Genomic DNA, 143,852 nt, shown 5'->3' with positions numbered 1-143,852 from the left:
CAGACTTCTGTTTGTGCAGCTAAAGTATGTCATATTTTTCTAGGTATATTTTGAGTAAATTAGGTGTTTATAAAAATTAATTTTCAGGCCAAGATAAACATAAAACATGTTACAGTGACATGATCTGTGGTTTTATTTCAGCACAGTGAACATAATGATTTCTGATGATACAGATTTTCTTCAGATTAACGTGTTTCATTTTACTTAATTCTGTTCTTGTCAAAACCAGCACAATCAAACATATTTAATTCTAAAAGACATTAAAAAATGTTCCCTTTGCTAATTTAGTTTGCTTTTAATCACTCGCTATCTAATAAGAACATTGTCCCATCAGAGTGGGACCAAGGACAAACTATACGTTTTAATAATGTGGAATATTGCATCCTTTGAATGGCGACACAATACAGATCTTAACTATTATCTGGTTGTGTTTGGAATTAAATAATTGGTCTTTATGATATTATGTCAAGAAGAACTAGTGAAATTGTAGTTACTCTAATTTAAATACATGAATAATTCTAACTGAAAAACTCAGATTTGACAAAAATGCAACTAAAGAAGAAAAATGTAACTTGATGGCCAAAGGGAGGAAGAACCTTCTGTGATGTTAACTGTTATTATTGTACATTTATTGCAGAAGGCCTGTTTAAACAAGGCTGAAATAATGCACATACTTTTAACATGCTGGAATTTACACCTGCTAAAAATGCACTCCTGGTGTGAAATTAATTGTCAAAAATAAAGTTTTTATGACTCAAATATGGCTATTGTAGCCTTAAGTCAAGAGATCCTTAAAGAATCCATCTTCTTGGAATTGTGTCTGTTGAAATGATTATCATAGTTAATAGTATAACTGTAGTTATTTCAGCATGAATTGATGCAAACAAACAAATAATTTTATATTATTAAACATGTTCAGTATCCTAAGCTGTGTTATTAAAAAAATTTCTTCTTAAATAACACAACTCATGCATCAGTACCTGCCAGACCAGATTCAGCTTTTGCATGCTGTGTTTGTTTGTTGGTTTATAACAGAAAAAAAAACAGCTGAATGCTGGACTACCAAAAGAGTTCTACATCTTCTCATGTAACCGATATATCTACAGGAAATAAACCACCACAGCACTGCTTCTTCAAGTGCAGCTGTTACCATGGTAACCAACAACAGTGACACTCCTCTATGAGCTTCAGCAAACATCCTCAGCAGCGTCCTCTGTGGGTGAGCTCTGTGGGGTTAATGAAGCTGGATGTTTAAACCACAATCCTAAAGCTGCCTCAGTCTCCCACTGAATTGGAAGAAGGAGGTGAGATAAAAGGCTCGATTCAACATCCATGCTTCCCACCGAACATGACTATATGCATTCATAAATAAGACATTGTTTTTAATTTATTGTTTCTTGGTGTAATAGAACATCACCCTGGGTGCTTTAATTCATTGAGTTTGTGCTTTATTTTGGCAGGACAGTAACAAAGCTAAGTGATAAAACCAGTTTCTTCACAGACGCTTTCTTAAAGTCGGTTTTCCAGGGACATAGCATAAAATACATGTTGTCTGTTCTAGGAAATTATCAGGATTAGTATATTAAACTCTTTACAAAGTATACAGAGGTTTTTGTTTGGTTTAGCTCAATTTTGCCTATATAAGGTTGTCAAAAATCACTTAAAGCAAACATAATATTTTCATTTATAAGATAAAAAGATGGGCTCCCACAGACCAGCTCCTTTGTAAAAAAAAAAAACAAACACATTTCTCTTTAAAGGCAGCCTAAACAAATAAATAAAATGTAAATAATAATAATAAATAAATATGAAAGAAATTTGAAAGAGAATTAATCCAGCATGTATACATATTTATGTTAAGGTCTGAAACATGACTAAATAATACAAATCCTGCTCCATACAGCATATGTTAGATGTTAAGTTATAAAATGACCATCTATAGGAGAAAAAAAAAAAGAATAGAAAATGTATTTTTTAAAACTGTGGTAAACTTAATGACTGATGTTTTACTTTGCAGCTTTGTAATGTGCATTTATAAGGACTAAGGTAAAATCTGTATGAAACAAAACAATGACAAAACAGGACTGGCTTGTCATAGCAGAAAAAATAATTGAGTTCTAAGTTAAACCTGAGATATGTTGTGGCTTCCTTCCTATAAACAAACTGAAGGTTAACAGACTCACAAGTTTCCAAGAGTTAGTAAGATGGTGCATGAATATGTGTACATGAAATATTTCCTCCTGACACCTCTTTGATCATTCACTTGCAAACAAGACACTGTTTATTCTTATGGATGTGTTGGCCAGAATTAGACTTTAGGGATTCAAATCAAATGATCCATACCCCACCATACAAAATAAAAAAATAAAATAAAATAAAATAAAAAATCAGTAGTAAAACCGATTGAAAAACATTAATAACATATAACTAAAATGATTAAGGATATGTTTAAATAAGCTGTTTCAGTGGATGTGATTGTTTCTTTTATCAGGTTAAACTATAATTTCTCCCTCAGAAGCTGAAGAAAGACAGGTATGACATCAACATTAAAAAGCAGTTTCTTTTATCTAAATCATAAGAAGTTAGAAAAACGCGCTTATGACTTTTATTAGCGACTTGTAGTTCTTTTTACGGACGCCAGGTGTCACTGTGACGCCACTCTGTAGAATTGAAAGAGGCAGATTGCTCTACACAGCCCACCTTTTACACTTTACTTAATTCTACCCCAACTCCCAGCGCAAATCAGTCCTCAGGATAATCCCGAGAAAAGTGGATACAGTGAAGTAGTTGGTGTGTCATCATTACAGTGGGAATAAAAAAGGGAAGCAGTGAGCTTTAGAAGGTGGTGAAGTAAAGGCGTGGAGGGCGAGCAGCGCAGGAGCGGCTGGGTGTCTTGTGAGTGGTTGTTTAGAGTGCACAGACGTCTAAAGTCCATTTGGATTACCTTGAGCTCAGTGAAAGGTAAAAATCCTGTTCTTCGTGGGATCTTTACTCAAATTTAGGTAAGCCACGTTTAATTTTACACGGCGACGCTGTAATTGTATCGTGTTTTTGCTGTTTTTCCTGTGGTGCTTTATGGTCATTTACTCATACACAGTGCAGTTGGCTATTCTGTGTCTTTTTAATATAACCTATTACTTACAGTTAGCCTCGTCAAAAAATATTGAATAATCACGTATAATTTGGGAATATTAAAACTGTAAGACGTTTACCTGTCAGTTGAGACAGGTGTAACCTCACCCACATTCACTGTCCGCATAAATGTGGGTAAAAGAAAGAAAAGCACCGCATCCCAGCGTTATAATTGATCCAGCCTTCTCTGGTGTGATGACTTTCAATCCTTCACATATCAGCAGACATGTGAGTGAAACGTGTAATTCACATGTAAAACACATGACAATAATGCCACCAAGCAATGCTGAGTAAAAGCAGCATAAACACACTGATGATGTTGAATGCGATGGAGGAGGATTATTGATCTTTCTACGTAGTGATAGCCACCAGCCAGCCGTCTCATATCTGGTGTTACAAGTGCGATCTAATCATTAAGCCCACAGAGACACCTACCCAGTGAACCCAGTTATCTAACTGCCAATAGAGTCTTACTTGAGTAATTTGTATGTTAAGTGGAAGGAAACGCTTAAGATGTGTTAAGTATTGTTGCAAAGATAGTCCTCTATTCATCCTGGCTTTTTTTCTCCATTATTTCCTGCAAAGAAGCTGGTTTTCAGCCTCTATTGTATCAAGGTTCTAGTTTTGCTACTATACTTTTATAATGATTTAATCTATGCTTTAAGATTTGAATCAATATTCTGCCACAGCCTCTCAGTGGGAGTCCAAAGGGGTAACCATGATAACCCTTTATGAAAACAGGAAGCTCATAATGAAATCACAAAGCTTTATCAATGGAAACATTATGGTTTCTGTTAGGGAGTTAGTCATGGTTATGAATATTCACAATCAACAGTGAGTGTAGTTTGTACAAAAAGTAAAAAATGGTTCCATAGTGCTAATTTACGTTTGAACGCTGTTTACCTAACATGCCACCACTTTGTTTACAAAAGAACTTGGATTCTGTGGAAAATGTAAATAAAAACAGAATAAAACAGCTGACAAATAATTGAAATTTCTTTTTAAAGACAAATATTTGATTAGAAAAAAATTACAAGCAATTTGCAAATGAAGTCAGTAATATTTTTTTTAAAAAGTTGAGTTTGGTCACCAAATTAAACAAATAAAGCAAAACAGTAGCACAGTGGTGTATTAAAAGAGCCTGCCAGTTTGTCAGAAGAATACTAGATGAGAAGGCTCGCCACTGTGGGAAATAGTGCATGAGCAAATACTACTAAAAAGCATTGCTTTTCTGTGTAAAAACTGGAAAGAATTTTGGGCTGGCATCATCAGCAGTAGCCTACAAAAGATAACAGATAGATTCAAATTCAGCTGAAGAGAAGGAGAAACATCCTGCTTGTTGTCAGTTCAAAAGCCAGCATTTTTAATGCTACAGGTGTGTTTGTGCATGTAACTTTACCATCTGTAAAGATGCAATGCTTAACAATATATTCTGGTTTTGGAGCAACATGCTGCCATACAAAAAACTGCCTAGTTTTTAGGTACATTGCTTACTTTATGAAACAATGGCAACAACTGTAAAATCTACACACATCCAGGACCTGAATGGGCTTGCCTGCAGTCCAGACCTGAAACATATGCAATGAAAACATTGGGCTCATCTAGAAGCACAAAAAAAACCTTTTGTATGATTCAATTAGATTTGTAATGGCAGTCAATGGTCTCTGTGGAGTCTCAGAAAAGATACATTTTACAACTTCTACTGTGGACATTTGCAGGATTTGGGCTGCCATCCAGCCCAGAGTGGAACAATTCTCACATATAACAGCAATAATGGATGATGGCAAACAGCATCTCCGTGCGTTACTGACCACTTGCAGCTTTGTGTCTTCTGTTGTCTTGTCAGAATAACTGCTGTGTTAGAAGTTGATTGAAAGAGCTCAGTTTTTCATTCACAAAGCGACCCCACAAAATGCCAAGTTGAATGAAAACAGTTCAGTTCAGATGATTTCCTTTTGTCTGTCCGTGAAAGAAATGTTTTAAAGCACCGTTTGTGTAAGCACAGCTCAGTGGCTGCAATTGTAACCTTTTCTACCATTTCTAACTCAGAAACACACATACAACTCAGAAACAAGTTTTTGCATCCTTTGGGACACGTGTTGTCTGGTAATGGAGCTATCACCACTGTGCTCCAGCCTCCTCCATTCAGCCAGGTTCATAGACACTATAATTACTTAATAAAATCTATTTCTGTGAATGAATGTCTTGGGACAGAAAGCCGGCAGTGAGATCAGGAAGAAGACAGACTGTGAGTGGTGTGATTTCCTCTGGGTCTGGTTTATTTTATTTCTAGCATCATTTCTTCTGCTTTCATTCAAAGTTTTAGCAGCAACAATTGAAAGCATCTGGATTTAGGGGTCCGAGGCACTCAGAGCAAGTCAAGAATAACTCATTTTAGATGACAGAGAATCAGGATTGTGACAATTACTGGCACTGCCAGATGCATCAACAGGATTTTACCTCCTGCTTGTTGCCTTCTCTCCCATCTTCCACTTTCAGCTGTTTCAGTGGCATGTGAATAGGCCCCTCTTCCTCTAATGATTATAAGACCCCATCAGGACGACTGTGTCTTCCTGATTTGCCTGAAAGGATTGAGACCATGACAGCCCTTTTGAGTGAGTGCTTGAGTCAGATAAATGACTTATGAAATTGCCCGTCGGTGCACCTCTGCCACCTTAAAAAAAGGAGCTTAGACAAAACTGGGAGGGGAGTTGACACACATTTACAGTGCACATCCTCACAAGAAATGCACAGCTGGAATAATTTGTACCCCCCAAAGTAAATTTGCAACATTAGTGCAATGTTATGCTTCCTAAATTCAGGATCATAAAAAAGCAACCTTGCTTTTGTGATGTGGTATTGAGATTCTACCCATAAGGTTTCTATGAACACACAGATTTCAAAGACATCAACCACTGTGTTAATTTTACTTCTGTACTTAAAAAAAAAACCCTTTGCAGAGACAAGTAATCCTTCACTATTAAATTTTAGTTGACTTCACTTTTATCTCAGACTTTCTTATAATATGTCATAGGTTTGCCATTAGGGACTGTGTTTAATTGTCTTCCTTTTGAGTGTAATTTATGAAAGTCTGATATTGAAGGCTCCAGAGTCAGCTGCTGGGAATGAATCCTTTTATTGCAAGTAATTTGATCAATCAGCCAATTAATCATTTATTGCTTTAGCTAGATTTTTTCATGGGCCACTTGCTTTTTTTGCAAATAGTCTACAAACCAAAGTTTAACAGCTGACATGCTTAAACAGCAAATATTTCCAATAAAAAAAAAGACTTGAAATTAGATTTAATTCTAATTTAATTCATTCAACGTAATGTTGTTATTCTCATTCATTTCTTTAAAGCACTTTGAGTCAACATGGACATGAAATGTCTTTTACAAATAAACTTTCCTTGCCTTCATATAAATACAAATTTTTGGCAGCTGGCCTAACAGAGAGGTTTTAAATGCAATGTAATAGCTGCCACAGCATCATCCAATCTTCTTTGTTATGGAAAGGTTAAGTAAATTTTATATTTTAAGCAACTTAAATAAGCACAACCAGCACACTGCTTGTTTTCTTTTAAAAATGTAATGAAAGTAAAATAATCTTTAAGCACCCATAAATTTGAAGCACCATATTGAAAAAGATTTTAGTTGAAATTTGCTTTTGATATACACTTTAACTAGTTTATATTTATGGTTATTATATTGCTTTTGTCCAATGTTTAAACCAGCTGTTGTCATGGTGTCGGCCTTGAGGGATTACAGGAACTTTCTATGAGGGTGCAGTCACTGCCTCTTGTGCTAATGGCTTCACCTTTCAACCAGTTTTTCTTTGCATCCTTTGGTGTGCGTGAAAAGATTTGATAAATGCATCCTCGTGTGTTCCCGTGTGAGAAGAAAGAAGCAGGCTGCCTGCTTTGCTTGATGGAAAGGGCTAAAGATTGTGACTGTTTACATTTGGAGCTGCTGAAGTATGTGTATGGAGGGGAGATGGAAAAAGATGGAAAACGAAAGAGAGATGTCACTATTACCACAAATAAGATTGGACATGGTAAGGTGGTGCTCCATGGAGTTTCTGTCAGTGTATTCTGAGTATTTATGTGTGCACTGGTGCAAGGGATACACACACACACACACACACACACACACACACACACACACACACACACACACACCTCCTCCCTTCCATCCTCTCACCACCACTGTTTTCACTCCCCCAGAAGAGGGTCTTACTCTGCAGGAGTAACATTGGCATTCATATCACAGCACACACACACATTGTAGAGATTATCATGCCTCACTATCATTTGGCTCCTCTCAGGTATGCCTACTGCTTGAACTAGTTTCACACCATATTGATCCAGATTGCTCCACATAGCAATTTAATCCTCAAGTATTTGCTTGTGATATCAGCACGTAGCTCTTTTTGACAGTGGTTGTTTGGTTAGTGATATTTTCAGCTGCTGCTCGCCCTCTCCTCACTGAGACTTTGCAACATGTAAAGTCAGATCTGGCCTGATATTTTACTGAGCGATTGCACTTTGTATCTGTTTCGTGACTCTGTCGTCATCCTTGTGAAATCCTCCACGTCAGCTCATTTAATGCGTTTGAACTCATCTGCATCAACTTTCGGTCTTTTTCAGCTTCTTCTCTGGCTTTTCGAAGGTGTTACAGACGATTAACATTGTTTGCCCCGTGTGTCTCTTTTTCTTTTTTTCAGGTTTCTTTCATACCCTCTCTCCAGAACAGTGAAAGAAGCAGCCTTCTGTTTGTCTCAGTGCACGGGGGTACATCCATGTGAAGAGGCGTATCTGGTGGATATGTTAGTGTGAGTGTCTTTGTGTACACACACATCGGTTGGAGAGTATCTGCCTGAAGAGGTGCTCAGCAGAGATGCAAGGAGCTCGATCCTCAGCCCATCTCCTGCTGCTGAGCTGCTTGTGTGCAGCAGTGGCGACTGGCTACCCGTTCAGAATGCCTCTGGACCTGGATGTGACTCCACGTGTCACTGTGTTGACCAGTGGTAAGGACAAGCAAAGACACACAGATTCAACATCAGTTTATGGAGTATCACATCATCTGTCCCTTTATTAATTCTCTGCACTGCACTTCATCCTGGGCTGCATAGAGATGCTCACAGACATGTAATACCTCAGTTCTGTCTACAGCCACCAGTTAACATTAGACACTGCAGCATAATTCATTTCTTATTTACATCTTTGATCGTCTAAAAATAACAAAAAAGGAAAAGAACACAAAGAAAAAGTTTGAGAACAATGCATATTTAGTAGTTAGTAAAGCTCCCTTTGGGAAGGATCACAGCTTGTAAACACTTTTGTAGCGGCTGAGACTTTAAGCTCATGTTTGGGGGATTTTCACACATTGTTCCAGCAGAAGGCTTTTAGCTCTGTAAGTCTTGTACCATCTCATATGCACTACTTCTTTAAAGAGCATCCACAGATATTCAGTGATGTCAAGGTGGAAGAACTGTGAGGGCCACAGCAAATTATTTATCCTGCATCTCTTAAGATCATTTTCCTAAAGACCGGTGAAAATGCTCCCCATGTCATTCACTTCAATACTTCTCATTGCCTTTCCACAAGATTTATATTTGTGCATATGTATCTGCTCAGTAGAGCAGTGCATCACCACTTCAAGGTCTTCTGTGTATCTCTGAAGGTCTTTGCCATAAAAATAGGGTTTTGATATGCCTTTTTATTCCTTTTAAGAGAAGTTCTTTCAAGTTTTTTTTTTTTTTTTTTTGGTCTTTTAGGCCTTAATCTGACCTTTTATCTTCCATGTTTACTGCAATTACATGGTGAGGAAATATGAAGACTCTATGCTATCTTATCATCATCCTCTGCTTCTTTTATGGGTATCCGTTGCTTTAATTTCCAGAGTGCTAGGCAGCTGATTAGAGGAGCCCATGGCTGTTGATGGTTCAGAGTATTTATAAACCTTTGAAATCACTTGATCTTTCCCATCGATGACTTTAAGCAAGTCATAGCCCTAAGAAGCAAATAAACTTTTGTACAATAAAATGTAAAAAAATCTAAAAGCTTAGGGTATTAATATCATTATTATTTTATTTATTTATTTGCCTAATTTGGCTAAATATGATGCTTCATTGGTAACTATATGTGTTTTTGAGATAAGTGTATCTCTTAGTCAGAAAACTACACATAGTAATGGATATTTTGAGCAGGTGTACCCAAAAATTTTCCTGTTGCTATATTTCCTTCTCCTTTTTTTCCTCTTCTCACCCATTTCACTGTTCTGCTCTCTTTTACTGACTCTCCTTTGACTCAGTCTTATTGTGTATACTCACTTGAATAAAACACTCTTGTCACCCTTATTAACCTTTTTTTCTTGCGATATTGAGCCGTGATTATTATTTACTTACCTTGTGAATGATGGAATGTAGCCTGAGGTGCTGCAAAGACAGAAGCAGATGTGTGAATTGCTTTCACTTGGATCCTTGCAGAGCATTCAGGGAGTCTGACACCACTGTAGGTAGTTGAGAAGCAGCGTAACCATGACAACTGTTGTAGTGTGGCGCAAACAGCAGTTTACAGAATTTTTATTTTGTGTAGGGAGGTATGCAACCTTTGAGAAGAATTGTTATTTGACTTTTTTTTTTTTTGTTAAGACACAGAGGTGTTACAGAAATGTTCTTACTTGACTTCATACCAAATTTACTTCTTCTACATCTGCTTGCAGAACAATACCTGTCTTATTGCAGTTTTATCTGAACAGTTGTCTTTTCTTATAGTACATTTTTCCATTACCTGTCTTGATGTTGACCTCACTTGATAACTTTATCTCAGTTTCTGTCTGTCATCAGATAGTGCTCTCTTCTGTCTGCAAGATCTCCTGCACAACTGTCCTCCCTCTTCCGCTCCATCCACTCGCTTTACTCTGCCTTTCCATTACTCTGTTCTAACACTCTATTCTAACATTCACCACTTTCTTTTATTGTATTTTTCTTAATTATTTTCTACTTTTCACGGTTCTGCTCTTCTTTTTGTCCTGTTATCTTGCTGTTATCCCTAGTCTCTGTCTCATTTGCTGCCTTTTCCATGATGAGAAGATTTTGATATGCAAACTTACCTCTAATCTCTCTAATCTCTGTGTTCCTTAGCAACCTAACAGCAAAGCCTCCTAACCTGAGCGGGTTGACAAATTACGTATGCAAACACGTAAACACAACTTTGCTTTTCCTTACCTTAAAAAGAGGAAGGTTTTTAGGGAATGTAGGATGTTTTTAATTGAAAGCATGCCAGGAGTTAGAGTTTAAGTGTCTGAAGAGGTTGAAGTTGATAAACCAGAGAGGGAGCAGACGGTTAAAGGAGCAAAAACTGTGAACTCTTCTACATACATTACCATGACATACCCTGATTCCGGTCTGTCAGGTTTTGTGAGAATTTCTCTAACATGGATGTTTAGCAGATTTGGCTTTCATTCACGTCGGAAAACTTTGAACCATAAACAGCCCGGACATTCACATGCATGTTTGTATATCATGCTATTACGTCACAGTCCAGTTCCTTGAAGTCCAGTGCCTGCTTGTGTATTTGTCCCTGAACATAGTGTACTCTGCTGGTCAGCTGTGGTCCCTCCTAGTGTTTGCTTAGTAAATAATATCATCTGGGCTGCTCTCGCTGCCTGACTTGCACCTTTTCTTTTCTTACAGACCGACTCACATGTGCCTTTTCTCACATGATCTTGTAAGCTGAGGGTGCTTTGAAATGTTGTTTCATTGTAACAGAGTCCTACCTGCTGTGTCACACAGCTTTGTTGTTATGAGTTACCTGGCTCCATCTGTCAGGCCTTTGCACACACACCAACATACTATTTTTATGTGTCCTAATGCGTGGATTACTCTGAGGAAATGTAGGCTTTGTCTCTACTATAATGCATTATCTTCACTCATAATGAGACACCAATATTATGTGGGAGAAGTTCTTGTTCTAAAAACCCCACAGAGAAAGAAATCTTTCTTCCCGGTGAGACTAAGGCAGAAAGTATATACCTGAGTGCCAAGTAGCAACCTGGGATGGGAACTGAGTGCTGCTGCTGCTGCTGCTGTGTAAGTGAACCAAGTGAACTGTGTGTCATGGCAGCTGATAGGAATCTTAATGACAGCTTACTTGATAACCATGCAATCTTCAGGGGGAAGTGAATTGGCTGCAAATGCAGGGCGTCTGACACATTTCTTTTTGGCTACAGTACTCAATGGGAAGCATAAAATGTGGCTTCATTTTGCATTCATACGGCTTAGAAATTAACCAGTCACCACAGGTATTTTGATGAGATATTGCTTTGGTTGTTGTAGCCCTATAGAGTGTTTGTGTGTATTAATCATGGTGTAAACTTTATTCAATCTAAGTGGATTCCTGATACATTTTATGCTTAAGACATACACTCCAGCTTGTGACTGCTGCTAGCAACTTTGTGACATATTTACTGTTTGTGTGTAGGTGTGTGTGTTTATGTGCACTGTAGAGTCTTTTTGCAGTGTTTGTGTTGTGACTGAACCTCATTAGTATCTTGCCCTGTCAAACAGATGCATCCCAATATAGCTTGGAGAACTGAATGAGGGAAATGTACACAAATGAAAACATCTCAAACTTTTATTGCACACAATGAAAATTAAATTTAATCTACGATCAGTGATATTGTATATAAACAAAAGAAGAGCAATAAACTGCGAAGTTTATGATATTGGAACCACCAAATCTCCTTTTATAAGATGGTTTTCAGACCAGGAATGTTTCATGGCTTGGGAAATGCCACTGAAAGTACAGAAACCATCTGATTGGATGTGGTTTGGGTTAGATGAGAGTGATGAGGATGGACAGGCTCAGGAATAAATATATCAGAGGGGCAGCTGAGGTTGGAAAGTTTGGGAACAAACTAACAAGGCAAGATTGAGTCTGTTTATATGCAAGCAGAGGAGTGATGCTGACTGCATTTGGAGAAGGATGTTAAAGATTGAGCTGCCACTCAGGGAAAGAGGAAAATCAAAGGAGTGGTGAGAGGGGATGTGCAGGTGCATGGCTTGACAGAGAGGAAGATGTAGAAAACAGAGATAGACTGTATATGGATTATCAACTGTGCAAAAGCAGAAGTGGTGGGACTCATATATGATCAACCTAAAATATGTTGGATAATGATTAGGAGTAAAAGTAATGTACAACTGTTGTTATCTTTACCCTTTGAATTTTGTTTGACAACGTTTATCAATTCTTTCCTGAATTAGAGCCATTAATCTCAGTGTACCAGATTATATAAATTCCATTCAGAAGGCTGCGCTTTGCTGGTCTCCAGATTTTTAGTTAGTCTGGTGGTGTGGTTAATGATTGAACGAGTGCTATAGCTGCAAAACCATAATATTTTCAGTTTTTAGGATTTTGATTTTTCTTTATCATTAAATATTGGATTATTTGAACATTTACATTTAGCCCAACTGATATGGATGTTTTGAGGCCGATGCCAATTCTGATATTTGGCAGAAAAAATTTTCATAACCAATTAATTGTCAGGTTAATTAAAAAAATATGTATGAATGAAATAACTTTTATTTATTTTATGACTACTTTGAAAAGGGCTATAATCGGCCAATCAATCAGTCAGGGTCTAATTTACAGAATGCTATTCAAGCAAAACCATGTGAAAATTTCAGAGGAATATAATCATTTGGTGGAACTATGAAAGACTTATCTGAAATATGACCTGACTATACTACAGCCAAAAACAAACAAGATGCAAATGTTGTGGTGTAGAAAGCACAATGTTTAAAATATAATTCGGGAAAGTGGCTAGTGTAAAATGAAAAAAATAGAAGTGCAAATCAAGTGCAAGTACTTTTAAATTGTTGTCAAGTACACCACTTGAATAAATTTCTTCCCGCTGGCTTCGGTTTGTGCTAAGTGCTAGTTTTAGCATGCTAACAGGCTAAGCTATACAGATGACCACAACCGTGTTGCGATACTAGCATTAGCATGGCTGTGAACTCTTATTTACTATTCCTATGGCCAAAATAGGAAAATGTTACTTTATAATGTACATCTTTAAAAAATGAACATGTTTTTCCTCCTTTTCTAACTAAACACAACAACCGCACAGCTATAGCATGTGTGATGTTAGAATGCAATGAGGTTTTACAAAAGGGATTTTTTTTTTTCTTTTAACAGCCTAAAAAATATTCTCAGATTATAAAGGAAGTCCCTTAAAATCAATGAATAAGTCCTCACTACTTTCCACCAGCATTCAAAAACCATGCAGCCAGAAATCCATCATGGAAGATGAAATTCTGTTTCGCCTTTTATTCTCCTCCTGTCAAGTCTGATTGAAAAAGCCCTTGCTCTGGAGCATGTAATATGCCCTATGCTGTGCTGTGACTTTCTAAAGTCATATAAGGAGATGGTTTAGGTTCAAAACCCATCAGTGTGCGATTGTTTTTTTTTTTTTTTTTTTTTTTTTTTTTTTATAAATTATTATTAATATTATTATTATTGTTTTGTATTATTAAATCACCACATAAATAACATAACCCAAGAAATAGAATAGATTTCCCCAGGATAATACATGTCATAACTTGGAAGTTTAATTGTGAACAGAGGATGCCTTCTTTTTTCTTGGAAGTATTGTTTTTAAACCTTCATTTGTTCTCATAAAGACAGACCATGACTAACAGCCAGTGGAAAGTGCGGCGAGATATACCAGGGAGTAACATGTGAAGCCATACTAAAGAGAATCAGACCCCTTCAACCACATGTTGAATTAGTCAGAGGAAATACAAGAAAAAGATGGTTAAACTGCTTTTTAAACATATTTTAAAAAAAATGTAATCTTAAGTAAAGATAACAATATGCTGGATATATGCTGCACTGATTCTGTCATGTTGGTGCAAGACTGGCATATATATGCCTGTAATGTCTCTTGTTTAGAACAGTAGTAGCAGCTTTGCATACATAGTTGTAGCAGAAGCAGAGTCAGGGAGTTACAATAATTTACCTCCTTTTTTTAACTAGCTTTCTTACTTTCTCCTCTCCTTCTATCATCTCTCCTCAGGTCTCCAGGGCTGCAGACGTTTTCATTCTTCTGCAGTCAACTACAGCACCATGTTCCTGGAGGTTGACAGTGAGCATCTCTATGTCGGGGCCCGGGGGGCTGTATTCTCTCTCAATGCCTCTGACATATCAGCCGGCTCTGCTCTCACTGTGAGTTTGTTTGTTTCTGTATTGCTGCATGTTGTTAGCCCCAGCTGCCATGTATCTTAATAACTCTGTCACAGCTTCATTTGCATTTTACATTACAGGAGCCTTTCAGCTAATATTTCATTTAGGGGTAAACGTGTTTATCCTCATCACCTCTTAAATTTTTATTTCTGTAGTCATATTATTTTAATACAGTCATTTACAATAATGTGACAGCTGCATAAATTGCTGTGAAAAGTTATGTAGTAATAAGAACACAAAACCAGATAAATGTATCTTGTCTGAGTAACTGTAATTAGATTCATATTCATATTAATACAATCCACATGTGCTGAAATAAAAGTAGTTTGTAATTAATATTATTTACTATTACAAGCTTGCCCTGTTATTGCTAGTATTTATCCAATTTTTTAAAGTCAGATTATAAAATACAAATTGCTCGTAGTTTTATTTACATTTTTATATCAACCCTGGGATTTCTTCTTCACATTATAGTTTTGATGGTTGAGGAATCTTTACTTCTAATAACAGTTACCAGCACATTTGGACAGTGCAGATGATTATTAAACAATTTAGAATAGCTTAGCTGGTGATAATGAGATGACATTTGCATCCTCTCTCTTCTATTATCGTCCTTATGGTTATGAGTTTCTTTTTTTATGTTTTTATATAGACCCAACTACACTGCTCAAAAAAAATAAAGGGAACACTTAAACAACACAATATAACTCCAAGTCAACCACACTTCTGTGAAATCAAACTGTCCACTTAGGAAGCAACACTGATTAACAATCAGTTTCACATGCTGTTGTGCAAATGGAATAGACAACAGATGGAAATTATAGGAAATTAGCAAGACACCCCCAATAAAGGAGTGGTTCTGCAGGTGGTGACCACAGACCACTTCTCAGTTCCTGCTTTCTGGCTGATGTTTTGGTCACTTTTGAATGCTGGCAGTGCTTTCACTCTAGTGGTAGCATGAGACGGAGTCTACAACCCACACAGGTGACTCAGATAGTGCAGCTCATCCAGGATGGCGCATCAATGCGAGCTGTGGCCAGAAGGTTTGCTGTGTCTGTCAGCGTAGTGTCCAGAGCATGGAGGCGCTACCAGGAGACAGGCCAGTACATCAGGATACGTGGAGGAGGCTGTAGGAGGGCAACAACCCAGCAGCAGGACCGCTACCTTCGCCTTTGTGCAAGGAGGAACAGGAGGAGCACTGTCAGAGTCCCTGCAAAATGACCTCCAGCATGCCACAAATGTGCATGTGTCTGCTCAAACGGTCAGAAACAGACTCCATGAGGGTGGTATGGGGGCCCGACGTCCACAGGTGGGGGTTGGGCTTACAGCCCAACACATGCAGGACGTTTGGCATTTGCCAGAGAACACCAATTGGCAACTTCGCCACTGGCGTCCTGTGCTCTTCACATATGAAAGCAGGTCATACTGAGCACATGTGACAGACGTGACAGACTCTGGAGACGCCGTGAAGAACGTTCTGCTGCCTGCAACATCCTCCAGCATGACCGGTTTCGAAGTGGGTCAGTAATGATGTGGCATGGCATTTCTTTAGGGGCCCTCCATGTGCACGCCAGAGGTAGCCTGACTGCCATTAGGTACCGAGATGAGATCCTCAGACCCCTTGTGAGACCATATGCTGGTGCGGTTGGCCCTGGGTTCCTCCTAATGCAAGACAATGCTAGACCTAATGTGGCTGCAGTGTGTCAGCAGTTCCTGCAAGACGAAGGCATTGAGGCTCTGGACTGGCCCGCCCTTTACCCAGACCTGAATCCAGTTGAGCACATCTGGGACATCATGTCTCGCTCCACCCATCAACGCCAACTTGCACCACAGACTGTCCAGGAGTTGGTGGATGCTATAGTCCAGGTCTGGGAGGAGATCCTTCAGGAGAGCATCCGCCACCTCATCACGAGCATGCCCAGGCGTTGTAAGGAGGTCATACAGTCACGTGGAGGCCACACACACTACTGAGCCTCATTTTGACTTGCTTTAAGGATATTACATCAAAGTTGGATCAGCCTGTAGTGTGTTTTTCCACTTTAATTTGAGTGTGACTCCAAATCCAGACCTCCATGGGTTAATAAATTTGTTTTCCATTGATAATTTTTGTGTGATTTTGTTGTCAGCACATTCAACTATGTAAAGAACAAAGTGTTTAATAAGAATATTTCATTCATTCAGATCTAGGATGTGTTGTTTTAGTGATCCCTATATATATATATATATATATATATATATATATATATATATATATATATATATATATATATATATATACACACTCAATTGACAGGCCTTCATAGAAAATAGCCCTTGTACTATATGTGTATGTGTCAAGCTGTCATGAAATCCATAAAACTTGAATAATATTTAGAGGAGAAAACAGAGCTCTTGCTTTGATATAGCTGCCTCGATTCATGAATAAAAAATTAAAACACCATCATGGCTGTTTGTTGTATTTCTGCAGGGGAAATTGTGGAGGGATTGTTTCCTGCTATAAATACAGGTGTTGTTTAAAACAAATCTGTGGGGCTTGTATTTGTTATGATATACTTATCCTTACCTTAAATAACTATAGCCATACACTAACGAACTAAAGCAATAACTTGCTAATAAAATAATTATATCCTCAACCAGTGGTAGCACGAAATACTTCTTAATGTGTTTGACAACCAGTGTTGTAATCAAGTCTTGTCTGCAAAGATTTGAATGCTATAGTTTTATTTATTTATTTATTTTTCTTTTAAATTGCATGACCAACCGAGTCACCCCAGACTTGCCCACCCACCATCATCACTGGATATTCCTAGGCTACATGAATTGGGTTAGGATTAGTTATTCTTTAAAATCTCGCACCTCAGGACCCTTAAAGGCTTTACAAACTGATTTGAAATAAAATAAAAATGGTAACTATTTAATGAGATTTATCAATGTTATATTGTGAGGTGAGTTTCAGAAAGTTAATGATGGTTTTGTAATCCTTTTTTTTTCTATTCAAGTTTTTTTGGTGAACATTTAAAGGTGATTTTTGGTCCACATTTCAAATTATTTGCACCATTTCAGTTTATATACAATGATTTATTTCTCATGAATTTAAATATATGTGCATTTATTTGTTGTGCATAAATTAAATAAAAAAATAAACTGTAAACCTTACTGGTGTTATCAGTTCTGGTTCTGTTTCCAGACTCTAAAACAAATGCCTCAAAGTCACAGCCCTTTTATGCACTGAGACAATCTTAAAAACGTGCAGATGCCACTGCTGTTATGCTGCAGCAGTGGCATCTGCTTAACGTGCACGTGTGTCTGTTGCATGCACATAAAACTCATACAACCATTCTTTTGTCTCCCTTTTCACTCCAAGCTCAACTAAGTCATGTTACATAACAGTTAAAAAAAACACATCCTGCTTTTCAAAAACTAAATAAATTCAGATGCTGGAATCATAAAAATGAAGCTGTTTATCTTCCATCAAATATGTGGTAATTGCCCACAGACTTTATGCAGATCAGTAATGTAAAACTATTCTATCTTATTGTACTGTATGTTATTTGGTCTGTTATAGATTGAGTGGGAGGCTTCCCCTAAGCAGAAGAGTCTGTGCCAGCAGAAAGGAAAAAACAATAAGGTAGACATTTAGTTGTCAGTCTTTCCCTTTAATCTTTTTCTCTCCTGTCTGTTGATATTTGTTGCCTAATTATGATATATTTCCTTATTCTCTTTCAGACAGAGTGTTTTAATCACATCCGCTTCCTCCAGAGGTTTAACTCGACTCATCTCTACATGTGTGGCACTCATGCATTCAGTCCCCTTTGTGCATACATAGTATGTCCATGGAAAACACATATATTTCTTTCTAACAGCAGGGAAAGTGTAAATTACATGTTATATTTGTTGGATAAAATACTTTATTATTCTCTTTTATATCTTATAAATATATATTTATATGTGCATTTTCGATATGAAATGATCAGTTTTTACCTCTTTTCTGTTATAGGATGAAAAGAGGTTTGTTATGTCATCAGAGCCTGAGGAAGGCAAAGACAAATGTCCTTACAGCCCAACAACAGGTTACACTGCTCTCATTATAGGTAAGCAGTGTAAAACACTTCAGTCATTTTAAGAATTTATCAACACAACAGAATACATATTTTTTCTTTTAGACCAGCAGATATACACAGCTTCCCAGTATGAGTTCTGGAGCTTTCCAGATATACGCCGTAACTCTCCATCTCCCACTCTGAGGACAGAAGATGCTCCCACACGCTGGCTGAATGGTGAGATAATATCCTGGAATGATAAGAACACTTGAGCATCTGTATATTAGAGCACTTGTGGCGCACTGTCTAATTGCATTAGACTGAAATGACATGGATATAAACTTACAGCAGTGCGTTAAAGGTCAAAGATTAATCCTGGTTTCATCTATCCCAAAAAAGCACAGGATGAGTCAGTCCATCTCTTTTCCACCTTGCAGAGGCAGACTTTGTGGGTTCAGCACTTGTGAGGGAGAGTTTGGGCAGCAGCACCGGTGATGACGATAAGATCTACTTCTTCTTCACCGAGAGGAGCCAGGAGCAGAGTACAACCCACAGCCACAGCAGGGTGGCACGAGTTGCTCGGGTTTGTAAGGTGAGCACAGTTTCAGAGAATTGCAGGAAATGCTTTACAGATGAGAGGGATGCCTTTGAGGAGTTGAGGGTACTGTAATAGGTCAGGAGCTGAATAGCAAATTCGTTTGGAAGCTAAGTGTAATTAGATGAGCTAACCCTGTTGCTGATGAATTGGTTGCAGAGTCAAGAGGGTGTGGCGAGTATGAAAGACAGACTGTTTAGTATCTTTTACTGCCTATAATCTGACTGATTAACTGTACATTCCCTGCTGCCCAGGAAGAAGTTATGAGTGACAAAGCCAGCTGTACACCGTAACCTTTGCCGAATTCCAAAATAATCCCAGCCTTTCATTGCTTCCATCATGAATGGGTGTTTAGATGGGAATACATGAGTTGTATCAATGGCTGTCAAATTTATTAGTGACCTATGACAAACCTTACAGTGGGGAATCTGACCTATAGAAGGCCATAACCCTTTTAATTTTAATCTTTTTTGCTCTCCTGTACCATCTGTTTTGCTTTCAAAAGGTCTGCATTCTCTGCTGTGTCACTACTGGCCAAGAGTTTAATCAATCTTTCTTTTATCATGCCCTTACCTTAAAGGACTTTCCCTGCTCACCCCTCTAACTCTCCTTTCTTCTTCACCTCTCTTCCCTCAGGGAGACCGAGGAGGTCATTTAACTCTCCAGAAACGGTGGACATCCTTTCTCAAGACCAGGTTGATTTGCTCTCTGCCTGAGTTTGACTTCCACTTCAACATGCTGCGCAGCGTGTTCGTTATGCCTGGCCTCATGCCGCAAGACACTCTCTTTTACGGCATCTTCGGCCTGGAGTGGTGAGTGGAAATTTATGTCTTGTCAAGTTTTTGGGTTTGACATGGGCTTTGAGGTTACAAATGTGGATAAGCGAGACTGAGATGAAAAGCACCGATCAATACATTGAGGCTGTTGAAGAAGAAAGAAAGGATGAAAGGGAGGAGAGAAACAACCCCAAATAACTTCTATGTCAAAATAAACTGACTGGAAGAAGTGGGCTGGGAGAGTTTTATTAAAGTTTTGGTTAAAAATGCAGATTTACTGGGTTTCAGTTGTTTATGTAGCAAAAAATCTGGGAATATTATGACAATGTCAATTATTCGTTTAGCAATTATCAGAAACACAGAAGAGGCGTTTGTTTTTGTTTACAAGGCTGGTGTTTTATTCAAGAATAGGCTCAATAATAACTTTCAGCACATCAAATTGGTTACTGTGGCTTGGCTAACCATGGCTGATGCTTAAATTACTATGAATAACTAAAGCTGCAAGGAGGAAAAAGTCTGGAGAATGAGGGGGAAAAGCAAGAATTCAAAAGTGCAGTTGTGCTCCTGCAGCTTTCCTCTCCCACTTAACAAGCAAAACCGGTACACGTCCAGAAAAGGGTCTGGCAAGTCCCAAATTCAGTTTGGTGTCATTTTCTCCATCTCTCAAACATTTTACCAATGGTGTATGCTTTATTGTGCTTACTATTAGACTCTCTTTGGAAGTCTTTTTACAAGTCTGTCTGCCTTTTTTAAACCATGTGTTCTAGGTAATTGTTGGCAATGCTGGATTAACAACATTACTTGCAGGGTCTCCCACTGATGAATCAGACTTTTAGCTTTTAAAGGGCACTGAAAGATGGACCTGCATTTGTAGAACAGTGTTTTTTTTTAATAAAAAGTCATGTGATTTGCTAAAATCTCCTATCACAGCCAAGAGAAGTCTAATTTGTGTTTTGCACATTTTTTTTCAATTTATCCCCAATTATTTAAAGTATGTCATACTTCATATGAAGAGTTGAGGGTAGGAAATGCCAAGGACACACATTTTGTTTCATGTGAATGTTTCTTAATAAAACCCACTCACTGTGTTGCCAGTTCAGTGCTTTTAATATAAAGCAGCAGCAGGAGGGAATGATCTCTGGGCTTCAGCAGGATCTCACTTTAGCTTTCAAACAGTGTTAAAAATGGGGGGGATACTGAAGCTGTTGTCAATTGAAAGACATAGATGTGCTGCATTTCATGGTTTTCATGTAAAAAAAAGAAGCTCCGTAGACATGTGTAATTCTTTCCTCACAAAGCTGAAGTGATGGGAGACTCACCATTATTCCTAAGCTAAAAGTCTAGTAAGGGGAATAACAAACAATTATCATCTTCAGTTGTTTTTGTTTTGTTTTGTTTTGCTATGTATTGATGCAGGCTTTTGTTTCCCAGCTCCACCTTTTCTGTCTCTTACCATGGCTGCTACTACATATCTCTGAAACTCTTTTGTTCTCTCCTCCTTCGCTCCTACTCTCATCATTTATATATACCTTCTAATCAGCTTCAAATCACAGTAGTCAGTGTTTGTCCCTCCCTCCTCTTTTGTTTTTGCTTCCATTTGTCTCTCTTCATCGTTTCAAAGAGGTGTGCTACCGCACTACTGTACTTCTACTACTGTCACCATGGCAACCCTAGGTTTACCAGTGTTATTGCTCATGGTTTGCGCTCTGGTCTTTCTCATGGTGTGACTCTGTGCCTAAAGGAAAAATGTGAAGGCATCTGCAGTGTGTCGGTTCTCTCTGTCTGAAGTCCAAGAGTCCTTTCAAGGACCCTACATGGAGAACCAGGACCCTGGCTCTACATGGAAGGAATACACTGGAAAAGTTCCTGACCCACGGCCTGGAACAGTAAGCGCACATGCACACATAGTAACACAAGCAGTGATGCTTTGTCTCCAAACTCATCTTCAGCCAAGGACTCAAAAAGAAAAAGAAAAAAAAAAGAAAGAAAATCCCTAGCAGAGACCAGATGATACTGATCCAAAGTTAAGATGAATAAAGAGAAACAGTTCCAGAAAAGATGGAGGAAAAACAATAGAGAGGATGTATAGCATCTTCAAGGATACCCAACTATCCAACGCTATCTCCATGGTCATTAATTCCAGCTCATAGCTTTGGTGACAGTGGCTGAAAGGAGCAACCAGGGCAATGGTATCTTTAGCTTGACTTTATCCACTGCAGAGTCATTTCAACACTTTTTCTGACTCAATTTAACTTTGCTATTAAACAGAAAGGAGAAAGGGTTTTAACTTGGGAGCATGAAAGCTTCTTAAAGGAAGGGGCTAAAGTCATATGAAAAAGATCAACAGAGAAGAAAAGTTGTTCCTTTAGCCATGTGCAAAGAGAGAGCTGAGTCACTCATATGTCAGCACAAGCCGGATACTGAACTTATGCTTATTGTATTTATAGTGGAAAGTCACATTTTCCCTGGATACATTCTTCCAGAGGTTTGCATTTTCCTCCTGATCCCTGAAATTTCCCTGTAGACTGTTTCACTAAGCCTCATGACACCACTCCATGTTGGCCTCTATTAAAAAAAGATATTTATTAAAAATGAGCCAAACAGATTTCTGTTTTCCCTGCAGCCCACATTGTGCCTAGTTACTTTCTCATCATCCCGCCTGTGTTCGCTCTCTTTGTCTTTCTTTTACCACAGTGTATAACTGATGCTCTGAGAGCCAGAGGCATAAACATCTCTACCTCCCTGCCTGATGACGTGCTGAATTTTGTCAGACGGCATCCTCTGATGTCCCAGCAAGTCCAACCTTTTGACAGACGCCCTCTTTTGTTCAGGAAAACAACAGACTACACACACATGGCAGCCCACGTGGTCCATGGGTTAGATGGACAAATGTACCATGTATTATACATGGGAACAGGTGTGTGTTTCAAGAATTAAGTGTGTAATGGGATATTTTTGAGAACTATATTTATGTGCTTTCAGAGGACTGTTACCACTCACTACACTCAGCTTCCTATAAACACTAGAAAAAAAAGTTTTACCTACTCCAGATGTGTTCAAATTAACTTTGTAGATTTTAGAGGATTTATCTCTGGGATTATTTCTTAGCAGAGTGACTGGATCAACTTTCTCAGAATTGCTAAATAGGCTTTGACCTTAATTGTGGAAGTCATCTCAACGGGTAATTTTATTTCTGCACAGATTCTTACCTTTTAGGCATGTTTCTCTGTTTTGTTTAAATAAAAAATGTTAATTTGAGAAAATTCATATTAATTTGAGGCCATTGCTTCATCTATTATGAAGCAAAGATGAATTTTGAATGCCGTTCTGGTGAAAATCAAATCCATCTTTCTGTCCTCAGTGTGAGCTTGCAGTGATGGTCATTGCTTTCACAATCATATCTTTTCCTGGTCTACTGGCAACATGATGTTTATTTCTGGCATTGTCATAAAACTAGTTTTACAAATTTCACTCCATCTTGCTTTCACAGTGTCGCTCCTAATTGTATTTATGCCTGTGCAGATTAAGCACTGGCTACCAGCACAACCCAGTGTCATGAATAACCAAAACATATAGCAATTAGCGTAGCCTTGCAATGCAACAGAAATGTGCTTAAGTTGCTCTTTGTATGAAAACAAATCTCTAAGATATGAGAAAAACCCCAAAAGAAACTATACATCACAGATGCTTGAACTTTTGCAATTTAATGGACGTTGAACAATGCAAAATAAATTTTTAAAAATGGCAAGGAATGAAAGCCGAAAAAGGTGAGCTACATGTCTAAATTTAGTTCCAGGTTTTTGCAAAGTTGCATACTCAAATGAAATATAATTGCTTTTTTGTGAAGAATATTTTGTGTTTAGATTGTGTTTGAATTCTAATGAGTCTTGTGTTTGTATTGATCACCAGATGAAGGTTGGATACACAAAGCTGTAGAAGTAAAAGATCAACTACACATTATTGAGGAGCTTCAGTTGTTTGAGGAACCACAACCTGTTACCAATCTACTGATGTCTACTAAGCAGGTACACTCTCTCAACAGACTAGGAAAACTGAAACAGAGACATGGACTTCGGACAATAACAGGAAACAGTCTGGCAAAGAGAAACTGAAACCAGGGGGTATAAATACACTGAGGACAACTAACCAGAAACAGGTGAAATGAGTTATGTAAACAAACCAGGTGGGCTGACAAGCAGGGAGCTAAAAAGAACCCACAAGGGGAATGACTACAAAATAAAACAAGAAGACAGAAATCAATCAGACTAAAAAAAACCTAAACCAGACCCCACAGGTCATGACAAAATTGTTGTCTTACTGCTTTGAAATGATGTCTTTCCCCCAGATGAGTGTGTACGTGGGCTCTCCATCAGGCGTGGTTCAGCTGCCGCTCTCTAACTGTCGCAGGTACACTTCCTGCTATGACTGCATCTTTTCCAGGGATCCTCACTGTGCCTGGAACGGATCCAAGTGTGTGGATGTGATGGCAGAGGCAAACAGGTGGGTGCTGAAATCTCTGCATGTGTTTGTGGTGTCTGCAGATGCTCTTTTGTTAGTTTGATCTGCATTACCTACAGTATCCTGTCACAGTGTCAGCCCCAAGAACAGATGCATAAATGCTGGCTGTGATAGTAAACAAAGCATGCAGCTGGGTACTTGAAGTTTTTCTATTAATCTGGACAGATAAGCTTAGCCAGAAAAAAACAGCTGTGAAAGATATGAGAGATATGAATAGATCACACTAGAGTAGCACAAAATAGAAATTGGAAGAAATAGAAATCTCAGCACTGTTTATTATTTATATTAATATACATATTGTTATTTATTCCCTCTCTTCACAGATCCAGTTTAATCCAAGACATCCAGCATGGTAGCATAGGATGTGAGATGATGCAATATGGTAAGCAGAAATCTTATCTGCTGCTTGCCGCAGCCAGTTGAATAAAGTTTGCTTTTAACGCATTGAAGGCAGATTAAAAATAGTGAATATGGGGCTCAAAAGATGCACACTTGTCATCAGAAAGCATGAAGGCCTCTTTGAAAGCTTATTATGCACACTGTGCTGGTAAAATCCTCCCCTCCCTTCTTTAATCATATCTTTGTGAGATATCTGTTTGATATTCAAGGCAGGCAAATGCCTTCTCCCAGCTTTTCAGTTTCAATCTGGTAAAATGTAGCGTCTTCTGTCTACTCGTTTTCTCTCTGTTTAAGGTCATATGATGGCAGGGTGTTAAACATTTCTAATTGGACTTTATGTCTCTATAATTCAGGATCACATTTAATAAATGGAGTGGATGTTAAGTTATTAGTATCTGAGATTAATCTGAGGCTAACTTCTGTTAAACACTCCTGCTGGTGTTTCAGATATTGTCCAGCGAAGCCGCTCTGTTCGGGTGGGGGATGATGTGCTGCTGCAGTGTGAGCTCAGCTCCAACCTGGCAACGCCCCTCTGGATGCTGGATGGTAGGGAGGTGCAGGGCTACGATCTGAACTCTGGCTTCAGGACAGGCACAGATGGCCTGCTGATCATTGAGGCCCGACAGGACCAGAGCGGTCTGTATACCTGTCACACTGTTGAGAACAACATCAAGGTTGCCATAGTAACCTACAATGTAACCATCAACCTGGACCTTCCCCTTCCCCCACCCATTGATCCAGTTCGTAGTATTTCTTCCATTCTGCCACCATCGACAGATCAACCTTCATCTGAGGGGCCCCCATCACTCCCCAACCACTCAGAGCTGCTGTCCCCCAGGAACATGGAGGCCATGTACCTGTCCCTCATCACCATCCTTGGTGGTCTGTGTGTGGTTCTCACTGTGGTCCTCGTCTATGTGGGTTTCTGCTTGCGAGCGGGCAGCAGAGGGAAGTACTCATTGCGTGCCGCAGCTGCAGCGTATCCAAGCAGCAAGAAGAGCATGAGGAGCAGGAAACAGCACAGAAGCTCCTCCCACATGGAGCTGAAGACCATCTCAATTCACTGTAATGGCAATGGCATTTGCAATGGAGTTTCAAAGTATAATGGCAGCATCCAGGATGGAGGCTTTCTACAGATAGTCCCGGGTGAGGGCCACACATCATTTAATAAGGAGCCTCCTCCCCCAGCACCGCCTCTTCCTCCAACTCCACAGCATACCTGTGACATTCCCAGTGGGCTGTCGGCCACTTTGCCCAGTGTCCTACGGAGGATGAACGGGAACAGCTACATGCTGCTGAGGCAAAGTGACTCTGAAAGCACATCACCACTCTGCTACTCCTTCTCTGAGGAACTCAACAGGATCTTAGAAAAGAGGAAACACACTCAGCTGCTACCCAGGCCGGATGAGAGTTCTGTTTAGAGGCATGCAGCTCCCCTGTCATGTTCTCACCCCGTGCCTGTTCTTTGTGGACCAAAAGATGTAGATAAGATGTAATGCAGATAAAAACAAATTCTTATCCGTATTACTTACTTTTGATAGTCCACATTCAGATATTCCTGCTTTTTAAACCCATGAGCAAACTGAATTTCCAAATTTCTCTGGAAAAAAAAAAATTCAAATGTGAAATGATAGTAAACGGTAGAACAGAAATGCGTGATCTACCTCACCTGCCCAGAGAGACGTGTAGTCGAGACTGGAGTCTGAGAATCAGAGCAGGGATCTCCACTGCAGGATGATCTCTGATCTGCAAAGAACAAACCTGGATAAACAAACTCTTAACAAGACGTGGAACTGCATGGACATATAAATACATGATGGGATCCCAATCAGACTAGAGGGCAGCTAGCCAAAATTTGTTTGCACTGAGAAGTGCACAGATGGCCTATGCATTTTTAAAACATGACACATTCATCATAAATATTGATGGACATGATGAGCAAAAGCTAATATGTATGAGAATGTTATATATATATATATATATATATATGCTTTCACTGTTAAACAGATGGTACTATCTTGTGTTGGCCAGCTAGGTTGCGGTTGTGGGCCTTGATGCAATTCAGCTGCTTTTCAAGTGAGTCCCCTGGACTGGTGACAGCTCTCTTCATGCCCAGCATCTTCTACAAGTTTGGCATAGTTCCTCAGCTGCTGCAGGTTCCAATTTGAAAGCACAATGAGGTCTATTGTCACCAGCTGCTGTCTAAGACCAGGGAGTTGGCTAGAGAGGCAGCTCAATGACATCGAGAACCCCAATAGCAGCAGGATTGGCCAGCAGACAGGGAAACACTAAATGGATGAATGGAGGGAGCTGGTTAACAAACAGAACTCACATTTTATTAATAGCACACACAAAGCACATTGTATCAGTTCTAATAGCTGTTGCGGAATAATATACTGTAACTCATGCTGACACATAACAAAACCCTTTTAGTAAAAGAAAAAATGGTGAACTAATCATTATTTAATATAACTATCAGTACTAATTAACCTAATTTATTCGGTTGTTCTTAATTAATTATTAATTAAATATTAATGACTGGTTATTTTATCATCTAAGTTCAGATAAGTATTTAATATTATTTATATGGTGTTAAAACATAAATGAAAAACTACTATATGGGTGTACAGCATGTGAGAAATTTGTGACATCAACATAATAAAAGGAAATAAATGTGTCCCATTTGTACATGATAGAAAAAGTATTAAACAGTGATTATTTCACCAAGTGCTGTGTGCAGCCTTTGAGATATTTGACAGTATTAATGAATTTAATGCACTTTAAACTAAACTTTCTAAGTGTTTGGGGGAATTAATGGACACTATTATGAGATTTTAAGCCAGAATGAGTTTGACCTTTTTGAGATGTTGTTTCTGCTGGATGCTGTTTGACCCCGACTCCCCCCAACATGAATCTGCAGCGCTGAATGACAAACTGTGGAGCATCAAGAGTGTCCAAGGTATTTAGTTTTTATATCTTACCAGCACATTTCTCCCACAGGCACTTTGCCAAACAAGCCTTTTAAGATATGCATCATGGAGTTAAGAGTCCATGGCCACTGTTAAAACACTGATAGAAACCTTCTTGTCTTCTGAATTTGTATGCAGTTGTATCCTAACAGCTTTGTCAGTATGACAGACGTTTATTATTTGTGGAAAAGGTTTGGTTTCAATATTTGCAAATCAAGACATCTGCTGTAGTCTTTTTCACATGAACACTGACACAACTAATTTACAGTCTCAGAATAATTCATGTGTGAGTCACCAAGTAATAAGAGATAGTACAATAAGCGCTAAGGTTTAATTTCTAGAAATTCATTTTTTTTTCTTTCCATTGTAACATATTGCAGGTATATCCTTGCACAGAAATGGCTGTAATCTCATTTAGTATCATAGATATTAAATTTCTGTCAGTCAGCTCTCGCTGCATACTCTTATGTCAGAACGCAGCATTAATTAAGTACTTGTCTTATGATGAGGCTGGCCTCCACTGGAGAGCCACAGATCTCTCCAGACATTTACACCATGTTCCACTCTGAAGCTTCCAATTATTTTCTTCTTACTTCAGCAGCAAAGTCTGGATTTTCTTTTTTTTTTCCTAATTTCACATGAAGAAAAGAAATGTAAAAATAACTATATACTATGTCCTTTCAAAGATGCATATTTCAGTCATAGGTTTCCTTAGTCATAGCATACTTGATTGAGTCAAGTCATTCAGTAATGCTTGGGTTTGAAATGACATGTACACTGCTGCAGTTCACAAAACATTAGACCTGGAAGAGCCAATCTTTCCAGTTAGTTTGATTAAAGCCCTTTGACCTATTTTCAGACTACATAAGACAAGGTTAATAAAAAAAATAAAAAAAAAAGGATTTTATTTCATTTCAGGGTCTTGTTTGGAATATCTCTTGACTGTGTTTGAGTTCAGCTACATCTCAGGCCACATAGAAGCAGAGTTGACCACATGCAGTTTTCCAATAGATCTACAATGGAAAGACATTGCTAAGGCCTGCACATTTTTCTGTCTTTCTCATTTACAGGTGTAATAAGAGCAGATCAGTTATCTTCCTGAGGAGACCACCTCTTTGACCATGTCAAAAAGCAAGACTGGACACAGAAGTGTTCTTTTAATGAGCGGTGGAACAAAATTTACCATCATTAGCAGACAGCGGGGTCAGAGGTGAGGCTGGATGAGGGCAGCAGTGTGAGCCTGGGCACCGCCAGCTGAAAATAGCTGGCTACAGCATCTTACTGAGCTACGTTTGTTCATTCAGACAACAGCTCTTTGTGTGGAGACAGCGTCCTTCTCTCTGTTTGATGCATACTTGTTAGACCAAACTTAAAATATAATGATCTTTTTTTTTTACTTTCTGCATGAATTATGTTCAAACACTGCTATTAAGGAAACAACAAGCTCATCTAAATATCAAAGAAAAGTGCCAAGGTTGGTGTTAGAATACAGTATACTTTGTGAGCCTGTTTTATTGCAAAACCAGAAGAGAATGGTTAAAAAAAAGGCATTTATTTATTTTGTAATTTTGTAAAATTGTATTATTTTGAAGCTTATTGAAAATGTTGTTGTTGAAGTGCCACTTTTAAAAAAAACAGACAATTTTTATGTGTTGCACAAAATGTGATAAAGATGAACACAGCAGCCAAAAGCATGCAGAGGCTGCACCAGCACATTAATATTTATAGCTCACTAACAGGAGAAAAATACACCAAATTATACATAACCATCTCTATATTCCTAATGTCTTAGCTACAGATTGTTGAGCTTTTCTGTACTTTTAATCTTGTTTGCATGTTACACCATGTGTGTGCACAGAAAATCTTTTTCCTAAGCTAACACAAAGAACGAGGGCAGTGACTCCCTTCAAATTTCAGTTTGAAATAAAATTTCTACATGAACTTGTTCTCCTCATTTTTGCTTGTGTGTGTGTTTACAGTCTTCCTTTCACAGAGATAGGTAGATGAAACGAGCCTTTTCCTGTCAAAGCTTTGGAGCAGAGCTCTGGTATTTTATGTGTAAGAGGAGGCTGGAAGAAGTGTATTAGCTTGTAAATAATGTCAGACACAGAAAAAAAACTAGGCATCTGCCTTTTATCTAAAAACCTTCCTGAATTTCAGAAGCATGGTACAGACTTGTGCAGAAAGAAGTCAACAGGACAATATTGTTGACCAAACCCTCACATGCAACAGATGTTCTGTGATGACCTGAAAAGGTCCATGAGACTTTTGTGAAAGAGCAGCTCTTCTTACTTCCAGTCACAGCCTTTTGAACTTACCTGTCAGAAATCTTGGTCAATAAATGCCACCCACAGATATTTCCGTCATCCGTTTGACCTTTTCTTGTATTACTGGATTAGAAGGTAAAATAAAGCTCAATTTTTGCCCTGTATTACTAACAGTATGACAAAATACCCAGGAATAGAACAACAGAACCATGCACGCAGGGTGATGTATAAGAGTGCCAGCTACCTGCAGAACATGCTGCTTGACGTGATTAACAAGCTGTCATGGTTGGCCAGTTATTTACATAATGCTGTCTTGGTTTAATCAACAGGAAGAGCTTGTTCTGCTCAAGTGCTCATTGAAAGATTTGCATTTCCCTCAAAATTTACAACATAAATAAACAACAGCTTCGTATAAGATTTGTGGCAGAACATCAATATATTTTGTAAATAAAAAAATACAGTATAGTAAGTAAACTATAACTGAAAATACACATTGTAAATAGAAGAGGTGTCTCTTCTAGGGCAGTGGTTCATGTCAGGATGCCTGTGGGGAATCATGAGATAACAAGAAGAGAGGAAACCAGGCGACAGCACAAAGATGCCAGATCAAATGTTAAAATAAAAACTGGGCAGTTGCATTTTCGAGGAGGCTGAATCTTTCAGAAGTAAAGATGCAGGATTTCAACACTGTGAAATACAGCACAATAAAGTAGAAGTTGACATCTGATCAAGTTTTTTTTTCTTTTTCCACTTTGTCCCATTCTACTCATTTCACCATTAATAATGTTATTTTGATTCCAATTTTTCTCCCTCTTTTTTTATTCCTTTCATCTTCTCCACACTGTTAAATTTGATGTTCATCTTGTTGGCCTGGTATAATTGTTGCTATTTTATTGTAAGGAAATAAAGTTCTAAATGAAAAGTCTAAAAAAAATTAAATAAATAAAATAAAATAGAATTTGGCCTGATGTGAAATACAAAGGCACTTGTGTGGTCTGGTAGATTGAAATTTAATTCTACTTGTAAAAATCTAGACACAGAGTCACATCAGTTTAAGCTGAGCTGAGCCATCCATGCTTCCCATCACCACACGGTCCATAAGCCCAGATCTGTGTTAGTATGGATATGCATTACTGCATAGCATGAGTTACTTACACATTTATGAAGGTACCATTAATACTGAATGATATAAACAGGTTTTAATAATAATTTATACTTTATTAATGTCAATTAGGAAATTCAACTCTGCATTTGACCCATCTATATATGTACTAAGAGCAAGGGGCTGCCATGTTTTAGCTCCCAGGAAACAGTTTGGAAGAGTTAAGGACCTTGCTCAAGGGGACACAGTGATTCACCTCTGCTGGCACATGGAGGACTCGGACCTCCAGGTTCAAGCCCACCTCTGTAACCATTAGGCTACCCCTTTACACCAACATACAGACAACATCTTTCTAAGGGAAGGTCTTTCAGCAAAACTATTTCAAACCAAATTCTATAGGTCTGAGCAAATCATGGTTATATTGATCGTCTGGTTGCTAAACTGATGTGTTTGCAATCAAGACATGTTGCCCACAAACAACATTTTCTATAAAATGGTGTGATAAATATGATATAGAAGGCTTTGAATTATTAAACTGCTGTAAACAGCTGTTTTAAAAACAACTGGCTTCAAATCAATAACATGCGTTTTCAAAAACAGTGTTTAAATTATTGTCTCATCTGCATCTAATTTTAATTCACACTGTACACAACATCTCCCCTGATGATGGATTTTGTGAAACTGATGCTGATATTTTAGGACTTTACCCTGGATGCAATGGAATGAAGGAGCTGAGTTAAAAACCTGCCTGAGAGATTAAACTCTCAGTTTTGTCAAACTTTAATTAAATGCGGACAGTGGACACCTGAAAACAATATATTTAAAAGTAGCACAAAGTTCTTTTTTTCACTGTAAATATGGAAGGACAAAATGTGAGTTTCAAAAGTAGACCAGTTTTTTTTTTTTTTTTTTTCAGACAGTGACTGTTATTTATCTTCTTGTGCTCTCTGGAAAAAAAAAAACCCTTGTCAGGTAGCCTAATCTGAGATTAAAACATCGATTCTGCTCTTAGTCATGATTTACATTTCAAAGGAAATGATTGTATCTGATCTTTATTTCTTGTGCACCAGAACTGTAGAAATTTGACAAACATCATTTTTAGAGAGAGACAGATGAAAGTACTTTCAGTGACAGATGAGGATAAAAAATAGATTTCAGCTTGCAGACATCCATCACATATCAAGATAACCTTTGGAGCAGGCAGTGTAGGAAGGTGTAGGAAACATCTCAGAGTGGTTGATAATTTCCACTCTGCTTGTTCTTGCCTTTTGTTCCTGCTGGCTGTGTTGTCCCTGCTCCTTTTTGCCTTCCTTTTTTTTTTTAGCTGTTCTAAATTCTCATTTAGAAACCAGCAGCAGAGCTTTTGTGTTTCCCTGAAAGGATTGTGTTTCACAGAAGAAAATGGAGACACAGAGCAGAGCTTTTACACAACTTATTACTGTTGAATAAACTTAATGTTCACACCAAATAACGATGCTGCTGAGGACAAGCAGACACAGAGCGTTCTTTATATTTTTTTTACTGTGGCCTCACAACCAAAAATAAGAGAAAAACAAGTTGTCTCTGTATACTCTTTTCTTCTATTCAACATTCAATGAAAACATTGATGGTAATCAGATTACACTGCTATTTCTTTGCCCAGCTACTGTACAACAAACAATAAACCACATAATCATCCTCATGGTGATGTTACTTTTGGGTGTCACCATGACAGAAAATCGGTCAACTGAAGTGACAACGTGAAATATGACTCACTGGAATTTTTCTTCCTCCAACACAAACAGCTTCTCAACAAGCAGCTCCTTCGGCTCCTCCCCAACTGGTTTAATGCCAGTAACGCCATGCGACTATGCTGTCACACTCAACACTTACACATCAATCAGCTCTTTATCTGCTTCCTGCTTTTGGCCCAACTGGCTCTCTGTGTCTGTCACAGTTTCTTCAGACATATTGTCCTACTCAGACATGCAAGTTTCCTAGAAGTTCTTACTTTGTCTCTGAAACATCCTTTAGAATTTGGGTTAAAAACAAAAAATATAATAAAAAAGATACCCTTTGGTTTGTTTAACTTTTCACACATAAGGATTAAGTTGTGGAAATTCATTGTAACCGACAAACAGGACGCAGACACACCCTCGTGGCCGTGCCCTAATGATACATCACATGGACGATCAGCTTGACAGTCACACCACATTCTCACCCACCCACCCACACACACATACCTGAAAGCTGCAGTTTCTTCTGAAGGTACAGTTTCACATCAGATAGATGATAGTGTGGAATTACATCTAAAACGATTTAAAACATCCTTTCCTTTAAATCAGAAAACAGAATTAGAGAAACAAAGTGTTGCCACACAGCAGCAGCTGATCAGACAAATTATGTTGAAGTCCAGACTTAATAACTAACCTGTGAACTCTGGACTTATTGACAAAGTGTAAACACACTCTGGTCTCATTAATTTTTTGTTAAAACGTGACAAACATAAAGGAAATGCGCTCATTTTGTTTTGTTTTTTTCTAAACTGAAGCTGTGTGTCATTTTTTTGGTGTTTTAGTCATTAGTTTGTGCTTCTGTATGTAAGTGAATGTTTTAAGTGAGCTGTATTCCTCAGGGCAATGAACTGCTTTACCCTAGGGGCTACTAGCTTACACATTTCATTTTCAGTCAAGTGGCGCCACCTACTGAGTTTCTCTTTTCAGCATTGTCAGATGCACAACGTGTTGTTTGCCACCAGAGGTCATCAAGGGTCTGCACAGAGAAATTCCTCAAATCTTCTTGTATCCACAACTTTTAACAACAATTCTCAAATTACCCACAAACTCACTGGAGTACATACTGTGCAAAAGAGTGTTCAAATTTGAGCCACACCTCATTTCTTTATATTTTGCTTCAAATGAGCCTGGCTTTCTTGACTTAAACAATCATTTTCCAGGTGAACTTCTTTTTTAGCTTTTTTTTTTTAGACTAATTCAAGGAATGAACTAGTATCGCGTCTACACCTGTATAGCTTAGTAAAGAACTCATTTAAAATTTTAGTTTTAAGTATTTTGTTACTAGCAGCCTGTTCCAACATGCATAATTTGTTCCCTCGACCTTAGCTGCATCTATGAAAAACATAAAAAATAGCAGCTTTACAGACATGAGCTCTAGTTTTGCATCAATGGAGTGTTTCCCCGAAGAGTTATTAGCTGAAAACAAACCTAGATAAGGTGTGCAGTGATCTTGAAAATGTTGATAAACCGGATAAGTGGAGAACAAAAGAACAAGAGGCATGTGTTTCATTAAATTGTTGCACCTGTTTCCCATTTTCTTACAAGTGGAAGATGTTTGTGTAGTACTGCTATGTTAAAAATGACCTTGCATTTCCATATATGCTGGATTTTCCTTTAATTCTTTCATCCTTTAATTAAGCTCATGACTCCTCTTGTACAACCCATCCACAAAGTGAAGTGATTTTCTTTAACTGTCTCTGACTTTGTACTGTCCTATAAGGCAAACACGACACCATGCGACAGAATCAAGTGAAGAAGAAGGCTGGCATAGCGAGGGAGGTACTGACCTTGACCCAAGAAGCCTGGCATCAATTCTTTATGTCAGCGTGCATCCAACCTGATGACTGTGTCACTGAACAAGAGTGAGGTTGAACTCCTGCCAGCCCCAGAGATGATGTTCTATCACTGACTGTTCTATCACCTTACCACAAACACACACACACACACACACACACACACACACACACACACACACACACACACACACACACACACACACACACACACAAACTCCCTAGAAGAAATCCTAAAAGCTGGAAGAAGTTAACCAGTCCCAAACTTACTTAAAAGTTCTTATACAGCACAGGTAAAGTCATGCATCGGAAAGGCTACCCCCAGCATAAGTATGTAAAATGATCAAGAAAATGTACATAAAGTCTTAAAAGGAAAAAATACTCAAAAGAGAAAAATGTTCCCTGTTGTCATATGTGTACTGTTAATCTCCTGAGGCCTGAGCTTTAGTTTGACTTGAACCAATAAATGTATGATTTTTGATTAAACACATTTTTACGATTATACAAATTTTGATTATATATAATGTAGATATAAATATGTTTTTAAATTGAAAAGCAAAGTCTTTTCTGACTCCACCAAATGTGCAGTGAAAGTGTTCAACAGGTCCCACTTCCACAGAACTTAATGTTATGGTGCAGACAACAATATGTGATGTCCTCCTACAAAGACACTAGGACTCAGGAGGTAAATGGTCTGAACTTGGTCTGTAGGTTGGTCTGGGAGGTTGAATCATAGCTTCATACATTTTTATAGGGCAAAAAACTGGGCATGGGAGGAATTTGGAGAGGCTATGGAGAATGACTTCTGGACAACTTCAGAGGAGATTCTGGTCCACCATCCGGGGGCTCAGGAGGGGAAAGCAGTGCTCCATCAACACTGTGTACAGTGGGGATGGGGGGCTGCTGACCTCGACTTGGGACGTTGTGAGGCGGTGGAGGGAATACTTTGAAGACCTTCTCAATCTCACCAACATGTCTTCCGATGAGGGTCTGGGGACCCTAGTGTTGGCTCTCCCATCTCTGGGACTGAGGTCGCTGAGGTGGTTAAAAAGCTCCTCAGTGGCAAGGCCCCAGGGCTGGATGAGGTCCGCCCAGAGTTCCTTAAGGCTCTGGATGCTGTATGGCCGTCTTGGCTGACACGCTTCTACAGCATTGTGTGGACATTGGGGAAAGTTCCCCTGGACTGGCAGACTGGGGTGGTGGTCCCCCTCTTCAAAAAGGGGGACCGGAGGGTGTGCTCCAACTACAGGGGGATCATGCTCCTCAGCCTTCCTGGTAAGGTCTATTCAGGGGTGCTGGAGAGGAGGGTCCATCAGATAGTCGAACCTGGGATTGAGGTGGAGCAGTGTGGTTTTCATCCCGGTCATGGAACAGTGGACAAGCTCTACACTCTCTTCAGGGTCTTGGAGGGGGCATGGGAGTTTGCTCAACCAGTCTACATGTGTCTTGTGGACTTGGAGAAGGCGTTCCACCATGTCCCCCAGCCTCTCCTGTGGGGGGTACTTTGGAAGTATGGAGTGCCAGACCCCCTTGTATGATCTGTCCGGTCTCTGTACGACCGGTGTCAGAGCTTGGTCAGCAGTAAATCAGAATGGATGGATGGATAAATAAGCTAATTTGTGTTTGGTTGATTATTTTTCCTCATTAATAAAACCAGTTGGTTTGGTATTACATATGTTGAAAGCCTGAGTAGTCATTTTACCAGTGAGAAGTAACTTGCATAGATCATGCTTCAGTGGAATGGGCAACACCCCCATATAGAATAGCGCCACCCCCAAAAAAGTGCCAAAATCCCATTCAATATTCTTCTGTCGGTATTCACTCTTCTTTATACATTTTTACATTTTATTTATTTTACACTGTTAGGGGCCTCCATAGTGTGCAGAAAATCACAACAGCTTGGTCAACCATTGTGGTTGTGTTGGTCACCCAAGCTGCTGGTACTGTGAAGATCCTCCCTCTCATTTTGTGTTTTCACTATTACTATTTATAAATGATATATTCTGTAAAAATCTTAGTTACCAATAAACCAACTATTGCATTTAATGGTGACCAAATGAAAACATTCAAGTTAAATAGCAAAGGATGGAGCAACTGAAGTCTGCAAACTGATTCAGTTATAGTAATATCAGTGAAGACATCAATCAACATGAGCAGCAGGTTCAATAGTATCATGTAAGGCTGTAGCAGCAAAATCCAAAAAGTGTGTAACTGAGCAAAAATGTGTTTCATGTTTATGAATTCACTTTTTGCCTTGTGAATGGAACAGAATAGTTTGTTTTTTTCTTATTTCAAGGCCATGAAGGTCCAGCAGCACAGAACAGAAAGAATAAAGAAACATGACTGCAGAAAAAAAAAAAAAAAACATAATACAAAAGAAACAGCTCTGCAGATAAATTAGTTTGTGATAACATTGCTGCAATGACTACAATGTTCCCTTGAACAGTAGGCACAGCCCATGCACACACAATTATGCACACACACAGATCCTGTCATGATTGCCCTGCTTTTGTTTCCCTGAGTTTGAAGCACAATCAGTAGCAGGAGGAAAAAGCAATTTCAGGCTTCATCAACAAAAACACTTTGTCTATATTTCAGTGCCAGTCTTGTTTAGAGTGGATGGAGAAGTCTGATCTGTCACCATGTATGTGGGTAACATTTCTGTTAATGTATACCATTCCCCACCTCTTTCCATCATTTGATTCAGCCAGTTATTGGAAACACATGTTGCCATCGCTGTCTGTGCATCAGCTCACTGTCAAATTATTTTACTGGAGTAATCTTTGCTCTTGACAGTTGCTGCTGCTTTTGCATGAAGCTAATGGTGGGTAGATATATATATATATATATATATATATATATATATATATATATATATATACATACATATATATATATATACACACACACACACACACACACACACACACACAACCATAGAATGTGTGCTATGTAACTAAAGGCCTAATACTGCTGAAGCAAAATGGGTTGTGAGACAATCGTCCAGCTAAAGGTGAAGAAACCAGGCAGTATACATACAGAGGTTAATAGTGATAAACCAAACACCAGGTAAGGACAAATCTGCTAAATTTGGCTAAAATGTTGAAAGTAAGATAAGGCAAAAACTAAAATGTACAAAGAAACTACATTTCCGTGCATAGTTTCCCTTAAGTTAAAGCAAAAAACACTGAATATATTTTAATTTAAAAACACATGCACACCCCACTCTATTAAGATTCTTTGATAAACTTGCTGGTGTATTCTCCAGGGATCCTCTCCAAAACAGCAAGAAAAGGTCATGCCTATGAGTTTATGACTTTCATGGCTAAAAGCTTCTTTCAACAAGGATGCTGAAAGCATCTTTATACTAACAAAGTGATATCCCATGAGAGTGGGTGAAGTTGACTCCTGTTGCCAGGGATGATATCATGTTAAAGGGATGAGCACATTAAAAGTTACTGGTCTGTGTGAGTGACTTATTTTTCCCCTGATGGATATTATTGCATACCACTTTATGTTACCATACACCAATCATCAAGTGTTAGCGTTTTGTGAAACATTAGATTGTTAAAAAGTAAAATCTTATTTGCTTTGCTTTTGGTTCGCCAAGCAAAATCAGTTTTTCATTAGTCTAGATCTCAAGAATCTGTAGATAACAGAACGAACAAGCTGATCATGCAGGGTCTCTTTTCATGGTTGTTTATCTAAACAACAACAACACCACTGTTTTCAGCTGCTTCCCCAAAGCAAGAGAGGCTGAGCAGAAGGAGTAGGAGGTATGATACAGTAATAAGACAAGTAAATGCCTGACTGAATGTTTTTGGCAAGCGTCTGAGGCTGCTTCTTCCCGGGTCAAAAACAGAGAACCTTGCAGCTTGTGTGTGTGTAAAAGAAAGTGTAAAAGTTGGCAAGCCTGCATACAACACAGTTTGTGCCAAGAGTGTGAGGAGGGGGTACCTGAGTGCAGACTGGGCCAAGCGGTCAGCTGGAGAAAGCACAGAAGCTTAAATGCAGGATGGCAGGCAGGCAAACAAACCCACAGGGCAAAGCAGAGGATGCAGATTAACTAAAGTATCCAAGCAGGCAATAACTGCAAATGGATATCAGATACACACAGATAGAGAATTGTCACAAACTTATCAGTCAGATAAAAAGTCGATTTATTATGTTTGTCAAAATGCCAAATATGTAATGAATGTCTACTAGGATCTTTTTATATGTTTTGTTAATTAATAGACCTCAAAAGGTTTGAATTCAGACTACATGCATTCTTCTTCGTAAACAATGTCTTTCTGCAAACCCAATGCTTCACTGAGCTTATTTTGTGGTGTCCTTGTTGTTTGTCGCTCTTGGAAACCAGACTCATGCATCATCTGCTGGAGTGTCTACTTTGAAATAGTAATAATTGAAATTATAAAAATTGCACAGATTCATCAGGATGGCCCTGCTGACAATCTTTGGATCTTTGACAACATTTAAAAAAAACTCAAGCCCCTAGAACAAAGCATGAGGTGGTCCAGAAAACTCTGCCTTTGGCAGTGTTACGACCCCACCTCAAAATCCAGGGGATAAAAGGGTCGACAACAAAACAAACCGGATCAAACTTAAAGATATACACACACACACACACAATGTTTTATTACAAACAAGGTTCCAATCCAAACAAAAAAAGACAAAACAACCAAAGGTGTCCAAGGTACGGAATATCTTGTCCGGGTACAAAAAAAGAAATCTAACTAACTAAAGGTGTCCTCAATTGAGGTAACAATTAACAATTACAAAATAAATAGTTCTCTTTACTTATTAACTTTAACAATCTTTACCATTATACAAACCAAAATCTTACTAAATGAACTTCAAACTTCTTTTGAAAAACAAACCAAAAATCAATACTACAAAATAAATCAGAAAGCTATTTAAACTACAAAACCAAATACAGCTACAAAACTTACCAAAAACAAAAAGCTACTCACAAACGATGAGAGCAAACAATCTCAATTTCTCTTAACTTAAACACAATGGTGTAACTATAGGGAAAACTAAATGCTCTTACAACCAACCAACCAACGCTTCACTAACAATCTCAGATGGCAAGCAGAGGGCCTAATGACCAGCTGCTCTGAATGTTGGTGCTTCCTTCCTTTTAAAGGCCAGGTGTTCCACTGGTTGGTTTGTCTGGAGGGCAGTCGTCCAATCAGGGAGTCAGAAGAGCAGGGAGGTCTCTCAGGTCCACAGCCAATCGCAGAGTTGCAATCACACAGGTGGCTTTGCATTAACACAGAACCCGGCCACAGGCTGGGGGATGTGACAGGCAGCATGGGAACTTCCAACAGAACAGTGATGAGAAAGATGCTGCAATAAAAGTTAAAAAAAACAAGTAAAATAAAATTTACTAACAGAAAACTTTGCCAACATAAGGAGTGTTTGATTGTTGACACAAATATAGGTTTAATACTGATGGCTGTAGAGGATTATAAATGATCTTAATATGACATTCTTTATGAAACTTTCAAAAGAGTAATCAAACAGATACAGAAATTGCTATAACTAATTTTGTTGCTTCTTTCGGTGAGTTTTCAGTCAGAGAAAAATACACTGGTTGAATAAGAAAATATCATTACTATAAGTAAATGTAATCTTTTCCAAAGTAAAACATAACTAAGACAGAGTTGATGAGTGTATGATCACGCTAAATGTATGAAGAACTAATTGATGTGATAGAAACTAGAATATAGGTTTATATTCAGAAAAATGTACGTGTGTGTTTGTGCGCATCCTATAAAACAGAGATGTTTAATTTTAAGGCTCCACCTTCAATCCTGGATAAATTCCCTACTGTAGCAAATGAAAGACAACACAGAAATCTGACCCAGTTAGATACACACACACACACACACACACACACACACTTATGCAGCACAGCAGCACACATAAAAAAAGTGCACACAATTACAGTTTGCAATAACAAAGTAATCTGTGTGGAGATTACTGCTCTGATGATTGATTCTAAGAAAGAACAGCGCCAGGTGTCCAAGCAGCAGGAAACAGCAGATGACTTGTTATCTTCACTTTTGGCTCAGTGATGCTGTATGATCCTCTGAGATCTGCATTGCAGCAATCACGTCCATCTTATCCACCCCACCCAACTCCCACCACTTTCCCATCATTATCATTACCTGGTCGAATCACCAGTGATGTAGTTAGTGAGCTGGCTAATGGGAACAAGAATCATACATCACTGGAGATCTATTTAATGTTATGAGGAAGCAAGCAGCCATCATCTTTCATCACTGGGATCTGTTGAAAGGTCTTGCATTAAATTACAAGTACTAAAGAAGGATTTCTACAGAAATTTGCAAACAAGTAGAGATGCTGCATGTCTGAAGAAAGTAAGGATCTTCCTCCAGAAATTACATTTCTATGTGTGACTTTATTCTGTTTGCGTTTGCTCTGAGAGGGTCACACTGTCTCCAGGGTTGATATTAGTGGACTCTGGACTTTACAGCACAGTAGAGACTTTTTATTCTCTTTCCGGCCTGAATTTTTCTTGCTCCTTCCTGTTGTGGCTGATGTAAGGGTTAATGGTGTTGCAGTTAGCTGTTTTATGTGCCTTGGGTTGACTCAGAGGTTCTAATAGAAACATGTGCTTTTCACACTCCCAGTACTTCTTCTATGCTCCCTGTGTAAAAAAATGAAATACTAAGAAGATAAAACGATGGAGCCATTGCATTCTGGTGGCTTCAGCAGAGGGGAATAGATACAGGACATAGGAACAAGTCCAGCTAAACTGGAGGAAACATGCAGATGCAAGAGCTGTGAAATCTAAGAGCTGTTCAAAAACACCAAAACACTAATACTGTTGTATGACTAAGGCTGATTGAACTAAAATCACGGACAGATCCAGACCTACCCTATACTTTCTTTGCAAACGCTAATCTCTTATGTAATAATGGTTCTCATAAACACACATGCTTTGAATGATTTCTCAGGCCCTCAATTTAATAACAATTCAATATTTTTATAGCCTTGTGTTATGAAAAGGAGCAACCCTGACTATCCCTGAGCAGCAGAAAAATGACTGCAGTCTGGCTCCACTCAACATTATCCAGCTCCTCTGGGACAGGCTCCTTGGTTTTAACTTTCCGGACAGGGGCTGTTTAGAGCACACTGAACACACAAAATAAAAGAGAGGCTCAAAGAGCGATGGAGCTGTTATAGAAAAAGGCAGAGGGGGTCAGGAAGAGCAGGGTAGCTGAAGAGGCAGGGTTTATAGAGTCTAAAAACAGCTGCTCCCTTGACTGAGCATGTCTCCCCACATTAGTGCAATGTATCCTTTCTCTACCTTTCACATCAATCTCTTTCCTCCTGATGTAAAGGGTATCTCTCGGTCAGTCCTTACTTCTCTAATGTTCTCTTTTTGCTACGATTGTTGAACCCCAATATAAGAGTGAAATTATATTTACTAAAAATCCAAGGCAAATAACTTTGTGGATGAAGCAAAATTCAGTTATGTCTACGTCATGAACGAGCCATTTCAACTTACTCCTTTCATAATTTCCACTTTCAAAGTTTCAAAGTGTATTTTTTTTAATAATAACCTCAACATATGTTTCACAGGGCACAGAATAAAGTTATTTATTTATTTAAAAAATTAAAATGCCAAACACAGAGTTAAAACGTTTCCACCCAGCTTAAGACAAGAAAAAGGCCTTGTTCTTGTATCATCCTTTTAAAGACCATGTCCATTAGCTATCACACCAATGCATACACATACTGTGTGGACACACACGCTGCCCAACCTTTTACTTTTACTAAGAAGCATGACTCGTGTTGTACACAGTTCAGGGATCCTGCAACAGCAGTATTTATGGCTCCAGCTCTGACATACTATAGCAGTGGCTTAACAGACATTAGAAATGCATATCTGTGTGTGTGTATGCACATCTGTGGACTGTCTGGAGGCAGCCATGCTGTTTGCATCACACCAGCCAACCCAAACATTTCTGCAGCTGCTGTTTTAAACTTAGACCTTGCATTCTGTTTTCCACTCAGTTGCTCATCTGTGGACACATGTGCATGGCTTGAGATATATTTACAACACAAAGTTTAAATTGGGATATAATTTATGTATGTTTATTACACAATGCCCAATGCTGTAGTGAAAAATTATGGAGATAATTAAAGACCTCTGCTGTCCTGCAGCAAAGTCCCTGACTGGTCTGGACATTCAAAGTATGTTGATAGGTCGGTGTTGCCACAGTGTTAGGAAACAAGTCACCCACCATCAACATGTCACTGCTTACATATCATATAACATATCTTTGTGATATGTTTTGTGAGCACACACTGATCAGGCATACATCCTGTTAGCATGTTTGCAACCACCTAAAAAAACCAGATGAATCGCAGTCAAGTGAAAAAAAACAAACAAACAAAAAAAACAAAAAACAAAAAAAACATTCTCTTAATTCTGATGTTTTACATATCACGACATAATAATGGCAATTACTTCTTATATAAGAATGAAAATACTAAGTAGCAGTCAGGTGGATCAAATCAAATGCATTTAATTAACTGACTGTCAGCTAGTTCAAGCACTTCTAAAAGCAAAAAAAGTGTTAGTTTGTTGATCTGGAGAAATTCAAAGATGATCTGAGGTTGTATTAATCTAATCTTAAGACCTGATAAGAACCAGTTGAATTAAATATGGGTGTGCTCTCTTTTTCTCATGACTCTGTGTTTACAGTGAAAAACATGCAATCTGATTCAGGTTCTTGGTTCTTATTCAGCTATTCTAAAAGTCAGTAAACTTTGAATCCATCAGGGTCACTGAGGCACAAAACCTTATTATTAATGAAATGCTGATGGCAGTGAGCGGAAAGTTATTAGAAAGCCTGCAGAGTGTAAAATCAGGACTGCTTGGCTGATTCTTACATAATTTTATTTTTTTTGCCTCTAGGGTTCTAATTTATCCTTTTACCAAAATATGCAGTAATCTCATCATTAACCTAGAGGGATGGACCATTTTACTGCAGACAGATTTACAAAACATGACAGCGGGCTGCCTGCAGCCTTCGCCTGACAAGAATAACCATTTACCGAGCTCTGCTTACATACTGCCTAATTCACTGCCACTTACTACTGACACAGACACACATGTGCATGCCCTAATCTGGGATTCTAACTGTGAGGATATAAAGTAGTTTAATAATATCAAACTTACTGTAGTCACTGTGGTCATACGTATGAGCTGACTTCATTATTAAGCACGTTTTCACGTCATTATGCATTTATGCACATGCTTGTGTTTGAATATTTGTGACACCAGTGACATTTATAAACACTCAGTGAAAAAAGGTTAGGTCACTTATTTTCGACTTTCTCACAATGTTTCTGATGTGTGAACAAACACATCTTGAAGGCCTCAGCTCCCCAAGGACACATCACTACTAACTCTATTCTTTCTACAGTGCTGCACTGCATGTGTCTGTGAGGAACTAATGTATTCAAAAGTATAGAAGGATAAAAAAAATCTTCTAACTATCAGAGATTAAGTTATTTTTTTCTATGAGAAACTACAACAACTTAAATTTTTACATGCTCTTAAATGCACCAATTCTTGACTGTGTACTCAAGTGTGCCCTCTACATCTGTGAGTGCACTACAGTTATGTTGTGTATTACAAGGAATACAATAACTTCTGCTCAACCTGCAATGCACTTTATATTGGAAATAAAGTTAAAGAAAATAAACCTCTAGACTTAAAGCACATTTGTAGTGCTCACATTCTGCATGTCCAAATATGTGTGTGGCAGTTCCTTTCTTGTTATGATGACATTTACTTACTAGTTTTTCCCATATCAATAATGCAGGATTATAATTGGTCCCCTTTGAAGTGGCTGTTTAAATAATCCAGGGAGGATTGCTCTTGGCATCCCATTTTCAGCTCAGCGAGAAAAATTAGCTGCTAGAGTAAAAGAAAAAAGAAAAAAAGAAAAAAAAAATCCTGAATCTTTAGGTTGAGGCTGAGAAGGGTTAGCTATTGGAGGTGGTTAGCTTTAATCTTACTGCCTGGAAGTCTGCTATGCAGTGATTAGAGCTTACAGTGTTCTCAAATCACATGAACATGAAGAAAAGGGAGGAATTTTAATGGAGTGTTACCTGAAGAAAACATTACTTCATTGATCTTTGATGTTCTTCATGCTCTGAGAGTAGAAGAGTGGTTACACTATGCACTTATTTTATTGCAGTGTGTTCTTAAGTTAAGAGCATTTTTTTTAAATCTGGCAATAATCTGCTAGTTGTGTCAGGCGTTTAGGAAAAAGAAACAAATTCAGTTATTGCATTCATTGCATTTTGGCTTTTAAATGAAAAATTAATGTAGTGTTGCAGTGAGTAGTAGAAATGAGAACCTAATTGCAGGAATACTCAGGTGGAAAATAGATACAAACATATCAACCTGAGTTTTCTGACACCTTGCAACACATGCAACTGCTTTACAAGACATATTCTATAGCAGTGTTCTCCAAACCCCAGTCCTCAGGGGCCACAGCCAGGGTTTTCCCAACCTGGCTCAAATTATTATCATTTATAGGCTTATATAAAACTTGAGGACAAGTAATCACAGAGATCCATTTCATATGACTCAGGTGGTGTTGGAGCAGGAAAACATCTAATGTTTGCAGGACAGTTTCTCCAAAGGACTGGACTTGGAGAACACTGATCTATATGATCCAGAGTTGTCAGGTATTTTTACTAATTACAATCTTGGGTTAAATTTCCATGAGTATTTTTCTTTATTTTTGGGCTTAAGTTAATAGATCTGGTTGTTTATTTGTAATGCAAGGTCTAACCTCAGTGGAGTTAGTTGCAAAACAAGAAAACAGTGGCCAAAAGAACAGAAAACATTTGAAGCATTGAAAATACCAGAGTGGGTAAATGTTCTGAGATATGAATATAATGAAGATATTGGGTGGGGAAAAACTGCAAATATATATCAAACACTGATTTCAAAATCTAAGCTGTTTTTGTTTTATCATTATAATTATTATTTCTCTGCTCTCTGTTGTTTCTGTGTGTGTGTGTGTGTGTGTGTGTGTGTGTGCATGTGTGTATTTGTATATATACATACATGACTTCAGCCCAACATGACATACCATCGAAACATTATTAAAAAACAGATTTACAAACCATTTCATTTTATTTATTTTTGTATGTGTTTTCTTCTTAGATTGTATTCAGATTATATTTATGGTACACAAAGCTGATTACATTACAAAGCTGATCCATCTGTTTTGCATCTGACATTAGGCTGTAGTTTATTCACATAATGATATTTTTCATGTATGCAGGGTTTTGTTGAGGCTGGAGTTCAGCTACAGTTCCAGTACAGCAGGGTATGGATGAGCATATGGGACAGTAATTAAAATGTATGAAAGCACATGTGGATAGGGAATAAAAGGAAGATCAAAGTAGTGGCTGGCGTCTGAATAAATTATCTATGTAGAGTTTTTGTTGCACAGATATACTTCTAATGAGCATGTGCAGAACAGTGGCATTAAAAAATCATCTTCAGAGTGCGCTCGAGTAATTTTACACTGCAAAAGACCTGACCGCAGCAGCAAAGTATTTCCCAGAATTAGAAAGAAAGCTGAGCTGTCACATTTGTTTACAAGACAGCAAAGAGAGAAGAGTTTCCAAACAGACCCCAGAATCAAAACAGATGAAGCTGTTTTCTGCCCCAGTTCTCTAAGACTCGGCAGCCATGCTGATTCTGCTCGTAGATAAAGAACTCAATATTGGATGAGCGTGCAAGCTCCAACCATAGCTGGAATCTAAGGGAATAAAGTGTTTCATGCTACACTGCATTCTCCTGATTTGACCATTATAGAAATATGTAAATAAGCCTCTGCATGCCACTGGGTGGGCAGGGGACTCTAACTGGAAACATAACAGGGATGTCTTAGTGTTTGATACATTTTTAAAGGGCCAAAATAAAGATAATTGCACTACTAAAAAATCCATCTGATATTGTTTTTCTTGTTTTGAAGATTCATTGTGGGTACACTTTGAGCCTCATTGTTTATTGATCAGGTAAGATTTATCCAATTGGCAAATGAACAACTTATGAGCTATTAAACATCACTGTCATGACAGTAAGCAGCTTTATAATGAAGCGACAGACATCCAAAACACGTTGGAGGTATGTGGTCTGTTTTATGTGAAGCATTTTTCGGAACACTGCTAGAACCTCTTTGATAACTCTGAATCAGGTTGAGGCCGAGGGTCGGGCTCCGGTCAGGTGTCTGGTGGTGGATGAAGACCCTGAGGGGACAGAGCATGTGAGTCATATGATCAGCCTTCACATCTACAGCCATAGCCACAGTAAAGTGGATTGGAGACAAAGACTTGCAGTGTATAATTTCTGCTAAGGCAGGACTGTGGTCCATTAATTTGTTTCATCTCATTTTATTGAGCTATAACACCAAAATGTGTGATGAGATGGGTCAGAGGAATTGTTTGTCAGAGTCCCCCCTCTCTGTGCCCCACGCCTGATCTCACAATAACAGAGGTGCAGCATGTGTACTCATGTATACTAACACACTGTGTATGTACAGTATATGATGTAGCACAGAATGGCAATTTTATTTATGTTGCACATTTTATCACGTGTAAAGCCAATGTACTAAACACGGCAGAAAAGAGGAACATGTAATGCATTTATAGACAAGCATATATATATATATATATATATATATATATATATATACTGTATGTATCAACATGCAAATTACTCTAATACTTAAAATGATTTACAGTACAATATACATAAGCTAGGCAGGAAAATGTTTTACAAATTCACACTTATTAATTCTAGGCATGTGAAAGCGGGAATGTTTTGAGTTTAGTTAAATGGACACAGTTTGATCAGCTCTGAGGTCAGCAAACAGTTTATTTCAGAGATACGAACCACAGTGCCAACCACCATCGACAACTCAGATTTAATTCTGGGAACAACCAAAAGACCTCCTTCTGACCAGAAAGAGAGCAAACTACAGTTGGAGACAAATGTCCGGCTCCTCCAAATGCCTGGCATTACATGATATTGGTAGAACCTCATTGTACAGTTTAAATCAAATCAAATCAAATCAAACTTTATTTATATAGCACCTTTCATACATAAAAATAGCAACTCAAGGTGCTTTACAGAGAGTAAAATCCCCCAGAACCCCAACCCAAGAGCAGCAAGCCCACCCCCCACCCCTTCCCATCAAATACACACACAGTACAGAGGGTAAAAGCAAATTAAAAGGACCAAGGAAACGCTGTCATAAATTCTGGGGTCTAGTGGTGTGGGGAAACACTGAGATAAAACACTGTAAAACCAGATCTAAAACAATCTAAAAACCAACCCTGGGTATAAAAGTAATAGTAATATTGCTAAGACCCAAAAAATAAGAGAACCTGTGAAATAAGAGAATCAAAATGATAAAACAAATACATAAATGATAAATAAATAGAAGCTGAATACAGCCTGTGTGTTAAGAATAAAGCAATGAATAAATACAATAGTAATAATAAAAGTAATGATTAAAATGCTAAACTAAAAAGGTCTGTTTTTAAAAATATCCACACTAGGTGCTCCCCTCACGTTTAGATGTCGGAATGTCTGAATCAACACAAAATCTTAGCAAGACACGCATTTTCTAATTAATATAGAAATGCTAGCAGTTTTCCTTGTATTATTCTTAGACAAATGGACTCTACATAGCTATATGTATGTATGCAGCTCTTTTCCAGTGATGTTGACTACCCAAAGCTCTTTACACTACATATCACATTCTCTCTCTCTCTCACACACACACACACACACATTCATACCCCAACAGGCACATTGGGAGGCAATGTGTGGTTCAGTGTCTTGCCCAAGGATACTTTGGCATGGAGTCAGTCTAGAATCGATCCACTAACTTTACGGTTGGTGGACGACTGCTCTTCCTCCCGAGCTACGGTCGCCAATAACAGCACAGCCTGTCAGAGTGTCAACACAAGCTGTCCAAAGCATTGCACAAAGTAAAACAATAACAGCAATATCTGATATTTATAATGAAATTTAACAAAAAATTCAATGTAACAGGACCAAGAGAAAACACAAATAATGCATATTTATTTGAACAAAGTGCTGCTGTGGCAGAAACAAAACTAACCTTGGCATGAGTAAAGAAACATACAAGAAAAAGTAAAGACGAGGCTCTGACAGTGAACAGAGGAAACCTGGGGCCTGTACTGCCTACAAATCAGGATTAGTAGCTTAGCAAGGTAACTTCAGATTCAGTTCTTGCAAAGCTGCTTCACTACTTGTTGTATCACTAAAATAAAAAAAACAAAGAAACAAAACATTACGCATGGACAAAGAGAATCTGTATGTTAATAGTCATATCCACAACATTTATCACTGGACAAGTCTAACCCTTTTTATTTAGAGCCAAATGATAAGGAATAACATATTTACGACTGGAATTCCCTACAAAATGGGAATGCTGTGTAACAATTTTAAATAAAAACTGATTGCAATGATTTGCATCTCATTTTATCCATAGTAGAACATATCAGATGTTGAAACTGAGACATTATGCTGTTTCATAAAAAAAAAATGAGGTCATTTTGAGTTTAATAGGTGGAACACATCTTTAAAAAGTTGGAACAGGGGCAACAAAAAGCTGGAAAAATAAGTGGCACACATAAAAAACAAATGGAGGAGCATCTGACAACTAATTAAGTTAATTGACAAGAGGTCAGTAACATGACTGGGTATAAAAGAAGGATTTCAAAGAGACAGAGCTTCCCAGATGTAAAGATGGGCAGAGGTTCAGTTGGGCAATGAAGGTCAAGAAAGGGACAATATTCCTCTCCTAAAACTCCAGCAACTGTCTCCTCAATTCCAAGATTGACAACATAAATGGTTGTTAAAAGAAGAGGGGATGCTACATAATAGTAAAAAAAATCACCCTGTTTTTTTTTAGATATGTTGTGACCATCAAATTCAAAATTAGCTAATGTACGATTGCTTGATCCATTTGATCGTTTTAAATAGAGTTCAGCCTTTAACACAGATGTGATAGACTGACTTTTATCAAAGCATTTAAAAGACATGAGCCAGATTCCTCCTATCAATTACAAAATAAACAATCTTATCTGACTCAAATCACACAGGCATCTGAGATCAAGGAACTTTTTAATGCACTCTTAAAACATGACACTCACACTTCTGCAACAGTATGCATGCGTTCTTTGCATACTGTGTAAAAAGACAAGCTTGGCAGGTTTTTGTGAAGCTGAAAAATAAGTGATGTTCTAACCTACAAACATGAAACTCTGCAAATGTTCAACTCCTGTCTTTTGCAGTTCACATCAATAAAAACAAACACACAAAAATCCTCAACCAGCCTAGTCAAATGAAGTGGGTCCAAATGGGAACACACTGGGGATGAGGAGAGGCTGCAGCACATTTTGCACGTTTCATTTCAGCTGGAAATCGTATTAGTGTTGCAGCCTGCTGAAGCCTGAAGTTGAAATGAACCATGGAGATGATTTAAAGGAGAAAGGGATTGAGAGAAGACGGGCTGTGGCTGTGAATAGGGTGGGTGGGGGTTAAAAAATGTCAAAGAGAGGAAAAGATGGAGCTTAAATACAGGGGAAAAGGATGTTGGGACAGAGTGGGATTAGGTAAAAGAAAAGGAGCAGTGATGGCTGTGAAGAGAAAGATGAACAGGAAGAGAATCAGGTAGATGAAGATGAGGAGGGAGAGAGATAAAAGGTGGGGGTTACATACTTGGCAATGGTGCGGGAAATAAATTGGTTTGTTGTATGTGGAGACGAAGGGGTCAGCTGGAGTTCAGCAACGACAGGACTCCCGAACATCCTTCTCCTAAGGCAGGAGCGCCAGCTGAACATCAAAAGCACATGCAATGATGCTGTGGAGGCTACAGTGTAATAAAACCTAATGGAACTAAAGGTTTTTACAATAATATGCACATTTTCCCTCACTTTTTTCTTACAATTTTAATCAGATTTACTTGCACCATAAAAATGTAGATGACTAGAATTAAAATATAGCACCTTAATGAGCTCTGTAATGCTGCACTGAATCATAAAAGACTGCTTAAAAGAAGCAGAAGAAATTCTCAGAAACCTGATAAAACAACATTCTTGAAACATGAGCAGTTTAGGGTCATTTTGCAGCTTTATAAATGAAACAGCCGCCGATAGATTATATTAAATGAGTGTGTATTGAGCTGGGAACATTAACCTATAGATTACATAACAATTAAATATTTGGTCTGATGGAAAAGGCTCACCTTACTTTCTCGACAGTTAAAAACTTCTCGTCTTTGCTTGTTTTCAGCTTTCATACTATGAACCAACTATCCCAATTAAAGTGCTAATTGGTACTGATGACGATCCACATGCAACTTGTAAAAACAAACATCATGACAGGCCCTGCTGTTCTGTCACAGTGCGCCTAAATCTACTGTGGCTGCTGACTAGCAGGGATTTTTGCACCTGGAAATCAATCTTGACCTTTTTCTAACAAATTAGGCCATTCAGGAGTTCCCACAGATCCTCTTTCATGTGTGAACCAAGCAGGTGGCCATGCATTGTCATTAGCAGAGGGGACCCTATATTGTGTTTCCAGGGTGTGTGAGCCGACTGAAGGCAATGGGCAGGAGGTCAAAGCAGGAGCTCACCTGCTTGCTAACATGCTTTAGATATTTGACTTTTAGAAATGGAAGTTGCTTAGGGATGTTTTAAATTTATTTATCTATTAGATAGCACACACAATACATACATTTGTGTATTTATTTATATAAAACCACAAATCTATAGTCACCTCATTGTGATGGAGACGTTTCATTGCTGCAGAAATCCCAAGTGCTCTGTTATGTGTGATTAAAACACCCTTGTGATGATGGAAATTTCATGCAACCTCATCCAGTTTAAAGAGACTGGGGTCTCTACCTGAAGCCAGGTGGTAGAGGCTTGTTTGTGACTGATCCTTTCCCATGGGGTCCAACCAGTTACAGCTCAAACAAGCTGCATGGTAGGACCCCCGCCCCCTTTCTGCAGATGTATCTGTCCATTGCATTGTGGATTAGGTGACGGTCAAAGGTGGAGACCTTAGCAATCTGATCTCCAGTTGCTCAAACTGGCTGTAAGGGCATGGACTGTCATTTCACTGTTGGGGAAAGAGTCTCAGCTTGTGTTGACAGTTGTGAGATACTTGTTAGATATAATCAAGCTCACCTGGACTACATCAAAAGTTCTGAAACCAGTCTCCTGGAGAGGGACTCCGTCTTACTCTGGAGTTGCTGTTTGGTGAGATGGGGTCATCAGGGATGTGCACACTTATCAACCCTTGTTTGTGTGCTCATATCTTGGAATTTTCTCTAGTGGATGGAAGGTTTTGGAGGTGTACAACAGTGTTTATCCATTGTAAATTTGCTATATTTCAAACTCTGATCAGCCATAGCATTGTACCCATCACCTTAATATTGAGTATAGGTAGTTATCATAATGACATAGCTCTGAGCAGACACTGCTAGGATGTTTGGGCCTAGTGGGTCGTGGTCTTGTGGATCAGGCTTGCCTCCCACAAATGCCATCAAATCCCATCAGAATGAGGTTTTTTCCAGGGCCAACTGCTCTACTAGTGGGAGGGGGTTAGCAAGTGGGCTAGTGTCAAAGCAGTAGCAAAAGTATGTGAAAGATGGGATACAAGTGTTCCCAGCAGAACACTGCAGTATAACAAGATTATCAGTTATTCCCTTTACCTGTCAGTTGTTATAACAATTTGGTTGATTTGTATGTAAGCCTGTGATGTGTTTAAATAAATATTTTTCCATATTTTAAAGTATTGTATGATAAACTAATGTATTTTTGTGTTTTGGGACAACTGTAAAAACAAACTGAATTCACATATAATGAAAAGAAAATCACTAAAACATACGTATAAAGGTTTTTCAAGGACTAGTTAACAGTTGTAAATCAATTTTGATACATTGTGAAGTGCATGGATCACAAACAGCCGACTAAAAACTCACAAACTGTATGACTATAGGTTGTAAAACCAATATGACCTCTGTTTTTATAACGAGATGAATATGTTGTCCTGAGCAGCAGAGTAATAACGTCACATCACAGTTACAGCCCCCCCTTGTCGGGCCCCCTGCCCATCCTTCCTCGGTCTTAAACCTTTCTGTTTTGGACCAGTAGTAGAGCTCCAGCCGGAGCGCAGAGTGCGCCCGCCTCGCCTCGCAGCAGACCGGGCTATGACGGTGTCGGTACCAAGCACACTCAGCATGAGCAGCAGATAGTCAGGGCTACCGAGTGAAGACTGGACGGGTGTTCGGGACGAAGTACAGAAAAAGAGGGGGCTCGGCTGTGTTGCTGTTGGAAGAAAAGTTGTATCTGTTCGGTAAAGACCACCGGACCGGATACACGCTGAATACATTTACTGCCGCAGGAAATATTGCCGCTAAATAACATCTTGACTGAGGTGAGTAGTTGCATTGGCGGATCCCCCTTTTTTTTTAAACAAGAAGGTAAACTTGTTACGGCTTCCTTATCCCGAGCGACTTCAGTCGTTATGCCGATTTTTTTTGTTCCCAAAGTATCAGTTTGCATGAGATTAACAAAAACACACATTTTTATTGATAGTGGTCTAAATTTGGTAGTTGCTTTACTGATAGTGTTGTGTTTAAGTGCGTTTGCATGGTTGTTTGGTACTTTGATTTGTCTGACCAGTCCAAGTGCGTGAGTGTTGATGCAGAATTCATTGACTATTGACCATTTTTCAAGTTTCCCAGTTTTTATTTCTACTGTATTCACTTGTTTTGCCTCAGGAGCTGTGCATATGCGTGTGTAAAAGAGAATAAGCGTTGCTCTGTTATTGCCATCCAGCTGTTTTCAGTGAATTCCAACTGCAACTGGTGCACATACACACACACACACTCACAAAGCTGCTTTTGGAAAACACTTCTTTTGTTATGCCAGTTTCATCTCTTGATATCTGGAGCTGATTTTGTTGCACGATAAAGACGCGAAAGAAGCGGATGAAGGAATATGATGAGAAGGAAAGGTCACACAATGAGAGAGAGAGGGAGAGACCTCAGAGCTATTTGTTTTATGCTCTCAAGGCCTCCTTAAATTTATGGATTGGTTTTGAGTTGAATTGGAAACAGCCAGGGTCTGATTGGACCATAAATAATTCCCACAGGAGAAGATATAAACTCTGAAGGAGCAGCATGCCTGGGATTCTCTCTCTCTCTCTCTCTCTCTCTCTCTCTCTCTCTCTCTCTCTCACTCTCATCTGTGGTGAACTCCCTCTCTGCTGATGATTGATGACTTGGATGTCATGTTGTCGCAGCTATAAGCTGAATGCAAACATCAGGGGCATTACACATGTAGCCAATGCATGCATGAGTGCTACGCATTCGTCACTGTTCTACACGTAGATTCCCCATCCCCTTCAGACTTGTAGCATTACAGCTGCGTGTGTTAACTAAGTGTTAAACATTGTGCCAGCTCTCAGAGAAACTTCTTTATAATCTTATCCTGTCACCACAGCACATCTCATGCAGACAAAGAGAGGAGCAGGGGGCGATGATGGTAGTAGGAGGTGATAATCTAGCTTTGTGGGCCATGTACACTGGACAGATAGGGTTAACAGTTTAAAAAAAAATAGGTGTGATGGTGAGCAATTTTTATAACATGGCTCCCTTGTAGGGTGAGAAACCCTGAGGGAGCGATATGTGGGGCAGCTAAGTGAGAACATGACCAAAAGTTATGGTCAGAGTGCTTTTGAAAGCATGAACTCCTAAATGGTTGTCCTTTTATAATTTTTTTTTACATTTTACTGCTACTGTTCAGCCTTTTTTTTAACACAAAGATGAAAATCTGCCCCTACTGCAGGATAACCTGGCCTCCCATCATATATATACCTGGTATAAACACAGACACAGTCACAGCTGCTGCACATCTGCCTAAACTTAGAGACACTTTAAAGCATTAAAGATGCACCTTCTGCTCAAAATGTTACAACAGCTTTTGCAGTGTAATTTGCTCATTTGATAATATGGGCACATCTGATGCACTCTTACATAACAAGGAAAGAAAAGTCCCTCATGACAAAGCAGACATTATAACCCACAATATATTAATAGTAACAGAGCAATCTGTACACACCTGCGATGCTCATTTTGCAAAATGCCTCCATCTAGTAGGGATTGAAGAGGTAATGTGACAATGGATGGTCATTTAATCTGCTGCAGGGATGATAATAATGATATAAAGAACCAAGTGCAATTAACAGCATGTAAGCAACATTTTATTGGTTTATACATCCCTGCAGGCAAATTTGTCCTCTGCAAACTTCTCATTGGATTCATTACTTTAAGGGAATTATACCGTTCCCTTACCTTTATCCACTCAAACCTAATTTTAATGTTTTATATTACATGCCAGCCCCCTCAGCTGTGACGTGTCCACTAGCAGATTTCCAGTTTCTCACTGTCAGGACATTAAAACCAGACAAGAGCGAACACACAGGAGGGGAAATACAAACCGTCAGTCACTCACACACATGCACAAACACAAAGACTGCCCTTGTGTGTGTGTGAGACTGTAATTAGTAGCTGCCTGAGTTTGCTGTGACCTTTATTTTCCTGCTTTCAAAGGTCTATTCTTGGGTGTCAGTGTTGCAACATCACCAATGGCTTTGCTCTTACGCAGTTTTCAAGGATTTTCAAAGTCACTTATGATAATATTTTGCTCCAAATTTACTATTGCATACGGGCTTTTACTATAAATGCGGTATTCTGAAGATGGTTGCTCGTTTTCTTAGTCATTATTCATGCGTTTCATAGTGGGCTCATCATAAGCTGACATGCTCCCTAAGCTGACAGTGAAACTGAGTTCTCAGGTGTTGTTTTAAATTAAGCATTCAAATGTGGTTAATTTGTAAATGGGTTTTCTGGACTTTACCTCCTGAGATTTTACCCCAGCCTCACAAAAGCAAAGTAACCTGAACTGTTCCTGCTGTAGAACAAACATACAGAGTGGAAGAGGACATTTATCTCCTGATTTAGATTATATTTCCAGTCATAAATCTCCTCTGTCTGACACATGGTTGCTCTCAAAGTTTTAACATGCAGAATTGCTCTGCAACATTGGAGCAACCCCTCAGTCTTGTACATGTTTAAAAAAAAAAATAACAGAAAACAGGGTGTAGGAATTTATTGAAACACGCACCAGTATATGGTTTATGGAAGCACGAAAGGCAAAAATGGAATTTACACATATCTAACAAGCCTGGAGATCAATATTCGGTATAAGCACCTTTATTCTTTGACACAGAACCATATACTATTTTTTAGAGAAGCTATTTCTTTAAGGAGTTTTCAGGAATAGTTCTTCAGACTTCTTAAATTACATTTGAAGTCTTCTCTGTATGTTGGGTGCCTTTTGTTCTCTTCAGTGTCTAAATGAGTTATGCTGAAGTCCAGATTCAGAATGGAATTCATCACTCCATAAGTCCTGTTGCCACTTAATTTCTGTGTAATTATTTTGTCATTTAGCACACCTAAATTTTTTCCCTTAGTTATCTTCCTTTAAGAGTGACTTCCTGTCAGACAGCCTTGCTTAAGAGTATTACTGATGAGACTTTAGTAAATAATAGATGAATTGAAATCCAGACACAAATCTCAGGAGTTTGCTGGATTTATTTTTTAGGGACATCACGTTAAAATACTGTTAATCTGCTGTAGTCAGTTTTTTATGCTGCTTTGTTCTTTTGTCCTCTACTTGTCCAGTTTCATTAATTTTTTAGGACTAATTGCACACTTTGTTAAAATATGCCAAGTTCTGCGTAGACACAACGCTGATTCATCCCTTGAGTTTGAAGCTTTTTTTATGTTTGAATAATTTATGTGTCAGCGAGGAACAAAATTTTCAGTATTGATTTCTTTGCCTCAGAATTGTTGTAAATAGCAGCATATGTGTTGTATTTTTATTTTTAGTTTATATTTAAATTATTCCTGCTGTCTGGTCCTCTATTCTGGTTTCTGGTCCTATGCAGTCTTCTGCTCTAAAATTAAGTTATGAATTTCAAAACGTCCTAGGAGGCTCCTACCACTGTAAATTTTTTTTCCTTTAGGGTTTTCCTGTAGTTTACACATTTAATTTAGATCTAGTCAACTTTTAGGTTATCATTATATGTTGTAGTAAAATCCACCGCTACATGTGATAGCAACAAATCAAACTGTTAACACTTTTATGTTCCCTTTAGTCGATCTTTTTCACATTACATAAGTGAACTCAACTTTAAAGCACCTTAATTCAGATGCAGGTGACTTATTTTATCAAATCAGAATATTAAACTGAATCAGATTCATGTCTTACTACAACACTTAAAGTCACCAACATTTTTTGAGTCATGCACATGACTCAAAGGGAGCTTATCCGTCAAGCTGCAGGATGTCAGGTCAGATCAGGGGAGTTTAACAGGTTCTTCAGTGATTTAGTATTATACTCCTACAAAGCTGCTGTACCTTTTAAAAGGAACAGACAAATTAAGGCAGCAGAAGCTGAGATTCACAGTATTAAGCCTGCATGTCAGCAAATTGTAAGTTCCATCATCTGCCCAGGCTCATGGAGTTCTACATGAACCCCCCTGCAAAATGTGCATGTATAGCTGAAGCATTTGTGACTGTGCAGAGTGTTAGTGCTTCAGCACATCCACTCAGTAAATGCAAGAAAAACAAAGAGATGTGTGCATGGAGTTGTGTCGGCTCGCTGTGTGTACGAAAAAGCTACAAATACTCGCCGTAGGCTATTCCATATTTCTTAGCACATTTTTGGAAATAAATACTGAAACTGTGCTTCAGCCCAGTTTGTATCTAGCTGCTATGATTTGGTTCCATGTGTTGTTTCCTGTTTTTAAAATGAGAAGCAATGTAATGTGTTAATAAAACTTGTAGGATAAAATAGTAGAAATAATGGAAGTGCAGCACATCTGCTGTATTGGGAAGCTGGCATGGGCAGCATGAAGTGGTCTTTCCAGTCTCTAGTGTGAACTAAATCATTCAAACATTTAATCCTTAAATACTTCTTCATTTTTCCTCAGAAAAAAATGAAAAGAAAAGAAAAAATGAAATGAAGTGTGTTTTAGTTCAACTTTTTCTGTTTGGTTAATGTAAAAGTCTAAAACCAGACGTGACTGCAAAAACCTGTGAACGCCTGCTAACATCTAGCTCTTGAACACAATTGAAAACAGCACCCCGGTCCTGCGTACTCCTGAGTACTCTGCAGTACTCTGCAGTACTCCCAGGTATTAATTGTCTTGTTGAAAAAGGAACTGAACACAAAACCATTGGTGTATATACTAAATTTTCACTTAAAGAGCTGCACTCTGGGTTGAAAGAGTGAGTTCAGCTTACTTTTATTTCCAGAGACATGTTTAAAACAGTAACATCTGACAGGGAGGACTTGAAACTGACTGCACCAAGTAATGGACAATAAGAAATCATTGAATTTATTTACTTAAACAATAATCAGCCAACAGTTGTTTTCAATTGTGTATTAGTCTATATTTATATATTTTTTTTATTTTTATGTGTATTTTCTGGGGGCCTACATTGGGGATCGGGGTAACTAATTTCGTCCCACCCATGTCTAACTTGTATGGAATGACAATAAAGAATCCTTGAATCCTTAAATTGATGAGTAATTGTTGCTTTATCGATTTAGAGTCATCACTATATTGTATTTAAAGTTAAAATTTGATCTGTTGTACAGCGATAGTCAAAAGGTTGTAGCAGATTGCTAATACATCTGTCCTTTTTGTTTCATCTGTGGCTACTCAAAGTGGAATAACAAGTCAGCCACAAGAGTGAAGCATTGGCATTTTATGTTTCTATAAACTATATACATGAGTCCTGTCAAAGTTTGTGCAGTAAAAGATTCTGCTGTACCTCTCAGCTCATCACACATTCATGCTTACTGGGGACATGCAATGCAAAATGACAACTTTATCATACTCTGAAGTCAAACCCAGGTCTTTCGGGCAAAGATAAAGCGACCAATAAAGGAAACACATGTTGCCAGAGCGTAAGCTGAGAAACATTAAGATTGTACATGTGCATGGCAAGAAATGATGATGTTACACTCTGGTAAAGGATTTAGGGATGGACTACTTCTACTCTTGGCCTGTTATCATTTAGTAGCCCTCAGTCTCAGCCTGTCATTACCTCCTGCAGACACCCAAAAGGAGCCATAAAATGCCTCATGAACTTACACACTGCTGGTTTCTTATCATAGACTTGCAGAACCTTTTAAAGCATGAGCAGAGAATCAAAATGTTTTTTTTTTTTGAGCACAAGTAAATTGCAGTTCAATTAAATTGGTGTTGCAATCTGATAGTTTAGATGCCAGGCAGAGATGGGCTCCGAAAGCACTCTCGAACTGTAAGAAGAGACTAAATCAATGTAAAGTGGAGTATGTCTGGGTATAATGGACATTATTGGGCAGAGGCCTGGTACAGATCGCATAAGAACCAGAAGTGATGAAGTCTGCCAAGTGCTCTAAACATCCATTAGTGGACCAATCAAACTGTTTGCTCTACACCCAAAAGATATTGAAGAGGAACTTCTCTTAGAGTCTGGCAAAATTGCAATTAGATTTCTTCATTATGCTACACTAAAGAAAAAAAATAAAGAAATGTCAACTTGAAATGCATTATCTGTCACATGTGGAAAGTAGGAGAGCCATCATCATAATTCTTGGAAACAGTTTTCATCCATCCGGGTACTTAGCTGCCTTTCTCTCTGCCTTCGTCTGAAGAGCAGGAAAAGTGGCCTCATATGTCACAAAGTGTCACTTCACTTCTGTCAAGAGGGTGATGCATGAGAACCAAAATGGCCAATGCTGAAACAGCAGACCACACACTGATACACTCTAGATTGATGGATGACTTAAGTATTAGCTCCAGAATTGAGACTCATTGCCTGGTGGCAGAAGAATGATTTGAGAAGTGATGACCTGCTGCTGCAGCAATTAGATGTTATTATTGGTTGCAGCTTTTATTTCTGAGAAAACTCATTCTGGTGCCTTTAGAGTCATGAGCCTAGAGACAGTGTTTTGTAGGTGAATTCTCAGAGCTGTTTTTCTGTTAGGGTTGAGCTTCTAACATCACTTACAAAACCTTGCTTCCTTACAAAAGTGAGATCCATTGATTAAGCTGCTAGCTGATTTCCCTCTATTGGGAACTTGCTTTGGGCCAGTGAGGGAAACAAAACATGAATTATTGATCTGATATAAAAGCTCATCAACTTCTGGTGTGGTGGTGTTTTGATGTTATTTCTTCGTGAGTCTTAGAGGAGCCTCTTGGATGCCTCCCTTGAGTTTTTCTGTTATTACATTGGGAGACCTCTCAAATAAAAACATAAGCAGAGATCTGTTGTCACTCAGGTGTCTGGGCATGAACTTGACTCATCGATTAAATTTCCTGCATCTTTTTTAGCCTTCTTCTTCTTCTTCTTCTCCTGTGTGTGTGTGTGTGTGTGTTATTGTTTGTGTATTTTGCTTGGCAGATTGAATCCGGCTTGGAGGATGCATCTGCCAGATGACCTCTCTGCAGAATGCGTACCACCTCACTCCACCCCCCTTCTCTTGCGTCAGCTGACAAGCTTGGGCAAACTGTGGTCAGCTTGTCTCAAAGAAATGGAGAGGAGGATTGGCTCTGAGGCTTTAACCATGAGTAATGTGTGTGCATCATGACCCTAGTGTATCTTTCCTGACTGTATCTATTTGGTGTAATCATGGGATCAATGCTTCCTTCTTAATTGGTGACAGCTGTCCCCTCCACATCATCCATGAGCCCAGTCTCCTTTTTTATACACACATGCTGGGTTCCCAGAATTCTTCCGGGAACCTCTGGGATGCCGTCCCAGATCTTGGTAACTTAACTCCCACCATCCCCATTGTCCAAGCCAGCCCACATCTCTTTGCTAGCCTGAAATCTGTCCCCTGCTTATGGAACCTTTGGCACATTTTAAACTAATTACCAGTGTCCAAAGTTGGTGTCAGCTCAGGTCGGCTCAGACTATCAGAGTTGAATGCTGAAGGTGTTGCGTGTCTTTGTGTCACGGTGTCTTTGTCTGTTCTGCATGATCCTGCTGAGAATAGGTTCTGGGGGATTGTGTCCATCTGCCAAATGAGATTTCTTGGAAACGAGAGACTTAGACAGAAAGAAGAAAAACAGGGTTTTGTCTTGCGGCTGATCAGCAGGAAAGTGAAATCAAGTCCTCAGCGTGAGACGTACAGTGTGTGTGTGTGTGTGTGTGTGTGTGTGTGTGTGTGTGTGTGTGTGTGTGTGTGTGTGTGTGTGTGTGTCCAGCTGAATTTTAAATGCACTGTATGTAACAAAGAGTCCAGCAGCTTTTTCTTTCATATGTATGCGTCCTCAAGCCTCCCTCAGCTCCACTCTGCCATTTTTGACATTCAAAAGAAGTATTGTCCAAGTAAACCTTTGATATTAATAATATGAATAACAGGCTGGAAAAGCGTGAAGCTGCTTGACACCCCCCTTCTCTTTCTCATCGGAGCACAGACTGTGGTAGACAGAAGTAGGTCAAAGTTTAGTGGAGCGTCCTGTCTGAGCAGGATGAGTGGAGAGGTGGTGGTGGGGGGGTTAAAGGGCATTGTTTGTGCCAGGAACATCCTTCCTACAGAGGGGGGGGGGGGGGGGGGGGGGGGGGGGGTCCATATGAAAACACAGCAGACAACTTTTAGATTAATAAATGATAGTCTCATATCCCACAAAGGGGTGATAAGCTAATCATCCTATAAAATATTAATAAACAGCTTACAGATGGCCAACAGATCAGAAATAATCCAAAAGACTGAGTTAACAGACATGGAACAAAGCTTCTGCCTTCTCTAAAATAATTACATAAAAATACAGTATGTTTTGCATTGTGTATATTTATGCTACACATGCTAAATCTAAACTTAAGTTAATTACCAGAGTGATCATACACTGACAAGCAGACAAGGCCAAAGAGCAACAGAAAAGAGACAAAATCCAAATTTAACTGTAAAAAGAATCAGGCAATAAAGAAAAACAGGGAGGAAGCAACTGGAGGAGAAACCAGGATTGGGCAGGATCAAACACAAAAATCAAAAACAGAGAGGAAATATCTGGAAAGCTCAACCGTAAAGCACAAAGATTGGCAACAAGCTGAAGAAACTAGAGTCTGAATACTAAAGTGAATGATGACTAACTGATCACAGGTGTAAAGCAACTAGTTAAACACAAACAGGCGTGGAGCATACACAGCAAAACTAACAGGCAATCTTAAGGATTTTTTTTCTAAATAAGATCCATTACTGTTTACAACTAACAAGTTCTTGACTTTGCTGAACCCAGTGGGCTGAACCCCTCACTTTAGTAGTTTGGCTAAAATATACTCTACCATGTGTCAGTGCATCATGACATCAAGTAATAACACAGTAAATGGAACATTTAATTCTGAAATGTCAGCAAATAAATATCTGTGTGAACATGAATGACGTCACCCTTGTATTAAACTTCATGCTTCCTGGCTGCTGATGTGGCAGTTTGGTCTTAAAGATCTTCCTTAGGAAAATTCAACAACGGAGTTCAGCAAACAAAAAATAAGCGTCACACAAAGCTAGTAATAAAACAAACAATAGCCCTGCTTTTCCAACCATGAAGGTAAGAGAAGTGTGGTTAATGTTAGCTTATGTTTGTTTTGTTTTAATTTGAGATGCTCATGCTCTTCTGTGACCCCAACGTTGTCTACGTTCAGCTCAAATAACTGATATTTGCTAAAAGATGTGTTCACATTTTTTAATTAAACTAAACAATCCTTATGAGTAAAGCGTTCATTTACTCAGGAGATTTTAAAGACACTCTACTTTGCAAGCTTGGTTTCCTTTTTTAGCTGAATGTTATGTTTCCTTTCAGGAGGATGCATTTGACGATTATGTTCTGTAATATTGATCGTGGCCTGGCATTGAACAGTCTGCTGGTCATGTTGACCCTGATGAACAAAGCATACTTCTGCAGATTAGGATGTCTGGATTGATGAAAGGTCAGGTTGTTGAGATTAAGTTAAGTCAGAGTGGATCTGGAGAGGGAAGTGGGGGCTGTTAGGGACCTTCCAGATTTAAAGTATTCTGTTAGGATTTCGGACAAGTTTCTTTTATTAGCTTCTTAAACTCAAGAGCAGGTACCCTTCAAGTGGAGACATAAGGAGAATTTAATTTGGGATTTAATTTTAATTCTGGTGTCACTGGGGTAAGTTGTGTATCTTTCTCCATATGTGAAATTTTACTCTGTACGTTTTAGTAGTGATTGTCTACTTATTCTGGGAGGTGGAAGACATCACTTGCCACATTTATTGGAGGTATGGAAAGTGAGAGCATCAATCTAATGATCTGGTAAAAAGTCAGTCAGCTGATTTCCATCCAATAAAAATCAAGTTTTAAACCCTGCAGAACTGATCTTGACACTTGCAGCATGGGGCTTTACTACTCATGTGGATGAGAGGTCTTACCTGAATGATAGGCTAGTGTGAGCTATAAAAAAAGTTAAAAGTTTAGTGAAGAAGACAGTCGACAACTTCACTAGACACAATACAAATAGCAACCTGATTATTGAAAACAATTAGCTATTCTCTCCAAGTTTTCTCTATTTCGAGTCTGTTATAGTATCACACAATTTTTCTTTTCTGGGTTTTGTCCTGCTACATCCACTGATCCATTGAGCTCTGATTGAATATCAAGCATGCTAGCTCTTCTTTCAGGGACTGGGGCACGTCCACAAGCCTAATTTGCTGCCCATATACCCCATTTGTCTGCAATCTCCAACATTTTTGGAATGAGAAAGTCGATGTAAAGTCTGTCATTTAGATTAGGATCTACTTTTTTTTTGCTATTTCAACCATTTATCCATGTGATGCAATGAATACAAACCAGTATGTCCATAAGTGTTTGTTTGTTTGTTTGTTTATTTTTGTCTCTTCCACTCCCTCGAATGTAGTTCTCGTATTCAAGCAGAGAGTTTCTTGGTAAATGTGACTTCAGCTGGGCCACACATTAGTATTCTGATACTTCTGCTTGCATGCAACCTTGTATAACTTGGCTTCCTGTTCTTGATAACTGCACTCTAGTTCAATCATCTGCAGCTAAATTACCCCAATATTAGACCTCACCATTTCATAATAGCTGAGATAGAGCAGGCAGGATTATCTCCCAGCAGGTAGGGGTGTGGTTGGGCCCTGATAAGCATATTTTTAAGATCCTTGTTCACTCAGTGAGGAAAAAGGTATAGAGTCATATCTAAACACACACACACATATAAATATGGCCGTGAGTTCTTACAGGCTTAATACTTGTTGGAGTGGGACTCTAAACATGAATGTTTGGCATCTGGCGCTAGAAAGGATCTGGACTATTTTTAGTTTTTTTATTAGTGGAGGATCTCTTTTTTTACACAAGAATGTTTAAAAAAAAAAGTAAACATTACTTTGTTTACTCACCCTCTGCCCTCATCGGCTTGTGTTACGTAAAAGAGCTTTTAAAAATCGGTTGTTAATATGAGGGTAAAGTAGGATAAACAGGGTTGAACTTTTTCTGGTAGCAACTGAACCCAAAACAGCTCATCACCGTTGTCTCAGACTTACACTTATTGTTATCATACGGAGAACTGCTTGTGTGCAGAGTTGAAATTATAGCTCTAGTCTGCTGTCAAAGATCAAACAGATAGATTAAGGTGAAGACTGAGCGATTTGGAGGGGTAGCAGCAGCAGATGCAGGGATGAACAGATGAAATGAGGCCAGTGTCATCCTGTCTCATTTGCTATGCAGGGCTGGGAGGGGATTAGCCTCACTTACATAACTCTACCTCCCCCATTCCCCCCCCCCCCCCCCCCCCCCCCCCCCCCCCCTTAACTCCTTAACTAGCCTATCTCCCCCTTCCCCCCCTCCACTCACAATCTTCTGATCTCAAAAGAGAAGAGGAAGATTGATGTTGGCCTATTTGTTATTTCATTTTTTAAGATTTTTCTCCCCATCTTCAAAATGAAAAAATGGAAGAAGCAGAAGACAGAAGGAGGCTGAAAATGTCGAGATCACAAGGATGGGAGATGATGGAGAGTGGGACAAACATCAGGAATTGAAAGAATTATACAACAAAGCAGACACTGATTCCCAGCTGTGGAAATAAAGTGCAGATGAAGCAAAAGGAAAGGAGGAAACAGGAGGGAAAAAGGGAGATGGGGAAGTGTAGGGGGTGGATGAGATAGTCTATTTATAGTTTATCCCTGCTGTTGGGTTAGACCGCTTGGCCCAGTGCAGCACAGCTCAGCATCCATGTCAGTCCGCATGTCAGTCTACGTTAGCTTTATATGCACATGGAAACACATAACATATATGTGCCCTTAAAGTATGGCTGTCACGAAAACATGGAAACACTGACCTCTGCAACAGACACAGGGTAAAGAAAAATAACAGTAACACGTGTGACTGTGTGTGTCAGAGAGGTAATGAGATTAATAATAGGTAAATACAAACATGGAGGAAACGGCTGTCACTCAGTTTAATGAGCAAAAACTGTTTTAAGACAAACGGTACACTGTAGAGAGCTATGGTTCAGTCTGAAACACACACACAGAATCACACAAATTCTTAATTTTTTGTAAATAAATTAGTTGTACTGTCCCACTTGTCCTTCAAGCTCGTTTTTGTTCTCCAATCACATTTGCATATCTGTACGTTTCCCTTTTTGGTTCGCTCATTTGTACAGCTACAGGCTTATGTGCAGGTGAGGGGAGAAGCTTGTTCACTCATCTCAGTCTGTGGGCTTCCCTTCTGGCTGATTCTGAACACTCACCGTTGCAGACAAATGCACACATTCACATTCATTTGATTTCCAAAAAAAAAAAGAAAATTAAAAAATAAAAATGTTTGAATCCTGGATTTAACCTAAATAAGTTCAAAGATAACATTTGAGATGTTGGAAAAAAGAAATTGTTTTACTATTTTTTGTGTGTATTTGTTTTTAAGTCCATGTTTACTTTGTCTGGAAGGCAGCATATGTCTGTCCAGATTGTTCAGCATCGATGTGGCCTTTGCAGATAACCAAGTTACCCAAACCATCTGGACTACTGTGCCCCCATACTCTCACGGATGCTGGCTTTTCAGCTATTTGCTTACAAGCCAGACAGCCATTGTCCTTTTTGGCTTAAGAGTGGTGGCATTTATTATTTTCAAAATACATTTGAAATTTTGATCTATCAGACAACAGAAATGTTTTCTGCTTCACCTCAGTCCATTTAAATGACTTATGCCCAGAGAGTTTGTACTTGACTTTGTGAGATGCCACATCAAACTGTTAAAGGTGGATTTTGTCATTTTTTTCTAGTTAAGTTTAGCTCCACAAGAGGGCAGATTTCTATCAGACGGGCAAAAACAAGCAACACCATTCTTGATTTACTAAGTTTTGTCAGTTTTTTTTTTTTTTTTGTCATTTAATTTTTTCTGCTAATTGTTGTTTCTTTGTGGGAAATGTTCCTGAGTCCATGCAACAATTTCCATAACTGAATCCTGTCTGTCTGTGAATGCAGTAAAGCATTATTAGTTCTACATCTGTTCATCTTTTGATGATAATGTAAACTAGATCAAATTTACAGATTCTTTTTCAGTTTCACATTAGGTCTTCGTTCAGTTGTAAAGACTATTTTAAATATAATCTATTAAAAAAACCATGTAGGCTACACTACACAAGGATGCAATAGTTGTCTTTGCTATATACATGAGAAAAAGTGAAGCGGTATTCAGGAATTTTGCGGTTTTAGCTAATTGGAAACTTTTAATCCCTGTCACAATGCTCTGATCTAACAAGTGCAGACTCGTCCAATCGCAGTACGGTTAGATGAATCCTGACAGCTGATGACAAGGATCAGAAGTTTTTGATTTAGAATACAGCAGAACATGGATTTTTCATCCACACTGATACGTTTACTGAGGTACATCTGGGATTCATGCAGAACCGGCTAATCATCCCTTCACTGAAACACAAAGTGACCTAAATTAATTGCTTCAATTGGTAACAACAATAAATTACGTTAATCTAAAGGGACAAAGTGTAGTTTTCAATTTGTTTTAATCCAAAATGATGCACTGCCTTCACAAAATAGAAAACTTAGATTCAAGTAAAAAAGTTTGTTATATCAATTATAGAAACTTATTATATTGTTTTACCAGTTTTAAGTAACACACGTCTGATGAGTCGCATTAGGAATTTTCACCTGTCCTTACATGCATCAACTCTTTGTTGAAACCACCTCAAGCAAGTGTGTAGTTTTTGACATTGTGCCTTTTCTCATGCACATCGTCAAAATTCACATCCAAAACATTGAAACCCAAGCTATTGAGGAAGAATACTCCTAAATCTGGAACCATTAGCTCACACAGTGTTTTCTACAGCTTTACTTAAACTGTACATAGACTCGTCATCAATCATGTTATTTGACAGAGTTTTTCAGAATATTATGAAACTTTTATATTTAATATTATTTTCTGATGTTAATCCATCTACTTTCTGTACAAAGTCACATTGAGTTGCAGACTGAATGGACTTCTACAGCTACTGTAGAAGTTTTAGATGAGTCATGAAATAGTCTCGGGGTCACACAGGACTTTGTTTGTTTCTGCCTCCGCTCACCCTGCTTCAATAACACACTCACTGTGGCATGGAAGAGGTCACACATTCATGAGCACACAAAAAAGCAACCATTCACTATATGCACATGTGTATATATCACAGTGGCAGAACTTTAGACAACTGTTACCATCTTTTTCCTATAAGTTTAATTTCTGCTCTGCAGTTAATAACTGTTCCTTTTGATTAATTATTATCAAACATTATAAAGCAAGATAAAATCATTACTTTTTCTGCAGCTGACGTGTGGCATGACAGCAGTTGCTTTCGTGTTTGTGTGGTTCTTTTGTGTGGCAGTTCCCTGGTTGTGCTTAGACAACATCACCAGCATGCTGCTGCTTCAAGATAGCAGAAAGAGGGAATCTGTGCACACAGATGTCTTTGAAATTATGAAAGAAAAGCTTAAGAGAGGGAGGCTGAGAATAATGAGAACGGAGACAAAGTGTGGGAATAAAAAGAGATGATCCACATTTTTAAGACAGACAAATACTTACAACAACAGCAGCAGGCTGTTAGAACGTGAAACAGACAAAAGGCGAGACAAAGATTTTGGCTTAGGCTGTGATTTAAGCTCTGCAATAGAAAAAGTTCATTTTCCTACAGTCTTTTTGTCTAATTTTGTTAATTTTTTCCCGCTCATTCTTTTTCCTGTGTTGTCACCTTTTGCTCCTCCTGCCCACGTCTCACTGTTTCCCCACAGAAGACCCTCATTTGTCAACTGCTGTCAGTGAACATGCAAGCTCATCATTTCTAAGATTTCCATACTAAAGGGAATCATGTGCAGCTGTGGCCAAGGTACAACTGCTGCTCTTTAGATAGACTTCAGAGATAGCTTTTACCCACTGCTGCTGCTGCTCTGTGATCTCATGTCATCTCATCTAATCTGGCCACCAAGGAGAACAATTTTAGACCTTAGAGGAACATTACATTATGGAAACAAAAAAGCAAAGTCAGGGCAGAAGCTTATCAGTTAGCTGCTTCAATCTCAGGAAATTGTTTATAATGAGATCATTTTCCTCTGGCAACTGTAGAAAGAAACTAAATATTACTATTAATAAGATGTTACTATTCCAAGGTATTCAGAGCATTTTCATTTTATGTTCTACTTCTATTTTCTTAAATTTCAGAATAACTTGTGGTGTGTTTATTTACTTACCTGTTATTTTTAATATTTGAAGTTTCTCATACCAGAGACACGAATTGGAATAAGCACGTATAAAAATAGATAAATTTTGCATTAACAAACATGTTATGAGCTCATGAAGAACAATATACTGATTTAGCTTGGGATCTTAGTCTTTTTGGCTTGTGACCTTTAATGGAAACAACACTGTCTAGTTTTGGTTTCTGGTCACATGTTTCATGCGTAAAGGAAGGATTTATAATTGCATAAAGAGACAGTAGTATTTTGTCTTTATTTTAGCCAATGCAGAGGGAAGGGTTTGTGTAAATTCAACCACCACTGAGTGCTCAGCGGTGGGCTCACGTGCATTTTACCAACAATCCAACAACAAGCCACTTTTAGACTTAGTTTCACTTCACCTTAGTTCAATTTTTTATCCACTTTTACTTCTGGCTATGTTACTCAGGTCTTGTCCTGTGAACCATTTGAGGGGCATATCTATAGTTTTATATACATATTCTGTTTTTTAATCTGTCTGTATAAATCACTTCTGGGACCTCTCTGCTATTCCCTGTGTAGGCCTAACAGAGTTCGAAGCATAGCAGCATCTGGGAGAGATGACATTGATTTAGTTGGATGCAGTTTGAAAAGGTGGAGCTGGGGTTGGAGGATGGTTGTAAAAGTTTGGAGTGGAAGCAGCAAAGGTAGGCAGGATAAAGCAGCTTAGTTAGCGATCTGCCTATTAGATTTTTCCTTGAGGGGAAACAGTATGCTGATATGCTGACATATTAACTACCTGTTTCTAAACAGGTTGGTATAATTACACAAGATCACTTATCCTACTGTAGCTGTCACACTATTACAGAACAAGTACACCACTCCATTGACACAGCTCATTTAAACATAAGCAGCTTCGTCCATCAGGACAGTCACAGAAATATGAAAGATAAGCCAATTATTTACCCAAATCGAAAATGAAGCGTCATCTCTGGAATTTGTAAGAATGAGCCAGATCCACCAAGCCGAAGTCTGATGTCCATAAGGTGGCTGATCAGTATACGTCATATTGTTAGACTGTAAATACAAGGCAAAATCCCGAGGCATCAATGAGCCTTTACACTATTAATCTGTTTTGGGACCAGTAAGTAATTTGATAAATAATTCATTTTCAGTCCAGTCTGCAAAATCATAGTTTAGCAAAAATCAAAAGATAAATGTTTGAACTTGCAGATTTATTGTGTACTTTTGCTTTGACACTTACTGAGTGATTTACATGGAAATATAGTAAACTCTTTCACCACTGATGTAAAATCTCATTGTTATAACTCTTCTAGTCTCAGATCAAGATATAGATGGTTGGATTAAGTTGAAACAGATTGTTTAATTTATTATCTTAAAATACAGGGCTCTCATTTTTACATGATGGCAAGTCTACATGGAAATTGCTTCTGTTTGTGATCTAAGTATCAGATCAGTCTGAGAAGAGCCTTCACTCACAGCTGGCAGATTTTGACAGACTGCCCTCTAGTGAACACTTTTGGATCTGCTTTGAGCCTGAATTGATCTCCTTGATCAGAAGTGAAGTGCAAACTAACAGGGAGCTGGAGTTTAAAATACGCAGCAGGTAGATCTATCAGAGCAACATGGCCAAACACTGCTCACATTGTTCCCTTCATGACCTATAAGACGAATGTCCCCCATTAATCATGGCCATTTGTCTTCAGTTGTAAGTCCAGAGGTCAGTGATTAAGCCTTGTTCTCTGTAACATAGCCAACTCTTTCTCTCTTCTCCCTTGCTTAGAGGATCAGAGGCAGAGTGGCATTACGTTGCTGCTCCGCTCTGCTTTTCATGGCTCTGATGTTGTCTGCCACCAAATCCCAGCTGAATAAAAGTCAGAAATTGAAGCAGCAAATCATGTTTTATGTATGTGTGCTTACACAATGAAGGCAGACAGGAAAATGGCCCAGGCATCACACAGGGCATATTATGGCAACAAAGCAGCTTTCCTCTGTCTTGGAAAAATGACAGCGGCAGCCGACTAAGCGCTGGGCACAGACCGGTCACAGACTACAATATGAGTATTCGTTAATGACAGAAGAAATGGAGAGGAATCACATTATCTGACTACTCTCCCTGGGGAGTATTTATATATTCCCACTGATTTTGTTCTGGTTTAGAAACTGAGCTGTTGGCTTTTCAGCCGCATTATTTAACAGATGTGTGTGAGGATGAGCAATTAGATGATATTACACCTGTACAGTTATGGAAATATTTCTAGATCTTTCAGATAGTGAAGAGGAAGTAACATTTACATAACACCATTATTATCAAGCTGCAGCTACAGCTGCAGCTTATTTTTAGTTGCACGTTATCTGGGTATTAGTTTCCTGATTATTCAATAATAATTTGGTTCATAAAGTGTCAGAAAATTATGTAAAGCACCAATTTCTGTGTGGCAAAACCCATTTTCTATTTTGTCTGACCAACACCCCAGAAGTCACAAAAAAAAAAAAAAAAAAACAGTTACAGTGATGAAGATGTAAAAAAATAATAATAATAATATTTTGTCTTATTTTAGTTAATCAATTAACCAGTTTAATTATGTGTTTTAATATTCTGGGAAATTTTTCTGATAATGCTGCATTCAACTTAAAATAGAATTTATTTTACTTTGTATTTGCCTCAGTGTAATGCGCAAGTTATTTTATTTCTATTTTGTTTAATTAAACAAACCCACACATCAGTTAACTGTCTCTGAACTCTATAATGTATATTTTTATCCATGCTGGTCTTATTTGATCCTACTGTTTTTATATTGATTTGATTTTTGTTTTTATTGATTTTTTCCACTACAGTGCTTTCCTCATGGTGGTCCTTCACATTGGGAGCAATGCCGTCTCTGACTCTGTGGTCGTTGCCATGGTGATTGACCTTGTGTGGGTAGTCGGGTTGGGGTGTGGACCTGGGATGCCCTGATCTCGGTGGTTTCCGTGGTGACAACCGCTTTGGTCGTGGGTGGGGTCGCTTTTGGTGTGGATGAGGTTATCGTTTCCTCATCTGGTTTACCTGCTTCATCGGTGCCAAGATATATGACCGTTTATACTGTTATTTTTCATAGTTAGAGACAGTTTGTTTTAGAGTCAAGGGGTGGGGAGTGGGGCTCTGTGTATGATTAGTTTGTGTGTGTGTATGTGTGTGTGTGTGTGTGTGTACGTGTGTTCTTTGATTTGTCTTGTAATGACCTTGGGTGTGTGATTCCTTGTGTTTTTAAGATACAAAACTGTTTATTATGTGTTATATTAGATATATATGTATTGTATTATGCAAAGCACTTTGTGTTGCTGTTATGAATATAAAGTGCTTTAAAAATTGTTTGATTTCAGTAGTAATTATACTAATCAATAACCTGTCCACCTTTCTATCGTTCTCTGTTATGAATGTCTTCTCTCCTTTTGATTTCTCCCACAGTATGTTGTTATTTACATCTGGGCAGGCTTGTAATTTATCGCTCTGGGAGATGGGGGATGGAGGTCACCTGTAGGAGTGTGTCATATACACGTGGCTGTAGTGTTTATGTAATTGCTCTAACTGAAGCTGGAGACAAAAACTCTGCATTATAGGTTTAACCTTTGCAGCATCCTCCACTGTTTACAGTGCCTCCTAGTAAATGCGACCATTCTCTTACAGAATTATGGCAAAAATATAAAAAAAACATCAGATGTAATTGTAAATTTACAACAAAGCTTTTCAGTCTTTTTTTTCAGATTTTATAAATGAAACTGATCAAACAACAATGACATTTGATGATGTCCCTTTCACCAGCCTTCGGTACAGCTAATAATTGTTATGGACTGAGCTGAACTCTTTCATTTCATTTTGTCAGAGTGACCTTGGCAGAGCTTTAGCCACGCCTTTCCTGTGACGGCAGCTACTTTCCCCTTTACCTTCCATTATCCTTCGCTCATCAGCACAGCATACTGTAGCTCTCCAGAATGAAGAGTAAATGTAACCTAAGACACTCTGTGATTAACAAAGTGAGCCTAGTCAGGCACATGAGCTACATCACCTTAATGACACCCTCAATCAAAGCTAACCCTGCAGCACCCTGCGGGACTGCGACCCGAGTCACAGTGTCATTGCCTTGATGTCAAGTGTCACCCCTGCATTAAGGACATATGCTGCTATTCTGATGTAATCTATCTACTGGAGTTATAATAGATTATAATCCCGATCTAATCTGTTCCCACTTCTTTACATCAGTCCATCATATAGAGTGGGATCTTATCTTCTGATTAGAGATAGTGCATGGACAGGATGTTTGTGTGTGTTGCAGAGTGTTTAATGAAAATTAAAAGACAGGCATGGGTCTGATCTATGCACTTGTGAAATTACTGTACTGGTGTTCATGCAAATTCATCTTCCAAAACTCTTTCTTCATCTGCACAGTAGGCATGACTCTGGGTGCTTCTCTAAATTGCTCATGGATGTGATGTTTGTGCATGCATTAGCTTGAAAAGGAATCAATTTAAAGAGGGTGGGACATATCTCATTGATCTGAGTCCAACATGACCCCTGAGTCCCTAAGCGAAGGTCTTTACCACCTTTTCTTTACTCTGTTGGGACAGCCTGATGCTCCATCTGCCCTCCACCTAAGCCTGCTTTACTTTAAGCTTCATGGTGTTCACATTAACAACAACATGGCCATCAAATCAGACCTGAAACAATAATCTAATGGCAAGATTCCCACATCCCGATTGTCACTTTAGTCGGTCGTACCTTGGCCTAAAGAACTTCCAAATTTAGTAGAAATCCGTGTAAGATGTTGGTAGATGGACACAGAAAAACACAATATAATGTAATACTCATATTAAAATAAGGAAAATATTAGAATATAATAGCATTATATATATTGATATTTTAAAAACTAAAATGGGTTTTTATAGTTTTTTTATTGTTAAAAGTTCTTTATTGCATAGCTCTCCTCCATTATTGATCCTTGGTGTTGATTATTGATTTTCATTTATATTGTGTTGAACAGGAACCTTGATAAACTAATATAAAATCAGTAGTTAACAACTCTATATCCATGTTTGAGTTTAATTACACTTTGAGCCTATGTCAAAAACTGACAAAAATGATTTTTGCAGCAAAAACACATTAAACTGGCACAAAATGAAAGTCTGTCAAAGTGAGTGTGCATTAGTCTGTCTTGTTTGTGGTAAAAGCTGTGAAAGAGACCAGTCAGCATCTGTTACTGGTTCCTGAAAGGAGCTCCGAGGCTCAGCCTGGGCAATGTGGCACAAATGACCCCTACAACAGAAATACGAGGGCCAAAATCAATATGGTATCATTTATCAGACAGTAACAAGCTGACTGATTACCTCATCGGCTGGTAGAATGAAGAGGTAGTGGGAGGGAAGGACTGAAAAAAGAAGGGGTACCAGAAGATTTATGACAGAGAAACTGAAATTGCATTTTTGGGAATAAAATGCTTAAAACAAACTTGAGAAAAAAATCTTTTCTGTTATTGGACACTTCAGTTGAGCTGAACTCCTACAGTGCAAGAGATATATTTATTACCCCTTATCCCCCCCATCAAATGAATAGTGTTCCAGAGGCTTGTAGGGAGGTGCATGCAAGGAATTTCATTTTGTTTGTTTCTTTAATTTGTCTCTACACAAAGGAATTCCCTTTGATTATTGATTGATTATTTTGCATATTCAGATGCAGAAAGTGTTGTTTTCCCTTAATTACTACAACTCATAAATAAAAAAAATCACTTTAAGCTTATTCAGTATATTACATTAGATGCTGATATTAACATTTCATGTTTTTCTTTTTCTTAAAGTGAGGTCAAGTTATTTCTTTTTGTAAACTCATTTAGTTGTAGTGGAAACATTCAGAAACCTACATTCATATGTGTTCCTTTATTTTAATTTCAGAGTCTAAGTTTAGGTTCGTCCAGCTGTTAATCACAGGGAATTAATCTTGTGCAGAAGACATAGAAAAAGCTGCAATCTTGCTGTTATCAGGTTGACATTTACACTTTGCATTTTCCTTCAGATTAAAGTGTTGGGAAGGAGGTCCAGAGAGAAGTGAGGTCCTGGGATGAGAACTCTCTGCCTTCCCACTGTCACCTCTAGACTTCCAGGAGAAGTACGGTGGGCGGCACACTGAGGTAAAGAACCACACTAAAGACATAAATCCACTGCTGCAGACAAAGCCCTTCTCTGATGACGATGACCTTCAATATTTGCTGACTCCAGCATCCCCACTCCTCCTACCTCTCTTATTTCTTCTCTCTTTCACACCCTCCCTTGTTGGTTTTGTTTTCACTCCCTCATGTCTTTCTTTGGGGGAGTCGGAGTTAGCGATCAATGAACTAACTTGGTGTATGCTAACTTTAGAATGACCTGCTGTGAGGTAGTGGGGTTTTTTTTGTCCCAGAAATGCACACATATTTACAGAAATTGGGGTCTTGGCCTCTTTCAAGAGTCTAGTTAGAGATTAAATTGGGAGATGGATAGCAGTTGGTGTGTGTGATTGAAGGAGGGTGATTAAGGAGGACACGAGGGGTCAAGGGGTCAGAAAATTTCTTGGGGAGCCCTGATGGAGCCCATACGGCACACGGGTGTCTAGCATAAAGAAAAGAACCTGTGTTTGCCTCAGCAACAAATTAAATTGTGGTACATTGCAAACACAATTTTCTCTAAACTGCACCTTTTTGTAAACAATAAAACACTAAACCAGTTTTGTCAGCCCCCAGCAGTTTGTATTTGTGTTGTTTTCATGATAAGAACACACACCACACTGTGTCCTGACAGAAACATCTTATCATGTCTATCATCTCAGGGCCTCACAGTAAAGAGCAGTGTTTGTGAAATATGTGGGGTGATAATAATGTGTGGTCAACACAGCAGCAGCTGTCTTCCTCTCTGATTTCCACCATATCCATTACTGGTTCTCTGCCTACTCTGTGTGCAGCCTTTCCTCCAGCTGTCCCCTTCCTTCATTATCTGTCTCACAACACTTCTCACCACCTGTGTTGAAGGGCTGCTTTAAAAAATGGAAAGGACTTTATCTCAGTGCTGTTCAGTTCAGTTCATTTTTGGTTGAAATAAACTGGTTTATATTTTCACATGACTAGTCCAATATGAAGTGGATCGCTTGTTCTGAATTATAACATCTCTGCTGAGTGTTTTTGTTTATTCTGCTTCATTTTACCTGTATTCAATGTCACTGACAATCTAACCGGCAGTAAGCAGTAGCCAGAGCTCACTTCATTTGTCGTCTTTTAAAAATTTCCATAAGTAATTGCCAGCAGTGAGCTATACAGCAAAATACAACTCCTTAAAGATTCAATTGAGAAAATGTTGGACATCCTTGATGCACGCGATGACTTGGAGCAACATGGGCATTTTTTTTTCGTTGAGAAAACAGTGACAAAGTAAGTAACAGCACGATGCAAAGCGAGTGCATTGTTAAATTTATGGTATAAGTTTGCTTGAATCTGCATGAAGGTTTAGAGGTTTAGCTTATAACTTAGCTACCCAGTTAAAGAAGGCTTTGACTGCTGTCTACTGCAGGTAAGACTTAGTACTCATTATTACTCCTCGACCCCACTTATATACAAATATGAAAAAAAAAATTTAATAAAAATAAATGAAATTATTAAAACTGGGAGCACATGAGGCAGTCATCTGGACTGACAGCACAACATCTGCTACAGGTCTCAGAGTAGGAAAAACATTTTTATACCAATTTTACTGCAAAGAATTTAAGGACACCAAAATTAAACTGTTTAGTAAGATTATTGTTAATAATTTCAGCTTTTCATATTTTTCTTTGATCCTACATGGATCCTGTTCTGTGCTGACAAAGTTGTTCTGAGCTGAAGCACTCAGTTTGTAGGTTATTATTGCCTGTTCAGTGACTGAAATAGAAGCCTTTGCTGACTCACACACACTTAGTGTCACACACATATAAAAGACTTAGAAGCTTTCTGGTGTTGTATTTTCAGCATGGAAGGGTTGGTTTTGTTAATGGCAGCAAAGTGCCAAGTCAGGGTGCGCAAGTGGGCTCTTTTCTCCTGTTATAACACAGTGGGACTCAGAGGGAGGAACGGGGAAGTTCCAGTAAAGAGAAACAAAGGACACACACTCAGAGACAAACACACATACAGCATTATTCGCTCCTCCTACTGGTTTTCCATGGCAGCACACAACAATCCTCCAAGACTGGTTTGTGTTGTGTGACACATAAAGGAAGGGTGATCAATTTCTAAATGATGGGGGGAAAACAAACTTAAAATAATCAACACTGACAGTAGATAATTTCTTGTAACTTGAACTCATTTCTACAGGGTGCTTTATGACATGTTTTTACACACAATCGCACACCAATATACCATCAGATTAAAAACACACATCTTAATCTCATGTTGATATAAGAGCAAAACCAGAAGGCCCTTAAAACGCATGCTGTATTCAGGGGTTCAGATGTGCAATGAAAATGAAAAGATTCTTCCTTTACACATGCTGACCTATAGTTCTTTAAAAACTGCCAGGTGTGTTATTTTGCTCATAAATCCTGCTTATGAATCTTAACTGGAGGTATAAGTTATTATCATTATTATCATTATCATCATCAACATCATCATCAACATGTATTGACTAAAAAGAGGGATGGTATGACCTGCAGTAGAGGGCTACTGGTGAGGTCTCAAACCTCATGCAACAAGGACTTCCAGCTGCGTTCTGTTCTACCAGTTGAGCTATTGGGTGCCCAGATATTCACGTAATTTCATGGAAATGTACTTGTTGGCAACCTCGGACTGAAATTTGTAAACAAGTCATGAACTTGGATCTGCATTTTAATGAGAGCAGCTTCATCTAAAGTAAAGAAGTCAAAAGCTTTACATACCACTGCACCAGATTAAATAAGACTTGTGTGAATAATCAACAGGTTTATTAACACTGATAGCGCTTTCCATGTGGCTCAGACCAGGTTAGCTACTGTCAGCATTCCAGCTGATGAGATGCTATGATGTACCTTTGCTGACACTTTCTGTGATGGTATGCTGAAAGATAAGAGGTTGAAAGCTGATTTTATGAGGTTCAAAATAAACAGCAAGTTACAACTGCTTCAGCACTTTTTTGTGAATAAGGCTGCCATGCAGCATTTGGAGGATCAGATTGCTCCAACTTTCTGATTTGGATATCTGACTTAAATATATCTTTCCTCACCCATCATCATCATCAATACAGAAATAAAAGTTTCAGTGTGGTTTGTTCTTATTTTCTACTGACTCCCTCCTTTCATTCTTAATACCTGCTGAACAATACCCACGTTCACCTTCATTTGCACATGACGAATGTGCATCTGCAAAGATGTACAGAAGTATGTTATGTAATTTACCCCATCTGAGTTGATAGACCCGCCCCTTTCTCCGTATGTACCGACTGCAGCTCTTGATCTAGTCGATGTTGTTTGGTAATTGCACAGCTGGGTGTTACTGCACTGTTATTCATCCAGAGGCTAGATGCTGAAAACTGTGGGGGAGACTGCGGTGTTCCCCTGATTCCTGTGGGCTGTTCTGCTCTCACACCAAACAGAAAAGTGGAAAACACTTTGGGAAATGTTAGATCTGATTTAGGATTGTGTTGATGCAGAGAAATTCTGTGAAAGAGAAGGGGTGTATGAAACTCCGGCTTAAAAGAGAATGGGGAGGAGAATTGTGTGTGTGTGTGTGTTAAAAGAGGCAACTAGAGGCAGAGGGGCTGGCAGACAAAAGTGGAAGAGGGGAGGGAGGAATGAGGAGGGGGAGGCGGTGCTAAGGCAGACAGCAGGGAAGGAAAGCTGAGAGCAAGAACAGTGGAGTGAAGTGAGAAGACAGAGAAGGAGGAGAGGACAGGAAAGGAGAATAAGGGGGCTTCCATTTGAAAGTCCTCGTGTCAGGATATGAAGTCCTGGAGCGGTGCAGAGGCAACGTCAGGAAGCTGGAATGTTGTAGTGGAGAGGCAGACGACGGGACAAAGAAGAGGACAGGACACAGAGAAGAACAATCTCAGCCAATAGAGATCAGAGTGATACTTTCAGATTTCTCTTTTTTCCAAGAAAGACGAAGACAAGCGGAGGCAGCAATGCAGGGCTCTCGTTGGGGTGTGTATTGCTGCATGTGACTACATTAGTGTGTTGGAGTCATACATGTATATGGGTCTTGAATTCTCCAAACTCACACATTTGCTTAAGAAAAGACTTTATATTCACATGCGCTTTGAGTGAGTGTAAAGCCATTTACTAGAACTGTTGTGGAGATTACATTAATGGAAGGTGTAACGGAAAGAAACGAGTTTCTTGGCAGGCTCATTCACACAGACTGGAAACTAGTTAAGCAGGAGGCTGGTGATGGCTCCTAAAAAACGAGACCAGACCAGTCCCTTGAAATGTTAAGATGAGATAAGTTAATCTTTGATGCTCTGACTGACCCTGAAGATTTTTGGTTCTAGGTGTCATCAAAGTTCAGGTTTTGTAATCCTGAACCAGGTTAAACTGTTTGTTATGGACTGTTGGGGAATCAACTTGAAATTTCAGCCTTTAGAAAAGCTGTCCCACTCTCTGGACAGTTGGCTTGGAGGAAGGCATGAGGAGGAGGGTGTTATACAGTCTTTTTGAACATACACTCAAGATAAGAGAGATCATGAGACAGGATATACACTTCCACCAGACACGCAACTAGGGTGCAACGCAGCAACATGACCCAAAGAAAATCATATTTTTATCCAGTGAACTCAAAGGGAATCAGTTTCTTTTAATGACAAAGCACTTTAGAGGACAGAGACTGCTTCTCTTTCTCTTAAGTTTTCCCTATGCTTGTAATTACAAGACTCCTTATGAGCTTGAGGCCACATATTGTAGTTTCTCATCAGGTTTGTTTTGGCCCAAGAGTGATGTGTCAGCAGATATGTTTGTAGACAGTTCTTTAAAAGGCTGTCCATTCATCCAGCTCTTTGTAGTCTCTGTCTTTGTAGTGACTGTTTCATGTCAAGGTTTCATTTAAGAGCACAGTGAAAGAAGAATGTAATTACCCAAGCTGGATTTTGGCACAGCTCACTGGTGTGACGTTTTACTCTATAAATGCTCAAACACTGACGTGAAGATTAACTTGAGGAGGTGAGGTGAAGGGGAGTGAGAGTGGGGATGTGGAAGATGGGTTACCTCATCTGCTCTGAGCAAAATAAATGAGGTAAATGTGTGTCACATGTTGCAGGTTACAGCCCCATCCAGGCGTGTTGACTCATGCTTCCTGTGTGTGTTTGTGTGAGTGTGGGTGTGTGTGTTAAGATGGTGAAGTAGCTGCAAATCAAAGATAGTGACAACTTTCTTCCTTGCTTTTTACTCGTTTATATTTTTTCAGGATTAGGACAGACTTTAGTCAAATGGTTCCATTTTGGGTCATTTTCCACCTTGGCAAAATTTTTACCATGTTTGTTAATGTCTAAACCAGCCCATCTGGTCATTTGAAAAATAAAGCATGCCTTTACTAAGTACACCTGCACTGTTTCCATAAGAATTAGGAGTCTAATAATCACTGAATTAGCTTCAAATCAATGCACTTGATTTATTGATTAGCTTTAGTGCATTCAGGTGTGTCAACATGAGGTCAAGGCAGAAATCAGAATCAGACGTACTTTATTAACCCCAGACTGGGAAATTTCACTGGAAGTTATTTTAGAGGCTATTTCTAAACTATTTGGAGTCCTTTTGTTTTTTTACAGTGAGCAAGATTATTTATAAATAGAAACAGTCAAGACAGTTGTCTTGTCAGGAGTTGATGTTTCAGCAAATTCACACCAAGATCAGACTGTGCTCAGAGAAACTAAAAAACAAAAACAAAATAAAACCTGTACATTTTGAAAATAACATAGCAACATGGTTCAGGTTTGCAAAGTTACATCTGAATAAACCACAAGACTTTTGTAGTAGTGTCCTTTAGACAGACAAGGACAAAGCAAAGATGACTGAATATAATGGATGTCACCTCACTTGGAGAAAATTAAACGCAGCATATTGATGGGAACACCTCCTACCAGCTGTCAAACACACACGTGAAGGGTTGATGACAGAGATGTTCACAAGTCCAAGTCAAGTCTCAAGTCTTATGGCTCAAATCTAAGTCAAGTCGCAAGTCACTTTCAGTTGTAATAAGTAATTTGCCATGTGACGCTTGCTGTCTGGTCTGCTTAGTAGACTGCATTATAATATCCAAGAAATTTTAAATCTGTACTCAACCTTTATCTAACCTTTATTTTTATTAGTAACAGCACTGATCTATAGATTAAACTGATAAAGGCTCTGTCCCTCTCCTCTGGACCATTTCTTTGCTTTACTGAATTCAGAAAACCTTTAAGTGAACATGTAACATATTCAGATTAGTAAATTTAGTCTGGACCTACAAAGAATTTTTTAAAGACTAATGCAGTAGTCCATGGTGGGTTTTTCCTGAATGTAGAGAGGAGGGCCAATATGCTACACTTAGTGCAGGATTACCAACTGTCTTGCAGGTTTTAGGCATTTCCCTGCTGCAACACGCCTGATTCAAATGACAGCTTGTTGTCAAGTTCTGCACAAGCCTCCTAATGACAAGTAAACATGTAAAATCTGCAGGACAGTAGCTCAAGAGCTCCACAGTTCAAGAGGACCACAGAAGGTGATCCCTGCACCAGTGTATCAGTAAAATCATAATATTTTTTAAGGGCTTAAAATAAATGTGTGGGGTGAATACAGAAAATATTCATTTTAAACATTTTAAAATTGAATAAAAACATTCACTATTTTAGTTATTTTAATTTATATCCAGTACTTGCAGGTCCTGTCTCCATACATTCCTAAATCAGCAACAGCAGTACTTTTCTAACAAACAGATCCAGTAAAACTGCGTTGTTTACGGTGGGTCTGATCCCAGTTTAATGTGATCATAGCAAAGTCAGCAGTTTATGGAAACACTTCAGTAAATGTCTCATTCTTCTTCTGAACACATTCAGTGGAGCCAGTTTGATGGAACAAAAGTAGTAACAAGCTAACATTTTCCACACTGTAAGCTCGTTGCTAACAGATGCTAACATTAAGCTTTCATATTACGGTGACTAACCTCTCCAGGTGTATTTTAAGTTGAATAAAGTTAGATGTGGTAGATCCAGCATCCTGGATTTTTATACCACAGACATCCCAGTCTGCAGCTGTTATATTGGTCCCTTTTTATTAAGTTTACAATATCTAAAAGTTACAACAGCGCTGTAGCAACAGCTGTGTTCACAAGTGCTGTCAGTGTTTTGATTGAATGTGCATGCACTGTGGATGCATCTGTGTTTGAATGAGGTTATGTCAGTGTTACGTCTGGGAAAATGATGGTAGACATGAGATTAGACAGAAGAAAAATAAAATTGTTCATGAGTCTCAAGTTGCAAGTCCCAGTCGAATCTCTTGTAAGTGCGAGTACAAGTCGAGTCTGAAGTCACTGGAAATGCAACTTAAGTGTGTCTCGAGTCCAAGTCTGAGACTTGAGTCCCCAGCAGATCTACAACAGAGTTACTAAAAAAGAAAAGATTCAAGGTATTGCAATGGCCCAGTCAAAGTCCAGACCTCAACTTAAATGAAATGCTGTGGTGGGACAATAAGAAGGTAGTGCTTAAACAAATGCCTACAAACATCGATGGATTGAGGTAAGCTTGTTAAAAAGAGTGGACCTAAATCCTCTACAGTGATGTGAGAAACTGATAACATCATACAGAAAGCAATTACTGTAATTTTCTGCTGCTAAAGCTGGTTTTACAAGCTATTAAATCATGGTACAATTTTAGTTTTTCACACAGTGCTTATGCATTTTGGCTTAGGTTTTCCTAATGACATGGTATAAATGATAAACAATGCTGTTGTTTATCTGCGGGTTATATTTATCTCATTTTCAGATCAGATGGAGGATGTAGGGATATGTAAGATCAGTGTGCATTAGGTGAATTAAATGTGGAGAAAAATCAAAGATCAACTGCTGTAGTGTAACAAATGAATTCCTACTATTTCTGATTTGTTGTTTTAACAATAACATTAGTGAACAAATTCTGTTTTTACCTCCTGTTACAGGACAAAAGTAGAAAGTAGAGGTGTGGCATCCCTGTGGTGCAGGTTTAATTCTCAGACAAACAAAAGTGACAATCTTTATCTAAAAGATTTGAAAATTGATTCTGCAGGATTTAAATGCAGTCAAACGCATACATTATTTTCCAGAGATCCCACTGAGCTAATCCTCATGTGAGGTGTTTATGCAAAGCCTCTAGCTGAGGAGCATGGTGGAGCAGTGACGGAGGGAGAATGAGAGAATGAGACAGAAGCAGGAAGGCAAGGAGAAAGCAAGAGATTAGAAGTCGGCCTGGCCTCTGTTCAGTTTGCTGAATGAGTATTTTCCATGCCTGTCTGTCTCCCCTCCATCTTTCTCAAGCTTACGACAACACGGACAGTATGTCTGAATACATCTGCACATGTGCCACTTTACAATGTCAGATTTTTTCCCAGAAGAATCAATGTAAATTATACATCGAAGCTGGCACAGTTTCACTGAGGCGTTGCTGCTTATGTAATAGCTGCTGTGAAACTTATTTGCCCAGCAGTTTTTGGTATATGTGTGTGTGTGTGTGTGTGTAAGTGCGTTTCTGTGGGTGATATTGTGTGTTGTCATCTGTTTCAGCTATGATCAGTAAAGTCATATAAACCTGGGACATTTCTGCAAGGTTAAAAAAAACCGAGCAATTTCAGATATTGTGGCCTAGTTTTCCTCATCAAGAGATGCTAGTAAGTAAAGTGCTCCTCTTCCATAAAAAATTGCTTCTCTGACTCACATTACACGTCGTGTTGACAGTCAAGATAGCAGGCTTTTTCTCTCTGCTTTCTGCCCTCTGTTAAACTGAAACAATAGCCCCGCACTATTCATACTGCCTAAGCAGCAGGGAAAGGGGTGGGGGAAGGAAAGTTTAGGAGGGAAAACTTTTCTCTCCACTGTCAGGACAATGAGAGGTCAGAAATGCTTCAGTGCTTGGATTTACTAAAACTCCATTTTAAAAACAAAACGGTGCACTTCTGCAATGCTGAGAAATCATAGCTGCCTCCAAGTGCTTTATTAACTCCAAGTGATCCTGACAAACAGTAGTCCACCGACCAGTTTAATCCCTGTGTCTCTGCCACTGGTATTCATGGTATTTCCAGTGTCTGTGGGTTTGACCACTGACCACTACTGGATAAATTTCAGTAGCTGGAAAACCTCCTGGAAAATCTAACATTTGGAGCGGAACAGGAATGTCATCCATATTCCACTTTTTCACATAACTGTAACCTTAATATCCTCCAATACCAGCCAACAGTTTTCTGATTTTCATCCAGTCTTTCATACAGAATGAGATGTGTGAAAATATACAGATTGATGACTTTTATATGTTTTTTATGCAATAGTTACTCATTCTAAGGTGGTTTTATAATCACGAACAGCTCATGTGCAGCTACTTGTGTTAAGATGCAAAAATTTGTTTTCACTGTGTGGTTACTAGCAAGAAGAGACAACAGGAAACGATCGTTTTTAACCAAGAAGTGGTCTGATTTGTAATTTTCACATGTTGCATGCTAAGATGTTAACCATAGACGTTCTGGTAAACTGATTGGACTCAGTTAGGCTACATCTTCACCTTCTTTGATCTATTCTGCAAGTTCGTATTTATCGTAAAGAAGCAAGACCGTTTTGATTGTTTTGAACTCTTCTTGGCCCTTTTTGTAAAATGGATAAAAGGATTGTGTCCTTTGGTAAAACACTAAGCCCCATAATACTTCTGATGTCAAATGAACATTTTGCATGTCTGCTCCACCGACAGTGGTCTGTTAGGGTTTTTAAAAGTTCAATTCAATTCAGCTATGTTGTTTTAACAACAACAACATGGCTGATTTGTGTTGTTATTGTTATAACCAGTTAACAACAACGTGATCTCAAGGAACTTTACAGATATAATCAATTCAAGCCAATTAATTGTGATTCAATTAAAACAAATCTACATCAGTCCAGATTATATTGAGTTCATACAAGCAAATTCATAAACACAATTTTCAAACTAATAATGAAAACCAATGGATGGCATCAAATCTTTGATTCAGTACCTAATCCTAAGCATGCACAGGGCAGTGGGCAACAGTGGAAAGGAAAACAAAAATTCCCTATTTGAAGTGGGTGAAAATACATTTTAAAAGAGCTTTGTAAAAATTAACTGATGTAAAAGGATGATAAATGAGTGCAGACCACTAAAAAAGTTGCCACTAAAAATTTAGATCCTGATATAACAGGCCAAACTTGTCTTCGTCATGATGGTATAGGAATACACTGTCTTCTACAGTGACTAAAGCAAACTGTTTTTAAGGGGTATATTTCTTGCTTATATGCCAATTTGATGCATAGATATAGGATGTGATTATATAATATACAATAAACATTGGTCCTGATCTACTAAAAGTTTGGTTGTCTAAAAAACATGTGCAAACTTGAGAGCACACACAAAAACATGTTGCAGTTGAGTGCTTCTGTTAAATGGGCAAAATAATGTGCTCCGGTTATCCAGTTAGACCGTTTACACTTGATGCTATGCAATATGGTCGTTTTTACAAGAACATGCAAAATATTGGGAGGAGCAGTTGCAAATAGATCAATGTAGCACATACAATGTGATTTACCAACTTGAAACACATTGCACTGGCTAATTTTGCATCTATATTTAGCACGTCTGAAAGGCAGGTGTTAACTGGCACAAGTTAATGCTGAAATGGCTGCAGTTATTGTTGCAAGAACGAGGCTAGACATCTCAAAAGTGACGGAGACCACATCTTTTCTGATCGTGCAAATATTTTTGAAAATGCCAGAAGCAAAGATTATTGAAACATATGGCTGTGTTCCTGTGTTGAATGCTATGTTATGCAGGATGACTTGATGCTGGGACAGCTGACATTGAGAGTCCTCACCACCACCTGTAACCCATCTTAAGGTCATAATGACCATCGTCAGTCTACACAAAGCACTGACCAGCTGCTGAGTGTGCACTGCATTGCACAAGTAGCTAGATATTGGTCAGAGGCATTTCCCGTGCCAGCCCCCACCTGTCATATTTGCCAAGGTTTTTTTATATTTGTTTTGGAACTTAGTTTTATATCTTGTAGCCTCCTCTAAACCTCATCTGGTGTTCTTGTGGTTTTGCCAACTGCATTTGCTGTTTAGCAAATGCTCTTCCATACTGAAGTCATCCTGGTGAGGTTTAGATTTCTTTGCTAGAGCTCATCAATATTTTTATTTGCCTCGTCCACTAATATCTGTATCTCTTTATTAGGGATCTTAGTAAATCAGGGTCATTATCTGTGAAATGCTGTATATTTGTTTTGATTTGTTTTTTTCCCAAGACTTAACTGTATGCAGTGTGTCACATCAGAAGACGAATAACTTCCAAACACAGTAGAATGTTGTAAATATTTATGTGGTAGAGTTGCATTTGAAAAAGTCTTCATTATTCATTTTTTTGTCTTGTTCTCGCTTTTGTTAGCTGTAGCTTCCAGGGTTTCACCTCGGCATCAAACCAGATGAGTGCTCAGATCTGTCATATTACTGTTGTATTCAATGCTGCATACACTCTTTTCCAATTGGCCAAATTAAAAAAAAAATTCCAGACGTTAAATATGATGATCTGTGAACACTGGTCATTTGACATGTTTTATTTGAGTTTACCTCACAACCACCTTAATGTTTTTTTAAACATTTCTAGTATTGGAGTGGACAAAAACAGCACTCAGGTAGATTCACTGTACACATGCAGTGATTTACTGAAGCAGACGTTTAGTGACAGTTGTATTGGATTATTTTCCTCACCTCATTTGTTGTTTTTCTTTCTTTCTTTTTATTAAGTTGAATCACCACAGGCTGTGTCTGAGTTTCTCTACAGTTACATGTGCTTGTAATGGAAGAGGGGCAAACTCTGTGTTTCACTCAGTCCACTCTCACATCTAAATCGAGGCCAGATGCTTTGAGATGTCAAAGAACCATGTGTTGTCAGACTGTAGACGTACACAAAACGCACGCCTATTCACCTATTCACTCACGCTTTTCCTTCCTTCCTTTTTCCACTCCTCCTGTCTTGCTATCTCATGTCACCCTGTACATGAAAAATGTGGGCCTCCACTGCCATGGAAACGCTTCCAAACAGGGAGCAACTAAAGCCTGCAACAGCAACACGACGGTTATAAAAGAGGGAAGAAAAAACTAAGAGAGGACCTGCTGCCAATTACCCCTGCACAGGACACAGGAGAGCTTTTTTTTTCTTTTTTCACCACAAAAAAAAAAAAAAATAATGGAATCTGTTGAACTCTGCAACAACCTGGGTGCAAAAAAAGTTTAAACTTAGTGTCAACCATGTTACACTGGCAAAATGCACAGTTTATCTTTGGTTGTAATGGTAAGATATTTGGCACAGATGCAATGGGTTATTAACACACACACTAGACCTTAAAGCTGAGCCATGTGGGGGTAGGTGACAATGAGCAACCACTCAGACAGACAGTCATTGTGTTGGAATGGAGGCATAATATAACCTCAGGTCTTTTGGCAAAACATTAAAAGACGTCTCTCCTTTTGCCTTGGAGTCGGCTGACTTTATTACAAAACTGTTCTTATGCTTGTTTGATGTTTTATTGTTTCGGTGAGAAGATGCATGACAAATAAACGAGAAAGTACATTAGGTGTGTATCGATTGCCTTTCTGAGGTAATGTGTTTTTTAGTGTGTTGCTGTCTTGTCTATACTTGTGATTTTCTTTTGTTAGCATTCAAGAATTGCTGAGTAACCATGTGTTTTTATTTTTCTCTCTACCTCCATCTATGGTTTCAATCCACTGGGATCACTGGTCTTATTTTTTTTTTTTTTTTTATCAAGGCCACCATGGCTCTGTTTACTGTGTGAATGCTGTTTGATCAAGCTCTCCACTTCACATCATGCTGTCAAGATCCTGTGTTATTATGGAAATGCTATGCTACTGTGAAACTCTCCTGTGCAGTGACCACCCGTCGAAACAGTTGAAAGGTTACAGATACATTTCTTGTAAGTGGTTCTTATTACCACTTGCAGTCTGATACTCTTGCCCTCATCCACACAATTCTGACTCTGATCTGAGAATTTTATTCTTTCCACCTGTTGCTCTCATCTTCACTCAGGCCTTACCTTTGATTAGTCACGGTGTGGTGTCCCAGTTGAAGAACGGTCAGATGGAAGTCTAGCTACATAAGCCTAGTGAGCAGGGAGATGTATGAAAGGGGGAGATGGATAAGTAGGAACCACAGGAAATGCATGGAGCATTAATCCAACACAGCAAACAAGGAAGGGAAGGTATGGGTGAGATAAAGCAGGAATAAAAAAGAGGATGAAAGCTGAGGAAGAAGACAGAGAAATCCCGAAACATGGAAGTTTGTCATTTAAGCACATATAAGCATTTTTTGTGTGTGTATTAACAGTCCCAACACCTTTAGGCAGCAGCTTTGATAATTGCTAACTATTTTCTCGTCATTGAATGTGAGGCAGACAGAACATGTAACAGCGCTGTTCTACAGTGCAGCTGAACACACTGTTTGTAGAATTTAATTGAACCACCATCCTGGACACAGTATCCATACACAGGATGGGAATTGAGTTATTAACTAATGCATTTCGGATGTCGGAATATTGTGGACCGTGTTAGTAAAAATATTCATGACAATCTGCTACTAATAACTTTTCCTTGTGGGAGATCATTGTATCTGTAAGTTTAACTGAACAAGCTGACAAGCTGCTTTATTGAGACCCAATTTTTTAAAGAAACAAAGAAATGTGTGAATGAGAGCAGCTTTATTTGGAATTTAGCTGTATTATTTAGCATTTTTTTTGTAAAAACAGTTAAGTGAAAGAGCATGTGTGGATGCACCTTTGCCCATTGGAGTCTGATTTAGCACATGCAGGAGTGATTCAGTCTCCAGCCCTATTATCTGGGTGTGTTATCTGTATGGCTTTGACAGCTTTGATGACTGCACATTTGGTCTGGATCTAATGCATCAGCTTAATTTACTGCAGGTTCAAATAAACAGAATATATCCTGCATTTGTTTACATGAGCGGAAGATTAATATTTAGTAGTAATATCCATCGGTCCATCACTGTTGTTATCAGGATACTGATTTCCAGGTTACCTACTATAAACAGAGTCAACATGCACCCACAGCCCATGTAGTTTACGAGAACCTGAAGATTTAATTTAAGTGCAGTGAAATCATATGCACCACCTCACTATGAAAATCACTGTAGGGCCCTTTGCAAGTTCAGTTAAAATCCAAGTAGACAGTCAGATTCAATATAATTACAATCCATTTTAGTCCATTTCATTATGATTGTATTTGTATGTCAGTTCATAAAGACTAGCCTTGTTAGGGAAACAAACTGATCACATTGAATATTCAGTTTCAAGCCCACATGCTGAGCATGGTTAGGGTGGTTAGCAACAGTGGATAGCAGAGATTTTAATTATCTTCTGCCTTTTATATAAAGAGGAACACATGTGGAAGCTGTGAAGAGGAAGAAAACCTCCCTCGATGTGGTGTAATTTGATCAGCAGCTGAGTGGATGGTTAAAATGGAGGATGGTGTTTGTATTCCTTTTTTATTTTGTTCAAGATCTGAAGATGCTCCGACTTCTGTGCTTGCCAAATAACAATCAAACCGGATTATAGATGCCTAGTTTTCCCAGGAACTCAGGCCTCTCTGGAGCCTCTTTTTGAACTACCTGTTATTGGAAAATCCCCTAAAACCCCACCCATCACCCCCACTTAGCCTCTTTGTGTCCTCACCTCTAATAACCGCGCCCCCCCCCCCCTTTCTCCATAGTCCTCATTCTCACTTTTCCTGCTCTGTCCTGAGTCCAACAGCGTCTCCGGAACAGCTCGGAGTTGCTATGTGATCAGATGGAAATCTGCTGCTGTAGAATAATGGGCTTCCTATCCTGCCGTTATTAACAGACTTATCATAACAGGATTATTTCCCCGTCACAGACCCCACTTCTGGATCTTGTTAGAGTGCTACCTGGGAACTTCTTTCTTCTGTCAGTCCTGCTTTAACTCACTTTGGGCAAGTTGCTGCCATGTGGAGGGTAAACTCCCACAAGCAATTGGTGTATTTGTGTCAAAACACATGAGGCTGCCTGTAAGCAATTCAGCATCATTTAATAGCTTTTAGATAGTGAGGACATAGTGTAAAGTGCCCCTGGGTTGGTCCTCACACAGCTGCCTGCAACACTGTTGGAGCTATTTTTAAATGTTGAATCAAATGCCCTGCTGAGAGAAATGCCTCATGAAAGGCTATCAGAATGACTTGAAGCACTTGAGACTTTTTCTATATTTAGTAAAGATAACTGTTTTTCTCTGCCTGTCTCGTGCTGCTGACAGCAGAGGAAGATGCATGTAATAAGGAAGGTGGAGGAAGTGGAGGGGTAGATTGAGGATTTATAAAAGTATGTTCACTTTCCCCGAGGAATGTTCCTAGTTGGGGCGGAGGGCTTCAATAACTTTAGGAAACAACCAGTGAGCAACATGAGGGGGGGGGGGGGGGGGGGGGGGGGGGGGGGTGGAATTAGCCTTTGAGATTTGCTACCAGAGCAGGCAGAACAAAAACCCCCACCTCTGGAAGTCACAGGGATAGAGGAGCGGTAGAATCAAACAAGCTCTCCTGCACTCCTCAGGAGGTCACGGGGGGAGGGAGGGATCATGGTTGATGGTTGCAGAGGGTTGTTAATTCTATTATCCCTGCCTGAGAGGTCCTTGTCAGGGCCTGGAGTGAAGAGAAGGAGGAGGAGAAGGCAGCTGCATAAAAGGTAAAGGGAGGTGGACTTTTTTAGTTTTAAGTAATCACATACCACACATATCTTTATCTCTTTGACTCATGTAAACTCACTGAGTCAGTCTCCTCACTTTAACTCCCCTTCACTCCCTTTATCTAGTCAGTATGGAGCCAGCTGGCAGAGAGTGAATTACCCCATTGGCTGATTATTAACAATGAATTAGACCAACCCAATATTAGTACAGATTATTAGAGTACGACTAAAATATAAACAGGTAGCTTTAATGTCTACACTTTGGAAAAGGGTGTGTATGAACAAAACTAGAAGGACAAATAATCTCACAAGATTGAAATTAGAGTTTCTATGGAAAAACTAGTGAAGACACACTGGTGTCCTACTGAAGCTGAATTCTGGTGTCCAGGAGAAGTTATACTAATTCAGGACAAAGATTGTGCAACTTAATACACTAACACCTCTCCACCCTCCTTATGTGAAATATTATCTGACTGATAAAGCATACACCTGCTATGTGCATGTTTGTATAGCATTTACCAAGAAATATTGAAATGATAAGAATTCATTGTTTTCAGAAATACCAAGCGGTAACTTACAGTAGTACTGTGTGATCAAATTTTAAAGGGATATTCACACTTTCTTCCAGGACAGCAGTGAGTTATTTTGACAGGGGAGTTGCAGTGCTTGTGATGGTGTTGTCTTGGACTATGTGGTGGTATAATGGTTGTCGTCTCACAGCCAAAAGATTCCTGGTTTGAATCTTGGTGGGGCTTTTCTGTTTGGAGTTTGGGTCTTCTCCTTATGCGTGGGTGGATTCTCTCCAGATACTTCGGCTTCTGCTCCAAAAACATGGATGTTATGTTCATTTGTGACTCTAAATTGACCCTATTAGTGAGTGTGCTTGGTTGTTTGTCTGTTAGCTCTGTGATGGACTAGCAACCCATTCAGCATGTACCCTGTGTCTTGCTCAGTCACAGATGGGATAAACTCCAGCCATGACCCTCCAAAGAATAAAATCAGATATTGAAGAAAAAAAAAATCAAAACTCATAAACAGTGTTGCCTTTGGTTGATGTTCAGATCTTGTATTATTATTGTCTCCAGCTTCAAAACCTGAGAGGTTCCCTTACCTTTTGCAGTTTCAGACTATTTTCTGTTCAAGGGAGATAGTAAAGCAGTATTTAACAGGAAAGCTTTTTAAGTAATCACAACTATGTCTGTCACTGTTCGTAGTTGTTAGACCATGAATATCTTCGGCAAAGACATTGTCCAAAAGTTTATACCATTTTGTCAGTCTGGGACAATCCTTAAAGTTCCACTTGAATGTTTTTGTGTTGTGTTTGTAAAATAGTTTCCTGAGTTACTAAATATTTAGAACAATTTAGAAATTCCAGGACATTCTACTGTGAACAGTAGAGTTTATTTAGGAGGTGTGTCCCTTGATGCATCCATTTTACATGAATGAACCAACATTCACACTAAATAGTGTCTAGTCTGTGCACGTCAGTGTTTGTGTGTGTGTGACTGCATTAGTCCTGGCAGACTGTTTGCTGCCGTGGCACCAAAGGATTATTTCACTTGGCCAGACGAGCTTGAGCTTGGCACAGAATGCCAAGGATAAGTGTCCCCTCTCTGCCCTCCTGGGCAACAAACACTGATCATACTATCTGCAAATGGAGGACTTAATCTGCTGCCACTTATTGTGTTAATAATATCTGTTCATGTTTCTCCTCCTAAAAATAGTGCAGCATTCAGCTGAGGCTATTGTTTGTTTCTTCAAAGCTGTTTTGATAAGTGTGAGCATTGTGATTGTGAAATAGCAAAGGAAATTAAATTCAAAGCCCCTCAGCGGTAAAACACAGATGACAGCTCACAGTTTCCACTGAGAACCTTCAAGAAAATCACACAGCATCGCAAGAAGTAATGACCATAATTTATTCCTGTCCATTTGAACTTGTTGCCCTTAACTTCTTCCAAATCATTATGGGTGTTTGTTTTTTCCTCCTCTTTGAGTAAAATCTAAACCTGTTTTGAATTTTTAAAGTCAAAAGTCTATACAATTGGTGGATATTAGGGAAATATTTATGCATAGATACAGCCTTCTTTCAGTGCATGTGTAATAGTTGTATTTGTCTCTTTCCAAGTTTGGATTTGAAATGTTTTCATTTTATATCTCTTTTCCTTCAGAGTGTGTGGTGCATCTGGCCCTGTCAGGCTACCATGGCTTTGGTTCAGGCACTACCTGTGAGTGACCACCCCAACCCAGGTCTTGACGTCCAGCAGTGCAGGCCGCTATCATCCCACTCCCCATCAGGTGCCTGCTCTGGCCCCTGTGGGCCCTGCAGCTCTGAAACAGCCATGGGTTCAGTTAGCAGTCTTATATCAGGCCGGACATACCAGGAGAGGCACTGCAGAGCAGCCAGTGAATTCAGCACCAAGCCACGGCGCGCCACACCAGCTACCAGCTGCTTCCGGCTCCAGGATAATACCCTTCGCAGTGGGAGCTCCCTGGAACAACTGCTGGTTATCAGCAACCAAACACAGCCTCAGGCTCAAGTTCTTCCTCCACCACTGCCCACAAAAAAGCAACCACGACCTGGAAACTCTGCTGGGTCTGGTGGGGGTGGAACGGTTACTGGAGCAGTAGGTGGTGGTACTAATGGGAACTATGGGTATGTGAGTGATGAGGTGGTGGTTGGAGACTGGAACGACAACCTGGTGCTTACAGCTGCAAGTCCCTGCAGTGACTCAGAGGACCAAAGGGACAACAGGACTTTGAACAGCAACATTGGTGGACCTCCCCCTAAACTTGTCCCAGTATCTGGACAGCTAGAAAAGGTAAAGAAAAGAGTGTGGAAACAAAATGATAAATCAATAAGATCTGCATTTGGTAAAGGCTAGCTAGCTTAAAGAAGTTAGTGGAGTTATTCAATTTCTTTGCAATTTTCGGCATAAATATGATGTAAAACTTAAGATTTTCACAACTTAAAATCACTAACACGACCCTGACTGCAGTTAAACATAACGCACCTAAAACCATGATACTACCTCCACCATATTTCACAGACAAGGAAAAATCTGCAAAGATACTGTGTTGTGGTGTCATTTCTCAGATCATCACAGCCTGCTTGAGTGATCTTTGTTGGTTGACCACTTGTGGGAAAGTGGTCTTTCATTTCCTGAATTTGTAAACATTTTGGTTTGGTGGAGTTCAAACCCTATTTTTCTGAGATCTTTAGAAATCTCCTGTGTTTGTTTCCTTGGCTTGGCTTGTTAATGATAGAGCTTGAGAATTCTGTTGCAACTTTTATCATCTTCTGTCCAGCTGCAAGCCTTTGAAAGATCTTTTTTAATTACAATACAGCTCAATGTTCAAATTTCAGTCAATAAACAATCTTTTAAAAAGGCTCAAAATAATTTTGAATGCCTTAATTCTCAACAGCAAACTGCTCTACAGGGTCTGGCAATCGTTAACTGATATTAACATATTTAATGTGGTATACATGTAATTCTGAATCCCTAAGTTTTGTTAGTATGGTGAGTTCTTGCCCATGACCTTTGTTCTATTTATAGGACAATGGTGTCTTCAATTACAGCTTAAGATTACATGGTGGGACATTAAACATCATAGTGAGGGCTTTTTTAATATTCCCTCCCTAAAAATCATTCTGCATTTAGATTTTGAAACAGCATCTCCACTGCCAATGAGGACTTTCTTTTCTGAAGCAGTTTGCCTCTGCTGTCTAATTGGCTGCTCATTTCCATCAATGTGGAGAAAAGCTTAATCACAAGCCTGACAGGCTCAGATGGATAATTTGACATCTACTCACCTTGCAGACACATTATGATCAGTGTCAACGCTCACTTGGAGTCAGTGACGTATTTAGTGAACCTTTGAGGAAGATCATTGACAAAATGCTTACAGGAAAAGCCTTTACCCATCCTGTCTGTCTCCTCTTCCTCTGCCCTCTGTCTCCTTTGCTTCTCTGCCCTTTAATCAGATTTTCTCTGTCCTCTCTTTATTCACATTTTCTTCCTCTGACTTTTCCCTCCCTCTCATAAAATAGGAGTGTTGCTTAGAAATTTGCTTGATAACACTCAAATCACATCAAACGAATCAAAGCCTGGTGGAGTGACCTGCAAGCATATCAATTAGGCCTTTCTAATGAGTTTTTTTGAGCCACAGTTTATTGGTAAAGAATAACATTTCCGAGTCACTGACACTAGTTTAAAATGTTGTAATTTCAGAACATGGAGAAAGTCTTGATCCGTCCTACAGCGTTCAAACCTGTTGTTCCCAAGAACCGACACTCGGTGCAGTACCTGTCACCAAGGCCAGGAGGCAACAGTTTGTCTGAGAGCCAGGCTAGTCTCAACCTTCTGTTACCCATCGGAGGAGCCGTTAATGCCAACAGTACAAACAGTAATGGCGGAGGCTGCAATTTGAGCACTGAGGGGAAGCGCAACTCTTACAATGGAGGTCGCAATGCTCGCACCAGCCAGTCCTGCTCTATGTCAGATTCAGGGAGAAACTCCCTCTCCAGCCTCCCAACTCACAGCAGCACAGGCTACAGTTTGGCCCCCAGTGAGGGATCCAGCTCGGGGTCCGGCTCTGGAGGCCAGGTGGAGCCCGTGACAGGGCTGGGCCGCAACACTGCAGTTGGAAATGGGAGCCATGGTCACACTAACTCAGATAGTGGACGCTCATCATCCAGCAAGAGCACAGGGTCGGGATCTTTAAGTGGGCGTGGGCAGCCCCTGTCTGACAGTGGGTCCTGTGGCCACTCACCGCCACCTGTGGAGGGATACGAGACGGTGGTGAGGGAGCTGGAAGAGAAGCTAAGGGAACGAGACCTGGAGCTCCAGCAGCTCCGGGAAAATCTGGATGAGAATGAAGCTGCCATCTGCCAGGTGAGACAGGGTGGCCTCTGACCACAGCTGAACCTCCTTCATCTCCTTTATTTTAAAACCAATTTTTGATCTTTCACTCGTGTCTTCTGCTGTGTAAGGTGTACGAGGAGAAGCAACGTCGCTGTGAAAGAGAGATGGAGGAGCTTAGACAGAACTGTGCTTCTAAGATGAAGCAGGCCTCTCAGAAGTCTCAGAGAGCACAGCAGGTGCTACAGTTGCAGGTTAGCCAAGTATTCAGAAACCTCTAATAATAAGTAACACCCTATTAAAGCATTATTTTCACAACTAATCTGCATGAGAAATATTTCCTAAAAATATCAACAATCTTTTTATAAAACAAATACACTATTTTTTTAATTAATACAATTTAGCACTGAATCTCTACCTGGCTGCAGAGCTGCATGATTTTTTTGTGCCAGTTATTATCAATTTACATTATTATTCAGTAATTAGTGTTCTCATGTCCTATTTTTAATTGACAAATCTGATTTAGTATTTATAAGATGTGAAAATATGGATCTGGATATGTGTTGTTGTTGTGTTTATGCTGGATAGGTATTCCAACTTCAACAAGAGAAGAAGAAGCTGCAGGAGGACTTCTCTTCTTTGCTGCAGGACAGAGAAACACTGGAAAGGAGGTGCGCCACCATCCAGAGGGAGCAGACTCAGCTGGGACCACGTCTAGAGGAGACAAAGTGGGAGGTGGGATAAAGTCAGCCACTATAAAGGAGTTATACTAGCAGCAGTGTGACAATAAAATGTTCTAAATGTGGAAAGCAATGTCTCTGAGCTTGCTGCATGTCTTTTTAATATTTTGCTATTCTTTCCACTGTATAACCACTAGTATAAGCATAATATGCCTCTAAAATAAAGATGAGAAGTGATAACTTAAATTAAACTAAGAAGAATTTGTTGTTTTCCTTAAAAGAAGCAAATCTGAGATGTCAGTCTGTAATCTCCTGTAATAGGTAATTTTGTGTTGTCAGGGTTTTCCACCTTACTCTCTCATTCTCTCTGATATATATCAGGTGTGTCAGAAATCAGGAGAGATCTCCCTCTTAAAGCAGCAGCTGAAAGAGATCCAGTCTGAGCTCAGCCAGAAAGCAGGAGACATTGTTGTCTTGAAGGCCCAGCTGAGAGAAGCTCGGTCTGAGCTGCAAGCTAGCCAGGCTCGAAGCCAGGAGGCCCAGACCGCCCTCCGGACAAGGTCACTGGAACTGGAAGTTTGTGAGAATGAACTCCAGAGGCGCAAAAGTGAAGCTGAGCTTCTGCGGGAGAAAGTGAGCCGTTTAGAGGAGGAGTCAGCCCGGCTCCGTGACACTCTGTCCAATCACAGTGGACCCCCTCTACCTGGAAATGCTAGCATGAAGGGGCACTGCATGAGCCTCTCGCTCCCACAGGGCAGAGGTATGGCAGGAAGAGGAGGTCCCAGCCCCTGCATGTACCGTGATGGAGAGGACACTCATCTAGTGTGGGGAGGAGAGAGCGATGAAGCTAAGGCACAGAGACAGAATGCAGAAACACTGCTGGGACTCAGACAACAGGTGCATATTTTCTCAGCAGCTTTTTAAGTATTATTAACAGTACAGAGGTAGAACGTTATGTGTTAAATAGGTAGCATGTTATGTAGATGTATGTACATTTTGATGATTTTGTTTTTCCCAGAGTAGTGGCATCCCAGCTTTTTTAAAATGTTGTAGATGTTATACATGCTTCTATATATATTTTTTTTTTTTTCATTTGATTCCCTTTTAACACTGAGACATTTCTTTTTTTTTTTTTAGGTGGATAGACTGAAAGCTGAGCTCATGTATGAGAGGAGGACAAGTGAAGAGCAGCTGTCACGGTTTGAGGATGAGCGGCGGGTGTGGCACGAGGAGAAAGAAAAGGTTTGCTCTTTGATTTCATTCAGTGTCACGCATAGGATGGATTTATCTCTGATCCTTCTTACCTGTGTACTCACATAGTATTTTTTTTCCCCTCAACCCAGGTAATCCGCTACCAAAAGCAGCTGCAGCAGAACTACATCCAGATGTACCGTCGCAACCGTGACCTGGAGCGGGTGATGAGGGAGCTGAGTCTGGAGCTGGAGAACAGAGACATAGAGGACTATGAGGTCCGTAGTGGCAGCAACGATATCCACTTTGAGGAAATCACTGCCACTGAGATCTGAACAAACGCGCTCAAAGTAAATGTGCACAGAGTCATGGAAACACAACTCACTAAAGTCCCTGAAGATGCAAATCAAACGTTGAACTCTGGGCCAAATACTGCACTATCTTTAACTTGGAAGAAGCTCTCACCGAACGTCACTGTCAAAAGGGACATCTCCCAAAGGTGCATTTTTAACTGTCTGCTAACTCTAGTAAATCTTTACAAGTTGTCTCCTACAGCACTTTTAACAAGTTTTATACCACTACAAAGCCAGCACAAAGACTGCTTCGGTTCTGTAAAACCAAATGCAGTGAAAAAATGTTCCTTTATCAGACCACATTCAAATCAGGGTATTAAAAATTGATGGGAACTTAAAGCAAAACAAAAAAAAGAACATTACATGCAGTGCAATCTGGTCACAAGCTTCTTAGTTGCATACAACATTTAACAATGTTAAATTCCTACCAGCAATGCATGAAATCATGAATCAAAACAACCATCCAGTTAACAATGATTAAAACTACTCATTGGCCCCCATCTCCCAGCTCCAAAATCTGCTCATTTTGCTTTATGTAGTTCACAATATTGACTTTTTCTTTTCTAAATGATAAAGTATAAGATCTTGTTGGTTACGAGGCATTTTTCAGCAGTTTGTTTTTGAAAATGAATGTCCCATCACTTCAGAGAAATCACTGGCAATGAAAGAATCTGGTAACCGTGAGAAACATGTGTTGTGTTGTACAAATTTCTTGCCCTTTTTTGTCCTGGATATGACTGTTTTCTTGAGAAGCAAATCATCAAACTTAAACAAACCAGTTTCTATATTGCGCCTCTTGATTTGCTTACATGTGGACTTCCTATTCTGTCATTTCCCAAACCACTTGGACACAGAAACCAAACCCTCAAAGGAAACACTTCATTTGAACTCTGCTCATGTTCTAGACCTCCAACAGTCCCGGCTATGGCACTTAATGAATGTGTCAGCTTGTTCCTGCAATGCAGCAAGCTCTTATTTAGCTCAACCATGCAGTGTAGCAAGGCAGACATCTCCAGGATGCTGCTGAAGTCTTTGTCTTCTTTTATAAATCCTCAAAGGTTAGGAGGAAACTAAAAATAAAGCATATTTACAGTACAACGGTCTGGGTGTTACGTCACAGAGATTTAAGGCATGCTTTTTCAGAGTTTACGTTTGTTCCCTGTCACTCCCGTTAGTGCCCTTTATGTAGCTACTGGCAACCCAAAGCCAAATAACACTTTGAAAGTCTTCCCAGTCCTTGCTAGACTATGTTATAATCTTCAGTGACTGTGATACAGGTAGTAAGAATGGCATGTCTGCATGTCTTTGTTGTATGAGATTCCAGAAGAAGCTGGCTCAGGTGAGGTGAGACTTTGCAGAGGTAGGAGCTCCAGCGGTGAATGTGCTTCGGGCTTCACCAGCTGCAAGCCGCTCTGCTCTGTTCTCTCACAATAAATGCAGGGTTGTGTACAACACTGAGCATAGTAGTGGAGGGCTGCTGAGAACTTATATTTTAACAAAGAGTCTATATCAAGGAATAAGTTACATGGAAATCTATATAATGGAGATGTTGTATATTTTTATATATATATATATATATATATATATATCTAAAGGACCTGAAGATATTTTGTTGTAGTACTGGTGTAAGTGTGGTTTAATGTATATCACATGCCAATATCTCAGTTGATGGATCAATTACAAATGGAGGCATCAGCATAGAAAGAGTGCACCTAATACTGTAATGCATGAGAAGTTCATGTTTACGTTATATATTATGTGTGGAAAACTGTACCTTCTAATGACCAAACATCCTGAATAGCAGGTGATAAAAGCGAGGGAAGATTTTCAATTTTTTTTTTTTTTTTTCCGGCTTATTATTGGCCTGTTGCTCTCCATTTTGATTGATCTTTCATTTGATTTATCAACATCATAATAGCACACCAATTCATCTTGTCATCGTTAGGTTTTGTTACACAATTCATTCACAAATGCATGAGATTTATATTGTTTAAAGAAACATCTTCATAAAGGTGGAGTCCAACCTGAGCAGTCCGAGAAGGTGTTACGTTTCCTCTACTTGGAGATTCAGTTTAATTTTATTAATGCGTTTGTTCAGTCTGTTTGTTGCATGACATTACCACATTCACTGTGGTTCTAGACATATTGTTGAGCATTAAAATGCCTGCACTGTGTATAAACTCCTATAGTGCAGCCATGGGAGGTGGCCAAGTTCTGTTTGTTCAACCACATTCACTTTAACCAGACAGACTGTTATTCACCACATATAAACGTTAACAAGCACAGGCGATGCTAATCAAAAACGCACGTGCTGAAAAATTCTGTTTCCATTACTTCTGCATTACTCAAAGTCTCGTAACAATTTTCTGTGTAAATATGTTTAACACTAAATATAACAGAGTGACATTGTCTTTGATTTGGACAAAATATCTATTTCAGATGTAGCCACTGTGACTAGACCAAAGCAACGTAACAGATTTCTTTTATTTTCATCCTTTTGTGAGCATTTTTTGTATGTTTGCTTACTTTGTGTTTTCATTGGTTCATAAAGTATGTGGTTGTCCATGTATATTTTTTATGTGTACATTTCTTGTACAAATGACTGTTTTTAATTAAAGAGCAAGTTGTCACACCTCAACATGACTTGATGTTATTATATCCTCTTACCAGGAACACAGTAAGGTTTTTTTTAATTGTTTTTTTCTGTAAAGTTTAATATTTTACATGTAGTGTTGAGATTTTCAGTTATGTGTTTTTACATAAATGTAAATCAAAACATCGGATTTTGACAATAATGCTAAAGGTACATCTCCATTGTACTTAGGTGAAGAGAGGGATGGACCAGTCATCTGAATCACCACCTGATGGTTCATTTGGATCCGGTGAACTGACGTGGTAAACTCAAACAGGGTAGTGAGGGTAAACTGGAAACATCTGACTGTGGACCTTGTCAATGAACTCTTTAACACAAACCTCAGTAAAGTTTATGTGTTGTGGGGGAGGTTGGGGATATGGAATTTAAATGGACCAAATTCAGAGCCTCCATAGTGGATGTGACTTCCAGAAGCTGTGGCCAGCAACCAGAGGATCTGTTGCTGGGCATCCGGAAGAGGGAAGCCATCAAGCTAAAGTAGGAGGAAGACTTGGTTGTTCTGAGGTCAACTGAAACAGCTGGATGGCCAAAAAGCTGGCAGCAGCAGTGGTTACACAAGTTAAAATTAATGGGAGGGTTTTAACTTGTGCAACTTGCGCATGGGAGGAATTCAGTACAGCCAAGGTGAAGGACTTTTGGTTGATCACAAAGAAATTCTGGCAAACTGAGGACTCAGGAAGGGAAATCAGGGTCCCTCCCAGGTAGTTCATGGACTTGGTGGAGAACAGCTGACATGAGCTGGGATTGTTGTTGAGCAGTGGAGGAAACATTTGACGATCTCTTTTGTCTGTTCTGAATTAAATATTAATATATAATATTCTTTCTTAATCAATGGGATTTTCTATAATTACATTTAGGGTGTGCGGAATATTTTTATGCAAAAATATAAAAAAAATTTAAAGAACTTCTAAACTTGAATGAACAACTGTGCTTTGTAATAACTCAAAAAAAGACACGTGGTTTCATCTTTAAACTTTAATAGCATGCAGGGATTGAAACATTTCACCTTGTAGCCATTTCTGAGAAACACTGTCAGTGTATTCCTCCCACTGCTTTCACAGAAGTAAGGCACTATGCACTCTACATGCTCCTGCCCTTATCTCTTCTAGCCTACATTGATCTAAACTGTGCCATCAGCCTCCATGTCCTGAATTTCTCATGGACATGTTTTTCCAACTCCTCCACATGTCTGCATAAACTCAATCCACCGCATGTTGTAATTAAACCTCTAAAGTGGTGGATTGCTTCAGAGTACAAGTACTTCTGCCAAAAAAGAAAAAAAATGCAGCTAAAAAATATTAAGCAGCAATTTGCAATAATCCCCCGAGACATCCTCTAAAACCAAACTATCAGTTTTGACATAATATAGTGGTTTAATCTGAGTTTAAATCTATAAATCTTATAACACAGGATGTGGTAATCTCCCTCTGGCAATCCTGCAGGGCTGCTGGACTGAGAAGTGTGAAGTGCAGACCACTGGCCCCACTGTCAGATATAGCTCAGAGGTCATGGCAAGGCTGCCATTTAGTGGCACACTTTCAACCAAGGACAGGCTTATGAATAACATAAACTTGTCATCAAACACCCTTCACATTACATTACATTACAGTCATTTAGCAGACGCTTTTATCCAAAGCGACTTACAGTGGTTAGGCAGTAGCATTAAGGGTCTTGCCTACGGACCCAAGTCGAGATCTTGTGCAAGTATGCATTTGTTAAATGTTTGCTAAAAAAGCTAAGAATGTTATAAAACTCATACATCTGCAACATTTAGACTTCATCTTACATTTCTCTGTAGCAAAATGGATCCATAACAATCTTTAAAACAATGGCTTTGTGCCTTATATTTATTTTTTTCAGGAGGGAATTATGTTTTCTTTTTGGTTTTTTTGGTTTTTTTTTTAGTTCCACAAGAAGTTGCAGCTTTTATTGTTTATGTCCAACCAACAGTCGAGGTTCACAAAGTTTACTCAGCAGGCCTTTTGGGACTGGTGGGGGTGGCAGGGACCTTAGGGACCTTGACCACAAAAACCATTGGATCTTTGGCCTTGTTGCTGAAGGCGCGGCGAATTACATCCACAGCATGCAGATGAGTCACTCCCTGCAGACTCTCACCATCCACAGACAGCAGCTCATACCCCGCCTTTAGATACAAAGACATGTAAAAAGATAAGTTAAAAAAGAAAAGAAAAAGATATCTGTTCTATGATACATAAATTGTAAATTTTCCCTTCTCTCTGAAACATTTTCCTCTCTCTATGTAGCAATCTGTTTTTCCAGAGCAACATTATAAATCTGCTGTGATTGTTTCCCTTAGTGATAACATAATTTATGCCAGAAAGAATCGGGGCTCTCCCATTACTTTAATATATTCACAGTGAAAGATGTCACTATTGCACATATAAAGTTTCCCCGTCAGCACAAGGTCAGTGAAAAAAAGAACATACACTGAGATAACCACGTGTAGAGAAGGTTTAAAAGCATTTGCTCGCCATTTCCTGCAGGATGCGAGCTGAGAGTGGCAAATCTTTCGAGCCCTGAGGAAAGGAACTTCCTCTGATGTCATCAGTGTTTGCTGAGGATGCACCTGTGTATTGTGCTCAACCTCAGTGAAGGTTAGCAACACATAACACCAAGACACACGAGGCCGATAGCTATTGTTGTATCTTCACCAATCAGGTCTTTTTTCCTAATCCTTTTTCCTTTCCAGACATTAGACACAAACATTATTTTCTCCCTCTTTCTCTACCAGCTTGTCCTTTCTAATAAAGTGTAAACCCATTTGTTTTATATAAAAGGTTAGATCTGTGCTGCCTATCCCAACAGGTTTTCTTACAAATCGCCAGTTTGGTGTTCACCATCCACACGGCTTTTCGTGTGACCAGTGTCAAAAGATTTAGAATCCATTTAACCAAAGAGGAGATTAAAAAATGCTTTTCCATTTCTGAAAAGTAATTCATCTGAATTAAATAGATCACAACCTAATCTGTCCCATCCTCTTTACAGCCATTTATTTAGGAGGTTCTCCTCTGAATGCTTGTAGGCCATGGTATTTATTGCAATACTGCAAATTATTTTAATTTAAGCTTGGGAAGTAAAAATACTTGGCCTCCATGTTAAATTCCTGATAAATAAAATATATTTTTTCGTAATTCATTGCTTAAAGCTATTTACAAAGCTATCCTTCTAATCTTGGTCTTAAAGACTGATGTCATCAGTCCTCAGCAGAGCCTACGGCAGTGACGCCGTAACTGACCTTACTCAGAGGCTATGCATATATAAATCCAGCTTTAAACCCTTCAAAAATGTTACAGTTAAGGTCTTTGTGCCATAGAATTAAAGACATTTAACTATACTCCTTTATCTACTTAAAATGAAAATATTTTATAAGTTAACTTTTTGCAAATTATCATATCACCAATCATTGGGTACAGAACAACCAGTTATGACTCACTATCTGATTTAGCCCTGTTACAGAACCATCTCAATACATACATGACTCCTTCCTGTCCAGATTTCTACTGGTAAAAAACATGGAAGATTTATGAGAAAAGAAACTATGTAAGGACATGGCTGCATATGCACACACAAAGGAGCATTACTCAGTGGTAATCATGAGGGCCTAAGGAGACAAGATGCATGTAAACGCCAAGTTATCTTGGTCTCACTTCCCTTTGCAGAGTAGTATGAGGTTCACAGAGTAACAGAAGATATCTAAGCTATGTTGCTGATAGGGGAAACTGGCCTGTCTAGTTGAGAGGTGTGAGGTTGAGACAACAGGCAAGTGGGCATTTATCTGCGTCTCAGTCACATCTCCAACCCTCTGTTTTTTAGCCAGAATGGAAGTTCCAATTAATCACATATTATAGAGAAAGAACATATTATAGAAAAATCTTTTCTTTTCAATAGTTGAGAACATTTGTTTGATCACTTGTAACGCATAAACGCTCCACTCTCTCACCTGCCAGCCCGCAGCAGATCAGACGAGAAGGTCACATCATCACCAAATATTGTAGCTTCTTTTCATTTTTATAATTTGTTTGGTCTAGTTATTATTTACAAGGAAATGAAATGGAAATCAAATGAGCGTTAAATTTTTCTTCTTTTTCCTTCTCATTGCACACTTTCAGCTTCTCTATCAATGCATACTTTTAACAAGAAAAACCACAAGACAGGGGTCTGAAAGATGTTTAGAATACACTTCCACCAGGAATGGATGTCTGATTATTTATTTTTTTTAAATTAAAATGTTATTATTTGGTCTTGCAACTTATTACCTTAGTCTTTAGATAGAATCATGTGTTTTCAAGCTTTCTCTGGTCATCTGAAACCCAGGCAATTTGTAAAGCACTGATACTCTGGATGCTCACCTTCAGAGCCTCATTAGTAGAAGCAGCTCCTCCAGGGAAGATTTTCTCAATCTTTATCATGGGCTGAACTTTAGACTCTACCCCTCCAGAGATACTAATACCTGTAAAGAAAGTGGAAGTCAAACAGTAAATGGGAGAATTGCTTGATAATAGTAGATGTTGGACAAATAAGTCAGTTCAAGAATAACAGGGGAGAACAATATTCAGACTGAAAGACATTAAAACATGGTCAACTTATGTCTTTATGTAGTCCTTGGAATGCCTTTAAACTTGTCTGTGGAGTAGCTGTTCGCCTCTTTGTGCCTATTATTCTGTTTTTGTGGTTACTCAGTATTTTTCTGTTTTGTTTTCTTTGTTTTTTTTACCACTTACAGTTGTTTTCTACCTTGACCTTCATGGTCAGTTTGTGTCACACTTTGCTGTCATATTGCATCTCTTCCTTTTGTCTCTTTGTAGTAACTTTAGTAATTTTTTTCTCTTGTTTTGCATCCTTTTCTGTTGATTTGTTTATTTTTCTAGTTGTTTACCACCTATGTGTCTTTTTTGTGTCTTTAATGCTACTGGGTGCCCGGTAGGCCCCTTCAGTAACCTGTTTATGCACACCTGGACTCAAACTAGCTTCTTACTCTCTCAATTTTTTTCTGAGTTCATTTTAAAGCAGGTCATTCTTTAAAAACCTTCCTGGTTTAGCAGCAACGCCCTGACATCTGCCCTAACTTCAGTCACAAAATATATGCATTTTAACTTGTACTTACCCAGTGACTGCTTGGCCTTGGAAATGGTCAAAGTGGTGATTTCATACTCCTCAGGTGGTAGAGTTTCTCTTCTTTTCACTTCATAACCATTTTGAAAGTGTCCATTTATCTGCTGACGACTCCCTCTGCTTGTGGAGGGTCTCTGCTCTCTATGGGGATCAAATACATCAGCCAAAGGAGTTCTGCCCCTCCGCTGTGAGGGGACCCTCACACTGACCTCCGTGTAGCCCTCGTGCCTGCTCTGCCTCCCAGCTATGCTGTCAGGACTGTCCTCCCTCCTCGCTCTGCCTCGACCATTCCTTACAGGTGACCTCCCTCGCTCAGGGATGGCATCCCCACGGTCAGAAACAGACAACGAAGATACTTCGTCATAACGGGGAGACCCGTTTTCTCTTCTGTTTGGGGAACGGTGAGGTGGGCGTCCACTTTGGGTGCTGTGTGATGATTCTGTAAGAAGGAAGCTGTGGGTCAGGGAGGGGCTTGGAGAGCGGGAGCGTGCAGTAGAGAATGCATAGCTGTCCACAGGGACATCCAACAGGGGAGTGAAGGCACGAGATGGTGGCAGATGACCAGACTGTTGACTTGCCAAACGAAGTCTCTCAAACTCCTCAATTAATTGACGGTCCCGCAGTGTGTCTTGGACCGGCTGGAGGTGGAATCCACCCCTGTAGTCTGGACAAACACAATAAATTCAGCTTTACTCATACGGGTGCTAAATACCATGATACTTTTCTACTAGACATTTCAAACAAACCCGTAAACTGGTGGTTTGTGATACTAGATTATTGCTAATGTGACTATATTTCATTTAACGGCTGAAATGAAACATTGGTTCTAACATATTTTTCTTGTCAAAACATGGAAACTACATTATCCATAAAAATACTCCAAGAGTTTGGGTTAGCTATTTGGGTATATTGTGCAGGCGGAGAGGAGGACCTGGATTACAGTTTGTCTGCATCAATCTGTTTTCATTATGCTCATGTTCTGAGCCTTGACTTGTGGCCTCAGACAGTAAGACTGCAGTCAGTAAATCAGTAATGATTGTGTCTCCATAACTCGTCAATGAGGTAAATGCTTCAAGTATCTTTTTATTGTTGAAGTATCACGTGTGCAAGCACAGCATTTTCCAGCCTTTTCTGCAGGTCATAAAGTTGAAATACAAGCTTCAGCACAGGCACATGAAACCAGAGATGGTTGTGCATGCCAGTGTTTGACTGTATTGATATGGTCGGGAAGTGAGCTGGCCGTTGTAGCTTGACAAGGACAGGATGCAATTTGTGTGTGCAGGTGTTTCAGTTTTAAACTATGAATATGAGACAAAGCAAAAGGGGGAAAATGTAGCCACCGGGGAGCTCATATTTCTGTGAAATGAGATGGGAAAGGAGAACATAACAGAGGTCAAAGAGGAAAGAGGATGAGAGGAAGAGATGCAACCCACTGACCTGGGACTGGGGTGATGAGGTGACGTCGAGGGGTTCCACTGCGAGGGGAGCGCAGAGCTGGAGAGCGCACTACAAAAAAATAACCAAAATTATCACTGATTTCCATAAATGTCTGGTTTGTTACTTGTTTTGGTTTGGTTTTTTCAGACTTGGATATAAGCTAAAACAGAAGTGTGACATTAGATGGATTCCTCTGCTTACTAGAGCGACTCTTGAGGATATCATATGCTTCCAACTCAAAAGGCATCACCATGCTGTCAAAACGACCCAACTCAGTGGTAGGTATCAGCATTCTGCACAAGATGAAATCACAGCAAGTCAACCCACACTTGTACAGTATGTATAATTGTAAAAGTGTATCTTACTTTGTAGCTCACCTTATTTCTCTGAGAAGAAGCAGCTTCTCTGGCCTGTCCAAGATTGCCAAAAGGGGATGCACCAAATCCTCAATCACAGAGTCAGACAAGAACTGCAGGTAAAAAAATAAAATAATAATAATAAATAAAAATTAGGAGTGCACAAATTGATGACGATAAAAAGAGGAGCCAACTAGACAGGTGCTGACTTGATTTTACACTTCTTAGCTGAAGAACCATTTTTGTTCATTTATCATTTATTGTGTTGTTGCAGAAATTTTTAAAAGTAAATTTATAGTAGAAATACTGTGTTAACAGACGGCTGGATGTTTAAAAGAAACGTGCAATAACAACAGCCTCTTTCCAAGGACAGTAGCTTTATACCATTGGGAGCTGGTTATCTGATTTGCTGTTTAATTTAAATATTCACCTGTCAAGCCCCCCTGCACTCTGTTTTCTATCTTTGCTGTATTGACAGGTAAGCCACACTATGCTGCAAGTAGACTTGATATGTGCTGAAATAAGGCAAAGCACTGGTCAAGCAACTGCAGACGTTTTATTGTTGAATGGGATGAGCAAGACTGAAGGTTCAAATTGTGGCTGATAGTCAATCCTAATCCTAAATGACAGACTAAATCCGTCTTTTGTCACAGCTGCTGGACACATCTTTTACCAAGAACACTCCACAACACAGAGAACAACACAGCATACTTAAGCCTGCAAGGGGTGCAGGTAATGTTGATTCACTGAGAGACAAAACACACAAAGGGAGCACGGTAGAAAAGTATTTAGACAAACAACTCACACGCTGACAGTGCCTCATCACAGCAGCCACCTCATCTGGGCTCAGCAGTTTCTTTGCCATGTCCTCCACGTGCTGCAGGGTCTCAGGTCGGGGCAGCGGGCTGCCAGCACGGGACTCCCTTGGGGAGCTGAAGAGCTGGAACGGATGACTTTGCTCCTTATCTAAAAATTAAGATGATAACAAGGCTCACGATGTTGAATGGTTGTTCAGAGACTGTCCCTGGCTACTTCTTCCCTAAGTGCTCTTGGGCAAGACACCAAACACAACCTTTGCCCAGAATCGTCTGCTAAATAAATATCTATTGAATATAAAATACTTTAAACATCATTCAAGTAGAAATTGTGGAGTTAAAGATTTTACTTTGATAATCCACAAGCTTGTTAGTTCCTTAAGTTATTGATGTACCTTAAGTACATCATACATACACTGCTGGGATAACTGTGGTCATATTAGAGAGACCTGAGAAATAAAACATCTTTACATTATTAATCTGTATCACAGAGTGAAACTGATGTCAGCAAGTTCAAAAAGATCCATAAAAAGCTAAGTTAGTTGTTTTGGGGAAGCAGTCGGCACCACTTGATGTGGTAGTAGGGGGATCAATGGCTTGGAGATGTCAGGGCTGCTGACTCTTGGGCTGGAGTCTGTCTCTGCCTCAATTGTGTCCTTCCTCTTTACCAAAAAGTTGGAAATATCCGCTTTTCTCTTCATGCCTACATCTTCCTATACTAAATCAGACAGGTCACAGGTCTTGCTAGCCCCCTGCTTAAATTAAACTGGATCATGTAGCTTTGGCTTAGTCAGAGTGAAGAGGAGATATTCAGCATATGTAAGTTTTTTAAGTGTTTTGTAAAACATAGTAAAATTACAGACAGGGAACACTGTTGGTGAAAGGACCTTAGAAAAGGACTGTTTGTAAATGGTCCATGTGTTGTTTTGTTGTTTTGGTTTTTTTTTAATTATCAGGAGAATAAATGTATTGTATAAACAGAGAATGATATTAAAACCAAATGTAATGAAAAAAACACATTTTTTGTTTATGATTTAGTGTTTATTAGGGAAAAAACCCTCTGTATCATATTGAATTGCATCTTCTTTTTATTTTGGCTTTATTGGTTTGCTTCCTTTACAGGGGAAGAGAGAGGATAAAATAATCATGGTGTTATTTAGAAACCAGACGTGGGCTTGTTAATTCTTTGTATTGTGTGGAATCATTGTCAATCGCGTCATGACTCATATTGAACCAAATCCCATTGTATAAAGTCAAATCATTAAAAATCATTAATGAATCACATCCCAACGTATAACAGGGGTGAATCGTATTGCATCATATTGATAGAGGCCTTCACTATATTGTTAATTTATCGTATCGCTGGCAGCGTATAGAGATGCATGTCGAATCGGCCTCAGTGGTGGTGATTCACATTCCTACTGGAAAGAAATTTCTGTTTCCCTCCATTACCAGTGACCTGTCAATCATCTGGGGTGGAACTTGGGATTTCCAATCAGATTTCAGAGGTGACCAGTGCCACCCTGGCCCCTCCTCTAGCACTGTCCCTGAGCAACAGGGATCTCAACAAAGTTGGCCCAGCCTCCACACAATGTCCTCAACAACAGCACAAAAGGCTATAAAGAAAACAAATGCATCTTGATTACCAGATTGATACATTTACATGCAAATACATATTCATAAACAGACCTAACTAGCACATGTGAAATCACACAACAAAACAAATCATAAATAGTAAGTTTTTGTTTGGATAGTCAATTACAGCCACAAAGAGGAGATTGCTCACATAAAGTTTATACCACCAAATGTAGAAGAATAACCTAAACTAACAGAGAACTACTGATAACATGCATAGTGGTTCTATATGACAAAATCTAACTGGATCCTCATGAATCAGTAAAGCAAACACACAAGTGACTAACCACAAATGGATAAGCACACCCTCATGCAATGGCTACCGATACCTAGTGTGGCTTAGTATCACACTAACAAAGTTAATGACCTCAGCTAGGTATCAATATTCACAACTGATCCATGGAAAATAGGCAGAACTTGGGCACCAGATAGCTTAACTGGTTGAGCAGACACCCCATGATGCTCCTTCACACAGCTGGCACAGGTCCTGAGACACCTTGCAGCTTCAACCCCCCCCTTCAAGTTACAATCAAAGAATGGCAGCTTTACCCCCACAATTCTTAAAAATAAATAAAGAAGACCAATATCTAGCTGTGTTTTTTACAGAAAGAAATAATATAGAGATTTTAGCATCATACCAAGACCAGTAACTAAAAATGCAACTGCAGAGCACACAACAATGATATTCTACAATTTCAAAATCCAAAGAACTCACTGCTTTCAATATACCCTACAAAATATCAGACCGTCAGTGGTTTGGCTTACTGGGCCGCTGTCAACCTATCATCCATATCTTGTTAAAAAGAAAACAACTTAACAAAATCTAGAGCCCTGAACAGGCAGCGGTCCTGAGTCCAGCCCAATGAGGAACTCAGGCCTTCACCCAACAGTGAATACCAGTTTTCAATAAACATAATAAAAGCAAAATAACAAATAGTTTATTATAAATAATTATAGCACTGCTACCTAAATAATTCACGTTACAAACCAAACAAAAACAAATTTATAATTATAGTTCAGTCCACTTTAAAATAAGTTCAAAACAACCCAGATGAGTCCTGTTCATGTTGCCAAGCTCATGATCAACAGCAAAGATTGGAGACTTCTAAAAATTAAATTAATTTAAATTTAACAAGAGGTGATCCTATACCTTTATTCACACCCTTATAGCTTAATCCAATCAAGACAATCAAACCAATAGGCTGAGAATGTTGCTCAGAAGAGCATGGAGCTGTGGTTTAAAAACAAAGTTAGCTAAAGACAAAAGAGTGCCACAAATCGTTGTTACTGCTAAATTACATAATAATGCTAGACCTTACAAGGGGAACACAGAAAAGAGGAGTGAAGAGAAAAAATGAGGTATAGATAGAACATTTAGTAAAACAACAACTGTGCAATTGACTAAGGGTAAGTTTTTAATCTAGTTAACATGTCCGTAAGATGTTTATGTTACCAGACATTACATGGGCAAAATTACATCTGGTCATGCTGCTATTACCGGTTAGCCCTAGTTTGAATCTACAGCAGGAGTGCCCAAGTCTAGTCCTCGAGAACTACTATCCTCTAACTTTTAGATGCATCCCTTCTCCAACACACCTGAATCAAATGAATGGCTCATTACCAGGCCTCTGAGGAGCTGAATGACATGCAGATGAGGGGATTCAGGAATGTGAATCAGGTGTGTTGCGATGCATCTAAAAGTTGCAGGATAGTACATCTGATCTACAGCCTCAGAAGGGTGAGGTCTGACAGCTCCTACTTTACAAGTAGAAGATTGGTGGAACTCACCCTTCTTGCAGGGTGCTTTTTTGTATGCTGTGTGGAACCAAAAAGCCAAGAAGCTAGCACAACACAGAAGACGTCAGCTGGGGACTATATGTGGGGCTAGCAGCCATTCTCCAAATCAAACAAGCAGGTGAAAGCATCCAGGATTTTGCTCTGGGCTTATCTAGACACAGCTGGCATTCACTTTCCTTAATTGGGAAAGAAACTGCTAGCCCCACCAGCTAATAGATCATTATTCTATGTAGGCTAGCTTCTCCTGTCATAACAGACAGAGATGTGGTCTCTTATTTTTTTTATCTATTTTCTTTATTTATGACAGAGAGGTGGTCATGACTACATTATTGGAAGAAAATATGGAGTCATAACTAAGCCATTTTAAACCATGTAATTTTATTTTTTATGGCAAAAACACAGAGGGTGTTTATGGGATTGGTAATATAAAATAAAGTCTAAAATGTATTTGCTTTTTTTTTTTTTCCGCTGTGTGTAACAGATTTGATAAAACTGTCCTGTGATGACATCCTCACTTTTGTCTGTATGATGAGAAGGTGACTTGGAGCGATTCTTCTCCTTACGGTCTTTCTTGAACAACAGGTTGACAAAGGTTTTAGACCGTTGAAGGCTGGCTTTACCCTCTGCTGAACTTTTCTCTCTCTGTTGCTTTTTCTTCTTCTTTCTGTCTTCTGAAGGTAGAAAAACATGGACAACAATGGTCAATACTGATGCATTTTGTTTTGACATCTAGCCTAATAGAATTAACAACGTGTGAGGGCTGATCAAACCTATCTCTACTAAAATTACAAAAAAGGGGATTGTAAGTGATGTGCCATCTTCAGATCAGTTATATATAGGTAATATTAAAATTGCTGACCCATTGCAAAACTAAGATATTCTGCATAATTTATAAATTGTGTTGAAAACATAATTTATGAGCCTTTGGGTAGCTCCATATTTAAACTGTTGGCCAATAATACAGGGTGATACACACTCCCAGCTATGAGCACAAACTGTTCATTTTTCTTCCAGTTGGCTCCTGTGTTAGATGCAGTAAATCTGCCACTATAGAAAGTAACACAGTTGTACTGATAAATTGCAGCTACACCAACCTGAACACACCCTCATTTGTAGAGAGCACTACAGTAAAGTGCTCCTGCATACATTACAAATACCCAATCAGCCCTCAGCTTTGCCCTAGGCACCCACAGGTCCTGGAGGTATGAGCAAGCTGGATAAATTGAAAGGGAAAGGCTAATAACTCAACTGCCCCTGCAATGCTTGAATGGATATGTTTCCATATGCTTGTTGTTACTCATTTCTCACAGAGGTACAACAAGTGAAAGTAAAGGGCAATCATTAGTTTGAGTCTGTATCAATTAGCCTATGTGCACCAGGACAAATTCTGCTTAGTGTTTCAACAGCTATGTGGAGTGTGGATGCTGCTGTCACTAATATATACATATATATATATATATATATATATATATATATATATATATATATATATATATATATATAAATAAATGCATAAATGCAAGAAAACCTTTGTATAATACAACAAGTTTACTGTAAACTGTTCTCACTAAAATAAGTTAGTGTGAAAAACAAATTTCTAACAGTACACGGATTGGCCTTAGACTAATTCTTTAACCACAAAAATCATCTAAAAATTTGAATGTAGATTATTATTTGTCTGTGGGAAATTCAGCAGAACTTACTAAACTTTAGAAAAAGAAAATTTGAATTACTACAACTGTATGGTCTCTCCTTTCACTCACTGCATGCTCTCCTTAGCTTCTATCTTAAGGGGAAGTTGTAATATATGTAAAGTCTAGCAACTATGGTAGACAGGATGGATGAAAAGGAACAAGAAGAACCTGATTTCTTTTTTTCTTCTTTAGATATTGTCTTATGCATTACAATGAGGGCGTAGTGACAGTTTCTCTAAGAAAGCCTTCAGATCTCACCTGACACGGTGATGTGACTTTGGGAACGTCTGATTGGCTTCCGTGGTTTGCTCAGGGCCATCAACGCTTCTGTCTTTGGTGAGTGTTTCTCAACTTCCCTGTCCCCAGGTGGCAGCATCCTTCCCCGACTTTGTCCTCCTTCTCTGGCTGCTCCCATGTCCCTTGGTCCCTCTCCTTTCCCACGTATGACTGTGTCTTTCAGCAGCACTGTTGCACCCACAGTCCGGCTGGTTTCTGTTGTGACCAACCTTTCAGAGTGTGACCCATTTGGCAATGGGTGGTCCAGGTAGTTTGGAGCTTGGGGGTCAGTCTGTATGGCAGTTTCAGCAGTTCGCTCAGTGCTGCTTGGACGTCGGGAACGATCTTCTGTAGAGATGGCTACGTCTACCATCTCAGAGCCAAAGATAGGAGGAAAAAGAACCTGGGAGAGACCACTGAGCGAGCTGAGAGGGGTGCTGGAGGACAGTGAGGAGACAGAAGAGTTGGAGTCTGAACTGTGAGATGATGGTGCAGGGCCGCTATTGGCTACTGGGGAGAAAAAATACAAAATTATGTGTGCTTTGGATTTGTGTTTGTTTAAGATATTACTGTGCCATTGCAGTACCTTAAAACAATACTTTGCAAGTGGTCTGCCTGAACACAACACACTCACATGCACAAGAAGGTTCATTACTTATTTTACACAGTTTGTTAGGAGCAAATCCTTTCTGTCCTTATATCCTGATAATCCTGTAAGCTTCTGAGAGGTAGAACATGAACCAGAAGCTCTTACATTCCTTTTTTTCCTAATGAAACTCAAAAGTAACTGTTTTGACCCAGATATCAGATCATGCACCATTCTAGATGACTGAGCTGCCTTTGAGTGTTTTAATTTAATTCCTGGAAGTGTTCAGAAGTACTCGTATAAAAAAAAAAAAAAAAAAAGATTTGAGTCAAGTAAAGAAGCTGAATGGCAGAGTTTTAGGAGAAGCAGAATACAAATGACAGCCGTTCCATCAATGGAGGATCCAACAAGTGGAATTGTAAATAAAGATAAACATGGAAATTGCAAGTCATCTGGTCATTCGAAATACTTAATTCAGTTTAAAAAATCTTTTTACATCATTTTTAGTCATCATCTCTTTAGAATAAAATTTTTAACAATATTTGTGCTATTTAAAATCAGATTAAAATGTTTTGTAAGTTCAGCTTACGTTTGTCAAGCCAGCCATACTCTGCCACCATCTCCTTGTATGCAGGATATCGCCCAGCTTCCTGTGGAAAAGCCAAACAGAAATAAATATATATTCAGCAAAAATACAAACAGACAACATGATCACATTAGAAAACTATGTGTGTATAAATAAGAATCTGTAGTTTTGTTTGTTTGTTTTTTTCTTTTAGTTTTTTTTTCGTTAATCTGCCAGAGAGAGTAGAGATGACTGTGAGGTTGGCATGAAAACATGCTCAGAAAGGCGTCACAACATCTTATAGGCAGTAAATTGTTCATTATGTTTTTTTTTAGAAATAATCCTGTGGATGAACCATTTGATGTTTTCAGTTCTGAAAAACTTCACCGTTTATTTAAATTCCCTTTTTACTATTTCTGATTCTATGTTAGTTCATTTCTTGTATAGTATGCTACATATTTTGCAGCAATAACTCTTTTTTAGTTTGTTTAAATCAAGCCTTTCACTTGTTAACTGTGTTGCTTTGTGTATGTATGTATATATATATATATATATATATACATATATATATATATATATATATGTATTAAAAAAACTGTACATGGGTAGACAAAGGCTTGAAATACATTGTCCAGGGGCAATGAAGGAGCCATGTTCCATCAAGATTAGTGTACAACAGCCTCTCAAGTCTGTTTCAAGGAATTGTCTAAAAAATATACAACTTAAGGTCAATGTGAAAACACTCAAGCTTATAAGCCTTATATCTCTAGGTGTGAGAGAGCTTAAATTCATAAGGTTAATCCTTGCTTAACTGTATGTGTCTCTGATCCATAAATGGGTCCATGCAGGACGCCATAAAATTAGGCTTTCTGTTGATTATAACCTGATCCCAGAAAGGCTTTGAATAATGAACGCTGTCCCTGGCTGTTTTTCACACATGGAACCTGAGATCAGAGGAGTAAAATGAGCTAAGAGCACACATGCGCATACTCAAGCACAGTGCACTGCATACATATACCCATTCATACACACGGTTGCTTAAGTAGGAACAACATAGGTTAAGTGACGCGGTCTTGTACGCATGCATGCTCACAGAGACACATAAGAATTTCAAGGGCTGCAAGCCAGCTGTCTGCTCTGCTGTGCAGGCTCATTGAGAAGATATGGTGCTGTTTAACATGCTCATACGTTTAACTGTGTCTGCACTTAAAGCTTCGATCCACTGTCACATTTAAACATGAAGGAATGATTTCTACTGAAGCACAGATGCATGACAGAGTTTGGAAACACATTTCTGAGATCAGACTTGAACCTCTTGTCACTGGATTTCTGATTATTTGAAAGGACCAATTTGCAAACTCAGCACAACATAATATCACATTATATATTATTCGGAAGCATTTCTTCCCACTGTATGAATATGCACCCACATTTTTTTTTCCTTTTTTATGTCTTAGCCTAAACTTTTCTTCTGTAGGCAAACTTTGGCATTTAAGCTTGTAAATATGATATACCTTTACTATGATCACTTTTCTATCAAATGAATTCTCTTCTTAAAACAATTTTTTTTTTTGTAAATTTGGAAGCCTTTGTGAAATCTAGCAAACTTGTCAATATGATGTGTATCACTGAAGGACATTGCATATCCCCTCTTTCCATCTTATAAATTATGACACATACACAGAATGTTGTAGTGGTTTACAAGTGAAAACCTGCTGTGTTCATACAGTTTATTACTGAGCACCTAGTGTACAGCTGGTGTAACAAAGCAATGCTGAAAATGTGTGATGGAAAAAGCAGAAGTAAATCTAATACAGAATTTCTTTTGTTGTTGTTTTTCAAAACAAAAGAAAGTAGATTACTGAAATTCACTGTCAGTAACATTAAATCCTTTATTGGTGTAAAAAAATGATTAGAGCAGCTTTAATGTGGCATCAAAATTAACAATAACATTGCCTCTCACCCTGATGGTCAACATGATATGGGTGTGGCTCTTTAGGACTTCCACTGCATTGCTATGGGTGATGTCATCAAAGCTCACCCCATTGGCTGCAAGGATTTGATCACCCATTTTGATGCCATGTTGTTCTGCAAGCCCACCTGGGTCCAACCTGAGAAGAAATTGAACAGAATATACAGATCCATTCCCATAAAACACACCACAAAACTCAGGGAACTAAGGATCTAATGGACTTATCTTTTTTCTTCTTTTCTTTTCTTTTCTTTTCAAAACTAATTTGATTATTTACTATATTCTGTGCTGTTTTTGTCTCCCTCTGTATGTGATGTAACAGATATTTGGCAAGTTAAATGTGCTGCATGCTAATACACTAAGAGAATAGGAAGATCTTTTTTTTTAGTAATTTTAATAAATGCAAATAATTAATGTTAGCTCTATAAACTTTATAAGTCAATAGGAGTTAGTTTTGGACTAATCAGTCTGTGTTTTAGGCTTCATGAGCATTCCCTTCTGCTGAGATATCTCTCCTGGAGAGGCAAACAGTGTAATCAGTCTTTAAAGAGTCAGACAGAAACTCTAACTGTCCCTGCAGCTATGTCTTTTTTTTATTTATGTTTTAAGAGAATTTATCAAAGAGGAAGCAGTCTTTTTACATGTGTCGACTTCTTATCTTGAAACCTAACCTACTTCAGAGCAGATTAAGTTTCCAGCATAAGTTGCCATGGTGATACAACTCAGTGACAAGTAAACCACCTTCATAACAGACCCAGAGCTAAACCTAGGGTTTCCCTAGGAAGCCACGAATCCTGCTTCGTAGTACAGTCCCCTGATCTAACATAAAAACAAAAGAAAACTGCCAATGAGATTATGATCTAATATTTAATTATTGTGCCACTTATATCAGTTTCTAGCTCAGGGGAACTTCAGCAGTGTTTACTGAACCTGGGTACAGAAATTACACTATCCCGCTGCCTTAATGATTAAATTTTTGCTTATGTGGAGTAAGTTGCTGCTTTTACAGGAAAACAAGCTACATTCAAACATGTTTCAGTTCTAATTTCCATGTTCATACTTTGAAACAAAAATGCCCAGTCCAAACTCTTTGCCTCCTCTGATGTTGAAGCCCAAACAGTAGTCATCTGATGTGGTGAAAAGATGTACGATTCTGCGGAGAGCACTGTCTGAACTGGCCTCTGACGGTGTACGGCCACTCTCCTCCACCACCATCCGCCGATGAATCAGATCCACCCTTGATATATATGTAAAACGGGATATATATATATTTACACACACATAAAATCTTCCTATATACTGCTTTTCCTTTATCCACTGAACTTAGGCCTGTCAGTATCAGTTAATCAAATAGCCATAAAGGTCACAGCAGTAATCCATCCACTGCTGCCACATGAAACCTAGATACAGTATATCCCAAAAGAAAGATAACCAGTGTGAGCAACTGTCTAGTAACAAGCCTTGCAAAACAGGAGCCACAGAAAGGTCAGTGCATGTAGTAAGACAGTTGGAGTCTACTTTACAGGATAACATACTTAGCAAAGAGTATGTAGTCATACAGTACAGTACAGTTAGTTTGGTAAAGTTGTTAAATTCACTCTAAAGGGCAAACATCTAAAGATAGGACTGAATTTCTAATTAAAAATAATTACATTTTTTAAATCAATTCATATTGAAGCCTCAATGAGGTGGCTGGTCTCACCATGTGGTTTTCTCTTTAGAGTAGCGGATGCCGGGAATCTTGCCCACACGTCTCAACACCATTCTCAGTTTGTTGTTGCCCGTCAGGACCTTCACAGCACTACTCATGGTGATGCTCTCCAGGCTGACACCATTTACCTCCACCAGTTTGTCACCCACTGTCAGTCCAGCCTGCGCTGCAGACACAGGTGGGACTCAGCATGATAAACAAGAGCAAATGTCACATGTAAACAGAGCACCACATGCCTTGATGTAAACACACTGAAGCCGACAAACAAAACACATACACACTCTCTTTTCCTACCTGCAGAGCTGTCGTATTCCACCTTGCTGACGAATATGCCGAGTCCATGTTCAGAGCCCCCGCGGACACTGAAACCCAGACGTCCATCTGGGCTCTTATCTACTGTCACTGTGTGAATGTCTTCACTGTCATCCCCTCCTGTAAACATACAAAAACACAAAAAAACCAGACACGTACCTGTCATACAGGTGTGAACCATCTGTCAGCCCATTAGTGGTATGGATTGTCCCAGTTACATAATAATAAAATAATATGACTCATTTCGATAATATGATCTGGGGTAAGATAATATGGCTCCTAAACATCTAAAAATCTTGGGAACATGATGAGACAGAACTATGGCAAGATCTAAAAAAATGTTCAGAATAATCTATTTTTATTTGAAAACTATGAGAAAACCAACAAATGTTAACATTCATTTTGGACTGATTTCAGACTGACTGACTGTCCTAAACAGGCCAGAGCTGTTGGTGAGACTGTGTGTTATCACAATAACAAAAAAAAAAAAGCCATTGTGTTGAAACCTCACCATCCACAGGTGCATTGATAAGAATGACTCTGCCCATAGGTGAGGATGACCTGCGTCTGTGGCGCTGCTGTTTCTTCAGCATGTAGCGCATTGTGTTGTGGGAACCCCCATTCTGGCCACCATTGTTGAAGTGGGGGTGTCCCGCTCCATTTGTCATCTCTCTCCAGGCAGGGGAGTGAAAGGAGTCAGCCATGGTATGTGTCCGGAAGACCTTTCCTCAGTCATCCAGGCAGAAGGATATCCAGGACTGCCCGTCAGGATGGAAGAGGTGCAGCCTGGTATTTTGGGGGAAGGTGGAAAGGCACAGCTTTGGTGGAGAAGTGAGTTTTTTGGGAGGGTTTTAATACTGCTGGTCCAAACAGGATTACAAAATACTGGAGCTAGTCCCCAGTGCAGCAGGTATCCTTCAAAGCCACTGGTAGGAACACAAATCACTACTTGAAACCATTGCTAATAAAGTTTAAAAAAGGAAGAAGATGAGCAAAACTCTCCATTTGAGTTTAAACCCAACTTCAGCTGAAACACTCATTTTAAAAAGTAGTCCTCCATGACTGTATAGTACTCTCCAGGATGGGATCCTAATTTTTGTAGGCAATGGAAGTTGATATAATCCAAAGTATCTTCTGAAAATATTTCCTGAAAACCATCGGTACCTGTTTGACAGTGCTCCATTTGAGAGACACGACCTGTCTGCGGAGAAGTCTGTGGTGTATGGTGATTCCTCTGTGGTCATGTTTAATTAAAGGCGTATCTGTTGTGAAAAAAAAATGCGATGAGTAAACGGACTCAGATGAAGCAGATGAGATTCTAGAAGCCTCTTGTTTTCACAATTTAATGGCCAACCAGTTGGGATCTCAGCTATAAGAAAATGCTGTAGAGTTTAGTTTTGTGGTCTTGCGGTGAAAATAAAGAGTCACGTTCACGTAACTAAAGTGGCTTTCCAGTAATTCAGCACCATGGATAGCGACACAGGGGTCACACAAATAAACATGAGGCCTGATCCCGAGGACATTTGTCTTCTGGTATTCTTGGCTCTCTAAATTTCTGAATATCACGTTTAATAAATTAAAAGAAAAGAAAAGTGATGGTGTGGTAAATACCAACGTCGCTGCCACAGCGTTAAACTTCAACCACAGTCGGAAGTTATTCTCGCTGAGCCATAAAACCCTGCAGCGAGCAAACAGTAACGCCATAACACTGTGCTGAAAAGAAAGGAAATAAAGCATGACAGCATTACCTGCTGTGTCCGTGTTGTGCTGCACGAGCTCGGACAGGCGCTCACCGGGCCGCCTCGCTGACGCATTAACGGACACCTCCGGAGTATTAGTGCCACCTCATTTGTTTTCCAGATTACCATTATTGTCTTAAGAGGTATAAGTCTTTATAAGCCTTTGCAGCTGAGCAGTGATGATTAAGTATCCTGCACTAATTGCACCATCATTAAAGAAACACTTGTCTAATGCGGCTTGTCCCCAGATAAACCCTGTTGTTAATGTGTTTGTGAAGTTTCTATAATTTAGTAAGGCAAATGGGGGAAGTAGATGGACAACGGGCAAATTTTTCCTGATGCTTTACCACACTAAGATGGCTAAACATCACCCTCTGGTGTCCAGAGTTGTCATAGCATCACATCCATGCAGACCACGACTTTTCAGTAGTTTTGCCACATGCTCACTTACAGAATTTAAAGAATTGAGGATCAGGAAACTACAACTAAAGGTGAAGTTTAAATAAATACACTTTTTCGATTAGCCTACATGTTTCCTTTGACTGTATTCCTCAAGAAGACATTGATGTTTACAGTCCATACTATGACCTAAACTAAAAATATCTCTCTAAATATCTGTAAAATGTTTGGACTGGTTTCCAAAGTGTAGAAAATCCTAAAGAAAAAAAATCTCGACCCAGTCAATTGTTTTTTAACCAATCATGTCTAGCCTGCTTCTCACGCCCTGGAAATTCCGACAAGTCTCGTCCCCCATGACAAACACCGCCCCCTGTGTGTCATTGGATAGTGTTGCTTTCACGGACTTCTCAAAGTGTTGTTTTCTTCAGGTTTATGATTAACTTGACCAGTTCTTTCAAAAAATATATATTATCATGTTTTATATTTTATTAATGCAAAGCTTTATCAAAATTTCATGTTAATGTTCAATAGGTAGTATGCAAATCGACACATTAGTTGACATTAGATCCAATATATCAGTGGATGATTTTGAGTCTATATTTCTTTAGCTCTCCTTTATCATTGTAGAAATGTTCTCTGTAGCCCTCATATGAGTTAGATATTATGTTAAATTGTTATCTACTATTTTTTTCACCTACAGTTCAGACAACTAACACTGGCCATCTTTTGTTCAACTATGTCAATTCTAATTTTACCATACATGACCATACCTGACTCACCTGACATTATTGACTTGCAATATTTTTTTTTTTTTACCGTACATGAAGGCATCATAGGACCATCGATTGGTGCTGTGATATTGAGAGGTCATACATTTTGAAACAACAAAGAATTCAGAGCAGGTACGTGTTAGTGTGGACCTTATTGTTATATGCAATTACTTTAAAACAAATGCGCATTCGCTCCGTCTGAATATGTGGTCTTGTAAAGCTAAATGAAGCACTAGCATGGTTGTTTAGCTTGTAAACTACTGGCTAGCTGTTTGTATACTGTAAGCAAATGGTTTGTTTTGATTACATAAAAAGCTGTTTATTTTTCTCTCCATGTTAATATTTGATTTTGTGGAGTCATAATTTGGTTTTGATGGCCTGATCCACTATTGCTGAGCTCCAGCAAATATGTTTGGAGGCACTGCTGGCTGCTAGCTTGTTGGCTACAGTGCTGCTAAGAGAAACCGGTAGCATGTCGTGACTTCTCCTATCCCATCTGTCATCGCGTAAATCTCAACGTTTCATCGATCGGTGTCATGCATTTAAAACTATTTAAGAACGGCAACCAAATCTAGTTTGTTTTTAGCACTTTAACCAACGTTTGTTCTTGAATCTACTATTACAATACTCTTTTGTAGCATGTGGCTTATGGTATTTCCTTATTCATTTGCTGCTTTTGGATTTGTCCAGAGGTGGGACAGTCACGTCAAGATAACACCAGCATTTCATTTGTCCCAAGGGGTTGTAATATTTTCATGACCACAGCATCATGTGGATTGTCCCTGCAAACACTGTAGAAATTCTGCGTGTAAAAACACATACAGTGTTGTAATGGTGTAACAGTCTCCAGTGCACTAGTAAAAATATAAAGTACTAAGATAATTATTTGATGATCAATTTCGCATTTAAAAGACTAGTGAAATATAACCATTTTATAGCCATTTTATTATATTACAAGGGAAAATGCCACAAATTCTGGAAGTGCCTTTAAAAAAAGAGAGAAAAAAAAGGAAAATATAACGTTAAACATAATAATTGCTTGATAAAAGGCTTGATTGCATATATCAATTCACCCAGTGCAACTATACAAACCGTGAACTACAGTTCAAGTACAGTTTGTTTTCCAGTATGTTTTTTCTTTATCTCGTCTTTACAGCCACAGCTGACACAAGCTTCTGCCAGCTACCTACTTAGAAATAAAACAAAACAAAATACAAAACTTGAGTTTGGTACAGCAGAAACATTAAAACATTTAGTCAAATACAAAGTATGCATTTTATATGTTGGAAAGGACTGAGAGGTGAAACATGTAGTAAAACAGGTCAAATAGTTTGCTAGGGGTTATTTTCTCAAAAATAACCATGTGCACTGGGTGGTGTGCTTTTCATTGTTGGGGGAGGGGTCCAAACCTCAGTCTGTGCTACAGCAGTGTTTATAATGAGGCAGAGATGGTGGGGGCTTAACTTTGCCACCAGGCTTTTTATTATATTAATTTTACCTGTACATCTGCAGTGCTTACTTTTAAACAGAGAGTATTAAATTCATGATCCTCTCACTGGCGATATTAATTTCCCTGTTCTTTGTTCATATTGGTCATATGCTTTGGCAATTGTAGTCTTCATTTTAAAGCATGTATGCTATAATTTTCAAAGAAAGCGATCTAAATCTAATATCTAAATCTAGTATTTAAAATGTGCTTCATTATTTAGATCCATACAGTTGACCAAAACTGTTAATTTGTATATACATGCTAATTTAGTCTGTTTTAATTTGTTATCACACTGAAATAGTTTTTGCTTTTGATCCAGGATGTCGGAGGAGTTGTCTCTCAACATAAACATCAAGGAGCCGAGATGGGACCAAGGAACATTCATGGGTCGGGCCAAGCACTTCTTTATGGTCACAGATCCCAGGAACGTCCTGCTGTCCTCTGAGACTCTGGAGGAGGCCAGAGTGATCGTGGAAAACTACAGGTGAGAAATAGAGGGTTGAATCAAAGTTGAAATTTTTACCCGAACAGGTAAAAATGTAGTTAATTGTGAAAATTGCACAGAAACTTGAATGGAAAATAATTTCTTTCCATGATAGTGTAGCATGAATTTAGCTATCAATTATAAAATATAATGTGTTACAAAATTAGAAAGCACAACATAAATGAAGTTGAGAAAGTTTCTTTGTTAAAATATCAAATCCTTCTGCTGTTTTAACTTTAATTTCAGATCTGGGATTGTAAAGCCTGGCTTGACGGAGGATGAACTCTGGAGAGCCAAGTATGTTTACGACTCTGCCTTCCACCCAGACACCGGAGAGAAGATGTTTGTGATTGGCCGGATGTCCGCTCAGGTGCCAATGAACATGTCCATCACAGGCTGCATGCTTACCTTCTACAGGTACAGAACCATTCACTGCTTCCTAAACCACACACTGATAATTTAAAAAAAAAAGTATGATAACTGAACACGATGCAAATTCTGTTTGAATGTAAAGTCATGTGTAAACTGCATACAGCCGTGGATAAAAATAGAAAACGTAATCTCTGCACAGTGAAAATCCTCTTAAAGAATAAAAAAATGCCACCACCTCTCCATAACTCACTGTGCCGTCTGACTGATGAAAAGTGGAAATGCACATACAAAAGTAATTTAAATTTAATTTTCATACAGTAATCTTTAATTAAGCTGTGTATGATTTGAATAATACTACTACTACTACTACTAATAGTAATAATAATAATAATAATAATAATACATTTATGTAGCACTTTCCAACAACCTGCAGGTGACCAAAGTGTTTTATTAAATTAAATTAATTAAAAAATTCTAGATCAAAGCAATACCAATAGCAAATACTTGCTTGTTTAAGACTAAAAACATGGATTTTCTACTTTCCATCGTTACATCTTTATTTAATAGGGATTTATAACTGGTTAATAATCAATTAATACAGTGTTGTTTCTGGCTGTTACCACCTGAGGGCACCGATGTTTGACTCTTTATATTTCACACATTTGTTTAGGTGTGAAAATATTAGGACACAGAGATGATTTTCAATTATTTAGCTGTTAACTAAATATATTCAGCTCAGCTGTCTCATAAGTTGAAAAGATTAAACTCCAGACTCACAGCTTTCATTTAAAAGACAAAGAATTGTCTCACTTCTATTTGGAAAAATTTTATCGTTTTTAAAAACATAATTTGATACTTGATAAAAATCTTTTGTAAGACAGAAACATCTTGAAGTCGTGAACTTAAACACAGGTCTTTGGCTTTGTGATGCTTTATTAGGTCTTTCTGCCTTTAACTTTGTCTTCAGAAAGAGAAATGCAGCTGGTTCAGGTTGAGGCCTTACTTGTTGACTACAAAATAATCTGTGTAACTAACATAACTCATTATTGTAAGCTGTGTCACAACATGACACAAATATGTCTTGATGGAGGATGCAGATGGTGTGCACAAAACTGGAAATATCTAACCTGCTGACATAAAAATAGCTTTTGTGGTAGAGCTCTTTGCATGCTCTTCACACATTGTTTTTTATCTTTATTACAAAACCTTTTAATGCTGCAGTCCCCAAAATAGTGTGAAGTCTTAACTTCCTCAAACACATCACTGTGTGCTCTGTTGTGTTTGCAGAACTACTCCAGCAGTTGTGTTCTGGCAGTGGGTTAACCAGTCCTTCAACGCTATCGTCAACTACACCAACCGCAGTGGAGATGCTCCTATCACCGTGAAGTAGGGAGGACTTCTCAATTCCCTTCCACTCTAGATCACTCCTGTCCTCCTTCTAAACTAGTGTCTATAAGGAGGTTGTGGGAGCTGCTGCCCTATCCCTCACAGCGGTATTGTGTTCCACCGTTAAGCATGATCAGCCTCATGTTACTGTGACTTCATGCTGACATAGACTCCCATCTGAAGTCAGGTCTACATCTATTTGCATACTGACTTCACTGTGCTAAAACAATGGAGGCAGTGCATGCATTTTCTGCAGAATTGCATCAAATGCATGCATTTATGAAGAGCAAGGGGGTTGTCTTTTCAACATGTAAAAATTTATTTAAGCATGAATTCAAAGATATCCCATCATGCTTTGCTTCATAAGCATTGTTAGGAAGTGCTTGTTATTTAACATGGTCTTTTCATACATAACTTGACTTTGCACTTTGTGCAACTCAACTTGGAAATATGTCCCATGTTATGAATGGTTCTTGTTTATAGACTCTCAGCTGTGCTCTTCATAACCTGTCCGATATCTCAGCTATTTTTATATATGAAAAGGAAGGAGATGGGTAATGTGTGATTTGTGTCTACTTCATCCTTGCTCTTGCAGCCAGCTGGGTGCGGCCTACGTCAGTGCTACTAGTGGAGCCGTAGTCACTGCCTTGGGACTCAAGTCTCTAGCTAAGGTAACATGTGAGGTTCACATTATTAGCACATGAAGCTCAAGAAGTAACCTGGATACAAATTCACTGATTTTGGGAAATCTGTCAGATATCTGAATGTGTCTCTGATTTCTCATCTCGGCAGCGCCTCCCCCCAATCGTCAGCCGGTTTGTCCCTTTTGCTGCTGTTGCTGCTGCTAACTGTATCAACATTCCTTTTATGAGACAGAGGTGAGGTCACTACAGTATTGATCAGTCAATTATAAAAGCTTATGCAGCTTCTTTACATGACATTTGTGTTTCCTTCTGCCAGGGAACTGAAGTACGGTATCCCTGTGATGGATGAGAATGGAAACAGGTTAGGAGAATCTGTAAATGCTGCCAAACAGGCCATCGTACAGGTGGTGGTGTCCAGGATCGGCATGGCAGTTCCAGCAATGGGTAATTGTGATCCTTGTATTTGATGATTTAAGGTGGTTAAAATCAGTATTTTTGTAGTTTGACTCATGTCTAAATATCAGTTGTGTTCAGCATCGACAGACCTAACTTAACTTGAGGTTAATCAACTCATGATGCCAGAATAATCGGCTTTTCAAACATTCTGTTTCCAGTTTCAGTCTAACATTTCCTCCAGTCTTACAATGTTCAACACAGACGCCAATAATGTCAACATACTGGTTTTGTCAGGATTTTAGGAGTGGACTGAAATAACTGATTACTTTCTTCTTTTTTTTTCTTTACCCAACAGCCATTCCCCCTGTTATAATGAATTCTCTTGAGAAGAGAGCTTTCATGAAGGTAAGCACACAGCATTCTGGTGCTGGTGTTTGTCAGGCTGATAAGGCCAGCCACATTGATCATGCTACACATACTGTGCAGCCACTGGCATGGCAAGGTCTGTAGATAATCCATGTAGACAAAAACAACAACTTCCTGATATGTCTGTCTGATTTCAATGTACTTCTGTCTTCTCTGATTTTTGCTTCCTTGTAGCGGTTTCCAATTCTAAATGCTCCAGTCCAGGTGGGGCTAGTCGGTCTGTGGTAAGTGAAGTACACTTGTAATCTTTGGGAATGTGTTTTTATGTTATCAAGTAAGTGTCTGTACATCTAAAACATTCCTTTCTGTCCTTTTTTCAGCCTGGTGTTTGCAACTCCTCTGTGCTGCGCCCTGTTCCCTCAGAAAAGGTATCATCAGCCACTTTCATCTCACCTGTACATTGTGCATAATGTGTTATTGGACATGCAGCATCTCAATGATGGTTAACCATCTCTTTGTAGCTCTATGAGCGTGAGTGGGCTGGAAGCAGATCTGCAGGAGAGGATACGACAGACGAGTCCCAACACCACCACAGTCTTCTTTAACAAGGGCCTGTAGGCACACATGTGTAAAACCTATAAACACTCACACACATACAGACACATGTATGTTATCATGGGCACAAGTGGGAGAGCAAATCTATATATGCATTTTTTTTTTTTGTGTGTCTGTGTTTGGTTTTTTTTCTTGGTATTGCTGCGATTGTTGACTGAATTTGAACATGTAGAATAGCTTCTGGTGTAGAAATTAAAAGGCTGTACGTATTTAAAATAGAGGAATCACTGAAGGGAAGATGAAACACAGAAAAAAAGGCTGCTTACACAGAGAGGAAGAGCTTCTTGAGGATGAGAAACTGTCTTCTGATGTATTTTTGATTGTCTTGTGATGTACTTTTTCGGGGGTGGGGGGGCTTTTGTCTTCCGACGGTTAAAACTACATATTGAGCAGCAGTTTATGAATGATTAGTGTTTGACTCATTGAGATATTCTGTTACATTCAGGTTCCTGTTAAATTATTCCAGCTTGAAGCTTGTGCTTGTTAATAATGTTGCTACCGAATGTAACATCATCTTTTTGCCTTGTGTCCTCACTCTTTAAACTCTTGCTCCTCCGCATTTTTTTTTCTGTTTTGGAAAGTTATTTTAAAATGTTTCACAACAAATATATGTGCAGTAAAAAAAAACAAAGAAAAAACTAGGATTGTGTGGTGTAGATCTAGATAGCCCCAACCTTTCATTTAAAAAACCTGTTTACTCTGCCTCTTGTCAACCAGTGCAGCTTTTCACTTCTCTCCTCTAAGTGTTCCTTCATTTTGTTAGACCAGCTAATGAGGTGCTAGGTACATGTGGCAACAAATATATTTAGAAATTATACTACAAATGCTCACGAGCGAACATCGCGTGTGGTTTTTAATCAACTCAGTTTGTGGCTGATTTTCTTAGTGTCTCAGTTATTTTAGGCACTATAATCTATATGCACAAGACAGAAGCGCTGTTTTCTAATCTTAGATACCCCTCTGAATTAGTCTGTTTTCAAATTTAAATGCTGTGCAGATGGCAATTGAAGATGTATTGCTGTTGTCATGTGAAAACTTTGCAACTCAAAACATTACAAGGCTTCTTTTTTAAAAAAGAGAAAGAGTTTTAATTAGCAACATTTAGCTAGCCATATGCAAAACTGTGCTTCAGCCATTGATGTTCTGTTGTACCAAAAGAAACTAATAAATATTGTGTGACAAAGTTAAATACTAAATACCTGTTTGTAGGTGAGGAAAGCAGATTATTGTATGCAAAGTGTTTGTTGCTTCTTTGTGGAAGTGGACAGTTTGGAGTTTTAACGCCTCTGATCAAAGTCATGCACGTGGTAGACCAAACTCATCAATTACACGGCTGTCCAGGGTAGAGAACTATAATGCTGTGTTTGAGGAAATAGCTGAGTTTATCCCATTTTTGTCTGTTTATATCATGTGAAAATAAGTATATTTTTCTTGGAAATATTTATAAATACCACCTATACATATATGAGGTATAATGTAAGAAGCACATATGCATGAAGGTATTAGTCAATCCATCAGATGGCCCCACATATGCACTTGTATGCAATGTCAGCTTTGCACTGAAGGACGACTGTTTTTCTGCAGATGAGTGAGTGGGGTGTTTTGTGTATGTACGTTTTTAAAAATGATTGTATGACAGTGCTCATCTGTGCACCTATTTAAAGAATAACAGAAGGGGTCCTGAAGGGCCACTGTCCTTCAGGTTTTAGTTATTTCCTTGCTCCAACACCTATATAAAATCTAATTGATCCAACAGCTTCTTGTCATCTTCTTCACAATAACCCATTCATTTCAGTCTGGTGTGTCAGATCAGGGAAACAATGAATACCTGCAGGATATCGGCCCTCAAGGACCAGAGTTCGACACCCCTGATGTAGTCATTGCTGTGCTGCTATAATAGCTAGCTGGATTTGTGTTGCTATTTTAAAGTGTATATATTGAAGGTTTCCATGTTTTTGTTGGATGATATTGAATGATAGTTAAATCTAAATCTTGCTGTCTGCATCCATTGCCCATAATCAAGAAGGTCTTTTTTTTCTTCTTCTTTTTTTTTTTTTTTTTTTTTGCTATAGAAGTGTCTAGAACAAACTGAAGTGTTAGGTTCAGCAGAAAAGCATATTTTCTCAGCTTGTGGCATCAGCACCACCGTCTTATCTCACCCGCAGATCGAGCCAAAGATGAGACGGGTATCAAGGAGAGGAAGTTTGTAGCTTTTAAAGTTTTTGCTTCAGCTTTAACACATGGACCTTTGGCCAGACTTTTCTTCTGCAGAAGCATTTTTTAACGTTTGCAAGTGGTAAATGGTTCCCAAAATTGTGCAGCACTCAACACCAAAATTTTAAGGAATGTTACAAAGCACAGCCATGAAGTTTTTTTTTAACATGCAAATAAATCCCAACATATTTTAAACAAATATGTTGTTGACTTTACAATACAGTAAAATCACTAACAAAACTTTGCACTCAACCCTGATTTACACCTAAGTTGTGCATGCTTTAGCCCTAAAGGTACAAATGTAAAGATACTCTTTGTTCTGCTTACACTCTGTAAATGTTTTGCTTCTATTTTTTGTGGACATACAACTTACAAACATGTAGTTCTGTCAGTATTAGTGCACAGTGTTTTCTCACTCTGTTTCGTATTGAGAGATGTTTTCTTGATGTGAAATATCCTTTACTCAGAGCAATAGAATAAAATGTGTAACCATGTTCACGCCTGCCTGTTTAATGCAGTAGTATTAAACACTTTAAATGATCAATGCATTGGAAATATATTGTGGATTTGCCGTACTTAATGAACTTTAACCCATTGAGTCCTGTGCCTAATTTTATGGCCTGTGCTAGAAAAATGCACACCTGTAATGGAATGAGTATATATCTTCAACCAAAAGGTCTATTTCAGTACTTCGGGTGTTATAAAAAAAATTTGTTGTGTAAATAGTTAAGATTCCAAAATGGTAATTTTGGCACAGTTTGACACCATATATTTTCAAAGTCTTAAAATTGGGGAACTTCAGGTTTTAAAGTTAAGAAGTCATGTTAAAGTGGAAAAAAAATGAGACTGGTTAAAGTGATGCCTGGTTTAGTTGTTTGACATCAAAATAAGTCAAAGAATACTAGATTATACCGAGCTGTTTGGGACGTATGGAGCCATTCAGAAGAGAGCATAAATTTGCTTTCATGTTGCACAAGATGTGGAAAATTTCCATGTAGCTATACATTTTTCCATTTATTTACTTCGTGAATAGTTTTTTATAGCTCATGGTTTTAAAGCATGTTAAACTTTAAAGGGCAAAAACATATCATAAGAAGCCACAAGACTGTTAGTCTGAGAGGAAATGGCTGGTAAACTGGTTAATACCCATATTATTGCACTTTGCATGATTAGACTGGACCAAGCCAAAGTTTCAGCATAATTAAATATAAAAGGTTTCATTGTTTCTTGCAATATTTTTATGCAGAATAGTCACAGATAATCTGATAAAACCTAAATATAAATGTTTAAGATCCCCAAGTTTTTCATTGTTATAGTCTAACATCAGATCATGCAGCTCTGTTAAAAATATTTAGTATTCACTGCAATAAGAATTAAGCATCATAAAAAATTCACGAGTAAAATACTGCAGTCCTATGAGGAAAAAGCAGTTTATTTTGCATAAGTGATGCTGTTCAGTCTTTTTCCCCCCAATTTCAAAATTAAATAAAAACAAGGACAACTGTGATTAACTCATTTTTATTTGTCTGCAGCTAATATGCCCACGTGTGTGTGTGTGCTTTGTGTCTAACACAAACACACATGAAAGCAACACTTGCGTCAAGCATCACAAACACGCCTCATCACAAGGACGGGAGCTGAACCTGCATGCGTTTGGGCATCAAACCTGCTCCTCTCAGCGCTGAGTTTAGAGTCAAGTTGTCATTATCACACACACAGGCCACACACTCCCACCTCTCATGTCAGAGGCTGTTCAGGAGCCTGACCAGGGGATGCAAATGAAGCTTTTACACAATTAAAAATGTGCCACTACAATACAGATAACATAGATTATCAATATGAAATCCAGACTTTAGATCGAAATGTTTATTTGAAGGACGGATTTCAGGTGGAAGGATCATCGTACCTGAATGACAACGCTGCCTCAAAGTCCCTTTCTTTTAATGCCCATGTCAAAATCCAAGCTTGTGAGCAATTACTGGCAAATGCTGGAATATTATTGGCTCTGTCCTGCAATGCACAGCTCATTTTACACATTAAACAGCAAATTACGGTGCAAAAGACAGAGGTAATATCGTGATATTGCAGATTTTAACAACAGTTCAACATGTCAAGCTACAAATATGAATTATTTGATGTAGTTTGCATCTAATACGGTGTATCTACTCTTTGTCTAACACTACAAATATATTATTTCACTGGCACAATTTTCTTTATAGCCTCTAGAACATCTGCTGTGTCCACCTTGTCACCAAACTCCTTCTCACGATGTTCCAGGAGGATTCCCTGCAAAACACCACACAAAGCAGACATGTCTTATGTGGAACTACTAAGCCAGTCTCTTCAGTTTAGATATTTGATTAGCTACCTGGTCTCCTGCTCCAATGACAAACACTCCTCCCAGAATGAAACCCTCTCCACTCATGTTGCCCTGATAACCAGACCTCCAAGCCCGTATGAAATTCTGCCACACTCCAAGGCGAATGAAGCCAAGGCCCCCCATCTTCCTCTGCAGCGGGCCGTAGAAACGTTTCTATAAATAGGAATTTTAGTTTTAGTGAGCCAAATGAGGTGAAATGTAGAATGCAGCAAAACATTCTTTAAATTTAGTCTTTAGGCAGCTTAAGAAAAATGTAAAAAGCTTAGAAGATCTTTAGCTGAAAACCTGTTCATCTATATAGATGTCCCCAGCAAAGTGCGGCCTGAAGTCCTGAATCTCTGTACCAACGTTCTCTTTCACCACAGCGACCAGAGGGACCCCGAGCTCTGCCAGCTGGGTCTTCAGAGAGGAGAGCTCTGAGGCCTCCTACAGTAGGACAGCATTAAAAAGGAGAAAATTAGCACATATGCACCTCAGAGATAACTTAGAAAATCTTCAGCTTTAATATTGTAATATTACCTCTCTGCACAAAAATCATCCAGGCCGCCGAACAGCCATGATCACAGCCCCGTTCTTCTCCCACAGGCTCTTTGCTTTGATGACCTTTTCATCTGCAGACCAAACAATAACAGACTTAAACTTGACATGTTCATGATAAGTTGCATGTCTACTGTCTTCTATAAAACCTACCAGACTGTAGTTAATTGTTGAAAATATCTGATACCAGCTTCACGGGAGAAAAGAAAAAACTGGGACATCGATATAGTAGCATGCTTATTAAGAAAAGCACACAAAGTCAATCTCTGGCACTTAAATGTTATACACAATCTCATTCACTGCATATACAAAGCATGCACACATGCAGCCGTAATAAAACCTACATATGACTGATTTTATAGCTGATGTGACAACAGGCTTATTGGTGGACTATGTTATTAAAAAGCATCTGAGAGCCGCTAACCTTCGATGGTGGAGTGCAGGTTGGCATCTTCAAGGTATTGCAGTGATGCACTGGCAGCTTTAGGGAGGCAGAGATCAGTGTTGGCCAAGAAGACTGCAGCTAGGGCAGCTCCAATAGCACCCAGACCCAGCGACCACAACCCCATTCCAAAAAGCTCCCCCTCCAATCCAGACCCCGATGACACTGCAGCACAACAAAGCAGAAACATGAGGAATACATGCCGCGACAGTGGTTGTTGTGACTTAAATTTTAGGTATGCAAACTCTATGCATGTGTCACTGCAGCTAAATACGTCAAGCTCATCTATTCTAGAGAAATCAAATCTCCCTGAGGCCAACAAGACCCAGCAAGCCCAGTTTTTTTTCTTTTTGTTTTTTGCCAAGGAAGCAGTGTTCGGTGCTTTATGCCACTACAGCCTCTCAACTCGAACTAAACTAAACCTCACCCATAAGATTAACTATTTGAAACACACATGACACCATTGTTAAACTAATTTAGTAAACATTTCCTTAATTGTTTGGCCAAAGAAATATTAAAAACAATGTTAAATATGATCTAAGGTCTTTAAATATTCATTTGTTAAATTATTCCAAAAGCTTTTTTTTTTTTACTTTTTACAAAGTAAGTAGAGTAAGGCAGAACAGACCACAAATATTTCTACATGAAAGCTGTTTAGGTTGTTAGAGAGGACAGCTAACCGTGTGGGCACGCAAATATGTCCTTGCCTGAAGTGATCTTGTTTGGATCAGGACTTGCTTTGGCTTTACTTTGGTGAAACAAAGCGCTCTGGGTCGTTAGAAATTGGCTTTTGGCATTGGTGGAGGATTGGCTGCTCGCGGCAGAGCTCCCCAAAGGGAGGACATAGCAGCGCAGGGGAAGTCTCCACCTCAGCGCTGTCGAACATCTGGACAGAGCCAGCTTCAGGGACTGCTGTAAAGGTCTGAGTCTCTCACTACAAACACCCTCAAGATTTCACTGGAAGACACAAAACACAAGGCTGTTCTAAGCAGGTTAAACCATCCCACCATGCCATGCTGCAGACAATACGGGCTTACCTTTGAGGAGCGATTTTTTGGCAGGCTTACAAGAGTATTATTCTGTGACAATTTACATTCAATGCCAATTGAAAATAATTTCACCTACTGCACAACCGGTTAGCCCTGATTCACAGTTATTTTCCACTCCCTAGAATATAGAAAAATCGCTGCATCGACCAAAATGCAAAGCATGAAGTTCAGAACGTGACGTGTCGCTCTTTTCTTACAATAATTAATACAATAATTAAACTCACTATTTTTACACTAATGCATCCCGAATAAACCAACACACGTCCGACTGAAATACAAACTTGTAAAATCCGTTTACAATCTGCTGCAGAAAGAACAAAAAGATCTGGATTCTCTATCGCAAAGTAAGAAAGGTAAATACTAACTTGTCACTTTCCCCAACAAGCGGATTAAAAAACCCCTCTCTCCCGTGCTTCAGTTCCTCTGGCTTCAAACACTTAGTTGCTCAGATCAGAGTGTTTGCGCCTTATATCTCAGACACGCAGGAAATTATAAAAAAAAAAAAAAAAAAACAGCAGCCAATAGAAACGTCTGGAGCTAAAGAAGCACTGTGGACTTTATGACATGCACTTGCAGATATGGCACTGACAAGAGCTGTCAACACACGTAATTTAGTGTTGCATATAAGTACTGAAAACAACCATTACTTATTCCCTTAATTAAATTTCTCCGCAGTAAAACAGGACAACTAACAACAAAGAACTAATGTAATTGAGTAGTATCACTTAAAAGTGCATTTTAAACGGTATTTTATTTGGATTTGGTCCAAATCATGTTATGCGGAAATACTTTCACTTTAATTGCTTGACCTAGAGTAGCTATATTGGACTTGAAAAAACATAATTTCTCTGTATTCAGCGCTTTCCTCTCTTATATTTATCTGGGTTGTTTTGTAAGGGTTAATCTAATCTCAATGCAAAGTGAAATAAATTTTTTGATACACTAAAATTGTCAAGCTACATTATCAATTTGCTTGAGGATCTTAACACCTCCCTCATGTTTGCTTTTCCCAACTCACAAACCAAAAGATGAGCGCAAAAACAGCCCATTTACTGTTCTGGCGTCAGTTTAAATAGCTGATGACCTTGATTGTGTAAAACACAACACAAACTGATGGACTCAACAGGCTACACTTAAATGTCATATGATACGGACACCAACAGGGTTTGCAACGTTTGGCTTAAGATGTACAGTTTAAAGTTACTGCATTTCGTCCCGATGGTGACCGCAGTTTTGTCAAATTACAGTAACAGTCGACCAATTAGTATTTATGAGTCTAGCATCAGGTATTTACTCTATGGGCTCTGGGTTAGAGCTAGCAAAGCCAGCAGCAGCGATGGATACTGTACCTGCTTTATTAAGTTTTTAATTAGTTTTATCGTCAAACAACACTCACCAGAATCAATGAAGCAGCAAGAAACACCTCGTCAACAAATTTCTGCGCAGGCGTACTAAACGAATTTGAGCGCAGGCTAACTAATCGAAAAAGATGGCTGGAAATTCGATGGAAAGAAAGTGGCAAAACAGCATTCAAACAACACAGGTAGGTAAATAAATAAATAAATAGGAATTATGAAGATATAACCCACACAGTCATGTTGTGAGTTCTTACCCCATCATGAATTTAGTTACATCTCTCTGTGTATTGGTTGTTTATTTGATGATTCACTATTTTCTGCTAATGTGTAATTTTATGGCAGGAGTGTCAAAAGTTGGTCATCGATGGCCACTGTCCTGCAGGTTTTCAATGTTACCCAGCTCCTGTCTTTTATCAGTTTTTGTTGTATTGCATATTATGTCTGTTTTGTCACTTTCACTGCTTTCACTCTCTATATAACCAGTGTGACTTTTTCTGTAACATTATGAAGGACTGTCTGTGGCCCCATGGAGTTTTTGCCAAGAAGGCTTGTTCTGTGATTCACTTATTGGAAAATATGACAAAAGCATTCTGTTAGTATTACCATTGCATTGATTTATTGAGAACAGTTAAATGGCAATTCCAGTTGAGCATCCCAACAGTTTTTTCTCCATCATGTCAGGTACATATTAACTTGTTTTAAGTGTTGGATTTTGTGTGCTATAGAATCAGAGCTGTTCTCTCTGTAGAGTTTAGAAACAAATCGTCATAGAAACACACAAAAAACCATCAGCTAAGCAAGTCCAGATATACAGACAGTGGATCAATAAACAGTTAAAGTGGCATAAATGGACTGCACTGAGTAACATAACAGCAGTGTGAAACTGAGATCATCCATGCTACATGCAGTTGCAATGTAAGTAGGTTTTAACATGTTTAAAGCTTTAGATTGGTGTACAAAAAATCCAGGCTTAGACTGAATGCATACATATATAAGCATGTATGCAATTAATATATAATTAAACACAAAAAAGTCCAGTCATTCATATGTTGAAGTCTACCTTGTCATGTTTTCTCGCATTTTGCGGGCTGTTCTGAGCACTGCGAGCATATTTACTTTATCTCCAAATTCTTTCTCACGGTGCTCCAGTAGAATACCCTGAGGGAACGACAGTTGATCAACAAAGCACCACAAAAACCTTCACACTCATGTGTTATTAAGTTTTTATTCTGTCAGTTACGCCCTACCTGATTTCCTGGCCCAATGACAAAGATTCCTCCTAGAACAAATCCTTCACCTCTCAGATTTCCCCTGAAGCCCCTTCGGTAGGCCCTCCAGAGGTTCTTCCACACACCAATCCGCAGAAACATGGACAGAGTCATCCGTCTCTCTTTAGGGCCATAGAATTTTCTCTGACAGTGATATAAAATCAGCTCATTAGCTTAAATTGTTACTGAATGACATGAAGCTTAATGTGAAGAAAGATTTTTTTTTCAAAAGCAGACCTGCTGATCTACATAGACCTTCCCAAAAAAGTACTTCTTAAAGCTGTCTAGCTCTTTTCCAAGGTTTTCCTTCACCACTGCAAAGAGAGGGACTTGAAGGTCCTGCAGCTGTGGCTTCAGGGAGGACAGCTCAGTGGCCTCCTGGAGTTAGAAGCAAAAGGAGATAATATCATGAATTAAGGTTAAACAGCCATCGTTGTACATATTATCATATCACTTCATACCTCTCTGCACAGTAATCATCCAGGTCGTCGCACAACCATGACCACAGCTCCAGTCTTCTCCCACAGAATTTTGGCTTTGTGTCTCTAATGGACTAAAAGACATAGAAAAACTTTATTAAACCGAAATGCTACTGAATCCTTTGATGTTGGCTCTTTCCATAATTGTGAAGCAGAATTCACCAAGAGTTGGATTGTTCACCTACTAAAGGTATATAAACTGGGACTGGAGTCATGAGACAGGTTAGTTATCATACTGATGGTGTGTTGTTGCAACAGCAATCCTGCTCTCTATGAGCTGAAGCACTTAGTACTGCAGATAGGAAAAGACTAATTTTACAGTGCAGAAAGTTACTGGAATTGTTTCTTGTACTCACCGCCTCCAGTTGTCTTCAGCTCTGTGTTTTCCAGCACTTCTAGGCTGGCCCATGTTGGTTTGGTCTGAAACCAGTCTGTGATGGAGCTGATGAGCTCCGCAACAAACAGGCTTACAGCTTTTAGAATTGTGGTCACAGTCACCATGGCTGGCTCTGCAGGCCGCCTATGGATGAAACATGTACAAGCTTTAGCTTTCGGATTAGTCTGCAACACAACTTTTACCTCTGCTCACTTTTAAACATTTTTTAAACATCTAACTTTAATCTTTTAAAGAACAAGAATGCACTTTGCTTCTTCTGCTCCCATTAAGAATTTCACTGGTTTAACAAAATTCAGACATTTAATTATTAACAAAATAAAATAAAATAAAATATGCAAGTTTCTAATGGGCTGGGATTGAACTCTACAAAAACTTAAACAAGGTTACACTCACCAGATGCTCCCTCTCTGCTAATGAGGAGAAATCAGATGTTTTCAAGCAGCCCTTTAAGCCCTCTAAACTCAGATCCGGCCAATCATGACGAAAGCCTCGCTTATCTGAACAAAACATAATAAGAATTCCTCAGACTGCTTTGAAACAAGGGTCACGTTGAGCTGTACCCGGTTCTGCGTGGCGCAGAATCACTCATCCAACAGCAACACAGCCTCAGCTGCTGAACAGTTGTTAAACATGTTTATTTTAATTAGTTATGACACCAGAATTTTGTTCAAGCTGTTTACATCCATTAATGTAACAAAGTACAACCACAAAAAATGCTTGAGTTGCATTTATTTTTATTTTTATTTTTATTATTATTATTATTATTATTCTCACTATTATAATTTTCAATATCATACTTTAATAACTGGATTGTGGAATAGAGGTTGTAATTAATTTTATTTTCTAGGATTTGGCTTTTTATCGTTTGTAAATGGAGTAACTGTGAAGTAAGGGATGAAACCCTGAAATCAGACTCGGAGCAAGACTGACCCCTGCAGGAGGTGAGTGACATTGCAGAGCAAACAGATTTCAGGCCTGAAAATAACTTAATTAAAATCATTCATAGTTGCCTTCTGTTTTGATTCTAGTTATTTTACAATATTTCCCAAGAAATTATTAAATTATCCATGATTTTAATTTCAGTTTGTTAAATTGTTTGTCTCTGATCTACACACCAAAAACAGACCTAAAAACATAAAAGATCAACAATAAATTTCTCAGATTTGCCTACAGGAAATGTCATTGTTTAATCTTTTTTGCATATTATTAATTAGTGCAGCAACCACTAGATACTTTTCAGCTGATCGATCTAAATTCTGTTAAAAATTCTTTGTAATTTTAAGAACAGAACTAGAACAGTTCCCTCCCCTGCACATACCAGAAATCTTTTATATGAAATCTGTCCAGAAAAATTTTGTGTAATATTCCTGAAATAACAAAAAATTAGCATTCAGCACTATAAAATATACCTCTGCCAAGTCAAACCCTAAAGTCACCTTGTTATTAAAGTTATTTTTGATAGTGTTTCCATTTAATCAACAGAAAATCTGTATTTAAACATGTCCAAGACAATTCACACAAGCTTTGAATTCTGTATTATTTTTTTTTTATTTTACTTGATTTGATTTAATTAATTTGATTTATTTTTACTTTTTTATCTGTGAGTCTGTACTTAAAAGTTAAATGATCACATCTCATGGTCACAAATCTTAAAAAGAAAAAAACAAAACAAAACAAAAAAAGTTCATTTATGATCTTTTTACAACAGCAGCAGTGAAGATAGCAGCCTGATAAGAGGGGGCCATTACAGTCTGGTGCAATAAATGGGGGTCAGTGTGTGTGTGAAGGGGATAAGGTACATTATGCTCTGACTATTTATTTTAATGCTTTTTAGTTATGCTTCTTTAGAATGTCTTTTACAAACAAGTGCATGTGCAAGGCGAGTATTGCAGAGTGAAATATTTCCTCTTCAGTGGCAGCAGCTTCACACAGGAATGTGCTGAAGGCCCAAAATGGGCAAGAAGCAACAGGATATGGTGACAAATCTCAAGCCAAGCTACTGCACTCCTTCTGGCTATTCTGCTTAGCCACTTTTTCCCTGAGTACACATTGTTTTTGTTGTTGCAAACAATGTCAGGATACCTGCTATGAAGGATAATGAATGATTAGTAGATTTTTGTGAGAGAAAAATTAGACTTACACTTGAGATTCACCTGGCAATCAACCAGTAAAAAAGCAAATGATGCATGACACAGCACAAAACCTCTTGTCATGTGAATCATGTGAATTATTGCGTTACTTTGAACTGCTATTCATCAGACATAGACACACATGCAAGGGTGTGCACAAATGTATGATAGTCTCCTCTTTGAGCAATGCTGCAGTAGCGGGAGTGTGTGGGACCACTAGCCAATCACAACTGAGGATTTGTACCCCACCTCCTGTGGAGTGTTCTTGCTCGTAGGCATTGGTTGACATATCAGAGTCTTGTTGTGCAAATGAAGCCAATCAGAAAGCAAAGGTGGGTAGTTGTAAAAGAACAGGGACAATGAGAGTAATTATTATCCAAGTACATTTGAGCCATGTGTGGTTGTTTGATGGCAGATATAAAAAACCAACAGTGGTAATAAAAGTCAGTAAAACCCAGACAATTAATAGGAGGAAATATCAGCCGACATGTGTGAAGCTATGTCTGGAGACAGGTTGTGTACTTATCTCCTGTTTATTGACAAGTATGTTCTTACATAACAGTTATACACATTCTCCCACTCTGTCATGCATAAAGTAAAAGTTCATGCTTGTCAAGATCCAGCTTATTCTGCCTACTCCAGATTAAACTGGTTTGAGGCCAGTTGGATTCGGAGAGCAGAGAGACATAAAAATGGGTGAAAACTGTATGCCCTTGAACCTGAGGAAGGTAAACAGGTGTTAACAGCCCCTGACGCTGTGAGAGGACCTTTATCTCACCCTGTTCTGTATAGTTTGAGGCCAGCTGACTCTCATGTAGCCCCTGACCCAGCTTTTTAAATTGAAACGCAGTGGCGTTCAGTGTGACACATTTCACGCAGCCAATCCAGACAAAAGGAGGGTACACAGCCTAGAGGACTGATGTGGTTTTGGGATTGATCGTATTCTGGTTATGGCGGGGTGAAACGTCAGTGGAGATGACGTGATAAAAGCAAGTTGCTGTTAAATAAATGAAAACATTTGAACACAACTAGTGTTGCATCAGCTCGACTAGATTTCATCCATCCATTATTCTCATTGACCAGCTGAACTCATACAGACATAAACAGCATCACTAAGCTTCATTTTACAATATATTAAATAATGTCTTTGTGTCCTGAAGATCATCCAAATTCATTGATCTTTGAGTGTGGACACATAGACTTTAGCCTCAGATTTCAACCTTGTCAGTCATTAGTTGAGCATGACTACAATGACTACAGACCACAACAAGGTGCTTTGGAGTCAATGCTGTGGTTTCACTCCAATATATTACAACTGTTCACACATGTGGCATCAATGATGGTGTCTGATGGTGGTTTTACTTTAAAATAATAGTCTTTGCACTTGTGAAGTAGGTTATTAAATTATATTTTGCTAATAAATATACAGTAAACAAAGACTTATTTATATATATGGCTCGTGATTTCACTAAAAACATGAGATAAATGGTACATGGGTTACAAAACCAACGAGTAGATTTGCTATACAAACACGTTTTTTTTTGTCAGTTATTAACAAGTGTTTCAAATCTGTCTCTGTTGCGGAGGGCACTCACATGTGCATGCATAACAGGTTTGTTTTCACCAGTTTTTGTTTTTATCCCCACAGATTAGTCAGGTCAAAACGGACGCAGGTGTATCATCCAGTGGTTGCTTGCTGTGCCTGTGTGCTTTGGCATTAGGCAGAATTTTCATGTCTTCTTGAGTTTAAGCTAGTTCAAGTTTGGTAAGCTGAACTACCTCAGACCACTGACGCCAGTCTCACTATATGCTACTGTCACTGTCTAGTATCAAATCTAAGCAGGTTAAATCAATGATGACACAAGAGCCATATACTATATACTGAATTCATTCTTCCTGTTTATTGTTCTGTACTCAGTGCAAAGTGTTGGTGAAATAAAGGAGTGAATCATAGCAGCAGCAAACGGTTCTTAGATAAACAAACAGCTTATCTTAGATAAACTTTATCAAAGAACTTTAGTTATTCCTGTTAAGCTTTTATGTAGCTAATTATTACAGCTGTTGAATCTTCAAGCAAATCAAGGTGAAATGGGGCTATTATGCTTTTCTTTCTAATATATACACACCTGCCCCTACAAAGGTGCCCATAAGTTTGACTTGAACTATGTACTGTTAATGATATTTTCAAATGTTTATATAAAGTTTTGGCCAGTTTTTAAATAATACACAAACAATCTATATGTGAAAATAGTATTTGTGCTAACACAAATACTATTTTTCCAACATTTAGTGCTGGATGTCCAGATGTTGACTAATACAAAGAAAGGGTCAGGAAAGGGGTGGTTCAGATACTTGGTGAATGGTTAGTACTAGAGGTGTGATACTGTACAACGCTGTTGATTCAGTACCAAGGAAACACATAAACACAGAAAATAAGCACTGTCCCCGATACAGTACTGGATGCTGTCATTGTCAGATCTTCTCCTAGAGAAGGCAGCACTCATGAACATTTAAAGGTTCAGACACAGAAACAGCCCGTTCTGATTAGAGCTCACTAGAGCCACATTTGGAATGACTGAAGTTAAAGACCAAGGCTGAATTTGGGGTAATACACTTTGAAAACAAAGTTTTTGGACCTCTGACACCCACATGAAATTGTTGGGGAAATGGACAATATGGGACCTTAAAGGAAGTTCCTCTTTGTTTTTATTTTATTTCTTCAAGGTTGCTTGAATGTCCGAGATTGTTTAAATGTCAGTCTGACCACAGAATGTTTCATGATACTATTTATGGAGTTGACTTATCTTCACCTCTGAATGACACCGTGCCCTGCTTGGCCAAGAAGCGTAATATAAAGCATCTGTGTATGACTTCCGCTTTTCAACCTCTGCAGTCGGCCTGTGAGCTGAGTGTTGACTTCTTATGATTGCAATCATCAAATTAATAAATTTACTTATTCGATTCACTTGATTGTTTGATAATAATTTTTCCATAACAGTTTTGGCATTGTCCTCAGGATATCATGCGTAGCCATCATTGGAACAGGTTGAATCCACTCAAATCCGGTGAGTCCTTAAATTGGATTGAGAGGTCCAGTGGTGGGTTGTCAGAATCCTTGAAGGGTGGTAGTTGATGAGGTTTAACAGCCCGGGCATTATGCTGACCGAGACACTTGTTATTACTGTGGAAAGCATGGATATTGGAGTAATGAATGGCCCGAGGTCCAGGGTTCCAGAACCAGTAAGCAGATGGCGGAGTGAGGGGAGAAGGGGGAGAGGACGCCAGAGACATAACTGCCTCGTGGTTTGCCCAACACTGCCTGAAAAGGGATGTAAGACACCACATACACACACACTGCTACACCCAATATATGGCCATGCTTACTGATGCATCTACTCCTGCAGCACAGGTACAGACACACTCAAGAGCAATAACAACACCACATGTTGGAACTTATGCACAGCTGTCTTCATCAAACTTCAGGAAATTCCTTACCTACAATCTTGTAATTGAGGGGAAAACAATTTATTTTATGGTAAAGTTGCACTAAGTGTTAAAAACACCTTCACTCACAAAACCACAGACTATGAGCTCAAGATCTGTCTTTTCCATTTCTGCATCTGGACCTACAGAGAAAGAATATATCATGTCCTTTGCTCCGCAAAGATAATGAGGGTAATGAGTTCACATGTGTATTCTTGCTCTCTAAGCTGTGTCCAATTAATTTGATGGGCAGGGACCTGATGTGTGCATTAGGCATTATTATCACATCCACATCTTCTGGCCTGTCCATCTCACAGTCAGATCACAGCCTACAAATGGTAAAATACAGCCCTGCCTCACTGTCATATGCTTATCAGTGGAAACTCGGTGAAGGCCCCTTCATTCTGCATGTATTCCAGTGTGCATATATTCCTTGTGCACGACCATCCACAGTCCCCTGCTGAATTCATGCCAGAGGATGGGTTACATTGCACTTCCTACTTTTCTCCAGAAGGCTCTGATGCAGACTATGAAAAATAACGGTACCAACAAAAGACTTAATGCTCTGTCTGATTTGGTATACTAATTGTGCATTTGGTCCACTTCCCCCTCACTTCTCAACACAAACTGCTAAACTGGTTGCACTCACTGAGGCCTCGTTATTCTTTGCCGTGGTCCATGACTTTGGTGCCCTTTGGAGACACAGGAACGTTCTCAAACCCACCGAGATGTGTAATAATGATATGCTTGTGTATTGCCAAAACTCTTTCCCAGGTACGTGCTACGGTGAGAAACCACCTTCCAGCTCCAGCAGACGGTCCACTCCACTCCCTGCAACCAGGCAATTGGGTGTCAGTGAAAGACTTCCGCAGGATGAGTTGGCGCACTAGGAGGAGGTTGGGCCCCTTCCAGGGCATCCTCATCATCAGCAGTAAAGGTTGCT

The 143,852-nt window shown here is 38.9% G+C and overlaps 5 protein-coding genes and 1 pseudogene across 13 annotated transcripts; 3 read left to right on the top strand and 3 right to left on the bottom strand.

Annotated features, from left to right (window-relative positions):
- The first annotated feature begins 2,731 nt into the window (after nucleotides 1-2,731).
- LOC121656022 (semaphorin-4G-like) lies at nucleotides 2,732-29,615 on the top strand. 2 transcript variants are annotated; one of them, XM_042010985.1, is made up of 16 exons: nucleotides 2,732-3,002; nucleotides 7,855-8,157; nucleotides 14,211-14,359; nucleotides 17,943-18,005; nucleotides 18,104-18,202; nucleotides 18,375-18,468; nucleotides 18,541-18,654; nucleotides 18,855-19,009; nucleotides 19,649-19,824; nucleotides 21,530-21,674; nucleotides 22,483-22,705; nucleotides 23,698-23,813; nucleotides 24,134-24,288; nucleotides 24,630-24,688; nucleotides 25,153-27,664; nucleotides 28,745-29,615. In XM_042010985.1, exons 2-15 carry the CDS (start codon nucleotides 8,028-8,030, stop codon nucleotides 26,124-26,126), a joined length of 2,652 nt encoding a protein of 883 aa, XP_041866919.1. In that variant the 5' UTR covers nucleotides 2,732-3,002; nucleotides 7,855-8,027; the 3' UTR covers nucleotides 26,127-27,664; nucleotides 28,745-29,615. The 2 variants fall into 2 exon arrangements, with proteins under 2 accessions (XP_041866919.1, XP_041866918.1); XM_042010984.1 differs by having other exon boundaries at nucleotides 25,153-27,941; nucleotides 27,974-29,615.
- A 23,285-nt stretch (nucleotides 29,616-52,900) lies between these two features.
- lzts2a (leucine zipper, putative tumor suppressor 2a) lies at nucleotides 52,901-100,203 on the top strand. Of its 2 annotated transcripts, XM_042010986.1 has the most exons (9): nucleotides 52,901-53,167; nucleotides 74,602-74,716; nucleotides 92,657-93,307; nucleotides 94,718-95,380; nucleotides 95,479-95,601; nucleotides 95,936-96,082; nucleotides 96,409-96,924; nucleotides 97,165-97,269; nucleotides 97,371-100,203. In XM_042010986.1, exons 3-9 carry the CDS (start codon nucleotides 92,690-92,692, stop codon nucleotides 97,551-97,553), a joined length of 2,355 nt encoding a protein of 784 aa, XP_041866920.1. In that variant the 5' UTR covers nucleotides 52,901-53,167; nucleotides 74,602-74,716; nucleotides 92,657-92,689; the 3' UTR covers nucleotides 97,554-100,203. The 2 variants fall into 2 exon arrangements, with proteins under 2 accessions (XP_041866920.1, XP_041866921.1); XM_042010987.1 differs by lacking the exons at nucleotides 52,901-53,167; nucleotides 74,602-74,716 and adding an exon at nucleotides 78,413-78,699.
- Nucleotides 100,204-101,221: 1,018 nt separating this feature from the next.
- Nucleotides 101,222-119,707, bottom strand: pdzd7a (PDZ domain containing 7a). 2 transcript variants are annotated; one of them, XM_042010982.1, is made up of 16 exons: nucleotides 119,678-119,707; nucleotides 119,025-119,299; nucleotides 118,496-118,633; nucleotides 118,193-118,367; nucleotides 117,551-117,727; nucleotides 116,482-116,629; nucleotides 114,543-114,603; nucleotides 113,350-113,877; nucleotides 111,913-112,068; nucleotides 107,956-108,116; nucleotides 107,172-107,263; nucleotides 106,996-107,087; nucleotides 106,795-106,863; nucleotides 105,350-106,021; nucleotides 104,595-104,695; nucleotides 101,222-102,367 (listed from the first exon to the last, which is right to left on the bottom strand). In XM_042010982.1, the coding sequence occupies exons 2-16, from the start codon at nucleotides 119,215-119,217 to the stop codon at nucleotides 102,191-102,193; spliced, it is 2,940 nt and encodes a 979-aa protein (XP_041866916.1). In that variant the 5' UTR covers nucleotides 119,218-119,299; nucleotides 119,678-119,707; the 3' UTR covers nucleotides 101,222-102,190. The 2 variants fall into 2 exon arrangements, with proteins under 2 accessions (XP_041866916.1, XP_041866915.1); XM_042010981.1 differs by lacking the exon at nucleotides 119,678-119,707 and having other exon boundaries at nucleotides 119,025-119,356.
- A 1,760-nt stretch (nucleotides 119,708-121,467) lies between these two features.
- On the top strand, nucleotides 121,468-129,881 carry sfxn3 (sideroflexin 3). The gene is made up of 11 exons (XM_042010996.1): nucleotides 121,468-121,553; nucleotides 123,230-123,394; nucleotides 123,641-123,811; nucleotides 125,054-125,152; nucleotides 125,748-125,823; nucleotides 125,945-126,030; nucleotides 126,113-126,240; nucleotides 126,548-126,597; nucleotides 126,793-126,842; nucleotides 126,939-126,986; nucleotides 127,080-129,881. Exons 2-11 carry the CDS (start codon nucleotides 123,231-123,233, stop codon nucleotides 127,174-127,176), a joined length of 969 nt encoding a protein of 322 aa, XP_041866930.1. The 5' UTR covers nucleotides 121,468-121,553; nucleotide 123,230; the 3' UTR covers nucleotides 127,177-129,881.
- Nucleotides 129,882-130,890: 1,009 nt separating this feature from the next.
- Nucleotides 130,891-135,284, bottom strand: LOC121656033 (peroxiredoxin-like 2A). 6 transcript variants are annotated; one of them, XM_042011010.1, is made up of 7 exons: nucleotides 135,192-135,210; nucleotides 133,454-133,703; nucleotides 132,729-132,911; nucleotides 132,287-132,378; nucleotides 132,053-132,193; nucleotides 131,756-131,920; nucleotides 130,891-131,673 (listed from the first exon to the last, which is right to left on the bottom strand). In XM_042011010.1, the coding sequence occupies exons 3-7, from the start codon at nucleotides 132,871-132,873 to the stop codon at nucleotides 131,578-131,580; spliced, it is 639 nt and encodes a 212-aa protein (XP_041866944.1). In that variant the 5' UTR covers nucleotides 132,874-132,911; nucleotides 133,454-133,703; nucleotides 135,192-135,210; the 3' UTR covers nucleotides 130,891-131,577. The 6 variants fall into 6 exon arrangements, with proteins under 6 accessions (XP_041866944.1, XP_041866942.1, XP_041866943.1 ...); XM_042011008.1 differs by lacking the exon at nucleotides 135,192-135,210 and adding an exon at nucleotides 134,161-134,289; XM_042011009.1 differs by lacking the exon at nucleotides 135,192-135,210 and adding an exon at nucleotides 133,784-134,135.
- Nucleotides 135,285-135,683: 399 nt separating this feature from the next.
- Nucleotides 135,684-137,401, bottom strand: LOC121656120 (annotated as a pseudogene).
- Nucleotides 137,402-143,852: the final 6,451 nt, after the last annotated feature.

The sequence above is a fragment of the Melanotaenia boesemani genome, chromosome 16 (genome assembly GCF_017639745.1).
Source record: "Melanotaenia boesemani isolate fMelBoe1 chromosome 16, fMelBoe1.pri, whole genome shotgun sequence".
NCBI classification, from domain to species: Eukaryota; Metazoa; Chordata; class Actinopteri; order Atheriniformes; family Melanotaeniidae; genus Melanotaenia; species Melanotaenia boesemani.
This window is presented reverse-complemented; position numbering and strand designations above follow the sequence as displayed.

What these genes read in the sequence shown, in the direction of transcription:
- LOC121656022 (XM_042010985.1), top strand. Translation starts at nt 8,028, where the DNA reads ATGCAAGGAGCTCGATCCTCAGCCCATCTCCTGCTGCTGAGCTGCTTG. An exon ending in TGTCACTGTGTTGACCAGTG is followed by an intron (nt 8,158 to 14,210) that starts GTAAGGACAAGC and finishes ATCTCTCCTCAG; the next exon opens with GTCTCCAGGGCTGCAGACGT. An exon ending in GAGTTGCTCGGGTTTGTAAG is followed by an intron (nt 19,010 to 19,648) that starts GTGAGCACAGTT and finishes CTCTTCCCTCAG; the next exon opens with GGAGACCGAGGAGGTCATTT.
- lzts2a (XM_042010986.1), top strand. Translation starts at nt 92,690, where the DNA reads ATGGCTTTGGTTCAGGCACTACCTGTGAGTGACCACCCCAACCCAGGT. An exon ending in AGCAGGTGCTACAGTTGCAG is followed by an intron (nt 95,602 to 95,935) that starts GTTAGCCAAGTA and finishes TATGCTGGATAG; the next exon opens with GTATTCCAACTTCAACAAGA. An exon ending in GGCACGAGGAGAAAGAAAAG is followed by an intron (nt 97,270 to 97,370) that starts GTTTGCTCTTTG and finishes CCCTCAACCCAG; the next exon opens with GTAATCCGCTACCAAAAGCA.
- pdzd7a (XM_042010982.1), bottom strand. Translation starts at nt 119,217, where the DNA reads ATGGCTGACTCCTTTCACTCCCCTGCCTGGAGAGAGATGACAAATGGA. An exon ending in TGATGAGGCACTGTCAGCGT is followed by an intron (nt 107,264 to 107,955) that starts GTGAGTTGTTTG and finishes TTTTACCTGCAG; the next exon opens with TTCTTGTCTGACTCTGTGAT. An exon ending in CAAGGCCAAGCAGTCACTGG is followed by an intron (nt 104,696 to 105,349) that starts GTAAGTACAAGT and finishes CTTTCTTTACAG; the next exon opens with GTATTAGTATCTCTGGAGGG.
- sfxn3 (XM_042010996.1), top strand. Translation starts at nt 123,231, where the DNA reads ATGTCGGAGGAGTTGTCTCTCAACATAAACATCAAGGAGCCGAGATGG. An exon ending in GTGATCGTGGAAAACTACAG is followed by an intron (nt 123,395 to 123,640) that starts GTGAGAAATAGA and finishes CTTTAATTTCAG; the next exon opens with ATCTGGGATTGTAAAGCCTG. An exon ending in AGAAGAGAGCTTTCATGAAG is followed by an intron (nt 126,598 to 126,792) that starts GTAAGCACACAG and finishes GCTTCCTTGTAG; the next exon opens with CGGTTTCCAATTCTAAATGC.